The sequence below is a fragment of the Talpa occidentalis genome, unplaced genomic scaffold (genome assembly GCF_014898055.3).
Source record: "Talpa occidentalis isolate TD23 unplaced genomic scaffold, MPIMG_talOcc4v2.1 talOcc4.15, whole genome shotgun sequence".
Taxonomy (NCBI): Eukaryota; Metazoa; Chordata; class Mammalia; order Eulipotyphla; family Talpidae; genus Talpa; species Talpa occidentalis.
The window spans coordinates 10,802,459-10,932,759 of NW_023601543.1; the positions used below are offsets into that span (position 1 = coordinate 10,802,459).

A 130,301-nucleotide genomic window follows, 5' to 3' on the forward strand; every position below is an offset into this window, starting at 1 on the left:
GACCCCACTTGTGTAGTCAGTTACCCATTTCCGATGAAAGGTTTTTAAGAAAGGAAATGAGCAAAACAGGGTAGGGCCTGCCCAGCGTGCTGGAGGAAGGTGTAGTCCAGTAGGGAAAACAGAAAACAAGCAAAACAATTACATGACAATCCCTGTGCTGAGTGTTCAATAGAAAAGTGTGTAGATGGTAACTGGGGCATGGTGAAAGCAGTAGCTCATTTTGCCTTGATTTAGTAATGACATTACAGAGGAGGAGACTTTGGAATGGATGGATCTTAAGATAAGAGCTTTTCAGGTGAAGAAAGGTAGAGAGAATTTACGTGTAGAGACAACAGTACGAACAAAGTCAAGTTTGGTAGAACTGTGATAGGGACAGTGTGGCAGGAACATGGGGGTTATAGAGAATAGAGAATATTCCTCTATTGACCCATTAGCTCTGTCCACTGGGTAGTTTTTTCCTGCCCTCTTCACAAACCATTTTCTCCAAAAACTCACCTATTTACACTGTCTCTTTCTCCTGAGTTCCCATTCACTCTTCAAGGCTCTCCAATCCATGTTCTACACTTCATTTTACCGAAACCACTCTTGCCAAGGCAGTCAACTTCCATGCTGACAAATCAAAGGAACATTCTTTTGTCTTTTTATTATTTAGCCTCTCTGCAATATCCAGAAGGCAGTCATTCTTTCTTAGGACCACCTCTTTGCTTGCACTCTGGGACATTCCACAGTTAGCATTCTCTAAACTTCTCTTTCAGTATCTTTTTCTGGATCTCTCTCTTCCTTTACTCTTACAAAAAGTAAATCAGATGATGCATGAAAAGTACTTTGAAAAGTTCATGATAAATAGTAAGCACTCAATAACCAGTATTTATTATAATTTCTGGTCTCCTTGTGGCTTTTACCCCCATTTTTTCAGTCATGCTATTGCTTTTTTCTTATTTTAAGTTATTATCCAACCTCTAAATTTTATTATTCCTCAGGACTCATACTTTAAATCCCATGCATATAATTATGAATAATAAATTTCTATCTCTCACCTTTCTTATACACTGAGTCTTTTACCCCACACACAACAGAGTATTTTTTTTTAGATTCACAATACACATTATGTATATACACATATATATGAGGTAAATATTGATATATCACCATATCTACTGGCAAAATATTAAATTCTATCCCCCTAAGATTAGTGACAAGGTCAGGGTGTACACTCTTAACACTTTTCTTCAACATCACACCTTGGTCCTAGCCAGTGCAATAAGTGAAGACCAAAAAATGCCATACAAATTGGAAAAGAAGAAATAAATTTTTATTCAGATAACATAATAAATATACAAAAACTTACCAGAGGTAATAAATGAATTCAACAAAGTCACAGGATACAAGGTCAATATACAAAATTAACTGTCTTTCTATCTATCATCTATGAAATATAAGGAAATGAACATTAAAACACATTTAATTCGGGCCTCCCTGGTGGCGCAAGGGGTTAAGACACAACCTATGAAGCTTACTGCAGCCACTGCAGCACGAGTTCCATCCCCGACCAGGGAGCTACGCACATGGTGCAGCAGACCTCTCCTGGCTCACCCGCTGCTGCCCTTAGCAGTGTATTACAGTCAATCTGCCTGTTCTGTTCCCCTCTGTCTCTGGTGAATCCTCTCACCCCCCACACCTTCGGCCTGTACCCCAGCTCTTGTGTGCATAAATAAATAAATAAATCTTTTAAAAAAACACATTTAGTTAAATTCAATTTAATTTTAAGTTAATTTAATTTAATTCAAACACCCAGAAACGTCTAATAAAAGACATCTAAGATTTCTAGATTGAAAAATAAAAGACATTCCTAAATCACTGCAGAGCTACATCATGTTGGTGGGTTGGAAGAATTGGTATTGTTAAGATGTCAGTTCTCCCCAGATTGATCAATGGACATAGCACAGTTCCATTAATAATCCTTGCAATTTTCTCTTATAGAAAGGGAAAAGTTGATTCTAAAATTTATATGAAAATGCAAAGGACCTAACCAAAATATCCTCGCAAAAGAAAAACTTTGAATGATGCACTCTAACTGAATTCATACTTACTCTAAAGCTGCTATTGTGGTGCTGGCCTAAAGATAGACAGGCAGATCAATGGAACAAAATAGAGAGTCTCTCTCCATACATTCAATTGCTTTTCAACTATGGTGCGAAGGAAATTTAATGAGGAAAGGACAGTCTTTTCAACAAATGATGCTGTGAACAGCTAGATATTCTTATGGGGGAAAGTTAGCTTAGAATTCCCTACCTCATGGTTTACTTAAACACTAATTTGAGATGTATGGTATACCAAGATGCAATGAAGTACAGTTAAAGCTTTTATAGAGCTTCTAGAAGAACAGATAATATTTTCATGACCATTGATCATAAAAGAGAAGAAGGTAAATGAAATATCTCTAAAATTTTAAAAGTTCTCATCAAAAGATACCATTAAGAAAATAATCAAGTTACACATTGTGAAAAATAATCTATAATACATAGAGCTGACAAAAGACAAAAGACAAAAAAAATCAATAGGAAAATGGACAACAAAACTTGAATAGACACTTTACCGAAGAAGAGCGATCAAGGACCAATAAACACATCCAGCACATGATGACATTATTAGTCACCAGGGACATATGAACTAAAACTGCAGTGAAAAACCATTTCATACTCTCTAGAATGGCTAAAATAAAAACTATTGACAGCATAAAATGTTCACACAGATGGGAACAATGGGAAACCTCACACATTACTTGTGGGACTATAAAATGGTAAAACCAACTTGGAAAACTGTTGAGCAAATCCTTCTAATATTAAGCATTTATTTTCCCTATGACCTGACAATTGCACTCTGGGGTAATTATCCCAAATAAATATAAGCATATGTCCACAAAAAAGACATGCAGATAAGTGCTTAGAGTAGACTTAGCCACACAGTCAAAAAGTAGGGGTAGAGGACGAAAGCATGCACATATTAGCAAAGGGCAAACTCCGGAATATTCATCACCAGTAAATAGAACTACTGAAACATATAACAATATGGATGACTCTCAAAAATATGAAGTTGAACAAAAAAAGACAGGTGTGAAAGTCAGACACTTTCCCTGAGCCCCAGCAATCTACACGTGGGCTCAGCCAACCTAGCCCTCCTGTCCAGGGCTTTAAATCCAGAGCCAGTGTTGAAAAGAAGCAAGGGACAGTTCCTGATTCATTCTGATGACAGCAGCTGTGGCATCCAGCGGATGTTGCCAGTGGTTGATGGTGATGTACCAGCACTCAGTGCCCAGAGGGGATGGCAGATGCTCCTGAGTGATCTGCTCCTGTGGTGTGAACTTGGCCGGGACTCTGACCCCTAAGCTTCCCTCAGCCTCAGACCATTTCCACACCTGGTTCTCTGGCCTTCCCACTGCCTGATTTCCTGCCAGTGAATTCCTTTTCTCCTTAGGTTAAGCAGAGTTGGTTTTTGTTGATTGCAACTAAGAACACTTTCAGCACAATGCTTTGAACCTGGTAAGCATTCAACAAATATTTGCTGAATAAGTGTCTAGCTAGGTTTTCTCTTAACTTGAAAATACTCAGTGTGCTTTTCCGCCATGGCTGCCATGGGCTAATGGCAAGTAACTTTTTCATTAGTTGATAGTTTTCCTTGCAGTTTTTGAAGGACAGAGAAGCACGGCCAGCAGCTGAAGTACTGTCATCCTAATCTAACAGGAATAAATATATTGACTCATTGGTGAAGTCAGTTTCCTTCTACAAATGGCATATGGGGATTATTATTCATGGGGAGGGATTCTTCTCTGGATCTTCTGGTATTTAACGATGTTCCAGATCAACCCACCCACCATTTCCCATTTTTTAAACAGTAGATATAGAAAACCAAGAACTCCTGATTTTAAAATATGGATCCACAATGAACACAAGGATACCTTTTCTCTTTGCAACTAGAATAAAGAGATCACATTTCACATTTCAAAACTTTGCAAGGTAATTCAATTCCTCTCTCCCGCCTCTGTTTTCAAATGAAAGGCAACTGTTGTCTTTGAAGAGACTTAAAGAAATTATTGAAACAGCTGGAGTCTAAATCTGCTTTGGCAAAAACAAAAAATATGTGGAATTATCCTACACTGTTCTATTTTACATTTTATTGATTTTGAGCTGTGTAAGGGACCATCTGCTGGGACTTCTGAAAGTCCCAACTTTCTGTTTGCATGTAACTCTAGACCCAGGCCAGCTCCTCAGCTGTAGTGTGAGTGCAATCCAGAAGGGTGTATGGTCAGTTGGAGCTCTGGATGACAAAACAAACAAACAAACAAACAAAAAAAATAGAGATTCCAGCAGATGGACAAATGTTAACTTTACAAGGATCACTGTGGTTGATGGTAAATCCCATCAGTTCCTCCTAAATAATTCTCACAATGCATGCCTTCCTCTCCATTCTCTTATAGTCTTGGCCAACTCTTCTCCAACTGGAATACAGGCACTGGTCACCTGGGGATCTTGTTATAATGCAGATTCTGATTTGGTGCAGGTATGTGGTGGCGTCTGAGCTTGTGACAAGCTCCCAAGTGACGCATGCACTGCTGGTCTTGGACCACACTTGGAGTAGCCAGTGTCTGGCACACCATGACGTGTCTGACCTGGATATTTACAGTAGCTTTCGATCTGGTTTCCTGCCTCCAGTGTTGATCTTATTTTCAATTGATTCTTCACCGAGAAGATAGAACTGAAAGGTTTAGAAGCTAATATACTCCAGCCACAGGTTCATTATCACTAATGCTCCCAGTTACCCTGGCCAGGGAAGTGGTGCTAACCAAATTGCACACGTGAAATGACCAAGGCTAAATCATTTGCCAAAGTTTGCTCAGGTAATAGATAGAACAGAAGGGTCTGACATCAGGGTCTGACTTACTGCAAAGCCTGTGCCACTTTGGCTACATTTCATGGTGTATCCCTATAGTTAAAAAAAAGTTGAACAATGCCAAAGCTTTTTTTTTTTTGGGGGGGGTACTGAAACACTTTCATAGTTTGAATGGTAAAAAAAAAAAAGAAAAGAAAAAGGGTCATGGCATACAGTTTAAAACTTTGGAAGTACAAGAAATCCCAAGAACATACCATGGTCTCCTAAACAGAACAGGAACTGCATGTCCTGAATGAGAAGTGACAGGTGATGTATTAGTTTCCCACAGCTCCAATAACAAATAAGTATCACACCCCCAGGGTGGGCTGGCATTTGCTTTAAGGGAGCAGCATGAGCAGTATAGGAATAGGGAGAGGAATAGGAGAGACTTCATTTTTCCCTCAATATTTTATTTCTTAATAAAAATGATCTGAAGTAAAAAAAAAACAAATAAGTATCAAGTTGGTGATTTAGAACAACAGAAAGTTTATTCTCTCATAGTTCTGAAAGCCTGATATCAAGGTGTCAGTCAGGCTCAAAGGCTCTAGGGAAGATTCCTCCCTTGCTTCCTCCAGCTATCTTTCTTTCTTTCTTTTTTAAACTTATTAGCACCAATCAAATCTTTTTTTTTTTAAGATTTATTTATTTATTTATTTATACAAGCACTGGGTACAGTCAGAAGCGCGGGAGGGTGAGAGAATTCACCAGAGCCAGAGCGGGGAGCAGAGCAGGAAAAAGGACTGAAGTACACTGCTGAGGGGAGCAGCGGGCGGCAGGAGAGGTCTGCGCGCCATGTGGGACCCTCCTCCGGTGGCCGGGGAGCAGCCGGGGATCGAACCGGCGCTGCAGAGGCTGCGGGCAGCTTCGCAACCCAGCACTCAACTGCTGCGCCACCGGGGAGGTCCTTCCTCCAGCTTTCTGATGGCTTCAGACTCTCCTTGGCTTGTGGCTACATAACTCGGGTCTGCCTCCAGTTTCACATGATTTTCTCCTCTTCTCCCTGTATGTGTGTCTTCTCAGTTGTCTTACATACAGACATTTGTCATTAGATTGGGGGTCTACCCAGGTGACACAAGTCATCTTGACAGTTTTGACTTACTTATCTCTGCAAAGACCCTTTTTCCAAATAGGATCACACTCACAGGTTCTGGAGGTCAGGAGGTAGACATACTTTTGGGGGGCCTCCATTCAATGCATTACAGTTGGTAACATGGCATCAAGAGATTTATAATCATAGTTTTCCCATGAACAGCCCAACCACATTTGAGTCCCCATCCTTCTCCTGATCCTGGTCCTTCTCAACTGTCTCAGATCCTGCTAAGGAGAAGAAAAAAGAAAGTCAAATGAGGTATGTATCAATTTATTGCACTGAAGTATATTATAAAGCATATCCAACAGATTTAGGCAACTGTGCTCTTATCTCTTGCAATTGTCTCTCACTCTAGTCAGCTACTGGGGTGATGCTCAAAAGATTTCACAGCTGATCTGGTGCAGGGACCAACCTGTCAGAATGGATGCTGCAGTCCATTGGAATGGGGCCCCCATAATCAGCTGATGCTCCTATACTGTTGCCTATTGGCAAAATAGCAGGAATAAGTATTAATCCCTTACATTTGGGAAGTCTCTTGGTTTTCAGAGTTTTTTTTCTTATAATTTATACTGCTTGATGTCCACAGTGATTCGTGACTTAGAGCAGAGATTGTCATCTCACTGAGGAGCAAACAAAATCAAAGAAGGTAGCTGGCTGGCCCAAGATCCCTCACTTGTGCCTTAGATGTGGGCCTAAAAGAAACCTTCCCTTTCCTAGTCAATACTCACCCCAAAGCATGAGGCTGGGTCTGCTAGGAGAGACTTAGATTATTTTGCAGTGAAAATAGAAGCCACAGAGATTCTGACTGGATGTCTCTTCAGGAAGATGAATGGAGGAGTCAGGGTTGTAGTGAAAATCCCAAAAGCCTTTAGGAACTGGCAGGGGAATTTATTTACTTATTTATTTATTTTATTTATTTATTTTGAAGTAACAATTGCTTACATCATTGTTTGCATCTTGGAAGTACAGGATCCCCTCTTCAGGTGTTGTTACCACAGCGTTCCCACCACCAAACACCCGTAGTCCCCCACCATTGTCCATTGTGCTGGCAGGGAATTTTGAATGCATGCTAGGGGTGAAACACCAAGAGTGATGGGCCTTGTTGCTCTGGAAAGCTCATATCCTTTCCAAAGGGGGTTAAAATTTAAAAATGTTGTAACACTGAGCTATCTAAACAAAACACATCTGCTGGTCTTTCTCAGCCCACAGGATACTCGGGCGTGGCCTCTGATACTCCAGCCATCTCAATGACAGATGACAAAATTGAGATTCTTCAAGAGAAAGTAATCCACCCAAAATCAAACAGCTTGTTACTGAGCTGAGACTCAAACTGAGCTCTGCTGACACTGCCCAGCCCTCTCCTCATGTTTATACCAAAGCTGTGTGTCCTGAGAGGCCTACCACCCCAGGACTGAAGCCCACTGCCCAGGCTTTGACTGCCCTGTGGTGCTGTACTCCTTTTTTTTTTTTTTAAAGATTTATTTTTATTTATGCACACAAGAGCTGGGGTGCAGGCCAGAGGTGTGGGGGGTGAGAGGATTCACCAGAGACAGAGTGGGGAACAGAACAGGCAGACTGACTGAAATACACTGCTGAGGGGAGCAGTGGGGGAGACAGGAGAGGTCTGCTGCGCCATGTGGGTTGCTACCTGGCCAGCTGGGGATCGAACTCATGCTGTAGAGGCTGTGGATTGCTTCATAGTGCGGTGCTTAACCCCTTGTGCCACCAGGGAGGCCCCCCCTTGCTCCTTCTAATCAGAATTTCCCAAACCTTCTCCCTGTTCCCTCCGGCCCTGCTCCACATTTGGTCTAACCTGAAGAAGGCATTCGTGCTAAGGTAACCATGGGAAGCAACGGCCTACTGCGAATTCGTATTGCCAGTTAGGTCAGCTGGGTATGCCAGGTCAAGGATTAAATCCCTTTATTGCAAAGTCATTAGGGAAGGGAATATGATGCCATGGCGGAGTTTGGAATCTCTAGTCATAGAGAGCTGGGTTCAAGTTCTGACTGTGATTTTGGGAAAGTTACTTTTCTTCTGTGCCTTGATTTCATTCTCTGAAAATGATCGTAATGCAAGTTTCTACCTCAGAGCACTACTGTACCAGAGACAGTCTGCAAAGTTCTTGGCCCAATATCTAGCATTTGATAATTCATCATAAATGACAGATTAAAAAAAAATCTTAGATAGTAAATAAAGACACATTCAATTGTGAGACTTCCTTGGCAGTTTGTCCTGCTTCTGTGCTCCAGATCTGACTGGGATTCAGACAAGGGGAGGAGGGAGAAAAAACCCTCTAGGTCCAATGTCGGTCCAATGTATTCATATTCAGGGCGGCGGGTTAGCTCAGTTCCTTAGAGAGCGGTGCTGGTAATATGTTAATGTACATAGCCACCAGCACCAGATTATTCTCACGTACACAAGAGCTTTTTTACAGGGTATACCTTGTAATGGAGGTTCCTTGGCAGGGCTTTTTTTGTGGTGGACCAGGAATACACTCACCAAAACAGAATACTTATGGAATAGACAAATTGAGACCTATGGACCCTGTGAGAGGCCAGAGATGGAATGGAAATAAAGCTCAAGGGAGAGAACTGTGAGTAAAGAGGGGAGCAGGGAGTGCAGGGGGCAAGCTCCCTATCCCTTTGTTCTGCTCAACATTTCTTATCAGGAACTGCAATAACTAGGGGCAAATGAATTTGGAAGGGGCATACTACTTGGAAGGGATGGTTTAACACCTTGAATGACAGAATCAGATTTCGAAAAGCTCCAGAAAGAAATCTGAATTTCTGGTTGGATCAAGATGGAAGAGTCCTGGGCCTCCCCAGTGGCGCAGCGGTTGAGCGCTGTGTTATGAAGCTGCCCACAGCCTCTGCAGCGCCGGTTCAATCCCCGGCCGCCGGGTGAGGGTCCCACATGGCGCGCAGACCTCTCCTGCCGCCCTCTGCTCCCCTCAGCAGTGTGTTTCGTCAGTCTGTCTGTTCTGTTCCCTGCTCTGGCTCTGGTGAATTCTCTCACCCTCCCACGCTTCTGACTGTACCCAGTGCTTGTATAAATAAATAAATAAATCTTAAAAAAAAAAAAAGATGGAGGAGTCCTTCATAGGACTAAAAAACCCTGCACGAAACAGAGTGAAGAAACGAAGATTCTAAAAGTTGGAAAGAAGGCCTATTTGTCCAGGAGTCTTAGGACTTCAGGAACAATATGGCAGAGAGTTGTCTGGGTTTTCCTTTTGCCTTCCATATCTCTAGAGGAGGGTAGTGCTAGAGAAGCACCTAGAACCACCAGCAGGCACAGACCAAGAAAAGCTCCAAAGACCTGTTCTGTCTACCCAAATGACCAGAAAATCGGTTGCCTAACAGAACAGAAAAACCTTTTTGACAATATGCATCCTACTCAGCAGAACACCAGCCTGTGTGTCAGCCCCTCCACCAAAACCACCATCTTTTTTTTTAAGGATTTATTTATTTATTTATTTATTTATTTATTTATACAAGAGCTGGGGTACAGGCCAGATGCGCAGGAGGGTGAGAGGATTCACCAGAGACAGAGCAGGGAACAGAACAGGCAGACTGACCGAAATACACTGCTGAGGGGAGCAGCGGGCTAGTCAGGAGAGGTCTGCTCACCATGTGGGTTGCTCTGAGGCCAGCGGGGATCGAACTGGCTCTGCAGAGGCTGTGGACAGCCTCACAGCGCTGCGCTCAACCGCCTGCGCCACCAGGGAGGCCGCCAAAACCACCATCTTGATTATCATAGCTACACAGCAAGTCTTACATTGGATAGATTATTTCCTCCCTCCTATTCTTCCTTTGCAAGATTATTTTAAGCTATTCTAGGTTCTTGTCTTTCCATTTCAATTTTAGAATAAGCTTGACTATGTCTCCAAAACTGTTGGAGCATTGATAGCAATTATGTTAAACCTGTGCATCAATTTGGAGAACTGACATCTTTACAATGTCAAGTCTTTCCAATCCAAGAATGTGGTGCATTTTCCCATTTATAGTCATCTCTGATTGCTTTCATCAGCATTTTGGCATCTTCAGCATCCAAATCCTGTACAGTTTTGTTCGATTTATGTCTAAGTATTTTATTTATTATAATGTGCCTTGGTGGGGATCTCTTTGGGTTTGTCTTATTTTCCAACACTTCGGTATTCCTGTACTTGAATGTCAGTTTCCTCCCCCACATTAGGGAAGTTTTCAGTAATTATTTCCACAAATCATTTATTTGACCCTTTCTCTTTCTCTTCTCCTTCTGGGACCCCTGTAATGCAAATATTATTCCTCTTGATGTTGTTCCAGAGATATCTTATGCCACCCTCTCTTTTTAAAAATTCTTTTTTCATTTTGCTGCTCTATGTGGTTGCTTTGTCCTCTAGCTCACTGAGCCACTCTTCTGCTTTATTCAGTCTGCTGTTGAATCCTATTATTGTATTTATCCAGTTCTTTTATTGTACTATGTAGCCCCAACATTTTCTGTTTGGCTTTTCAAAAAATTTTCTTTCTCATCTATTCTTCTGTCAATTTTGGTGAGCATGTTTATAACCATTACTTTAAACTCTTCATCAGGTAGTTTTCTTATCTCTGTTCTCTGAAGTCTTTTTTTTGGGAATTTTGTCTTGCTATTTCATTTGGCATATGTTCATTTGTCTCCCCATTTTGCCTGATTCTTTGCGCATTCCTCTCCTGTTGCCCTAGTCTTGAAGGATTGCTCTTATGCAGGTGATGTTCCATGGAGTTCAGGAGTGTAGTCCCACTGGCTGACTAAGCTAGGTGTTTGAGGGGCTTTCCTGGTGTGGGTTGCATCTGCCCTCCTACTATGTAGGAGTGGCACGTGTGTGGGGCTGTTGACCCCACTTAGCTACCTCATGATGGTTGGGTTTGGTTGAGGTTTACAACGATGGTGCAGTGAGTATGCTATGTTGTGGGCCTGCCTGGCCCGAGGCCTGCTGCTGCTGCGAAGTGGGAGGATGCAGCCCCATCCCCTTGTTCTGCTCAACATTTCTTATCAGTAACTGCAATAAAGACTAGGGGGCAAAAATTGGCATCAGGGGCCTCCCTGGTGGCGCAAGGGGTTAAGATGCAACCTCTGAAGCTGTCCGCAGCCACTGCAGCACGAGTTTCTATCCCCAGCCAGGGAGCTACCCGCATGGTGCAGCAGACCTCTCCTGTCTCGCCTGCTGCTCCCCTCAGCAGTGTATTTCAGTCAGTCTGCCTCTTCTGCTCCCCACTCTGTTTCTGGTGAATCCTCTCACTCCCCACACCTATGGCCTGTACCCCAGTTCTTATATGCATAAATAAATAAATCATTAAAAAAAAATTGGCATCAAGGAGGAGGAAGGTGGAATCTCCAGTACTTTCTATCTGGTTGCATCTCTTAAAAGTGGTCTGTGGGGATGCCTGTAAAGGCAAAATGCTTTTTAACTAGCAATGGACCAGAAATGGAAGGTAAGGTCATTGCACTCTCCCCAAGGTGCCTCTGTAAAATGGAGCTATCAACTCCAAGTTTATATCAATCCCCAAATTATCTTTTGGGAGGAGATACACCAGTTCTAATGTGCTATAGACTCTCCAGTCCATGTAGGGGGCCACCCATTTCAAAAACTTGCTGCTGTCATGTGCTGTAGAAAGCACCTTAAACCCTATTTAAAAATCCTCTTCAAGACATTCTGTAGGGTGGCGGGGGGCGGGGAGAGAAGGGAGCAGGATTCAAAATGGGTGAATAGGTGGTGGGAATTTCGTGGGGACTATAACTGAGATGAGAAAGCATGCATTCATTGTAAAAAAAAAAGAACAATGTAAAAAATATATAAAATAAATTTTAAAAAATAATAAAAATCCTCTTCAGGGCCTCCTTGGTGGCACAAGGGGTTAAGTCTGAGCACTGTGAAGCTATCAGCAGCCACTGCAACATGCGTTCCATCCCCAGCCAGGGAGCTACCCACATGGTGCAGCAGACCTCTCCTGACTCACCCGCTGCTCCCCTCAGCAGTGTGTTTCAGTCAATCCGCCTGTGAGGTTCCCCGCTCTGTCTCTGGTGAATCCTCTCACCACCCCGCACCTCTGGCGTACACCCCAGCTCTTGTATGCATAAATAAATAAATCTTTAAAAAAATAAATAAAAATCCTCTTCAACCACATTCTCCTTATTCCTTCAAAACTAAAGTCCAGCTATGTGGAAAATCCACTCGACCTTTATGCTCACAATAAAGTGATTTTGCTTTAACTGTGTTTAATTTAGTAGAGTTGACATCAAATATGAAGAATTACGCCAATGTTGTTCAATCTGACTCTGTTCTGAATACGATGTGTATTTTATGATACTGCTTCAAAAATAGTGTCACAAATATTTATGACTATAAAGTACATAAACTTATTAAAACATTCTCTTACTAGAGAAGTACAAAAACGCATAAACAAGTAAAACTAGAAGTGAGCATATTTCATTCGCTTAAATAATACTAAGGGAGCCATTGAAGCACAGCTTCAGATGGACTGGCAGGCAAGCAGGGAGATAATTTCAGTGGTGATATGACATGATAAATTGCCTCTGCTGTACACAATTTTCTCTCCAGAAAATAATTCATCTCCTATTCCCATCACAGTGTTCTTCCCCACTGATGCGTATGTCAGTTCCGTCATCTCGAGTCTGAGTGGTACCAAGTTTGTTCTTTGTGGCTGTAGCTCCAGCGATGCAAAAACATGAAAAAAAAATAAAAACCTACAAAGCATAACCTGCATCTGGACAGCTTCTAAAATGTAAATGACATTATTTGGGTCTCATTTACATCTTTACATTGAGAGTTCAGCGATAACCATAGGAAAACTGAGGCAACAAGGCACCTTGAAAGGAAGGAAGAGCAACTGCACTATGACCCCAGGGAAGCTTGACTTGGAGTTTTAACACTTACCAGACATGTGAGTCTGGGCAATACACTTAACTCTCAGTTAAGTGCAAAATATACATAGTACAAAATATACATAATACAACTGCAAAATATACATAATACAACTTCTTCGGGTTGTTATAAAAACTAGGTGATGTCAATCAAGAATGTAATGTGGGGGCCTCCCCAGTGGCGCAGTGGTTGAGCCCTGGGTTGCGAAGCTGCCTGCAGCCTCTGCAGCGCCGGTTCGATCCCCGGCTGCTCCCCGGCCGGGCTGCCTCCCCGGCCACCAGAGGAGGGTCCCACATGGCGCGCAGACCTCTCCTGCCGCCCACTGCTCCCCTCAGCAGTGTACTTCCACAGTCTGCCTGTTCTGCTGCCTGTTCTGGCTCTGGTGAATTCTCTCACCCTCCCGTGCTTCTGACTGTACCCAGTGCTTGTATAAATAAATAAATAAATGTTTAAAAAAAAAAAAAAAAAAAAAAGAATGTAATGTGGGGCCTCCCCTGATGGCGCAGCGGTTGAGCGCTGGGCTGCAAAGCTGCCCGCAGCCTCTGTAGCTCCCGTTCGATCCCCGGCCACTGGCAAGGATCCCACATGGCATGCAGACCTCTCCTGTCGTGCCCGCTGCTCCCCTCAGCAGTGTGTTTCATCAGTCTGCCTGTTCTGCTCCCCGCTCTGGCTCTGGTGAATTCTCTCACCCTCCTGTGCTTCTGACTGTACCCAGTGCTTGTATAAATAAATAAATAAATCTTTAAAAAAAATATGATAGGAATGACAAATTATCTAAAAAAAAAAGAATGTAATGTGTCTACCATAGATTTTGTGTTATTAATTGGTACCTGATATTATTAGTGTTATTTAACAAATATTTATTGAGCACTTATTTGTCAAGCATTGTTCTCGGTGCTGGAAATACAACCGTGAATAAAGAAATAAAAATCCCTTCACTGTCAGATCTTAAATCTATGGAGGGGAAACAAACAATAAACATATAAATAAGGAAAGCATGTAGTTTGTCAGAAGGTGAGAGTCGCTATCAAAAAAAATAGCTGGGAGAGTAGGGAGTGCTGAAATTGCACTTTTTGCAATCTCACTCAGGTGATTGCCTGAGATGGTGACATGCAAGCCAAGTCCTGAAGGAAGGAAGGAAGGAAGGAAGCCATGGCCATGCGCCATGAGGATATCCAAGGAAGTATGTTTCTGCCAGAATGAATAGCAACTCAAAACAGAGTCCAAGAAGAGCAGCATGCTTCAGGAGGGCAGGGAGGCCAGTGTGGAGTGGTATGAATTCTAGGGAAGGTAGTAGGAAACAAGGTCAGAGAAATAAAGGGGGCCAGATCACATAAGGGCTAGTGGTGCCTGGCCTATAGCAGGTGCTATATAAGGAACAAGTATTATTATTTTATGTCATCAGTATCATTTGTGGTAAATATTTAAAGATTCGCCTTTCCTAGGTTGGAAGCTATGGAAGGCAAGAGGGTAGTAGTAGGGAGATTATTGAAATAACCAGGTGAGAGATGATCACCTGGATAAGAGTAATGGCAGTAGAGGTTGTGAGACATGGTCAAATTCTGCCTGTATTTTGAAGTTAGAGTGAACACAATCTCTTGATTTGGTAAATGTGTACTGTTAGTGAAAAAGTGGAGTCAAAGATGAGTGAAGGATTTTGTGCCTGAGCAACTGGCAAGAAAGCATTGTTAAAATCTAAAACAAAAGTTGTATTGGTGGAGCATGTTCTAGAAGATGAGCAGCTTGTTTTGAGCATGTTAAATTGGATGTCTATTAGCTATCCATGTGGGTAGTTAAATAGATAGTTGTATATCCAAGTCTAGAACTCCAGGGAGAAGTTGGTGTTGGTGTTATGAGTATTTGGATTGTATATAAAGCCTTGCAACTAGATAAGATTACCAAGCAGTAAGGGTAATAGATAAAGAGGAAGAGGAACTTAACCCTGGAGCACTCCAATGTCAAGAACTCAGGGAGAACAGGTTGTGGTTGTGGTGGTGGCCCCAGCAAATGTGGTTGTTGCTGGGAGGAAGGAGACAAGCACAACTCTGTAGGGAGTTCAAGTACATCCCCTTCAGACAACTCTTCTCTGACCTTCTCGGTTAAATGAGGCCTCCTGACACCTTAATCCCTGCTCTCCCCATCACAGTGCATCCCACTCTTCTAGTTTATTTTCTTTTTTTTTTTTTTTTTTTTTTTTTTTTTAATTTTCTAGAGGCATGTCTTATTTATTTATTTATTTATTGTTTGTTTGTTTGTTTGATACATGCACTGGGTACAGTCAGAAGCGTGGGAGGGTGAGAGAATTCGCCAGAGCCAGAGCGGGGAGCAGAGCAGGCAGAAGGACCCAAGTACACTGCTGAGGGGAGCAGCGGGCGGCAGGAGAGGTCTGCGCGCCATGTGGGACCCTCCTCTGGTGGCCGGGGAGCAGCCGGGGATCGAACCGGCTGCAGAGGCTGCAGGCAGCTTCGCAACCCAGCGCTCAACCGCTGCGCCACCGGGGAGGCCCTAGTTTATTTTCTTCAATGCACTCATTACTGTCTGAAAATATGTTATTTGGTTATGCTTTTCTCTATTGTCTGTCTCTTCCAGTGGAATGCAAACTATGAATTTGTCTTCTCCAATGTTTGATTTCAGGGCCTATACAGTGTACTTGATAGTAAGCAGTTAAAAAATGATGGAAAAAAATGAGTTTTATGACTGTGCTGCCTCGTCAGCATACAGGACTCTCACGAAGCCTTTGGAAAGTTGGGTGAGCTGAGCACATGTAGGGAAAGATGATCTTGTACCGACTGGGGATGGGAGACCCTGTAAAGGGGGTGTTCATGAAGTGTGGAGGACCTGGGTATGAGCCTTCAATTTCCATCGAGTGTGGCGATATTTTCCTCCAGGAGAGTGTTAGGTGACACGTACTGAGTGAATATAAAGTTCACCCAAGTGACTTCCCCAACAGAGCCCAGTGAGAATTTAATCTTAGTTTCCAGCCAAACAACACAAAGCAGTGGAGAAGTGCAATCCTGGGCTCTGCTCCAGCCTACAAAATGTTGCCTTCCCTCTGGGGCTCTATCTCCACTTCTTCACAGCCCATCCTTTTCTCCACTGGCTCCAGCGCAGCTTCCACGACGCCCTCTCACCTCTGCTGAAATAGCTCTTGTCAAGGAGACCCGGGACCTCCCCGTACTCAATCCAACACTCATTCCATTCTTCGCACCTCAGCGCTCAGCACCAGCAGCATTAAACATGTCAACAGCTCCCTCCTCTAGAAAGCACTTTCTTCTTTCTTTCTTTTTTAAAATATTATTTTTTGCACTTTCTTCTTTCAACTGCTGTGAAGATATCTTGGGGTTCCCTCATCTCATTAGCTGCTGCTCCTCCTCCTCCTCTGCTTGACCTCTAACATGCAGTGATTGGGGCCTTTGGGCTCCCTGGTCGCTGTCCCCTTTTCTCTGCCTTCATTCTCTTTCTGCCTCTTTTCCCTTGCCATCGCTTCTCTACTGGCAGCTCCGCCTAGGTCACGAGTCCTCTCTGAGCTCTGGACTGCAGTATTTCCATCTGCCTACTAGGCATCTCCTCAAACTCAACATATCCAGAATCATGTTATTCATCTCGCCCCCACTCATTACCGAATCCAGTTCTCTGTCTCCTTTGTCCCTTCCAGGGGTGCCAGCACACATCCAGTTATTTGGGCCAAGAACCTAGGAAACATCCTTGAATCCTTTCCCTCTTCACTCACTTCTATTTACAAATCCTTCATCAAACCCTGTCAATCTTACCTTCTAAATAGCTCATGAATCTACCCATTGAGCTTCATCTCCATCCACCACCTTGATCCAAGTCAATATCCTCTTTCACCTGCATGAGTGGATTCATCTCCTAACTGATCTTCCTGTCTCCACTCCTGCTTCCCTACAGTCCACTCACCCCAGAGGTTATGCCTTTTCCCACTTAAACTGTTCAATGATTCTTCCATCAGAGTAAGAATCCCAAATTCATAACGTGCCCATGTCTACCCCTCCGATCTCCCTGCCATCCCACCAAAGCCCCTTTCTTCCCCTTTCTCAAATTCTGAAAACTCTGCTTGGTCCTTCAGATATGCTGTGAGTACTGCCCCCTGACATATGCTGTCCCCTCTCCGCCTTCCCTCACATTCACCCTGCTGACCTGGCTAACTTCTACTCACCCTTCATGCCACAACTTAAATGCCACTTGCTGCAGGAAGCATACTCTCATCCTGAAGCTCAACCTTTTGGGCCCTTGCTCTGATTCCAGAGCTTTCCACATACTCTTCCTGTTATAACATTGGTCTAACTGCATTGTAACTGCTTATCTATTTCCTATATCGCCATCTAGACTACAAGCTCTGGAAGGCAGAAACTCTTGTTTTGCTTCCCTCTGTATATCAAGTGTGTAGCTCACAGTAGTCTATTTTTGTCAACTAGTCCTTAGATCCAGAATATTCTTCACCCTCATCTTTAAAAGTCTGGCTACTCATCTTTCAAATCTCAGGTTAACACGAGTGTTGTCCCTGACCACCCTATCTCAACTAGCTACTCTGTCACTCTATCACAGCACGCTACTTTCATTTTTGTGTATTACACTTATAACTCTTGGGTATTTTTATTGCTTGTGTGTTTTTTGTTTGTCTATTTATTGCCTATCTTCTCGAGCAGGAAGGGGACAGAGATCTCATCCTGTTTTGCCCAATATCATAACTTTGTACCTAGGTTATAGTTTGCCACATGGTAGGATGAGTGTTGAATGAATTGAATGAATGAATGAATTAATGAATGAATGAATCAATCAAATGTAACTTTCAAGGAGAGCAGCAGTCTTCAAGCAGAAGCAGTAAACTGAGGAGTCTGCAAAGTCACTGCTGGGGCCTAAGCTGGGTCATCAGTGGTTCCCTGAGGGTCGTGGCCTACAGTCTTCCAGCGGGAAATGCCTCTGGCACACATGAAAATAGAACATTGGGGAAAATTCTTTCCATTTTTAATTTTCAAAGGGAGTAAACCCTCGATATGGAGAGAAGAACACATTGCTCCCCACGGCAGGCTGAAGAATGGGGTTAGCAGAGGTTGGCTTCCCAGAATTCTTTGGTGGGTGCTGGAGACTGGTGAATCAGTGACAGGGAAGGCCTGAAACACAGCTGTCATACGAACACTCATAAAAACTGGCATGCCACCTGCCCGTGACAAGACCCAGGCCGGCACTGGGCTGCCCGGATGTCTAACGGCCCTTTTGAACAGTCTCAGCTTCTCTGGGGGGCAGTGAAGAGGAATATGGGCTAACGGGCCCTGTGCGCCTTCGCTGCCTCTCCTCTATCGGTCTTCATCCTTCCACCTTCCCACTTCCTAGCGCTCCCCTTTGCGTCCCCCCGAGGCCACCAATGGCAAGAACAGAAAGTCATCGTTCCTCCTACAGAAGCTCTGCCCTCGGGAATGTGTCCAAGCTCTAAATCAAGCTCTTCACTCCGGTGAATACTAAGAAGTGAACCTAATGGAGCCTTTGCCAACATAACTTCTCTGCTCAGCCTCAAAATCGAGGTTCTGAGCTTTCCAACAAGCATTTCAGAAGCTGCCCCCTTTCTTTTGCTTTCAAACTGCCAACCACAGTGCTCGCTCACAAACGGCCCCTCCTCCTCTCTCCCTTCGGCGAGCCATGCCAGGTTGGACATCTCCCAAGGACCAGATTTTTTTATGCCAGACTTTTGATGAACAAACACAAGTTCCCTCAAATGCTGCCTGATTGACGGAAGTCCGGTGGGATCGACCCTTAGGGGATTCACGCCTGAAGGCTGTTTAATTGTTAAGTACTACCAGGATAGACACTAAACCAAATGCCCCCAAATCCCATTTGCTTGCAAGTTCACATATTGATGTAGACAGTTCAACAGCTTATGTGTCTTCTGGTCCAAGAGACGAACCCCTGTGAGGGGCTCCTTGAACAATGGAAGACAGAATTCCTACCCTCGGAAGAGACCGGCGGGGCCAGCTCACCGTATGTGTCAAGGACATATCTGCTCATGAAGTTGCATATGGTGGGGTGGTGCTGCCTCTGGTGAGTGGTCTCAGGCACTCAGGCCTTGGAGTCCCAGCCTCGCCCAGCATCCCATGACACAAAACTCACGTCTCCATAACATCAGAACCAGGCCCTGCTCCTTACCCAGGGCTATAGATATCAGCTCAAGTTTAAGTTCTGGTTCTGGGGAGCCAGAAAATCTCCAAAGAGCAAAGGAGCCTCCCAACCAAAATTACCCTCTAATCGATTCTTTAAATAAGAATGGATTAGAGGGTCTCCCTGGTGGCGCAGCACATTGAGCACAGTGCTGTGAAGCTGTCTGCAGCCTCTGCAGCGCGGGTTCGATTCCCGGCCAGCCAGGGAGATTCCCACATGGTGCGGCAGACCTCTTCTGTCGCGCCCACTGCTCCCTTCAACAGTGCTTTCTGTCCTTCTGCCTGTTCTGCTCCCCGCTCTGTCTCTGGTGAATCCTCTCACCCTCCCGCGCCTCTGGCCTGTACCCCAGCTATTGTATAAATAAAAAATAAATCTTTTAAAAAAAAAGAGTGGATTGGAAATCGCCATTCCCCCCTCCCACGCTGAGGTGGAGTGCCAGTCCAGCAGCACTGGGGAGGAATTTACACTTGGGGTTCCAGTCCTAATCCGCCTCCCTCTTACTCATCAGCTTTATCACCCTCCCTGACACCAGCACCTTGACTTGGATGGGGCGCAGCCATCCTAATAAGGACCTCAGCAACTCCCCCGGAGCACGGTCTGGCACTGGCAGAGCAGAAATCAATGAAGCAACCCTGAGCTAGTGGAATGTAGACATTTTGCGGGGGATGCAGTGGGTCTTGGGGAGAAAAAGAGAAAGGACAAAAAAAGGCACTTGTTTAGCTGGTTATCTTTTCGCTTCAGGGCTGCCCACACACTATCCCCACTTGCAGGATGCATCTAAGGAAAATGAGAAAGCAGAAACGTGGAGCCATAAGTAGGCGCTTCATGGTTTACAGAAACCACCAAACTCCAGGCCCCTCCATCCCAACACGACCAGAATGCTCAGCGGTCCAGGAGACGAAGAGGGACTACCAAACACTGACGAGCCCCCCACCCCCAGACCACCCACAGCATCCCACTTCCCAGCTCCTAGGGGACTCTCCCCTGCAAAGTTGGCTGCGAGAAAGGAGCTGTTTCTAATCAGATGGGTGCAGTGCACCAAGCTGGAGAGCGACCCACCGGGAGCAGCTGTGGAGACATGGGAGGGCAGGGCAGATGGCAGTGGCATTTGAAGAGCCCACACACCGGGGGGAGGGGGGAAGCGAAGAAAGTCACATGCCCAGCATTTCATTTTGTGAAAAATCAAATGGCTCCAATGCTGAAGACATGCCCCCCCCCAAAAAAAGGTATTTTCAATATCTAACCTTGACCCCCAACTCCTGTGGCGGGGTGAACTTGCCTCTGGAGAAGTCACAGGGAATGACTCTCAGAATCTGCAGCTGATCATGGGATGAGCTCAGCGCTAGATTGAAGGTTTTCAAAATCAGCCAACATTTGTGTGGTGCCAAGTAAGCAGGTGTTCCAACAAGGCTGCGCGGCTTTGGGTCCGAAAAGGAGCCGAAGAGGATTTTCTCAGGCAGCCATGGCCTGGCCCCAGGGCCGCCCCGCTGGCCGGCACGCTGGCGGCGGCAGAAGCAAGTGTGTGATCACCTCAGGGAGCTTCTTGGAAGGGGAACCTCATTTAATAAATGTAAAAGTTCTGAGGTCATTTCATAAATATGAAAGCTCGGATACGGTTGCTCAAAACCAATCCCTACTTTTTCCCCTGTGCCAGGTGCTCAGGAGGGGGAGAGGGACTGGGGGCTGCCACTCCATTCAGATGCTTTCTGGGGTGCGGAGGGTTTCACTATAGGTTTTGGCACATTTTTTCTGGAAGGGCCAGAGAGTAGGTATTCCAGCTTCTGGGGCCGCCTGGACTCACGGAGGCTTAACCCTGCCTGGGTGTGAACGCAGCCGTACACAATGTGCAAACCAATGAGCGTGGCTGCCTGCCAATAAAACTTTATTCGCAAAAACAGCCGGGGGCTGAATTTGCTTTGTGGGCTGGATCTGGTCTGCTGGGCCTTTGCGACCCCTGCTCCCGGCAAACCCAACACGCATTTGCAGACGTCCAGAACCACTTGCTGAAAGGTGAAGGGGCAAGCAGAGGGCTCTGGGCTTCCATCCTCGCTTCTCTTCAACGGTTCTCAGTTTTATCCCATGATGTCATTCTGAAATGCAGTGGGTCATTGACAGGGTCACATTACTCAGAGAAAAACAGGATGTTTGACACCTAAAATATTCAGAACAAGGCCAAGGCTCATCTCTGCAAAAATGCTCTTACATAATGGGAAGCAACGGGCGGCCGCACGGGACAGCCACTCGTGGGGACCATGGCAGGCCCTCTGCGCCACGGGGCACATCTCCGCTTGCAGCTGTCACTCCAGTGGACAGATGACTTCATTTCAGCTCCCCCCCAAATAATGGGGCAATAATCTCTCACTTGGGAGCAATACCATATGGTAGATTCTTTGAAAAGTTGCAAGAAAAGTATAAAGTACTTCGGGAGAAAAGCTACTTCCAAAGGCATGACATTTGTCTCAAAAGGGATCAGGCAGTTTCTTTGAAATACCATCGCATCCTAGAAAATCGGGTCTCAACCAGAGGGATTAGGTAACAAGAGGGGCATTACCGAGGTAGATCAACGGGGAGATCTGTTTCTTGTGTTTACATACCTTCCGTGCAGCTCAAATCCGCAACACTTACTCGCAAAGCCGCTTGTGACCTGCTCCTGCTGAAATCTCCAACCTGCCTGCCCGCCACACTCTGCCTGGTACTCCAGGCTCAAAAACAGCAGAACAGAACCACTTTTGGTTGCCTCCTGCCTTCACCCTGGGCCGGGGCATGTGGCTTTGTGCCTCCCGGCCTTTGTTCTGGAAGGCCCTGCTAGGCCTTCAACAGCTCTTCGAACACATGATCCTAAAAAGTAATCAGAAAAATGAAGCCACATTTCCCCCATTCAAGCACTTCTTACAATAAGTACCACAGGTACAATACTGTACCTATGGTGCAGAGAAGCAGGACAGGTCTCTCTTGCCGCCCCATCAGATCAGCATTCCTATCTGTTGCATTTGACCAGTTTGTCTTCTTGCATTCTTGGGAAAAGGAAGGATATCCCTAAGAGGAGAATAAGGAAGTTAAACATCTAAGGACGTTAAATATCAGGTGTTACAAAGCAAGCTGGCGCCCACGAGAAACCTCCGAAACCATCTCCGGATGCCTGCATCAAAGGACATGCCGACCCTCGCCCATTCCCCTTTTATTTTACTCCTTTGTGTAAATACCCCTGCCCTCTCTCTGCCTGAGAGCAGGATGGTGGGCTTTCAGACACGAGTTTGCTGCCCTCCTCAGTTTGTTGACAAATGAAACCACTTTACTTCTCCTGAAACTGTTTCCTTTTATTGGCTGAGTGAGGGAAACTGAGGCCGGCAATTGGTATCACCTACAGACAAATGTAAAGGGACATGAATTCCCAAAGGCGGGCAATCATCATCTTTCCGGGATGAATAGACGTGATCAGAAGTTGCCAACATTCGTGTTTCCTTCAAGTGCGGCAGAAGCTAAATTCCCCACAGCTCGAGCAAACCGGAGAGACCAGAAATGCTCACACATAACCTTAAAAGTGGATCTGAGCAAACTGCCCGGAGCGAGACAAGCCTGGGTTAGAGCTTATGCCCATAGAAGGCCGTGCAGGCATCTCCCTGTGGAGCCTGAGATGATTTGGTGCCTCTCAGCAAAGACCAACAAGATAGCTTTCCAGACTTTGTTCACAAATGACTCCAGATATGCTGTCTGCATTTTCGTCTAAACAGTGGATGAAAAACCTAATACCACCCCAAACATCTCAAGCCTCAAAGACTCTTGAAAGAAGAGCTGGAAATAAGTCAAAGGTGGCTGTCATGCGAAGTGCTGGCTCCTTGGAGATCTCCTTGAGATGCTGAGGAAGAGGCTGGAAGAGGAGAACAGGCCCTGAAAAGCACCCGATCTCAGCATGAACTGAGTGAGGCCTGCTTCCTTTTCTGTCAGCCACCTACGAGTCAGAAAATCAGTCAACTTTTTCTGTAAAGATTAGATAGCATTTTTGTCTTTGTGGCTCATAAGGCCTCGGTCACAAGCGCTCAACTCGTGGAGTAGTGGAAAAGCCTTAGGCCCTACGGAAAGGAATGGTGTGGCTGGGTCTCAATAAAACTTTATCAGTGGACATGGAGATTTGAATTTCCTACTATTTTCATAGGTGATGAAATAGTCGTCTTTTGAATTTTTTTCAATCATTTAAAAATGGAAAAGCCGGGTCTCCCTGGAGGCCCAAGGGGTTAAGACGCAACTTATGAAGCTGTCTGCAGCCACTGCAGCATGAGTTCGATCCCCGACTGACCAGGGAGATACCCACATGGCGCAACAGACCTCTCCTGACTCACCCGCTGCTCCCCTCAGCAGTGTATTTTGGTCAATCTGCCTGTTCTGCTCCCCACTCTGTCTTTGGTGGATCCTTTCAACCCCCGCATCTCTGGCCTGTACCCCAGTTCTTATATGCATAAATAAATCTTAAAAAATAAAAATAAAAATGAAAAAGCCATTCTCACCCCACTGACTTCTTTTTTAAAAGATTTATTTATTTATGCATACAAGAGTGGGGTACAGGCCAGAGGTGTGGGGCATGAGAGGATTCACCAGAGACAGAGTGGGAAACAGAACAGTCAGACTGATCGAAGTACACTGCTGAGGGGAGCAGCGGGCGAGTCAGGAGAGGTCTGCTGTGCCATGTGGGTTGCTCCCTGGCCAGCCGGGGATCGAACTCAAGCTGTGGTATCTGCGGACTTCTTCATAGGTTGTGTCTTAACCCCTTGCGCCACCAGGGAGGCCCTCCTCACTGACTGTTTGAAAGAAAGACAGCAGGCCAGATTTGGACCTCAAGGCTGCAGCTGACTGACCCTGTAGTAGGCAGCCATGCATGAAGAACACAGCCTCAGGCCTTTGAGCTCTCTTGGATTATTCAAGCTGATCTCTGCATTTTGGGGCTAAATGACCTTGAGCAAGTCAGTAAAATCTCTGCACCTCAGTTTCCCCATCTGTGCAGACTTCCCTGCCAGCACTAGAATTAGACTTTGAAGAGACATAAGCATGGAATGCACTCAGCACAGATAGCAAACACTCCATAAATGTCAGCTTCTGTTAGCAGAAATTCCCTTTGGTTAAAGCTAAGATTCTCCCTTCAGACTACCCTAGTGCTCAGCACCATGCAAGGAACACAGCGGGTACTACGAATTGCTGGTTGAGTCAATGAATGAATGAAATTCCACTGCAATCTGCCGTTGGCACCTTCCCTCGTTAGCTTCCCAGGATGCCATGCAAAAGCTGCCTCACTTTCATATTCCTTGTTTGGGCCCAAGGTCCTGGCTGGGTGGTCACTGGCACTGGGGAATAAGCAGTGAGGCTACATGTTGTGCAATGTCAAGGTGTGTATGCAGTGGGTGCTCAATAATTGCTCGATGGGTGAATGAACAGCAATTGCCCGAGCCAAGTCCTATGGTGTTTGAAGTCCAAGAAAAGAGAACTCTTTCCACTGTTGTGGCTCAGGATGTTGTTGGGTAGTCATTAGGATGAGGTGGGGAGTCCCTCTGGAAGTCTGATTGGGAAGGCAGAAGGTCATTGTGCAGGTACCCAGCCCCCAGCCCTACCTCTGGCCCGGGAGAGTTTCTGGTCTGCATACCACCTGCCTCCCTAGGAGATGCAGCTCACATACAACTGGGGCTTTTCCCAGTCAAATTGCTCTCTGCATACGCATCCTCATCTATGGGGCCATTGCTCCAGCTGCTAAGGTGAAAGAGGGGATATCCCGTGATTTGGGCCAGTGCGCCGCATGTGGGGGAGACCAGTGATTTTTATAGAAACAGCATGTGTGCTCATTTACTCTCACAAGGGGGCTGTGGGACTCCCGACATGTGGGTAATTTTAAGTTTTAAAATTTCTCCTGGATCGGGGCCTCCCTGGTGGTGCAAGGGGTTGTCTCAGCTCTATGGAACTGTCGGCAGCCACTGTGGCACAAGTTCAATCCCTGGCCAGGGAGCTACCCACAGGGTGCAACAGACCTCTCCTGACTCACCTGCTGCTCTCCTCAGCAGTGTATTTCAGTCAGTCTGTGTGTTCTGTTCCCCACTCTGTCTCTGGTGAATCCCCTCACCCCCCGCACCTCTGACTTACACCCCAGCTCTTGTATGAATAGATAAATAAAATAAATCTTTAAAAGGAATAAAAATTAAAATTTCCCCTGGATCCTGGAACAAAGAGCCATCAAAAACATGGAAAGAGAGGGCATCTTGAGGCAGAATCACCGTCCGTAAGCCACGAAGAGCATCGGCCATACCGACAGAGAGGAGGGTCCCGCAGAGGCCTCCCTGGAGAAAGGCTGAGCCAAGCCGATATGGTGCTGGTTTCCCCACCCAGTGACAGGCTTGGGGATCAATGAGCGCTCTGTGCCCTGCAGCTGCCTGCCCGGGAAGCCTCAGCCTTGCCCGCCACAGAGAAGGAGTCTGTGGGCTACGTGAGCACTGACAAGACCCTTAAAAGCTTCCAGCTTTCCTCCAGAAGCAGGCTTGACTTGGCTCCGGCTCCAAGCACTGTCAACCACATCATAGCTGTTTCACAAAGCGCTCAGAAAATGGAAAATGTTAAGGACATTTGTGGGAACCAAGAAGGAGCCAAACGCAAGCACGGCATCATTTCCCCCACCACCCAAGGAGCCAAAGTCATGAGGAGTCAGAGAGGAAAGTCAGGGGGCCTCATGTCCTGTGGAGCAAGAGTGTCAGCTCCAGAATGTATAAAAAGTCTGCACCTCGGGGCCTTTGTGCCCATGGCGTCAGCTGTTTCTTATGAATTCCAGCAATGCTATGCACAACAGCTCCCTCTGTTAATGTTCACTGCAGCCCAAGCACTGTACTAAATTGCTGTGTGACTGTGGACTTTCCCTGAACCTCTCTGAGTTTCAGTTTTTCGCTTAGTGTGAAAAAGGGATAATCATGCTTAAGTCATAAGGTTGTGAAGATTCAACAAGACAATGCCTATGAGGGTTTAACTCCGAGTGGCAATTATTCGTTGTGGAACATAGCAAATGACTAGGGTCAAAAGGGAAAAACGAGGGCCTCCCTGGTGGTGCAAGGGGTTAAGCTCCGCACTATGAAGCAATCTGCAGCCTCTGCTGCACGAGTTCGATTCCCGGTCAGCCAGGGAGCAACCCATGTGGCACGGCAGACCTCTCCTGTCTCGCCCGCTGCTCCCCTCAGCAGTGTACTTCAGTCAGTCTGCCTGTTCTGTTCTCCACTCTGTCTCTGGCCTGTACCCCAGCTCTTGTATGCATAAATAAATAAATCTTAAAAAAAAGGAAAAACAAGAACTCTTAACTCTATTTTCACTTCTGCCCTCCCACATCCTCGCACTTCTCACCTCATCCTGCCTCTTTAAGCACACACACAGACACACACAGACACACACACACCCCTGCAGTTCTCTCCCAACCCCCAAAACGGCAGGGCAGGCCCGGCCAAAGTTTCACTCATGGTGGCTGTGTGCCCGTCATCAGGAACTCTGAGCAAACCGCCTCTTCCTTCCTCCCGCCAGACCCATTTTCTGCATCTTACATCTCCTTGACAATACCACTTTGGCCTGGCTCCACAGGGCCACGCACAAGGCCTGCTGTAGCTAGGTGAACAGAAATTTGTCAGCCATCTCACCAAGCAACGTAGCTGAGTCAGAAATGCCAACACTTCGGAAGGCAAGATCCACCCCTCCTGGGGTGGCCACAAAAAATAGTGTCTCCAAAGGGTTCACCTCCTTCTTCTGAGGGTAAAACAGAAGAGAAGAAAAATGAAGGCCAGGCCCCCAGTCCTGTGAAGGGAATGTTTCATCTTGGTTTGTTCATTTGTTCCTTCACTATGTTCTGAGTGAGGATCTGCTCTGTGGAGTGATATGCCAGAGGCATTGGGAAAAACACAAGAACTTTCAAACCAAGTACTAATATCCATTAAAAAGCCCTTCTTGGGCCTCCCCGGTGGCGCAGCGGTTGAGCGCTGGGTTGCAAAGCTGCCCGCGGCCTCTGAGGCGCCGGTTCGATCCCCGGCTGCTCCCCGGCCACCAGAGGAGGGTCCCACATGGCGTGCAGACCCCTCCTGCCGCCCGCTGCTCCCCTCAGCAGTGTACTTCGGTCCTTCTGCCTGCTCTGCTCCCCGCTCTGGCTCTGGTGGATTCTCTCACCCTCCCGCGCTTCTGACTGTACCCAGTGCTTGTATAAACAAAACAAACAAACAAACAAATAAATAAATTCTACATGCCTCTTTAAAAAAAAATGTTATAAAAAGCCCTTCTTGCGTGGGGTGGTGACAAGCATCTAAAGAGGTGTGCGCCAGCTCTCCTAAATCATATAAATTTGTAAACCAATGTTACTGTTAAAAAAAGAAACCTTCTTAACCTCCTTAGAAGATTTTCCTAAACTTTGCCCATAGTGAATAAAACAAGGGTCTCGGGCCTGAGGAGCTTACCATCTAGTGGAGGAGCTGGAGAAAATAAAGGCATAATTTTATTAAATATCAAAACGTGAGATTGTGATGTGAGAATTCTTCTTGGGAACAGGCACTGAACTTAACCTGGGAGTGTGTTTGTTTCAGTCTGAGAAAATGCCAAGCAGCAGCACGAAAACAAGCTTTGATGGAAACAAGAGGAACTCAGTGGCCAAAGGCTTTGAAGGCCACTTGGAGGCCCGTCCCTGCCGGTTAAGCTGCTTCTGCTGCCATTTCTTGACCATACCAAGCCTGCTAATTTGCCTCCTGCCTCTAAGCCTCCAGAAAGACTTCTAAGTTTTTAAGGTCCAGTATTACAAAATAGAAATACAAAAATTCTGTATACTTAAAAGTCCAATTCTATGCATTTGGTTGCTGGATGTGGGAGTGTGTGCCTCTACAGTCCAAAGAGTGGAAGAAATCACACCAAAATGTTAACAAGGGTAACCTTTGCGAAGCATTTTTATATCTTCTTATTTCTTTGTTAAATATTTCAGTTCTTCCCCAGTGACCATATGTTATCTTTATTACCAGAAAAATAATGTTAATTTTAAAAGTGAATTTGCAAAAGACCACATGCTGCGTGACTCTATGTGACATTTTGGAAAAAGCAAACCTATAGGGACAGAAAACAGGCCAGTCGTTACCAGACGCCTGGGGTCGGGGGAGGGGCACAGGAATTTTTTCAAGTGATGCAGATGTTCTGTGTTTTAGTGGCATCGATAGTTAGATGACTGTGTGTGTTTTTTCTTTTTTTTTTTTTTAATTTTATAGAGGCATGTTTATTTATTTATTTGTTTGTTTGTTTTTTTTTTTGTTTATACAAGCACTGGGTACAGTCAGAAGCGCGGGAGGGTGAGAGAATTCACCAGAGCCAGAGCGGGGAGCAGAGCAGGCAGAAGGACCGAAGTACACTGCTGAGGGGAGCAGCGGGCGGCAGGAGAGGTCTGCGCGCCATGTGGGACCCTCCTCTGGTGGCTGGGGAGCAGCCGGGGATCGAACCAGCGCCGCGGAGGCCTCGGGCAGGTTCGCAACCCAGCGCTCAACTGCTGCGCCACCGGGGAGGCCCACTGTGTGTGTTTTTCAAAACTCACAGACATGTATTCCAAAGAGAACAGATCTTACTGTACATAAATTTTACCTCAATTAATTAGAGTTTAAAAAATAGAGTCTGGATCATTTCTGTAGTCCTATTAGCACTGGAGAATATGACGGACCTATGACAATAATGAAAATTTTGGAGTATATGATCTTGAAAAGAAGATTAAAGAGACATTGTGTTTTAAATTAAAGAAATATTGATACAGGAAATGTTCATCTTCCTGTCAATCTCTTCAAGTTCAGCTTTAGATATTTTTTTTGTTGTTCTTTGCTCCTTTTTAAAAGCATCCCTGGAGACCAGGATTTATGTGAAAGGCATAGTTTTTCTTGGTTTTTAATGAGGTGACTTTAGTATGAATTCAAGTATATGAGTTACAACTCGAGTGATATATTTATGAAACATTTACATCTGTGACAACACCTAATAAAACTTTTTACTGGAAACATTGCTTATATGGTTATAACAGACTGTCAAAATAATCCCCCTTGGAGATGACCTACATTACAAATTGATCATTTATTCTGTTGCTCTTGCCAGTGTCCTATCACAATTCAATCTGAAAGGGAGTCCAACAAAAGGCAAGCCACTGACATCACTTTCTTCACGAAGATTGGGGTTTTCACTTATTGCAAAGGACACAACATAAAGCCTATCTTAGAGTAAGAAATTCCATGAACCAGAAGCTGGCAGCAAATGGAAATTATCTGTAGAAGGAAAGAGAGATATCTACATGCAGACCTCCCTGCTCACTTCAGGACTTGAGGACCTACTGTGTTCATGGCACAGGGATAGGTGCCACAGTTCCTGTCTTCCATTACTAGGGGAGACACTGTTCAATTTCAGTCTTTTAATTGAAATATTTGAGGCTGCATTTTGCTTTAATGTCAATGTCCTTAAGTCCCGATATTAGACACTGTGCAATATTGGTAGAATCTGAAGTTACCCTTTTTTTTCTTAGGTTAACACAACAAGAGAAAGGTCTATGATAGTTCAGGGTTATGGAAAGGAAGTGGACAATTAGCTCAATGCAGAGAGGATAGCTGTTCCAGTTACTTTTAATATACCTGTAAGCTCTTCTGTGCCTCCTTAGAAGTGCCTCCAGACACAGGGTTTAAACCCTATGGGCACAGTTGTTCTCAGTTCAAATAAAGTCAGTTGAGAAATCACATAGAAATACTGAAAATTAGGAACTATTTAAGCAATGGATTCTAGGGATGGCATAATGAAAAGATGGTATGGAGTTCTCTAGAGAAAAAAAAAAGATAGCCCTGTTAGTCTATTATATTTACAAACTAGGGATTTTGAGCTCCAGACCCAGATAGCCAATGGCTACTGGACATCTCCATTTGGACATCCCACAGGAGCCTCATGCTCAGTGGGATCTACACCCGGCCTCCTTCCTTTTCCCATTTTTGAGATCTGTTTTTTCTCTTGGCTTCCACATCTTGGTAAGTGGAACCACGGTCACCAGTCACTTGGTCCAGAAACCTGGTAGTCATCCTTTATACCCATGCTCCCTCACCTCCTATATCCATGCAATCAGTAGTCTCCCCTGACCCTGTTTTTGCCGCTCCCTTACTGTCACCATTGATCAGTAATGTCTCCATATTCCTGGATCCAATGGATGCTCCCCACTCTTTGTATTACTTGATCTCTACTGATATTCACATTATTGACCATCTTTTCTTTATGGAAATCTTTTTTATCTATTGACATATATAATATGTTGTTCTCTACCATACTCTCTAGTTGTTCCTCTGTCTCCTGTTTTACTTTCCCTATAAATACCACTGGTCTTCAGAAATAAGTGTCAGCAAGGGTGTGGAGAAAAGGGAGCCCTCATTCATTGCTGTGGTAAGGCCCACTGGTCCAGCCCTTATGGAAAAAAAGTATGGAGGTTTCTCAAAATCTTAAAATTAGATCTACCAATGGCCTGGCAATTTCTCTCCTAGGTATTTACACAAATAATGCAAAAACACCAATTTGAAGGGATATTTGCACTCCTCTGTTCATTGCAACACTATCTGCAATAGCCAAGCTATGGAAACAAACTAAGTGCCCAAAGACAGATGAGTGGATGAAGAACATATGGTACATACATACAATGAAATATTAAGCACCTATAAGAAGGGTCAACTCTTGGCCATCTGCAACAACATGGATGGAATTGAAGGGGATTTTGCTAAACTAAATAAGCCAGAAGGAAAAAGACAAATACTAAGTTTCACTTATATGTGGAATAAAGAGAAACAAAACAAAGGGTCAGACAAAACCAAACCCAAACAAACCCAGATATTTGTCTGTAAAATTGAGCTTATGGGTGGGGGGGAGCAAAAGAGATAGGTGGCTCAATGGACTCTGGTGGAGGTGTATGGGTGACTTGGTGGTAGATGTGGTGTGAAAAACATACATCTAAAGAGGTGTGATCCTCTAAGTCTGAATCACACATAGTTGCAAATCAATGTTGTAAATCAGTGTTACCTCAATAAAAAATTTAAAAACAAACTAAAAAAATACCACTGGTCTTGCTTGTTTTTGGTTTTGTCTTATATTTTTCTTCTAGGACTCTAATATACTTTCTCTTGGTGATCTTGTCTACTCTCAAAGTCTAGATCTCTCATCTGTGTTTCTGGCCTATCTATCTAACTTTTCTTCTACGGTTCCATTCAATACCACCTACTTCAGGAATCATAGAACACTAATTCATCTGATTACAAAGCTGTTAGACTGTAGGCTCCTCGAGGGCAGACACCATGCCTTATTTATCTCTGAATTCCTATTACCTAAGGCAGGTAGGCACTCAGATGAAGGTTATTGAGTGAATGAGTGATTAGTAGAATCAAGTAATAGGCCTTTCAGCAAGGGCAGAGGTTTGAATCCCGCTACTGACATCCCTACCAATGTGTCAGAAAGAAGAGAGTTTGGCTGGATAGAGCACAGTGTAAGGAGAGCAAAGTTTCTGACTCCATGATTACATAGACCAGCCAGCTTCATCCTGGACAGTAACCACAGAGCAACTGTGGACTCTCACCAGCCATCTTGAAATGTAATGTGGGTCATCAAGGGGAAAGGTGAGAACACAGAATCACTCATCCAAATGTGATTTGGGCCTAGCCCAGCAAGTAATCTTCCTTCTCTCGTTGGTATCTGCACCTGAGCTCCCATTGTGGGGTGGGACTGGATTTGGTTCAAGAAAACCTTGGGGAGAAGGAGAGGAGACATTTCTGTGGGAATGCCTACCTAACTCCTCCCTCCACCCTCCCCTGGAGAAGCCTCAGGTTAGCCAATGAAGCTTTCTTTATAGGCGAGGGGCAACCTTTGTGAGGTTCTCAGTTGAATATAGATTTTTAGGTCAGCATGAGCCCTACAACTTCTGCGTGGAAGAACAAAATTCTGCAGAGGAAGGAATGTAATCATGCGTTAATGCAAAAACAATTTTAGGAAATATCTGTCAGGACCGACATGACTTTTTTAAAATGATATGTCTCTGTGGATCATCTTTCTCTCCAGGTGGTTTTCCCAATGTGACTTTTCCCAGTCACTTTGAAGGCAACGAAGACTTCATTCTGGAAACATTGGCTGGGTGAGCTGGTGACTCACGCCTCAGAAGAATTCATAAAAGTTAAGAAAACAGAAACCAGATGTTTCCCTCATCTTCATATAGGCCCTCCATGCTTTCTCTGGTCGGTTATACTGTCCATTGCTGATTTCCTTTTAACTGAGGCAAAGACACTCTCTAAAAAGTTGGAATGCCTGCATATTTGGTTACCTCTGTCTCAACAGTTGCAGTTTGGCTCAAATATCTATGAAGGCTGCAGCTTTGGCACCGATTGTTCGGCGAGCTAACGGCGGGGCCTGAGAACAGCCTGCGAGGGGGCTTTGGATGCCAGGTGGGATCAGCCAGAACTCTTGCAAAGATGGCGCCAGGAGTGAAGCGGAGGAGAAAGCAGGAGCAAAGCCGCTTCCTTGCTCGCCCATAAACCTCCACGGAACCGGAGAGGGTCTGGCCAACCAGCCGTGGCTTCCTTTCCATCTCCAGTATTCATTCCTTGGCCCTTGACCCTCCTGGAAAATGCTAAGAAGTGCATTTTCGAAAGCCCGCAACATATATTTTTGTTCTTCTGGCCAGACCAACGGGGGCTACTCCAACCTCCAGAGTGACGCACTTTCAAGTTTCCTAATAACGCCACCAACGTTCCCTGAGACCTTCACGAGCTTTCTGCTTTTTTGTAAGGAGGAAAAATCATTCTTTTTTCCCCTCCATCTCTTGTACTTTACTTCAAGCAATTATTTTCCTCCAGACACCACCCATAGCAGAAAGCATAACCCTGAGGTTATGCGGGAAGAATGATTTACAAGTCCTGGCGTTTTTCACACTCGTATCTTCTCCCAACGTTCTCATTTGGGGGCCCTTGGTATTTTTCAAATCTGCACCCTCCCCCAGCTTTCTCTCACCCCTTTTTTCTCAATTGGGCTGCGTTTTGCCTACCTAAGTGATCCAGAGGCAACGTTAGAGTTGGAATGCTATGGTTACATCTCAACTTCTTTGTCATAACAGGTATTTTCGAAAAGTGTAGTTACTACCATCCCACCCACCCATTTGCCCGACCCAGCTTGTTGGAAGTCATTGCAAACTACCTCTCCCCATTCTCTGTATTTGGTTTCTAAGTTCTGTGGAGTCTACCAACCAAATGTGTCCTGTTCCTTCTTTTCCATTCCCTCTGAGGCCATACTCTCACCTGGTCAAGACTTCTAACCACATCTCTGTGTCCATTCTTGCCCCCATCCAGATAGCCTACCCTTCCCACCAAAGCCACCATGAGAGGGATCGTTCTAGAACCCAAACAGCATCATGTCTCCCACACTTGACCACTCCTCAGCAACGTAATAAGCATGATGGGAAAACTCCTTATGCCAGGGCTTAATGTGAAGGTGTCAAATCTAGGCTAAAATCATAGAAATGGCAGGGCCTTGTCTAGGCTTCCAACCCTCTCCCAATTGTGCATCTATCCCTGGACTTTCCTCCATCAGGGTACCATGTGGCCTCTATACTTGCTAGTCTCCCCCACTATATTGTGAACTCTGGGTCTCGTTCATTCTGTATCCACAGCAGCACACACAGTGCCTGGCACAGGGCAGACATTCAAAACTTAACTAGTAACAGAGACAACACCCTCTCCCTCAAAGGCAGTGTGTTAGTCGTACATTGCTGCCATAGCAAACTCAGTGGCTTAAAACAACCTCCACTTGTTGTCTTACGTGTCTGCAGGTCAGAAGTCTGACACCATCTCATTGGGCCAAAGTCAAAGTGTTGGTGGGGCTGCGTTCCTAACGCAAGTTCTAGGAGAAAATCTATTTTCCTTGCCTTTCTCCAGCTTCTAGAGGCCATCTTCCTTTCTCTTTGAGGTCAGCGATGTAGTCTCTCTCTGACTGATGCTGCTTCAGTTGTCACGTCACTTTCACTGCACACAACTGGGAAAGTCTTCCAAGTTTAAGGGCCATATGATTAGATGGGGCCCACAGGGATAAGCTGGCATGACCTCGCCCTCTCAAGGTCAGCTGATTAGCAACCTTAATTCATCTACAATCTGAATTCTCTTTGTCATGTAACCTTACATAGTCACAGGTTCCAGAATTAGGGTGCAGACACCATTAGGAGACCATTATTCTGCTCACCATATGCAGCAATAGGTGAGGGACTTGTATTCCATATGGTGGCTCTTTTCTGACACTCTTCATGCAGCTGCAACGCTTTTACCTAATCACCACAGCAGCCTTCAGAGCGAAACCACAGTTTGGTCTCCTGCAATCATGGTGCCTGACCCATGCGAGGTGCTCAGTGTCTGGTGACTGGAAATTAGAAAGTAAAATAGTGGTTGGCTGGGATATCTAAAAATCAACCTCCCAGTTCCTCTTCGAAAACAGTTTTGATTGAGGTTTCAAGAAAGCATTAGAAAACCAATTTTGCAGCACAGTCAGGGGGCCAAGTGGCCATTACCTTGCTTTCTCACACTAAACCAGCTCTAAGATTGAAAAAACAGACAACTTCCATTCTCTGACAAAAGTCGTCCAGATTTTTCAGATGAAAAAACAGCTCATAAGCGTTTGCCTAGTCCACATGGGAACACAGCTGTAAAGGAGACGCAGATGAACAAAAGAAAAAAATCACGCAATAAAGCCTCATGACCCTCAAAGCAACGGAGAATTGAATACTTTTCAAGCAATTTTTGGTAGGATTAGTATTTAAACACACAGAGAACCACTTCATTGCCAACAAATCTGGAGAAATTAAACGTTGTTTCCAAGAAGCGCTCACGGAGCCTGCAGTGCATTTTTCCATCCCTGTGAAAGAACTTGCACAACTCTGCCGAGTCTCTTTAGTGGGACCTAGCGCCCATCACACAGCACAGCAGGCCTGGGGTCCACCCGGGACACCAAGTGCAGCCGTCCACAGGCTGCCATCGTAGTACGGGTGCCTGGGAAAGGAGAGGGGCTTTCACTTGGCAGACAGAATTGGCTAGAAACTGCCAGGTCTCGTGGAGTTCAGGCTCCAACCCTGACAGCTCCAGCTTCGCAAGTTCTCTGAGTTCAGTCTTCGCCATGGTAACCGCTTGGGACACCTCCAACTTGCTCAACTAGAGATTCGAAGGAAAGCTGCCCAGAGCGGAGGCTTGGTCTGCAAAGTTTTCCCTCTTTTATTCATCTAGCACCTCATCAGCAAAACCTTACAGGACACTCAACCTCACTTTGGAATCCTGGTCAAAACGTTTCAATGTGCATCACTTCATCTGATCCCCCTAACGGGTCTGGCAGCTGCTTGGGCCTGGAGTCTTCATCCAGTACCTACCACAGCGCTGGCACATGACAGTAACTCAATAAATGTTTACTGAATCAGTGAACTGTCATCATTTTATAAAGAAACAGGCTCCGAGAGGTTTGCGTGGCTTCCTGAAAGTGCCCAGGGGCAGGCCGGGAGAGGCCTATCCCTTCTACGCCACCAGGCGGGCCCGCCAAATGCAATTCAATAAAGGTCGGGAGAATATCTCGCTCCTTTTCAACATTTGTTGAGCATCTGCCCTAAACCAGACCTCACCACCATGCTCCATTCTCTGCCTGGCTGGCTTCCTTAAGCCTCGGGTTTAATGTGATCTCCTGAGCAAAGCCTCCTGCCAGCCATCCCACACCCCCGCCCCCGCCTCTTCACACTCACAACCCCCATCACATTCCCTATTACTTTATGCGTGTATTGGTTTATTTATGGCCAGCCTTCCCAACTTTTCTTCCTCATGGAGGAAAGTAAGCTCCATGAGGGCAGGCGTGGACTCAGACATTCTGTGACAGCCAATGTGATCTGAGGCACATTCATAAAAGCAAAGTCTAGAAGAACGGACATCTGGGACATGTTGGGAATAGAGGAAGGGAATGGGGTTTTTTAGCCTGGGGGCGGAGACCGGGGAAGCAGCATCAGGTTCTTTTCAAATGTCTGAAGCCTGCAAGCCCGAAGCCTGGGAGAGGTCTTGCCTCAGGCCTGCAGTCTGAGAGGGCTGAAGGGGAGGAAGCTGCAGGCAGTAGGTTTGGGTTCAGTTGGTGATGGTTGTGCGCTGTCTTCCCCACTGGTGCACTAAGTGGCCGGAAAGTGGCCCGCAGCTACTTGATCCTCACTCAGGAAGACAGCACTGTATGTGTGCCACTCAAGAGCTATTTGATTCAATGTATGTTGTGCGTGTTATCAATTACAGGTCTGTTCCCTCTGCCTGGAATGCTCCTCATCCTCACCCCCCTTCATCTAGTTGACTTTTTGGTGACTCTTGAGAGCTAAGCTTAAAATCAGTTATCAGATCACCAGGAAAATCTATTCTCCTACTGTTAGGGGGAAATGATGTCCTGAGTTAATCCCATACAGGCTTTGTGGACCCCACCCCCACTCCAGACTAAAGCCATCAAGACATTGGGAAAGACAAATCCCATCACCCCCAAAGGGAGGGTGGCTGGGACCTGAGGGTGGAGTTGGGCAGCCAGGTTGGATATAAAAAAACAAACACGTGGGCCTTGGGCTCTCTCTGGCTCGCGATCGCTCGCCTCCTGGCTTCACCGCTCCTGGCTGGCGGCCAACTCTGACAGCGCCATTTGGGATTCCTGATCAGCGGATCGGGTAGGACTCATTTAAAACTTTGTCTCCCACCTTTTCTCCCTGAGCTGCACATTTCCTCATTTCCCCTTCCCTTGTAAATAAACCTTTATTAACCTTTCGCGTGTGCCTGCAGTAGAGCATTGATAAGTCCTTTTAAGCGCGCGGGTGAGGACCCACAGTCAGGCACCCCGTTTTGTATCGGGGTTGCTCTACAACACTACCACCAGATCACAGTCCCCAAGCATAGCCTTTTCCATCACAGCCTTTGATTATTGTAGTTGATGTTGTTTACTGATTACTTAACACAGATATTCCTCTACCGGAAGGCAATCATTCTTCCTTGCATGAATGGCTCCTAACCACCCCACTGAGACACCTGGCAGCACCTCCTGTAAAATATGTTTCATGAGAGCAGGGAGCTGTTTGCTGCTACATCCATTGTGTTTGACCCACAATAAGCACTCGAATGTTCCTTGAATGAATTAGCTTTACAGTCAGGAATGCGGAAAGGCTCAAGTAAGAGGCCAACATTCCACAATAAGGAAGTAGCAGAGCCTGGATTTGAACCCAGGTCTGCACAACTTGGAAGCCTGGGCTTTGTGTGCTCCACCAAACTATGAGGAAGGACACAGAGACATGGTTCAGGACTACAAGTTCTGCCTTGCAAGCTGGACTCCTGGGCAAAAGTATTGGAAGGCAGAGAGTGAAGACACAGTGCTAGCCAGGTTGCCTTGCCCACAGGCTGAGAGAAACAGGAGAGCACTTCCCAAGCAGGGGAACTCATGTCCAGCAGCCAAAAACACAGCGAATGGAGGGACAGAGTTGGCCTGACAAAAAGCAGGTGGTGGGCAGCAGGCTAGAATCTTGCAACTCCCTTCATCCTCCTTCCAACTAAACTCAAGACAGATTAGCCTGTAGCCCGCCCTTGGAGCCAGCAGAGCAGTGGTTAATCATCTAGACTCTGTAGACAGACTGGATTTGAATCCTGGCTCTGTCATGAGCAGTGACAACTTCTTGGCATCCCGATTTCCTCCTCTGTATAGTAATAGAATGTACCCTCCCAGCATGATCAAAGTAAAATGTAGGTTGAAAAATTACCTTGTTTGCTCATTGCCTGTGCCTGAGAGAGGCTCAAAAAAATGGCAACTACTATTATTCTAACTTCTCACATCTTTAACTTGGAGGAGGGACTCTACTTGCCATCATGCTTTCAACCAAACTTGAAGTGAGCAGCCTTTCTGCCCAACGGGGTACAGAATTTACCCCCCTCCCCATGTGATGGAACTAACATTTTCATGACATTGTCCATTCTTGAACTAACGGGCTACAAATCTTTGTAACAGAATTCGACCGCTTTGAGTGGGATTTCTTAAATGACCCAATTGTGACCATAAGAAAACGCATCCAGCCCTACACATAAGCACCACAATTTGCCACCCTGTAAGTTAAGTTCTGTTAGGTTTCTGTTGGATTCCTTTTTAAACATCAGGCTCCCTTTCCCAGTAGGTATATAGGTAGGAAAAATAAATGAAGTCAGCACTCTTTACTTCTCACTAGAATAAACTGACTCAAATATAGTGAGTGGTTATTTGCAAGGCTATAATTTTTTTAATGATAGATTTTCCTAAAAGAAACCACTATAACATCTGTCCAAGTACTCCAAGGGAAAACAAAAAATACATAAAGATTAAAAATCTTACTTTAACAGCACACTGCCAAACACAGACAACTAGGATAAATGCCAAGGAACCTTAAAAAATAACTTAAAAGATGTAACGCTCAAGTCATTCAAACGTGTAGGGTCCACAAACAACAGAAAAACAAGTCCGAGAGGAGTTCTACTTGTGCAGGATGGCGACTCAGACTACTTCATCCAAGTTCATTCAGGTGTCTCAACCAGTAGGTGTGTGAGCAGAGTTTTTATCTTGGCTTGGAGATGTGCATACAGATTAGAGGAGAGGAAAATCTTCCAGATGCTGATGTAAGCACAGCAGGCTTGGTTCCCCTTTGATAAAGTATGAAGGCAGATTTAGTTGACTCAAGCTTTATCAGTTTCCCCAAGAAAAAGTCTTATGCATGCTGAAACAGACAAGTTACTGAATTTGTCATGCTAAATATTTACAGCCGTTTTCATAAAGTGAGCTCAATAATTTGACAGAATAAAAAAGGCAGTTGTTAATTTCTTGTATGACCTTTTACAACTTGAATAACTTTGTGGGTAAATGACGCTGAAGTTTAAACACATTAACAAGAAAGTACTGACTGCATGAAGAGGCACACATCGTATAAAATGCAGACTTCACGGGGTTCCTGCATGGCAGGAAAGTTGCTAGCACTACGTAACAAATGGCTACGCCAACGGTTAGAGCTGCCACTCAAGGGTACAGCAGTAGAATCCCCTTAAAAGTCTCAAGGAGTGTTTGCAACAACACCAATACCTTTGGGAGAAAAAGGGACGGTTCGGGAAGATTATTCATTGGAAAATTTGGACATTGTGTAAATACAACTTTGAGATTGGATGAGATTTAAGGCAATGCTAGCTCAGACCTGAAGGGGGAAAACTCACAAGTTTCTGTTTTTCTCCTGAAATGTTAACAGAAGTGACAACAAAAGGTATCCCCCTTCCCAGTGGTCAATGCACCTTCGGGTATTGTCAGCGTTACAAAGTAGAATCCACTTTCATACCCTGAATATGAAATGGGAAATCGTTATGTACTCTTCCTTGAAAACTGTTACAATAAAAAAAAGAACACATGGCAGCGTAGGTATCGCACATTAAAAGAGCAACATGATGAAAATGAAGACAGCTACACCCTGGCATAGAACAAAAAAAGCCACTGTCCTCACAGTAAGCTTGGCAGGGCACAGTATCTCCCTTACGCCTGACTTTGGTGTAGCGTGGAACGATCACGGATTCATAAATTAACTTTCACATCAACTACAGACTAACAGATGACAATTAGACACAGTAAGTTCAAAAATTTTACATTTTGCTCCTGTTTGGCTGCTAAAGAGCAGCGATTTAAATTGATATAAAAACTTCTGACCACAAAGCTTGCTGTACAGATAAAGTATATAGTCAAAAAGTAAGCAGCAATTGCATTTCATATTTAAACTTATCTGCTCTAGAATATTTACATAGCTGGGAAGAGAGATTTCTGAATCCACCATTCTCTTGCCTCCCCTCCTGCCTTTCACCCCAGCCCCACCCGTGGAGTCGTGTCCTGAATTATATACACCTGTACTTTGGCGAAGTTCGCTGGATGCAACTCCTTCTGGTCTTGGCATCTTCTGCAATCTTCTCTTCCAGAACAGCAGTATCAAGGAATCTGTTCGTTCATGGTAAGTGGGGGAAGGGCCCCTGCACTTCACTCCCCAACCTGAATGGACCAAGATCCCAACACACCACAACAGGCCACCAGAGAAAAGGGAAAGAAAAGAGTCATGACAAAGGCAGCAGCAGTCAATCCAAGTCTCTCAACAGGAACCTCTCCTCCCTGGGCTCCCCCAGAAGTAACACTCCCTCCTTCCTCTCCCTCTCCTCCCACGAAACAAAATTCAGTCACATCACAAGAACTTGGTACTCTGGTTAAGTGTCAGGTAAATATAAGAAAGGGTAAGTCTGTGAGTTGTTTCTACTTAAACTGAGACAGAAAGCTAACGGAACACACAACATCACTGTGAAAAGAACTTTCTAAAAACAGATCCAGTCTACATAGTGCAGCCAAGGAAACAGAAAAGGATAGTTTGTTCACAATCTGCCTTGTACAGGATATTTATATTCTCTCAATGCCATATAAACAGCATTTATACAGCTTACACATTCAGAGACATGCACTGGGGCTTTTTAGGTAGTACGGATTTCTTCACAATCACATGTGCAAATTTTACAAATCACTAAGTGGGTATTAAGAAGCTTAGGCTGGACTGTGTCTCGTATTATCTAACAAATTTAATGGGGGTTCAGAATCATCCATTGGAAGAACCAGGCGTGTTCCCCGAATGACCAGTTCATGGTCTCCAAATGCCAGCTCCCGATCCAAAGCATCTTCAGAACTGTTTCCTATAAATCTCCTAGGGGCACCGGACACCGCTGACTCAGTATTCACAGTGGAATCCCCATACGTCAAGCTAATATCGCCATCATTGAGAATAAGATCCGAGTCATCATCTTTCAATTGTTCCTGGTTCTAAATGCAAATAAGACAAGTTTTAAGAATTGTTAAGAAATTCCAGAAACATTTCCAACAGAGACATTTCAAGGATGCTCTATTTAAAAACCTTCAGGGGTAGCCTCAGGATAAAGCCCAAAGTCCTCCTCCTCTCGGCTCAGGAGACTTGGGCCCTTGGCTTTAAATCCTGGCACTTCTGTGTAAGTGAAACCTACATAATGTTCTCCACCACTACCCCCTTCCGTATGTCCCTTGTCCCTTCTACATCTGTTTTCAAATGATGTTACAGGCTTTGCATTATATGTATAGATTTCAGCGTATTTTCTGGCTGAGGAAAATATGCTTATACTATGAAATGGAAGAAGAACTTAGATTTACGGATCATGCGGACTTACTTCGTAAGCCTGGGGGCTGGTCAGGCACCTGGCGATGGGTCCACAGCAGGCAGGAAGTGTTGTTGTCAGTGGGGGCCCACTATGTGTCAGCAGAGGCTTCAGGTAGCTGTGCTGGTTAAGGAAGAGCTGCATTCCTTTCTTCACAAATGCAAAAGAACAACTCCTTTGATAGGGACCACCCTCACAGTGTCTCCAAGGTGACCACATCTGAGAGCAAAGGGCTTGCACAGATGTCAAAAGTCTCATCTCTGAAAGAGATGATCATCTCTATTCACAGATATGGAAATTGAGGCTAGGAAAGGTCAATGACCCGCCTCGGGACACACAAGTAAATGAAGACCCAATACTCTAACTCAAATTGGTTTGATTCCATATCATATGCCACACACAAAAATTAATTTGTGGTGATCAAAAATGTAAATGTGATAACTAAAAAAAAAAAATCACACGCTTACAAGAAAACATGGAATTTCTTCACGACCATGGGATATAAAAGATTTTGTAACACACAAAAACTAACCACAAAAGAAAAGATTAATAAAACACCATTAAAAAGAAGAATTGTTTCTCAAAATACAAGATTAAGAAAATAGTATGAGTTATAGACTGGGAAAAGATATTCACAATACATATAACCAACGAAGAACCTGATTCAGGAATACAGAGAGAACTACAAATCAGTAAGAAAAGGTGAGAACTCAATTAAATAATGAGAAAAATAATTGGACAGACATGCTTTACAAATGAGGATATACAAACAACCAAGAAACAGATGAAAGGATGGTCAACCTCACTGATCATCTCAAAATTAACCCACATGAGGTAGCATTACGCACCTATTGAAATGGCAAATACCAAGATTTGGGTGGAGATGTGGAACAACTGGAACTCCCTGATCTTGCTAGAGGGGGTGTGAATTAGTTACAACCACTCTGGGACACTGTTTGGTAATATCTATCAAAGCTAAATGTACATTTGCCCTAAATTCTACTAATATATACCCAAGAGAAATGAATGCTTATGTTCACCAAAAGATGGATACAAGAATGTCTAGTATTATTGGTAATAACCAAAAGATGGAAACAACCTAAATGTTTATCAACAGTAGAATGGTTGAAAAATAACAAAAACAAAAACTCATTTTACAGCAGGGATATATGATCTGAGAAATGTGTAGTTAGGCATTTTTGTCGTATGAATGTCACAGAGTATACTTACACAAACCTGGATAGTACAGTCTACTACATACCCAGGCTAGCTGATGTAGCCTACTGGTAGATCAACAAGTCATTAAGCAACGCAAGGCAGTATTTATGCTATGGGATACAATACAGCAATGAATAAGACAACAATATGGATAAATTTCAGTGTTAACTGAAAGAAGCAAGGAAATAAAGAATACATAATATATGATCAGATTTAGATGATCAAAAACAGGTGAAAAGAATTTGTATTAACAGAAATCAAAATAGGGGTTACCCATTTTGGGGAGGATGGGGAAGGTAACTGCAAGAGAACACAGGGTACCTTATGAGGTACCAGAAATGTCCTATACATCTTTATGTGGGAGGCAGGGACACGGTAATATACACAGGTTACACTAAAAATTTGTATATTTTACTGTGTTTAAATTATATCTCAATGATAGAAAATAATCTGGCTACACAAAGGTATTGCTATTTAGAACAATGAATGACTAATTCTACTAGAGCACTAGGTATTAAAGTTACCAGTTCCTAGTCTAGTAGTACTAAACAGGGTAGTCTTGAGTCAAACAAGTCTTGCTGTTTAATTCTACAATAAAAAATCAGCTATTCTATTGTTTCTCTACATTAGGATCATTTGCTTTGTATGTTATGCCGAAAAAGCACAAAACATTTCATACAGGCACCACTAAAACATTTGTTAAATCAGTGGGATAAAAAAGCCCCAAGAGATATGGAAGTGGCTTATGTCAAAAATGCTAATAACGGAGCCAAGAGTAATGACATAATCATTAAACAATTCTGAGAAGCCAGGATCTCTCTCTCTCTTAATACCATAAAAATACTTGCATTCTTGTTCTCATACGGTAATTCAATTTTGAAGTACTCATAAAAAGTGCATGTGAAAATCTAGCAAACGGAATATGTATGTAGTAGCTTCTGATGATGAGTGTGAGGCGTATCTTAACTATATACAATGTTCTGATGGGAAAGTCGAAAGCAAGGAAAACTTGTTTACATGGTTATTCCAGATTTGCTTCAGTGCAACACTAAAGCAGGTTGTGATTCATTTAACTGTTAAGTCTCAGCCTGAAAGAACTCCATAGTCCCTTTTCTTCTAGTTAAATTTTCAAATAAGATACTAACTTTAGTAAAGAATAAGTGAAAAGATGCTTTTTTAAAGACATGATTTAAATAGGTCACAGAATATAACACTACCCAGAGCAGAGCTATGAAGAAGACTGTTACAACAGGACAAGAAAGAAATTTGGCAAACAACAAAATACTGGCATTCTGAATGCAAATGGCAATCTCCCAGTCTTCGCAAAGGTCAGAGAAAAAAGGCCCACCATTGACTACTGGTGGTATCCAACACTGCGTCTTACTGCATTTTCATTTTATTCTCATGCTTTTTCTAAGGCAGCCTTTCCTCTTTGACCCTAGCAAGTGCACTGACAGCAATCACCAAATGCCTCTTGTAGGATTCACTAAATGCGCCAAAGGACAATAAATATTAAGGTGTGCTCCATAAATAAATCTATATATCGAAGGAAATCTATGCTGAGGGCTCCTGATTCCCTTCACAGAGCCAGCTTTTGCAACAACTAGATCCTACTGGTTTCATGGGTTTTCAGAGGACTCCACTTCTATGGGTGTCCTTTAAAAACCTTCTGCACTGCACTGAAGGGGAGAGGAAAGACCAGAGGTAGGTTTTATATCCCACTTCAGGAAAGGAATGGTCCAAACAGTTGTGCCATTAAATTGCAATTGTCCTTGTGTATACTACCATTTTTTTCCCCTAATTAAGGATACTTATGATCGAAGTTGTACCATATCCGGAAAAGCCACGCACTCTCTGTTTTGGTGGTTCTTCTTTCATTTTCAGGAATACCCTGCAAACAGATAATAAATAAATCAAAAACACACACCAAGATAAAAACACATTTCTTTAGTCATTTCTCTATAGGATCGGAAAGGTAACCTACCACTTTCCAAAACGGGTCACATTAGAAATTTAGTAGCTTATATATTGCAGCTTTGGAATAAGAAATTGAATGTCTTTATAAACACCTCTATTACTCAGTCGGCTTGCTGATTTATGAGTCTATTGATATTAAAAAAAATCGATGTGGGATAATTCTTCCTCCAAATCTGACTTATACCCACGATGTGAATGGTACCTTAAGAGGAATTATCACATCAATGTCCCTATCTTTGGGCGTTGTCACAGGTCCCCCAAATAACTACCATTTTCAGCGCTGTTACTGTGTTCTGGGAACACTGGCAAGAGGAAAGCAAGTACGGAACTTCCATGGTAAGCCTGAATGGCTAGAAGGGAAAGCTTACCTAGCAAGCAGGCCTCTTATAGAAGACACCATCTCCCCGAACACACTCCACCATGCTTTATCATCTGGCCCAGTCGATCAACTGTGGGCAGCTTGGGGATCTGATACATCTCAGCTCTGACACCAACTAGCTGGGCAAGTCACTTTCCTTCTCTGGGCCTGAATTTCCTCATGATTTAAACATGAGACCCTTTCCCACATGAATATTCTATGTTTCCATGATTTTCAAAGAGCACAGACTTTAGATTCTGGGTTGTGGTTCCTTCCCACTCCTCAAAACAAGTGACTTCCCCTCAACCTGGGTCATACATAAACTCTTTGAGAACATGGTACAGGCATTACAGGAGCCAAAACCTCCTGTGTGTCCTGTCGCACTGGTTGGCACAGGTTTGTGTCTCTACTTTCTGAAGAGCAACGAATCTATAAAATTGCTCCGTCCCCTCAGCACATAGTCAGTCACCTGCACACCCTCTCCCCACACACTCCATGCTTGCTATAATGCTCCCTCTGGGCTTACCAGTGGATAAAGCACCGAGTAAACAGTATAACACCACAGACCAAGACATCCATTGGATTTTGAAGACAAGGGAAAATGGTATGGGTTTTTTTCTGTTTGTCAACAGCTGGGACTCGCCTGCCTGGCTCTCTCCCTGTCACTCCATCTCCATTCCTCCTGTGACAGAGGGGACAATCTACTCATGTAGATGGCGATCTGTCAGGTCAGTTGTATGGCCACTTTGTTCTTGTTGGGACATGGGGTGGAGGCCTTATGGAGCTATTCCCCCTTAGAAACAACCCTAGCAGCTTGGCATCATGGGGATAAATCCAGTCTGGTTTGGACAAGTATTTCAAGCCCATGGAATTATACTTTAAGGTTCTGACCACAAAAGAGGCAAGTACTTACTCTATCACATCACTCAACAGCTGGCAGAACTAGCATTTAGGAAATGAATCTGATAAATGGTTTTTTGAACCACACCCTGAAGACAAATAGACCAGTGCTGGTTCAGACTAGCAAAATAATTGTGCTTTGAAAGAGATTCTGTCTATCTTCAAAAACCTAATTTTTTGTGATTTGCCATTTAGTGTCTAGGAGAGAGTCACATAGTGGTGTCAAAAGTCACTAAAAAGCAGATGGGACACCAGAAAGGAGTGGTCTGTTTAGAGAGGGCACTGGGTTACACTGTACTCAATCTCACAGATTCAGGTTCTGAGGAACAGCCCAACAAGCAACACCTGGAAGAAAGTGCATTCTCCAGAGCACGCAGGGAAGACTGCCTGAAAAATCTAGAAGATTTTAAAGTTTTCAGGCGGTTCTCAAGGGCAGCTGCTGGCCATCCAATTTGAAAGTTACACAGGAAGAGCAGCTGGAGTGGGGCTTACATCAGAGACAAGCCTTCATACGCAAACCCAAGTGGAAAAAGACTCCCTGTGCCAGGATGTCACTTGAAAACCCACGAGTGCCGGAGAGAGTGGCGTGCACTGTGGCCAAAGCCCAGCTTGGCCCACAGATAGGAGAGCTGTCACCCTTGATAACCACATGCTGTCTCCAGCTTGGTTTTGTCTCTATTGAGCAGTGAGAAAAGCCAGGAATGATGTCAGTTTAGCAGACGATGCAAACAGGACAGGATCTAAGTATGAGTGGCATGGAATCTACGTAGATTGTTTTTTTCCCCCCCCAAATGTCTGCATATTGGACAGAAATGCCAGAGACAACACAAGAGCATATTTACCAAATGTTCTTGGTCTGAATCAACACCAACCCTAAAGGAAAAACACAAAAGGCAAGTGAGATCTGGAAGCCAAAACAAAGTCTATTCACACACACACACACATATATATATAATCAGGCAACTATTTTTCTCAACATGAGAAGCTATGGACTATTAACAGTTTCTTGCTTCTCTATGGTTGCTGATATAGACTTCTGGCTCCTGCCACTTTCCTTAGCAACAGCCTGGATCCTAAGGTGAACAGGGCCTACTAATGGTTCTTTCCCTGTCATCTTGCTTGCCACTTTCCAAAAAAGAAAGTAATAACCTTTTCTTCTTTGAATAGCTGTCCATTACCAGCACAGGGGAAGAAAGCAATGCTGCCCCAGTTGCCCAGTAAGATCCACTGGGTAGTCACACAAACCAGGCTGGCACAGGGCAACTCCAAGAGGGAACTACCGGTCTACTAGAACACCTGAGAGAGGTCTAATTGCTGGCTTTTTTCCACAGGCTAATGGATAGACATCCATCTTGGTTCTTCATCATTCATCTTTATCTGCTTAACATTCACGGTTTTTGTCCCCCAGGGAAAAGCTTCATTATGAACAAGTTCTCTTTGACTCCTCTTTATCTCGTGCACATGAGCACTTGCCAACTCTGTTCATTCTCTAAAGCTTCCCCTCATATCTTTTCTGTTTCACATACCAACTACTCACACTTAGGCCTCCTACTGACCTTTCGGGTCTGTGGCAACTGGCTGGAAGGCTTTCCAGCTGCCAGGCTTTCCCCTAGCATTAGCTGTCCAAGCCATGCAACTCAATGGGTTACTCCCCTGACAAAAGACTCTGGCAGCAGCTTACAACCCAGGGTCAAGTCTGAAGTCCTTTTGGTGACATTTAAGACTCCATAAACTAGTGCCTCCCACCACTCCAACCTTCATTTCCACCCTCATTTCCCATGTGGAGAGCCTCCCATTCCTATAGTAGCCATACCCTACAACTTCTCCCCAAATCCATGTCCTCTCCCCAGTTTCTGTGCCTTTGCCCATGCTGTTCCTTCTATCTGAAATGTATAGTCCCCCATTTTTTCTATTCCTTTTTCAAGTTCCAAGTAAACCATTCTAGGACCCGTTTCAAGCACAATCATTTTTTTCTGTATTTTGACAGCACTTTCTAGATTCCTTTATTATAATACTTAGCACAGTACAGTATAGTTATTTACCTGTCAGTCTCCCCAAATAGACTGTGAGCTCCTTGAGGGTAAAGGCCATGTCTCAATTCATCTCTGTATCCCCAGAGTCTAGCACAGTACCTGACACATAATAGGTGCTCAAATGTTTATCGATTAAGGTCACTACTACAGACAACACAGAAAAAATAGCAGTATGAGAAGCTGTAGCAGTAGCAGCCCAGAATACGAATAACACCAAAGGGAGGAAAATGTTGCATGACCTCATCTGGAAGGCAAACGAATCATGGTCAAGCACTTAAAGACAGGTGGTCATGACTGATTCATAACTCAAAGAAAGGCTTATTTCTTCTTTGTTAAAAACAGTCAGAAGCTAGTTAATATCCACTTAGCAACATTAAACTTGAACCACATTTGTGCATCTCAAGTGACACCTAGTGGTCTTAGAAATAGCATGTTTGTAATACTCGAAACATTATGGGAAACTGTGAACATTTACAGAGCACTTATTATACGCCAGGCACTGTGCTAGGCACAGGGCATAGACATGAATTAGACATGGCCCCTGCCCTCTAGGGGCTCACAGACTAGTCGGGGAGACAGACATAACTAGGGCGCAATCCCCAAGAGGTTGGTGATCAGGCAGAGCAACTGGGTTCCAATCTGACCTCGGCCCCTTTACAGTTGTGAACTTAGTCAAGTTAGGCAGCCTGAACTGTCATTTTATCATTTGGAAAAGGAGGCTCATATCCACCACACAGAGTTGCTGCAAGGATTAAATGAGAAAATGTATCGGGAGATTTTAAAAGTGTCAGATACATCATTAACAGTCACTAAATGGTAGCTCTTATAGCAACATTATTACAGGGCTGATAGAAATAAGTGCCGGAATAAAGATACCAAGATACCCGATGCTAAGCAAATGGAGGAGTGGTTCTGACAGCTGAGAAGAGGCCAAAAGAAGGAGGCATTTGAGCTGTGTCATTTCCTGGGAGCAAAAGAGAATTCCAGGCAGAGGAAACAGTATGAGCAAAGGCTCAGAGGTGGAGAAGTACAAAGTATGTGAGGTGAGGTAAGGGGCATGGAGCCAAATGTGACTGTCACAAGCTAGTATAGCTAGAATGTAGCAAGAGTTAGCTGGCTGGTTCTAACCCACGAAGAAACCATTGTCCACACCACACCTGGATGTACCTTTTACACTACAGAATAACTCATGTCACTCCCTTGCTTCAAACTCCTTACTGTGTGTTACAAGACCTGTAAGTGGGGGACAACAAACTATGGCCCACATACAGGCCTATTTGGTGCACCTCCTGTTTTTATGAATAAAGTATTGTTGAAAACAGCCACACCAATTGATTTACTTATTGTTTGTGGCTCACTGCTTTTATGCCAGAGTTGAGTACGTGAGACAGAGACCAACTGCAAAGTTTAAATTATTTACTATCTGGCCCTTTACAGGATGCCAACTCTTGTGCCTACAAGATCTTGCCCATCTCATTTCCTGCCTACCCCTTAATCACTATATTCCAGCTATACGGGCCCTTTTTCTGTTCATTAAACAGGCCAAGTGTGTTTCTGCCTCAGAACCTTTGCACTTGCTTGCCCCTCTACCTGGATTGTTCCTTTTCCTGATCACTGTTTAACTGGCAGTATCTTGCCATTCAGGTAGACTGAGATCAAATGTAACTTTAGAAAGATCTTTCCTGACTTCTGCATGTAAAATTCATCCCAGCCCCAGTTACTAACATAGTATGCTGTTTGTCACCATAGCATTTAACACTATCTAAAATTGTCATATGAAAAAGAAATTGTCACCTGCATTAATTTTTTTATTAGTCTATTGTCTGTCTTCCCACTAATGTACAGGTTTATGAAACTGGGGGCCTTTTCCATCATTTCTATCACTGGGCATCTCTAATGCTAAACCTTAGCATTATTGACATTTTGGCCTGGACCATTCTTTGCTATGGGGGCTGCTCTAGAGGATGTTCTAGCAGCATCCCGGGCAGCCCCCTTCTCTGATTGTGACAATCAAAAATGTCTCCAGACATTGCCAAATGTCCCTTGGGTAGGGGAAAAATTATCCCAGTTGAGAACCACTAAGCAGAGCTTAGAACAGTACCTGGCACTTGGTCAGCACTCAATCAGTATTTATTGAATGAATGAATAAAAGGCACATGTAAAATGCTGTGCTAAGAGTTCTGCAGACATTAGCTCACTGAATCCTTACAACAACCCTGGGAGGTAGATGCTCTCACTCTCACTCTCTTAAACTCTCTTTCTCTCTCTCTCTCTCTCTCCTCTACTACTACTACCACCACCACCACCACCACCACCACCACTACTAAAACAAATGAGGAACCTGAGGCTTAAAAGGTTACAGAACTTGCCCAGGATCATAGAATCAGTAAATAAAGGAGCAAGAAGTCAAAGTCAAGTTTAAGTCTGCATGAATATTAAGGATTTAACTGCATCCTCAAAACTATACTAGACAAATTTGGGGGTGTAGGGAAAAGAAACATAAAAGCAAGTTTCTGCAAAAAGGCAAAAAAAAAAAAAAAACCTAACTAAAATAAAAGAATTCATCTAAGACTGTAAGGTAGTATATATATTAAGTGCCAACAGGGCAGGCAAGATGGGTCCAAAGAGCTTGCTGAGCTGGTTAAGGTGGATTTGACTTTAAATAAGTCTTTGTGGCTTTCTATGGATGGTTGGGGTAGGGAAAGGTGAGTACTTTGGTTTGTGTGCTGGACAGTTAGGGAAGAGAACTGAATCTACTTAAACACTAATACTCCATTGAAGAGTATTATTTTTCTTAAATTAGCTTACATTTAATTTTGTTCTTAGCAGAATAAAGAAGATTCTTAATTTATAAGCTCTTAACAGTTTAAAACTTCCCAAATTTAACCTACCACCCTCAGTTCGTAATGCAACAAGTTCTAGAAGAAATTAGGTGAGATAGGAGGTTCCTCTGTCCACCATTTAATTCTTTGCATGACTTTGAACAATTTAGAAACTTTTTAAGCCTCCATTTCCTCCCTTGTAAAATGATGCCACTGTGATTAGACAAATAAGTAAAATGCACTTAGCACAATGCCCAGCACATAGTAGGTGCTCAACAAATGCCAGGTCCTCCTTGAAAGAATAATCAGCATTATAAGAACATCAATTGTGTGCATTTTCTATTACATATAATAACAGCACAGAAATTGTAAGAAAGAAAATTGAATAATAAAGAGAGAGAAAGACAATCATAACATTCAAAGAGTGATGTAGGGCTGGCTGGTCTTTAAGATGTTGAAAGAAAGGTATAATGAAAGAAAAGATGGAGAACAGATTCTATAAAATGTGAAATACTGTTTTCTCTAATGAACACTACACATTTTGGAAGCCCAGTAGCATGTAATGTCTATGAAGTTGCAGCCAAACACAGAACTAAATCAACAAAGGCTTTAGCAGCACAAGCTGCTGTATCCATGGAAACAACTGCAGCACTCTTGAGCTACAAGCGCACTTTCCAATGGAATACATTAACTAGTATGCATTTAAGATGAAGACCTCACAATCTCAGCCCTGGATGGTCAGGATAGAAACAGTGCTGATCATAAAAATGAGCAAGAATAATAAAATCTAGTATAATTAGGGTTGGGATAAACTGGACTGTATCATGCTTCAGATAGAAGAAAAAATTCTTGATCTGAGCTGGTGATAGGAATCTAAGCCTCAGATATATGCATATCCTTTGGCCAAGCAATTTGCTTCTAGAAATGCATCCTAAGGAGATGATGAAACAAGTGCACAGTGGTATGTACATTTACAGATATTCACATTGCTAATGGTCACAGTCATAGCACAATCCTCAAATGCTGACAGTAATAGCAAAATCCTAGAAAAAACACAAAAGTCCAGTAACAGGGATTTGATTAATAGATCATAATAATGCAAACATACTTCTACCATAAATGTTCATGCTATATGACACTTAAAAAATCAGTTTATAAGAATACCTGCAACACTGCCCCTTTTTTTTGTTAAAAATACACAGCAAAAGGTTTGGAAGGACATCCCTCAAAGTGTTAACAACAATTCTTATTTTTCTTTTGCATAGCTTCCATTTTTCTATATTCCATATTATATACCCTTGAAAATGAAGAAGTGAAACACTATATACTTGTCAAAGCTTAAAACTTTCTCCTGCTTCAAAGAAAAATAACCTGAATCACAATTTGACAGCAGGCCTGTAGTCACTACTTACCTTATATGCAAGCACGACAGCATGGCAGTGGTGCCACCACCAAATACCCACACGGTGAAAAACACAATCAGGAGCGTGGTGCTGAACATCATCTGCCGTGCGTAAGTGGCAGTATCTCGAATGGCCAAGGCAAATGCCATGGCGCCACGAAGGCCTATGGGGGAAAGAAGAGGGAGTTCTTCAACAGGCTGTTACCAGTGCGAGGTAAATTCAGAGGGAAGGCACACTCTAAGAACTCAGAACCACGTGAACAAAGATAGACACACCAATGTACACAGGTATATACAAATAGGGAATCAGCAAATGATACTGACATGCACTGATCTAACAATTTTTTGAACTTTATTTTTAAATTTGTTAAAGCCACTTGTGATGGTGTACATTCTATGCGTTTTGACAGATGCAGAAAGGTGTGTGACCACTAAGGCAACAAGACACAGATGGTTTCAACACCACCCTGCTCCCAATTACTCTGTGCTACCTACCTACCTCTTTTTAGTCCAACATCTGTCACCCCATCAAGCCCCAGCAGCCACTAATCTGTTCTCTTTCATTACGCATTTGTCATTTTCAAGAGGTCACACAAATGGAATCACACAATATGCAACCTTTTAGGACATTCATCTAAGTGTGTATCAATAGTTTATTCTTTCTAGGGCTAATATTCCATGGCATGGATGTACCATAGTCTGTTTATTTGTTCATGAACTGGAAGACAGACTGTCAGGTTGTTTCCAGGTTTGGGCAATTTGAATAGAATTGCCATAAACAGGCACACAGAGGTTTTTGTGCAAAAAAATGCATTAATCTTTATCTTCCCCATTTTGCGTGATACATCTGAACTATGGGTTTGGAACCAGAACACAAAAAAACTCAGAAGGGAATGGGACACCATAAAAATAATTTTCTGCTAGAGGTTGTAACTTTAATGTTGAAGTAAGTCTTATATTAACAATGATCCCATTTGAAATCAAGCTGACATATATGTTGTCAAAGGTTTCAAGGAGTGGATGAAAGGAGTGAAAATTACAACTTACCAGCAAACATCATCATATGTTGAAAATTTGATCCAATCTTACTTCTTCTCCCCAAATTGAGTAAGAGGACAAGGGGTAAATATTGGCAGCTCTTCCCAAGAAAATAGCAACCTATTAGTAGGTTAAGGAGAGTTTCTTTTCATTTAATATTGAGTATACATTCAGGATGGTGAAAGACTATCCTGGGGAAGCTCAGTCCCTAACATAGTCTTTCAATTCTGCTAACACAGTGCTGTCCAATGGGAATTTCTGCAACAACAGAAATGTTTTATATCTGCCTTGTCAAACACGGTAAATATCTGAAATATGATTAGTGTGGCTGAGGCACCGGAATATTAATTTTACTTGACGTAAATCAAATGAAATTTATATTATGAGGTGTATGGTGAGATGCATGGTAAGGTGCTACCAAATTGGACACTGAAGGTCTAACACATAGGAAATTTATTAGATGAACAGAAATATGTTTAAAAGTAGAGCTTCTTTGGTAGGGTCTTAAGATTATTAATATAACAGACTAATTCCTTTTAATTGTAAATGTTGGTAAGAGGAGGGTAAGATGGCTGAAGTTGCCCTTGCTTCCTCAAAACAAAGAGAAGGTAGCTCAAATACCTCATACAACTGAAATCCCTGACAGCCTCCTGTGTTCCTTTGAGTTTATACTTCCATCCTGCTTCAAAGGAAGGCTTAATGAGAATTCAGACTGATTTTAACTAGAAACCATGTTTAGTGTCTTTTTTCTCCAGTTTGTTGTTTATACAAACAATTATCAATGCAAATACAATTTTTATTTCAGGGGTCATAATGTAGTCTCTACCCCATTTTCTGAAAGGAATAGAAAGGAAAAATCTAGAGTTTAAGACAAAAATAAGGTAGGGAAAATGGTGCTGACCTGAGTAACATTGAAGACAGCAGCCTGCGACTAAAGGCAAAAGGAACTGCATGTAAGCATCATGCGCTCATTGATACAGCTGCAACCGTTCTGAACCTGCTGTGTTTGCTGCAACAGAACAATTCAGTAAGTGGATGGTTTCTCACAATTAGAGCAAGAGTTTACAGATCAGCCAGGGGTAGAGACCCATAGAATGTGTGGAGCATGTGGGTAGAGTGGAGCTGGAGACACTGGTCTGGTATGAACTCACATTTGGCTTAACAGAAATACAGGTGGTGACATATCTAAATGTTCTAAGTGTATACATAGACAAAGGCTCCTTCTATCAGCTGAGATGCCTAGAAGCCAGGACACCCCAGAAGCACTGAGTATACCTAGAGACCAGATCTTGGTTTCTAACACCATGTCCCAGTAAAAGCAACCAGGGTTCTTTGGAGAAAAAGCGGATTCCAAAGCTGGGCAGAAAATATGCAAATTTAGCCTGATGCATGTTGTCGTTTCAGAAATTAAGGTAGTGTACCAAAAATTTTGTTTCAAAACCACAGACAGGGGGTATGTCATAGGGACAGGGAAGCCCATGGAAACAACTCCCAGTGGCCAAAACTGGAACATTTTGAGCAACAACAACAAAAAGGACAACTGCATTATAAACCAAAAAATGAAGTAAATATCAATGGTCCATACTTACAAAAATGATGGAATAAAGCAGCAAATGAGGAAGATGGATAAATCTCCCTAGCAAACAATTCCAAATAATTTTCTAGAAACTCTGTCCTTGAAGAGGTAGAACTTAACTCCTATTCCTTAAGTGTGGACTGTGGGGAGTGACCTCCTTCTAAGCAGTACAATCAATCTAGAGAGGGAGAAAATGAGTAACTTGACAGTGAAGCAACCTGACAAACACTATCACCAACATTATTCACAGGCTAAGAATGTACCCTTCAAATGCTGTGAGAATGGCACTCCACTTGTGGTGTCTTCCTCCCAAACCATGCGCAACCCCACTCTAATCATGGGGAGAACAGCAGACAAATTCCAACTGTGGAACAATTTGCAAAACACCTGACCAGCACCCCTGCAGAACTATCAAAAACAAGGAACACCTGAGAAAAGTCACAGCTGGCTGGAACCTCACCACAAAGACTAAATGAAATGTGGTATCCTGAACCAGAAAATGGAAATTAGGAAAAAATGCCAGGATCTGAATAACATATGAACTTCAGTTAATAATAATGAATCAATATTTGTTCATGAGTTGTGACAAATGTGCCATGCTAATCTTAGATGTTAACAAAGGGAACTGGTTGTGGAGTATGAGAGAACTTTCTGTAATATTGTCACAATTTTTCTGTAAATCTAAAGATATTTTAGAATACAAAAGTTATTAACAATAGTGATTCCCTAAAAGAAGAAAACAGTAACTATAAAACATGTGGGTCACTGTGGCAGCAACTGCTAGTATATCTCCAATATCTACTTTTCCTTTCCTCCGTAGTGACAGAAACTCTTCCTTCTCACCTTCGATTTTCATCTGGGTATACTGTCACCTTGATAAAGAATATAATTGCCAGTGTCCCTTTCAGGCAGATGTAACAAATGGATGGTGAGTGGAAGTGATGTAGGCATATTCTGGGTTCTGCACCGAAGAGAATCAACAGATATGGGGGTAAATCACCTTGGCTCCTAATAACAAGGGCAACTCCTTAGGGATGACAGTAAGAAGGCTGCTTGGGGCCCTGATGACTGTGGAACAGAGCTGCCATACCAGTTCTAACTTTTACAGGAGATATAAATTTCTATCTTGTTTAAATCTCCATTTCACTCAGATCTATGTCACATGAAGCCAAACCTATGTCCTAACTAGCATCAGCCAGCAGGAAAACAACTTGCTCAGGGTAAGAGCCAATTTTCATGGTAGGAGTCTGTCTTGAGGAACTTCAGTTGCTACCAGACTCAGACACCCAGAGAGAACACTTAGCCTTGTTTCTGGATAAGCATAGTGGATTAAGCCAATGACTGCTCGAAAACTTCTCTAGGACTAGCAGGGTATGAAGTTACAGATCTTGCTAGAATCTTCCCTTTAAGGTTGCTTGTTTATTAACAGGGCTTTATCTTTTTTGCCTGAAGTTCATCCCCAGAACACTCAGACTCTGCAGAATGGCATTTCAGTAGTACCTAACAGAGATCCTACTTAGAGTTCTAATGAAAAAATATTTCTGCTGGGCCTGTCTGGTGGCGCAAGGGGTTAAGTCTCAGCACCATGAAGCTATTGGGTAGACACTGGAGCATGAGTTTGATCCCCGGCCAGGGAGCTGACACATACGGCACAGCAAATCTCTCCTGTCTCGCCCACTGCTCCTCTCAGCAGTGCATTTCAGTCAATCTGCCTGTTCTGCTCCCCACTCTGTCTCTGGTGAGTCCTCTCACCACCCCCACACCTCTGGCCTACACCCCGGCTCTTATATGCATAAATAAATGAAATAAATCTTTAAAAAAATATTTCTGCCAATCTCTTTGGTAGAATTGTTCTTTGAGGTATTTTTTAAAAAAATATTTCCTTGGAAAAAATCACTGATTCACATGCCCTCTCTCTGACCACAGTCTCTCCTTCCATGTTTTGTGTTTTTCTCTCTCCCACCTGGATCATTCCTCCACCTGTCCCACCTGTCCCAAGATGCCTTCACTTTTTCCTCAAACAGCCCTAACCCTTCTTCACTTCCCTTCTCCGCCATATCTTAGCAAAACTCTTTCCAATACTCTACATCCACTCACCCCTCTCTGTGCTTTCACGGCATCCACTTGAGAGAATCTCAAACCTGAAGAACCCAACTACCTCTTTTCTCCAAGCTTCCAACTTAAATACTCCAGGACAAAGTCATACAGCAGGGCAGATAGCATCTACTGTTAATACCCGATCCTCAGACTGAAATGGGTCCCCCAATACTGCTAGGCAATCCTACTGCATCCTTTGGTCAACTCACTCTCCCACTTTCTATAGCAGCTATTTCCAAACCTTCTCCTCAAACTCCTATCACCTGTGGAAGTCAGCCTCTAAGATGGCTCCCAATAGCCCCAGCCTCCTACTAGTCACACCCTTGTGTAGCCCCTGCTCATATTGTACCAGGGATGGCTGTGTGACCAACAGAAGCTCTTGGGTTTCCACCTGGGTGTTCAGTGAGTTAACCCCTCCCCCACCCTGGGGGAAGCTATGCTGTGAGCTGCCCCAAGGAGAGGTCCATGGGAAGAACAGAAGCCTCAAGCCAACAGCCATATAAATGGGTTGGGGTGGATCCTCCAGCCCTAGGCAAGTCTCCCCAGAGGGGACTGCAACTTACTAAGGTCCTGGAGGAGGCAGAACCTCCCTGCTAAGCTGTTCCTGGATTCTTGACCCTCAGTAATTGCATGAGATAACACATGTTTGTTGTTTTAGCTGCAAATTTTAGGGTCAATTTGTTACCCAATAGGTAACTGATAGGTTTCCTGCTCCTATCTCGCTCAGCAAACATCACCTCCTACTTTAGAGATAAAAACCAGAAGCCATGGGTAGAATTTCCTTCTTACAAATGTATCTTCATCGCCACACACCCTATCCTCTCCTGGAACAATGGTGGAGCTGTGCCTACTCCCACTGAACTCCAACCCCTCCCCACATGCTTTGGATTCCATCTCCTCCTGCCTTCTTATGAGGCTAGCACCACTGATTGCTCTCTTTCCTAGACTCAGCTTCCCCATTTAATGGATTGTTAAGACTCAGCTAGAGGTAGTGGGAGGGAGAGAAAAGTGACGGCCCACCCCCATCATCTATCCACCGCCCTGTAACACAGACTCTTCCCCAGTCTAGACTATTTCTTCCTTTTAGGACTAGAGACAGTTTTAACTTCGGAAACTGGCAGAATGATAAGAGATTTTTTTTTCTGTTATTTCAATCTGCCATCATTTGTGCAATAAACAAAAATGAAAATAGAACAAATACACTCTTATCAACCACACCTGCAAAAAACATACACCAATATCAATTACAAAACTTTCAAGGGGCCTCCCCAGTGGTGCAGCAGTTGAGCGCTGGGTTACGAAGCTGCCCGCAGCCTCTGCAGAGCCAGTTCGATCCCCGGCTGCTCCCCGGCCACCGGAGGAGGGTCCCACATGGTGCGCAGACCTCTCCTGCCGCCCGCTGCTCCCCTCAGCAGTGTACCTCGGTCTTTCTGCCTGCTCTGCTCTGGCTCTGGTGAATTCTCTCACCCTCCTGCGCTTCTGACTGTACCCAGAGCTTGTATAAATAAATAAATAATCTTAAAAAATAAAAAAATAAATAAAACTTTCAAAATTGGGGCTCCCCAGTGGCGCAGCGGGTTGAGCGCAGTGCTGTGAAGCTGTCCGCAGCCTCTGCAGCATGGGTTCAATTCCCGGCCTGCCAGGCAGAAACCCACATGGTGTGGCAGACCTCTCCTGTCTCACCAGCTGCTCCCCTCAGCATTGTCTTTGGTCTGTCTGCCTGTTCTGCTCCCCACTCTGTCTCTGGGGAATTCTCTCACCCTCCCGCACCCCTGGTCTGTACCCCAGTTCTTGTATAAATAAATAAATCTTTGAAAAGAACTTTTCAAATTAGAACACATAATAAAGGATACAAAAGCTCCTACGACAAATGTTGGATTAAAGACATGGTTCTGGAAGGTGAAGAGTGTCAGTCCCATGTAGGAAAAGATGAAATTTTCTGCCAAGAAATTGAGAAGCTCAAACAACTGAAACGAAATTGTAAAAAGTTAGTTAGTCTAGTTACATAATTTGAAAATACACATATTACTATAATGAAATAGGCACTTCAAGTACGTAAGTTCATTTACATACTCCAAAATATATGATTCAAAGGGGAGCAAATGCAGAGATGATGTTTCTAGCCTCACAGAATAAGCCAGGAATGTTGCCCTGTCTGTTCCCCAGCACCTGCCCTTCTCCAATCCCCATATTCAGTCGTTCTTATCCTTCTCCCCCAAACCATGTCACTGTTCCTTTCGGAATGTTCCTTATTGCCCTTGCCACTGCTTTAGCCTAGCTTTCATCCCTTCCACCCCTAACACTGCCAAAGGACATCAGCAGGTTTCCCTGCCAGCCCCATCTTCCACACCCCTACCCGATGAGCTCTCTGCAAAGGGCAGTTTTAAGATACTCTCCTCTTTACGGGCTTATGAGATGGAGTTCAAATTCTTTTATCCCAGCATAGAGAACTTCACGATGATCCTCACAATGCTACTGTGCCGTGTGACCTCACTTCTTATGTGGGCCATGGCCCTCCTTTAGGGAAGAAGGGTTTACAGATTATAGCCTGGCGCTCTGTACCTTCCTCTGAATGAATGGATTCAAGGTCCTCCACAATCCGCGGTCCTCTGTCCAGCACAGTTATCTACCATTGTTCCTTAACAGGAGCCCTTTGCCCCATAAGACAGGGCAGTAGTTAAGTCACAAATGCTCAGGAGTCAAAATGCCGTGCCTGAATCCTGCCTTTCCCACTTGCTGTGTGCTTTTGGGTAAGTCAGTTCATTTTTCTAGTTGCTTTATTACCAAAAAAATGGGATAAAAATGAAAACAACTTAAGTATATACATGTAATTTACTTTAAATGATCTCACATACTTTATTTATTTAATGATCATAGCTAAACTTTACCCTGTTTTTATACTATGTGTCCAATACCATGCTGAGAACTTCGTAAGCATTATCTCATTTGGTTTCACAACTCCATGAAGCAGGATCTATTATTACCCTCATTAGAAAAACGACAAAGTTGAAGTATAGAGAAGTTAAGTAACTTGTCCCCAGTCACACAACCAGCAAGTAATGGAACCAAGATTTGGAAGCATACAGTTGACTCAGACTCCCCAAGGGCAAATTTTACCTGTGATGGGCCAGATACTAAATATTTGAGGCTTTGCAAGCCACATGATCCCTGTTACAACCACTCAGCACTGCCAGCATAGCACAAAAGCAATGCATTAAAATATGAGGGTGGCTGTGTCAATGAAACTTGATTGGCGGGCATGGAAATTTGAAATTCATAGACTTTCCCTGTGTCACAAAGCAATTCTTCTTTTGATTTTTTCCTAACCATTTAGAAATGTAAAAACCATCCTTAGCTGGCTGACATCACTAGAAGGCCTGGCTAGTTTGCCAACCCTTACTCTATACTTCACTGCCTTCCATTAGCCTGTCAGTTACCTTTTTATTCTCGCCTTTAGGGGTTTGATTTTCCCAAACCATCTCTGAATCCTTCCCATCTGTCTAGATTCAACATTTCCTTTATCATAGCTTTCTTATTCCCCAAGACACCAACCATTTCCCCCCTCCTCTGGCCTCTTGTAAAATATATAATCTGAAATACACAATCTGTGATTTCTATTAGTCTAGATTTTTTATGTATACAAATTTCATATCACCAATAAGAATGGAAACTCCTCCCCCTGTTTTGCTTATTCCCCAATCCCCAGCCTAGAAAAATGCCAACCTCCAGCTGATGTTCTCTATACTTGCTGCACTGAATTAATTTGTAACAAGAATCTATAATCCCAATATGATCAGTCTCTTCTGAAGAATCTGAAAAAGCATAGGTCATAGACAACATCTGTGACTCCAGGAGAAAGAAGAAAAAGAAAAGTACCTTTGTTCTTTGCTATCATGAGTTCTTTCTGGACTAATCTCACTGAGTTCTCATTTGGTAAAACCTGAAGCTTCTACTTCTCAATATAATCAAGTATGCAGTCATTTCCATTTCAGAGTATTACATATTGTCCATGTGTTTGCCCCATATGTCTCATTTGGCTAGAGAGTGCCACACCGAATTCCTTTATAATTCCTCCAGGTCTCCTGAACAACTGCTCATCTGGTACTACGTGAAGCCCAAATACTGATGTAGTTGCTATTTATGAGCCAGAAGCTTCAGTGTTTGATGAAGGAAGTCTGAAGGAAGCAAAGATTCTCTGTATCTCCCAGCAATTATTCTAGTCATATCAGAGGTTAATCTTACCTAGAGCACCCAGCAGCACAGGCACACCTCCGAGAATACAGTGGTGTGGTTCTGAGACCACCACAATAAAGCAAACATTGCACTAAAGCTGGTCACATGAATTGGAGATTTCCCAGTGCACACAGAAGTTATGTTTACTACACCGTGTCTATTAAGTGTGCAGTAGCATTATGTCTAAAAGCAATGCATATCTTAATTAAAAAAATATTTTAATGCTAACCATCATCTGAGCCTTCAGTGAGCTGTTATTTTTTGGCTGGTGGAAGGTCTTATAAAAAATGCAGTACCTGAAAATTGTAATAGAGCAAAGCACAATAAGATGAGGTATGCCTGTAGTTCTAGTCAGACCTGAGTAAGCTTCCAGAATGTTCTTCTTAAAAGCCATCAGATTTGGAAAACAGGAAAGGAAGCTAATTGACTGAGTACAATAATAATAGTCCTGACTATTCTGCTGACTTATCTTGACCCTAAAAGCTGCCTCCTGTCAACGCACCAAGTCCCACCAAGTCCACCTGTTCCTGGAGTCAAACGAGTAGGAGCTGAAAAGATATCATTATGAATAGATCAGATTATATTTTCAGTAAAAAAAAAAAATTCTGCTTCACTGTAAGGAAGAAAAATTTATTCACAAAGTATAAAGTTTCTCTTACCTGTTTAGTTCTATGCTGAGACTCCGTGGACAAATTATTGTACGTATAATGGGCCTGTGTGATACCACAAAACAACACTGCAACGACACCTACAAAGACAACAGGTTCCAAGTTCACATGAAGGGGTCTGACTTTCCTACTGAGGCGCTAATGTTACAAAAGTTGATTCTACACTTAGTGCTGAAATTTCCAGGTGTGACTTGCTTTGCTGAGAGGAACCTTTTTCACTGAAAATCTTTTCTACACTCTAAAGTGACAGCATAAATCCCAAATCCCAACCCTAACCAGTGTCTTCAAATAATGTCAGGGTTTATCTACTTGCAGAGAAAATGATGGGCAAAGTCACTCACTGTACGGAGAAGGTGGCCTACCTGTGAAGCCCCACGCCTCGGCCAGGAGGAAGGTACTCCAGGACATCAAGAAGAATAAGCCTGTCTCCAACAGCTGGAACTCACGCAACTTGGTGAACTTTGTCACGTAAGATAGTCAAGGTTGGTAACGAAAGCGTGTAACACAGATGTATGACCAGAGAAAAGGTCAGAGCAAGACCAGGAAGAGAGAGAAGGGCAGTTCTCTTTCCTCTCTGACACAAGTCTCAGAGAAAGGAGGTATCAGAGTAAAGAAACCCTTAAAATGAGCATCTTACTGAGGCATCAGCAGTTATCCTTTCCATGAGGAAGTTTTATAGGTTAGTCAATCCAACAGCTTATAATACTACCAGACACACAACATGTCAACTCTGTCTATAATTTTTTAACCAAAGCAAGACAGCAATCCCACAACTACACCAGTTTACACTGATCAAAAATGTCATGTGCATGAGAATTCACATTTATTTGATCCTTGAATAACTCTGTAGTAGAGAATTTTCAAGTAAAGAAACTGAGGCACATCACTCACTTGTGCCAATCTAAAAAGTATTTGGCTTATTGCCAGTGTAAGGGAACTTTGCAACTGTGACAAATCTCAGGCTGGAATCTAGATTCGCTTCAGTGAATGTGCACTATTAACAAAAATAACAAGATATACCGCTCACATTCAGGGATCTTGTAATGGAGAAGAGATACTATCTGTCCTGGCTCATTCAGAACTCTTATTACTGTCCCTTTGTGCCTGAGTTCACCTGTAAAAAGCCACAAGTTTCTTCTGGCACAAAGCTGAACTACAGCAAACTTAGAGATTCCTGAAAAAAAATATTTGTTTTCTATTGGGTTGTCGGAAAAGTCATGATGTATTTTTTTCTGTTTTTCAAGCACAAATGCATCATGACATTTCTGATAACCCAATATTAGAGAATCTCAGAAGTTTTGGAGCTGGGAGGTCTCTAGAGATCATCCAGTCCCACTCATCTTCCCACACTGTCCCCACCTTCCACCTTGCTACACTGAGGTGCCAGGAAGTAAAATGTCAACACTTCTGTACTGAAAGCTCAGGAAAGCTTGTTTATCTTCGTTCCCTATCCAAAACAAACCAGCCAGCACACAGCAGCGATCAAGAAATGGTTTTTGAATGAATACAAGAATGACTTGCCAAATTTTTCTAACAGCAAACTAGTGGCAGTGTCAGGGGTACAACTGAGGTCCTTTGGCCTCCCAGCCCAATCTAGAGCAGATGATTAAAATCGGTGAGAGCCGAGATCATCTCCCATCCATATTACCCAGAACCATATTTCATCTTATTGAAGAAAAAGGAAAAGAGTGCCAGGCTGAGCAGTGACACAGAGCATGTAGTGGCTCTTTGGCATATATCTACCTTTATATAACATTAGTCTACAGCTTTAAACTCACCCCCAAAGGGTCACCGTGTCTAACTAGTGTTAGCAAACATTTGAGGACACGGAGCCCTATACAAAGCAATAAAAGCAGTTTATTCATTTATTGGTAAAGATGACTGCCTGATGTTTTCCAACCAAGTACATGGTAATAAGGTTAATAAGTATAGCCAACCCAAAATATGGAACTAGCAGAGACTTGGAGCTCAGCATTCAAGTACTTTGTTAGGTTAACAAGGAAAGACAAATGCAATAAAGGATATTAATGCTGTCACCACGCCAGTGGCAGCCCCCATGGCAAAAGATCCACTGAAGATCCCAAGGAAAATCCCTATGGACTTGAACATGGCGGTGACATCAAAAGTGTGGCTGTTGTCTCCGGCGGGTTGGTATGCCACGATCGAGCTACAAGAGAGAGACTGCTTTAATTTCCTCTAGAAACTTTTACTTTGAAAACATTATCTACAAAAAAAACCCCAATAAAATAATTAAATAAAAAACATTTTCTAGTTTAGAGCTTCAAAGATGAAACCAGAGGAGGAAAAAAACCAACTTTGGGTTTGGCATGCCAAAATAAGGGCAAAAGGTTACCCCCAAAAATCTGCAGTGGCTCCAGAAGCAAGAAAATTCAAGTTTTCACTTAAATAGCAATTTCAGGAAATACAGTATTTTATGCCTTCAGTGTGAAATTTGTACTGAGCTTTTCCCTCCATTCTCAACGATATTATGCAGGACCATTTTTTTGTGTGACTGCTTAAGGCTTACTAGTACTGAATGCCTGAACACCCTAATGAACCAATGTGAACAAGCTAATGAAAAATTCCACGTATTTCCAGGAGAATATAAAGGATATTCAACCCAGTCACATTTGGTTTTTCCTCTGGGAAAAAAAAGATGAATGAAGTAGCCTTTCCACTTTTGTAATATCAAAAAGCACCCAATGCCTAATATCTATTCACTCACTGAAATGGTCTTTTATAGGAAAAATAGCTTGAAAGGTCTTCCAAGGAATTAGAATCCACTCAACAGTACACTTACTGTTGTAACTCTTGTTACACTTACAGTACACTTAGCATACCCAGCAGAATCCTCCACCACAAACTTCTGAAAGAAAGTCAGTCCGTCAGAGGCCAAGACGGGCAATTACAGGAGACACTCTCCATCTTGAACTCACAGTCCAAACCAGGTTTTTAAATACTTCTTTTAAAACATTCACCCCAGGAAACAGAAATGGCTGAGAAAATTGCTGTTGCCAGTGGTCTCTGGCAAGAGTGCCTACAATTACTAAATTAGTTCTCAACTCAGTTAATTGAGTACCAATGTTTTTATAAAAGTCCAGACTCAAAGACATCATACAAGTCGTGTCAAAGAAAAGGAGGATAAAAAACACATTCCTCAGAAAATAATGAATTCTTCCTGTGGCTAATGCAATGTTTTCTCTGGTTCAGGTTAAAAAAAAAAAAAAAAAAGCCTTGCTATATACCACATATGCTCAGTTCTTTTCACACCTCCCTGGTTAAATTAAAAGAAAAACAAACCCAAAACAAAACTTAAGACCAAACTAAAATTTCTTAAATTTTACTGAGTTATAGCCTTCACATTACTTTCTGGTAATGGCACATAGAGATTTCTGAGTCTCAACTTTAAGTGAAAATTTTAAATACTTATGTTTAAATATTCAAAGCATCTGGATCATTTTGGGACTAGCAGATTTGATACTATTTTAGTAACCATGAAATTACCTTTAATGCTGGGCTATCTTTCCTGCGCATAAAGAGTACCACCACTACAAATGAGCTTTGACCATGTTATTATATTAACATATAGCAGCTGGCTAGAGAAAAGAAAGGATACTACTACTACAACCTTCTTTCTCCCTGGCAGTAGTTTTCAAAATACTGGATAAAACAAAAAATACCTATGCCGTGCTTCCTGAGGCTGTTTCCCCAGATTAGTTCATGTAAAATCAAGATTCACGCTAATCATTATAAAATGCTTTAATCCCCAAAACGTACAACAACGCATGGAAAGCATCAGCTGAAAATGAACAAGAAGTTTTTCTTTTTTAGTCAAACACTGGCCTCTGGATTGAAATCTTAACTCATCTTTTCCACATTAATCAACATTTTATCTGGAGGCAACATTTTCATGAATACTTTTATTTCAAATCCTGAAACTAATAGAATATTCAATGTAGGTGGGGAAATCACCTCTTCATTCCACTAACCTTCTGTATTTTCTCTTGGGTTTCTTTCCCCTTTTGGTTACATGAATGCTATTTCACGTTCAGTTGTACTAGTGAACACATGGTTTTGAATATTGTTTCTTCAACTGACGACATAAGAAATAGTGTAGTCTCTCTAAATTTTTAAATTTCAAAAATGGTCCAAATGGATATAACAATTTATCCAACCATTTCCCCACTTTTAGACATCTGAGAATTGCATCTAATAGTTTTGCTACTAAAAATAATAGTGTGAAAGAACATATTTTGGACTATTGTGTTACATTCTCAAAAACAGGGTATTACTATATCTACAACTCCTTTTACAATTTGCTCAACTGCTTTCAAAAGAAGTTTGTATTACATTTTTGGAGGGAAATGTGACTATATATCTCTCCATTTTTTAATGGTGATAATCTTGACTGAAACAGTCTACTTCTAGAAAACATCCTCTAGAAATACTCTCCCCAAGATCCAGGTCAATGTTTTCACTCTGCAGAACAGAGACTATTCTGAAGGGTAGGAAATTTACTATTAGTGTGTGTTAGCTTTCTTTATTTTTCTGCTTTTTTTGGTTTATTCTTCCATTAAGAATATATTACTTTTGTATTTAGAAAAATTATAATCCATGAGTAAAAAGTAAAATAGCAATATTGAAAAATATACTCGCAAGGATTCAGAAATTTACATGTAAGTATGCTCACTGCATTCTTACCCACAATGATATGTATGAGGAAACACCAAATATTAACCTATAGGGGACTAGAGAGCTATATTTGGAGAGCATCCATACAATGGGTAGTAGAGGTAATACTGGCCAATGTCCAAGTGAAACAAGCAAGTTACAGAAAAGTATGCATAGTACCATGCCTTTTTTTGGCTTGAAAATTCTTAACATATTTAGATGTATGTCAATATCCAAATGGAAAAGTCCAATATCCAAGAGGAAAACCCTGAGAATGGTTATTTCTTAGAGCTGAAATTTCAGAAATTTTGTACTTTCTAAGTCAAATACTTTGAATTTTTGTAACAAACGTATTAATTTCATTAGCATGATGACAAAACATAAAATACAAAAAATTAGGTGATTCCAAATTAAATTTCAATGTGACCAACAATGTATAAGTGATCTGGTTTTATGACCTGGGCTTCTCAACCCTAGCATCACTGATATATGAGACCACATAATTATTTATTGGGGGGTAAGTACTGTTCTGAATATTGAAGGATGTTTAGCACCACCCCTGACATCTACCTAGCAGAAGCCAGAGGCAATCTTCTCCCCATTCACCAAGCCAGTTGGCCCCTGAGGAGGCACAACCGCATCACTACATATCAGCAGTAACCATTTCATTCACATTTTTTTTTCAAGTTAACTAAATAGGTAAAAATGGCCACTCATTTTAACATGTCTATTTCTGGTAACCAGTAAAGTTAGAAACAACAGTTTGTCTCGGGCCTCCCTGGTGGCACAGCGGGTGAGCGCTGGGTTGCGAAGCTGCCAGCAGCCTCCGCAGTGCCGGTTCGATCCCCGGCTGCTGGGCGAGGGTCCCACATGGCGCGCAGACCTCTCCTGCCGCCCGCTGCTCCCCTCAGCAGTGTACTTCATCAGTCTGCTTGCTTTGCTCTCCCCTCTGGCTCTGGTGAATTCTCTCACCCTCCCGCGCTTCTGACTATACCCAGTGCTTGCATAAATAAATAAATAAATCTTAAAAAAAAAAAAAACCCAAAAAACAACAACAGTTTGTCTCTTGTATTTACTCACTGGACTTCCTCTTTCATAAAATATGAATGACCCGAAAAAACACATTTTAAACTAGTATGAATTTAGGTCTCCAGGTTAATTATGATCTACTCATATAGCAGAATACTACACAACTTAGATTTTTCTCTCTAACTGTATGTATCTATACATACTACCCTGTATAAGTTCATATAGATGTACCCCTATAACAATGTATAAGAGAACCAATGTCACTTCACTCTCACCAGATTAAAGTAAAAACAAGGATTCCAACATAAATTTTAGCCTGTTAGTTGCCGAACAGAGCTCCTTCAGAAAGTGGTGGCCCTCCCTTTATACAGGCTGCTTATACAGAATACACACATCAGAATATCATCATAGCAACAGAACTCAATACAATGGGGACTATTTCTACCAACGTATTTGAAAAAAGACAGATGTAAGATGAAGATAAATGGATCACCGAGCTCCCCAGCTAGGAACCTCCCAGAGTCGGTTGGATTCCTGTCAGCTTTTGAGTAGGAACTCACTTGTTGAACTCTATTAAGACACTTACACAGTTAACCATTTCCCTGATGGGATACTCTCTAGCTACAGTCCTTTCCCACCAGACTTCTGAGACTACATTATGAGTTAACTTATCTTTGATGAATCTAGAAGGGTACATCCTTAAAAGAACTGAGGGAAGAATTCTCTACGAGGAGCAACATGGCGGCGAGGAGACGCTGCGAGTAAGATCTCCCATTAAAAAAAGTGAATAGGGAGGAAAAGCGGCAGGTCCCAGTGAGAACTGGGACACGGAAGATAAACGGGTGACGCCAGCGAACTGCCCGAAGAAGAAAGTGGCCATAAAAGAGGACTAGAAGGGAGGGAAGCGCAGAACCCTGCTCCCCTCCCCCGCCCACAGAGGCGGCACTCTCCGACCGGCAGAGAGGAGGAAACAACAAACCAAAACGGCCCACAAGAACAAACGACACAGCAAGCAGGACTGTGAGTGGAAAGGAACTATTGCAGCCACCACACCCCGTGAACGGGAGCTGAGGCGAACCCTGCAGGATCCGCCGCGGCAGTGAGCAAACGGCTCCGGGCGCCATTAGAGAAGAACAAAGACCCCGGGAGACACGCACACAGCCCGGCTGCCGGTAAGCCTGCGCGGAAACGCGGCGCGCTCGGCGCGCTTGAAAAGCAAGTACAGACCAGGATCGCAGCTGCCCAGATCCCCGCGCCTGCAACCTAGGCTTGCGGGGAGACGACCTAGGCTTGCGGGGAGACGACCTAGGCTTGCGGGGAGACGCGCAGAGGTCCTCACTGACGTGAAGGTCCCTCCCTGAGTGAGCAGGAACCAGGCGCCCAGGCAGGGGAGCGGTGCAAAAGGCGCCATTCCCGCGCCACTGAACTGGGCTACAGCCCGCGTCCTGGAACTGAGGGCTTTGAACTGAGACCCGGGGCACGAAAATTCGGGGCATGGTTTCTCCACGACGGTGGGGCACAAGGCAGACACAGCACCCCAAAGCTGTTGAGGTGTACCCTACCATTCCCGCTCTGTTCTCTGTCCCACGGGGTGGGGGGAGGCGAAAAACAGCCCCCAAGGACAATAGGAGAGATCTCTGGCGCCACCTAGCGACCAGGAAAAAAAAAGTCACTAACACCCTATAAAACAGGACATTTCTTAAGACTGCTTGAAAAGGGCAGAAGGTTTCTGGAGGACCCAGTGGCCAGCCGGGAAGTTATTCCACACCAGGCCCTTCCGACCAGCAGTCTGAGCCCACAGAGGGAGCAGGCACCCACGTCCGGGGCAGACCGGGTGCGCAGAAGAGTGTGCCTGAAACCGGAGGCGCAGGACTGCATCCCGCTTCGCCATTTGAGAACAGGGACATCTCTTCAGTAAAAACTGCCTAAAACCAGCAGAAAGCTCCCCCAGAAGACAGAGATGGCTCCTGGAAGAGCCAGAGGGGAGCGGAGAAGTTCACCCAAGATGTCAGTCAGTCCGAGCAACACAGTGTCCCAACGCATACGACAAATTAGAAAACAGACAGTAGGGAGTAGAAGAACCACACGCAACCTAAAAACTCCTCAGGAAAGAAGCACACCACAAAAAGAAAACCACTCCCCAGATTGCAATGACAGCAACTTGGAAGAACTTCTGAGCCTTCCAGAAAGAGAATTTAAAATTGCCATGATTAAAAAAGTGATAGATCAGAAGAAGGAAATTGAGTCCCTAAAGAGGGAAGTAAGAGAAATGCAGGAGATCAAAGAATTAATGGAGGAACTAAAGAACTCTGGGAAAAGCAATGAAAGCAGAATAGATGAAATGGAAGAACGAATAAGTAATCTTGAAGACACAGAAATAAAAAGAACCAAAACAGAAAAGGAAAGAGAAGTACGAAGGAAAAAGAATGAAGAAAGACTTCGGGAACTATCTGACTCCATGAGGAAAGGAAATATAAGAGTTATAGGAATTCCAGAAGGAGAGGAGAGAGATGTAGGAACAGAGAAAATATTCATGGATATAATTGAAGAGAACTTCCCAAATGAGAAGAAGGAGCTGAAAATTGATATACAAGAAGCAAGAAGAACACCAAACTTCCACGACGAAAGGAAACACAGCAAGACACATAATAGTAAAGCTCCCAAGAATCCAGGACAAGGAAAAAATAATGAAGCTGACAAGAGGGAAGAAACAGATAACATTCAAAGGAAAACCAATCAGGCTGACATCAGACTTCTCTGAAGAAACACTACGGGCAAGGAGAGAGTGGAGGGACATAGTCAACAGACTCCAAGAAAACAGATGCCAACCAAGAATACTCTATCCCGCAAAGCTCTCTTTCCTCCATGAAGAAAGAATATGGACCTTCCCAGACAAAGAGAAACTCCGGAATTTCATTGCGACTAAACCCCCACTCCAAAAAATACTACAAGGAATCCTAAAGCCAGAACCTCAGAGGGACGAATAACAACGAAAGAAGACCAAAAAAAAAAAAAAAAAAGTTATTAAAAGAATAAATAAAATCAAAGGAAAGACAAACATAATGGCAAATACAGATGCTAACATATCAATATTAACTCTAAATGTAAATGGACTAAACTCTTCAATAAAAAGACACAGAGTTGCAGCCTGGATTAAGAAACAAACCCAACCTTTTGCTGTCTCCAGGAAACACATTTAGCTACAAAAGATAAAAATAGGCTCAAAGTCAAAGGATGGAAAACAATCCTACAAGCAAATGGGCCAAAAAAGAAAGCAGGAACAGCTATACTTATATCAGATAAAACAGACTTCAAACTCAAAAAAATAAAAAGAGACCCCAATGGTCACTACATTATGATTAAGGGGACAATACTTCAAGAAGAAATAACACTCATTAACATATACTCACCAAACGAAAGAGCACCAAAATATATCAGACAACTGTTGTCCTCTCTGAAAACAGACATCAGAGAAAACACATATGTAGTGGGAGACTTCAACACACCACTATCAACAATGGATAGATCAACAAGACAAAAAATAAGTAAAGAAACTAAAGCTCTAAATAAGGACCTAGAGCATTTGGGCTTAACAGACATCTATAGAACACTAAACCCAAAAAAAACGGAGTACACATTTTTCTCAAGCGCACACGGATCATTCTCCAGGATCGATCACATACTGGGGCACAAGACAAACATCAACAGATACACCAAGATTGAAATCATACCAACCATCTTTTCTGACCACGAAGGCATCAAACTAGAAATAAATCATAAAAAGAAGGCAAGGAACTATCCTACCTCATGGAGATTAAAAGCCACACTACTGGAAGACCACTGGACTAACGAGGAGAGCAAAGAAGAAATTAAAAAATTCTTTGAATTGAATGACAAGGAGGACACCAATATCCTAAATGTATGGGATGCAGCAAAAGCAGTAATAAGAGGAAAATATATAGCAATAGAAGCTCACATCAAAAAACAAGAAAGAACTCAAAGAAACAACCTAATCTCGAAGCTCAAAGATCTAGAAAAAAGAACAACAAAAAAACCCCAAATCCAGTAGAAGAAAAGAAATAATAAAAACCAAAGCAGAAATAAATGAAATTGAAACTAAAAAAACAATCCAAAAGATCAATGAAACCAAGAGCTGGTTCTTTGAAAAAATAAATAAAATAGACAAACCCCTAGCCAGGCTCACAAAGGAAAAAAGGGAGAAAGCACAAATACACAGAATCATAAATGAAAGAGGAGAAATCACAACGGACACAGCAGAAATCAAAAGAATAATGAGTAACTACTATGAACAGTTATATGGAAACAAGTTCAACAATCTAGAGGAGATGGACAAATTCCTACAACTCTACAATCACCCAAAGCTAGATAAAGAAGAAATAGAACACCTAAACAGACCAATTACAAGCAGCGAAATTGAAATGGTAATTAAAAACCTCCCCAAAAACAAAAGCCCAGGACCTGATGGATTTACAAATGAATTCTACCAAACATTCAGAGACGAATTAGTGCCTATCCTTCACAAACTCTTCCAAAAAATTGAGAAGGAAGGGACAATACCAAACACGTTCTATGAAGCCAATATTACACTAATACCAAAACGAATAAGGACAACACAAAAAGGAAAACTATAGGCCAATCTCCCTAATGAACACTGATGCAAAATCCTCAATAAAATTTTAGCTATCAGAATCCAACAATGTATCCATAAGATAATTCACCACGACCAAGTTGGATTCATTCCAGGGGCACAAGGATGGTTTAACATCCGAAAATCAATCAACGTTATCCAACACATCAACAAAAAGAAATATAAAACCATATGATAATATCAATAGATGCTGAGAAAGCTTTCGACAAAGTGCAACACCCATTCATGATAAAAGCCCTTGAAATTCTTGGGATACAAGGAACATACCTCAACATCATAAAGGCCATCTATGACAAGCCAACAGCCAGTATCATTCTCAATGGTGAAAAGCTGAAAGCAATTCCATTAAGATCTGGAACAAGACAAGGATGTCCACTCTCACCACTGCTTTTCAATATAATACTGGAAGTCCTAGCCAGAGCAATAAGACAAGAGAAAGACATCCAAGGAATCCAAATAGGAAAAGAAGAAGTCAAACTATCACTATTTGCAGATGATATGATAATATACATAGAGAACCCCAAAATCTCCACAGAAAAACTAATTCAACTCATCAATCAATTCAGTAAAGTGGCAGGATACAAAATCAACACGCAAAAGTCAGTAGCCTTCCTATACACAAACAATAAATCTGAAGAAGAAGAAATCAAAAAAACACCCCTTTTATTATCGAAACAAAAAAATCAAATATTTGGGATAAATCTAACAAAAGAGGTAAAGGACCTATACAAAGAAAACTATAAAACACTGTAAAAGAAATAGAAGAAGACACAAAGAAATGGAAAGACATCCCCTGCTCATGGATTGGAAGAATAAACATTATTAAAATGGCCATCCTACCAAAAGCAATATACAGATTCAATGCTATTCCAATCAAAATTTCAATGTCATTCTTCAAAGAAATAGAACAATTATTGATGAAATTCATATGGAATCACAAAAAACCCCGAATAGCCAAAGCTCTCCTGAAAAAAAAAGAAGGAAATGGAGGCATCACACTCCCAGACTTCAAACTATACTACAAAGCCATAATCATCAAAACTGCATGGTATTGGAACAAGAACAGACATACAGACCAATGGAATCGAATAGAAAATCCAGAAATAAACCCACAGATTTATGGTCAACTAATCTTTGACAAAGGAGCGAAGACTATGCATTGGAGCAAAGAAAGTTTGTTCAATAAATGGTGCTGGGAAAACTGGGTCGCTACATGCAAAAGAATGAAGCTTGACCACTACCTCACACCATACACAAAAATCAACTCAAAATGGATTAAAGAACTAGACATAAGACCTGAAACCATAAATACATAGAAGGAAATATAGGCGAAACACTACGGGATTTGCACATCAAAGACATCTTTACAGACACATCACCCAAAGCAGTGATAGTGAAGAGAAAGATAAACAGCTGGGACTACATCAAATTAAAGAGCTTCTGCACAGCAAAAGAGACAATAACAAAAACAAAGAGAAACCCCACCAACTGGGAGAACATTTTTGCACCCAACACTAATGATAAAGGACTGATCACAAAAATCTGCAAAGAGCTGATGAGACTCAGCAACAACAAAGAAAATAATCCAGTCAAAAAATGGGCAGAAGAGCTAAAAAGAAACTTCTCTGAAGAGGAAATGCAAATGGCCAACAGACATATGAAAAAATGTTCAACATCACTTGTAATCAGGGAAATGCAAATCAAAACTACCATGAGATACCATCTCACACCAGTGAGAATGGCACATATTAAAAAAAACTAGCAACAACAAATGTTGGCGAGGATGTGGAGAAAAAGGAAACTCTTGTGCACTGTTGGTGGGAGTGCAAACTGGTCCAACCACTATGGAGAGTTGTGTGGAGATTTCTGGACCTACTAAACATAGAGCTTCCATATGATCCAGCAATTCCACTCCTAGGTATTTACCCAAAGGACACAGAAACATCAATTCCAAAGAGCACCTGCACTCCTATGTTTATAGCAGCACTGTTTACAATAGCTAAGCTTTGGAAACAACCCAAATGCCCAAAAATAGATGACTGGATCAAGAAGATGTGGTACATATATACCATGGAATATTACTCAGCATTCAAAAAAGATAAACACATGCAATTTGCAGCAACATGGATGGCACTGGAAGGGATCATGCTCAGCGAAATAAGCCAAAAAGAAAAAGAAAAATACCGGATGGTCTCACTCATAGCAGGACTCTAGAAAACTTAAATAAGGGACCAGGAAAATGAATATAAGAAAGTAAAGTGAAAATCAAAATCAACAAAAAACTATGAACCAGAGACACTTTTTGGGGGTGGGGGCGGGAGGGGAAGGATTGGGGTCAGAATGGGGCGTTTGCAATTGTATGGGGGAATATAAAAATAAAATTTAATATTTAAAAAAAAAAAAAAAAGAACAGCACTATGAACCTTTAAAAAAATTAAATAAAATTAAAAATTGTGCTTTTAAAAAAAAAATAAAAAAAAAATAAAAATACAGATTCTCTTTCAAAAAAAAAAAAAAAAAAAGAATTCTCTACGAGGCCAATTTGTGCAGGCTGCACAGATGAATGGGCATGACTCTTTGTGAGAAGTGTTATGGAAAGGACAGCGTCTAACACATTTATTCTTTATCAGTTTAGAAACTGATACGGACAATTCCAAGCTCGTAACTTTTCAGAGTTTTTTTCCCCTCCAACCCTATTCAAGTATTCTTAGAAAAGCTGCAGGAAATGTTACCTTATGAATGGGAAAACTAAGGCACAAGGCACATCAGTTTAAGAGAGCAGAATAGAGATTTATGTGACTTTTATGTCTTTAGGACAATGAGGAAAGAACACTTATTAGTAAGACGATTAAGTAGCGGAATGATTATCTAAGATGGTAATCATCCAGGATTGGTGCTAAAAGGAACAGCCTGTACCTTATTCTCTTCGTCTGGTGGCACTGGTGAGCTTGCATGCGCCTGTGTACTGAAAACTTCAACAATCTCTGTAGTTTCCTTTTTTTTTTTTTTTTTAATAACACAAGTTAAACCACACTACCCAGTTCTTCTTCCCTTCAAAGAAGATACAACTTTCATTTTGCACCTATCATTACCAAAGATGCATACACCCAAGTTTCAATATTAGATCTAGTAGTTAGGCTAGGTTTCTTAAACGTATATGAGTTGTAAACAGCTAAAAAATTCTGGCAATTTGGCAGAGAGAAACAGAATTTACTATACAATGAATTCACAGAAAGGGATTTGATCTTTTGCATATCTTCACACTTGCTATTTAAGGGGTTAGTGTTATAATCAGAAAGGATAATTTTCCAGTTTGCTGTAAGGGAAACCAAAGTCAGTGACTGACTACTCTTTATAGTTAATAAAGTGGAAATCAAGGAGAGAAATAAAAATAAAAAGAAAACATGAAAAGCTTTCACTTATCAGAAAGTTCTGGAATGGGAGAAAAGCAACAATTTAAATTAGACATTTGCTTAGTAGGAGTGGGTTGGCAGGAGTGAGTTTCTCAGAGGTTCAGATCCATTCTTCCATTGCAAAATACCTTCTAATAATATCTAATTTTTACAATTACATAAAAATACTAATTACAAAAATTGTCATAAAAAGTAAATAACATAACACTTCTAAAAATTAAGATGTTTCTGAAATGACTGCTAAATAAGAGAAATACAAACTATACTATAATGAGATATTTCTCAATGATCAAATTGGCAAAAATACAGAAGTTTGACAAATATTCTATTGGTGAAGGTATGAGAAAACAGGCATTCCCAAGATTTAGTGGTTAAAGTGCAAAATGGCATAATCCCTTTGACAGGGAATTTAGCAATGTCTAGCAAAATTACAAATGTATTTGCCCTTTTACCCACTAATCTTACCCTGAGCCTTTTTCCTACCAATATACCTATGCATGTACAGGACAGGTAAGTTCAAGATTAAACACAACAGTATTATTTGGGATAGTAAAGGACTGAAAATTCTGTATGTTTCCAGCTATAGGAGACTGATCAAATAAACTATAGTATGGTTTCTAGTACAGTACATAGAATACTGTGTAGCTACAAAGAATGACAAACTGGGGATTTTGTGTGTGTATGTGAACACAAATTTTTCCTTATTGAGGTAACATTGCTTTACAAGGCTGCGTGTGATTCAGAGGCATAGGATCTCACCTCCTCAGATGCCTGCCACCACACCACACCCACCACCAAGAAGCTCTCTGATGTGTTATGGAAAGATTACCAGAATATAGTTTATGTGAAAGAAGCTAGGTATAGAACACATAACATGATACTTTTAAAATAGGAAATGAAAGACCAATCAGAATATTTATTCACATGTACGTATTCTAGGATACACAAGAAACCAATAAAATGGTCACCTAAAATGGCTAGGGGACAGGAATGAGGACAGGAATTAGAACAAGATTCTTTAGTGTACACCTTTGTTTTTGGTTTTGATTTTTGAACCAAGTGCATATATTATCTATTCAAGAACTAAAATTTATTTTAAAAAGCTAAATTAAACATTTGTGTTTAATATAAATGTTTAATGTTATGTTTAAAGGTTTAAAAATTATGTTAAAATGCTAAAACAGAATACGAAATTATATACACACTACAATCACTACTATATAAAAATACGCACAGAAAGGAGAAAAAGGAAATGTCCTAGAATGTTTGTAGTCACTGTCCTCAGGTGTTGGGAATACATATTTTCATTCTTCCTTTTGCTTACTGCCCTGTGTTTTCCATGTTATCTAACAATATAAGCATGTATTTCTTTAAGAGGAAAAACCACATCTCATTCTTTCAAATGTTTTCATTCATAATGCACTTCATTCAATAAGTGACTTTCAGTTCCTGGTCCCCTAACATTCAATATATAGAATATAATAAGAAAACAAACACTTACGAAGACAGCACTATGGCAACAGCATCATTGAGGACACTTTCACCAAAAAGAAGGGCATAGAGTTCAACATCAACTTGAAGCTCGTGGAATATGGCAAGAACAGTCACTAGAAAGAAGAGAAAGTCAGAGGAATATTTAGACATTAAAAATCTAACATATTCCCCTCCACAGATAATTATAAGTTTTTTAGAATTTCATTTCTTCCTCTTAGAATCCAATCCTAATAAACATTCTCTTATCATATTAATGATTTAGTAATTTTGTATCAAAATTTTTCTTTTTCTTAATTGTGTACCTGCAGTATCTCCTTTCTCTCTTAAAAACAGCTGAAAATGAACATCAAGGACTGAGTTGGCCTACTTTCTTCATGTGAATGCTAATAATCTTGTTGGTATATTTCTTTTCCATCAAGAATATAGTCAAAATTTTTTACAGACCAGGTAGTCATTAATCTCTGATGAAGAAGAATATCATGAAGAGCATTTTTTGCAGCAAACTTCATTTTTTTTTCCTGGGAGTGTTAGAAGCCACTTCTATTTGACTTGCAAATTTTAAGCACACCCATTTAGCAAAGACAGTATGAAATAAAAACACAAGTTTGGTTTTTGGTTGCAATAAAATTTATGACCAGAATTATAGTTGCTATATTTAACTTACTAAGAAGCCAACTATCAGGCTATCACAGCTTGAGGAAAAAAACAAAACTTTCAGGAAACAATTATAGGAAAATTCTTAGAGAATCAGATGAGATTAAAATTGTGTTGTAACATTAATTGCTGAATCACATAGCTCACTTCCTAAATAAACCCAAGGAGACAACAAAGATTATTATAACCAGAAAGAGAAGAGCCTCTTCAAATGCCAATAAGAACAACAACAAACCAGGAAACTTGCATTTTAAAAGGTACAGTTTCTACTACAAAAGCATGTCACTTGGAATAATAGCCACACCAAAGTTTACCAAGAGAAGGAGAAAAGGAGCGTGGGAGCAATGCTAACAAAATTTTGAAAAGAGAATCAACCTATGGTTCACCCTTCTAGCAAGTGAACATTTGCCAAATAACAGTATTGGAGCCAATGCCTATATTATTCAGAAGAAACAGAACTGTTCAACTTTATATTAAGCAAAATGAGCCAGTCAAACAATACTCCTACCTAAACAAAACCAGAAGGTTGAAGTAACTTAGCCAGTCTGATTGACTTAGATTTCTCACAGGCTTTCAAAAGTGAAGGAGTAGAGGGCCTCCTTGGTGCAGCAAGGGGTTAAGATGCAACCTATAAAGCCATCCGCAGCCACTGCAGCAAGAGTTCGATCCCTGGCCAGGGAGCTGCCCACATGGCACAGCAGACCTCTCCTGACTCTCCTGCTGCTCCCCTCAGCAGTGTATTTCAGTCAATCTGCCTGTTCTGCTCCACATCTGTCTCTGGTGAATCCTCTCACCTGCCACACCTCTGGCCTGTACCCCAGTTCTTGTATACATAAATAAATAAATCTTTTAAAAAAAAAGGAGTGGAAAACCAGACCAGAGGCTCCTGGCAGAAACCATCCTATCTTCATGTGATAATGGGGGCAGCTACAAACAATGAGGGGGCACTGCAAGGAACAATTTGATTTTCAGTCTTAAAAATGCCAAACTACACAAATGCCTTTCACAAATGTACCCTAATATTTTAAAATCATCTCTTACAGAGCATGGAACATATTCTACTACTTACAATGCCCCGTGTGCTCAGAATTATTACAGGCACTCAGAGAGAACCTCTGTGCTGGATGACAATTAAAGGACATGATTAATTTTCAAGGTCAGAACGGAAAACAGAACAAAACTCTACCAAGGTCTACATCTAGTAAAAGAAAACCTCCACCCTTAGTTCAAAAATTTCCATCCATTTATGTTCCTATGCTACCTCTTCAGCCTAAGTGTTCCCTGAATTCCTCACTTGGACATAGCTATTAAGTTCATCAATACTGTATTATGAAAACTAAAACCTAACTCAGTACAAACAAATTCATTCCCTAAGAGTAAAACTATTTTATAATCATAAGGTCAATTTTATTAAAACAAATTTTCAATGTTTATTAAAGCCCACCATTGAGTCCAAGTCATAGTCACAGTAGCACACCAGCCTCCTGACAATTATTTAAACACTTTCTTTCTCACTCTTACATGCAAATAGCTGAATGAAAACAGAAAATATTGAGGGAACAGGTTTTCTAGAAGCTTGAAAGGAAGTATGTAGTTATTACCTATTACCCATTTTAACTGATCTGGTTCATCTTCTCCTATATTCAGTTACCAAGGAAAGAGACCAACCGGAAACTCTGAAGAAAATACCTCATAGCCTTTATCTAAACAGCAACAAATTGTGGACCAGGCAGAGGCAAATGTAATAAAGGAAAAGCAAAAAGGAAAATGGGGGGTAGCTTTCCTGCCTGCCTGTGACCACGCAGGTGCCTCTTTTTCTCCTTTTCCTAATAAACTGGTCCTCTTAAAATGTAAAAAAAAAAAAGAAAGAAAGAAAACTGGGTACTTAAGCTTCTTTGAAGCCAAGAATTTCAGTTTTTCCTCCACAAATGGAAAGTACAGTACAAGGGGAAGTACCTGGTCATGAATTCTACACCTTCAAGGAAGAACTGTGCATATGTACTCTGACAGCAAAATACTGTTCCTTACACAGGTCAGCTGCAGTCCCACGTAAAACATACCTGGGTCTGTTGCTGAGACAATGGCACCGAAAAGCAAGCAATCTGTGAAGTAAAAATCTCCTGCAAGTTGTCCGGTTACTTTCATCAGAATCACACAGCCGTACATTATGGACCTGTTCAGTAAGCAGATTTCTACTTTAAAAAAGACATCAACTGCTGAAGAAGTTAGACTAAAGTAAGGATCAAAACATGTAGTATTCTGTGACTAATCCCAGATTTAATCCATGTTATTTAAATAGGGTAATAGCTTGGCCTTAATGGAAATTCAACTTAATATCTATGTGAATAAATTTTACTGCAAAAGTCCTTAGACACATTCAGTAATACAATATGGCACAAATCAAATATGTGTATTTAAAAATTGTAATTTGAAGGCTAGAAAATTTTTAAGCTTTAAGTACTTACCCGATTACAAAACAAGAAATTGCTGTTCCAAGGAAGGCATATGCCAGGATAGACCCAAGGTTTCGAAAGAAATGTCTCTGACAAAAAATAAAAAAGTTGTTCTGTGTTAGAATACTTACCAATTATTGGAAAAAGAAAAGGTCTTCTATTCCAGTGTATGATGCTAATATGAAATGCATTATTCATTAAAAGAACTAAGAGAAAGAATTTTTGTACCAGGCAGAAATATCAGCAACTAAAAAGGAGATGGAGGGAGGGGAACTAGGAAAGAACTGCCTATAACTGAAGTATCAAAGATTTCAAGGCCCATGAAGGTTAAGGTTATTCGAAGTACATAAAATATAAAAGTACTTACCCTTTTCAGACTATATCCTGCATAAAATATGATAGGAGGAAGTAATATGTTGAAAAACACTTCTGGATCAAAAGTAACCTGTTAAAATAAAGAGTTCTTTTAGATGAATTCCCTTAGAAGACCTCTTATTATTAAGTATCAAAAAGAAAAAAAAAGAATAAACATTAAACTGATGACAGGCAAGGGCAAAAATATTACAGTGGTTACTGGGAAATATTGCATAGAGGATAGCTGGTGCCCCACTTCTCAACCAAAAGACAAGGTGGTAGTGTTAGTACAATCAGTTAGTCCCATCTGTGGAAATCAGGCTAAAATACTATGATATTAAAAAATTTAGTAACAGGAGAAAGCATGAACACATCATTGCTTTAAATAAAAGGAACCCAAAATTGATAATGCAAAAACTGAGGATATGGCATGACTGTTGGAAAGAGGAAACAGACTTCTCACATTGGTGACATCTATAAAGATATAAGACATAACATTATGGTGAAAAGTTTTTGTACAACTCAATTTCTGGTCCTGACAGCCCATTTTTTTAAGACCCGTTTGCTCTAATAATGCAGACATTGCCTTCTGTTCATTAGGCTATACTAGGATTTGACATGAACACACAAAGGCAGCTATACACACTTCCATATTAAAATTTCCTTTACTAAAACTTCTAAGGACCTTGAATTTTCCACAAGTGGAAAGAACTCTGGCTTCAAAGTAAACTTTAAGTTCACAGGAAATTTTAAAAAGCATTAAAGATGGTCAGGAACACAACCAAGTAGTTGTGAAAGCTAAGTCCTGCCAATGGAGATGACAACGGGGGGGGGGGGGGGGGGGAAGTGGCCAAGGGTGGGAGAAAAGAGAGACATGAGCAAAGAGGCCCTGAGATGCTTCATGCTAGAAACTGAAGGGGACAGGCAAAAGCAGCTCGAGAGATACCTCTAGGAGTCAGTAAGACTACAACCCAACCTCCTACATGAAGCTTCAACACAGCCTGACACATAACTGATACTCAGACTTGAGGACCCTAAAATTATGCCAGATTATGAATCAAAGAAAGATTAAATTGTACTCAGTATAGAACACAATCAAGTCAAGAAAGAAAATTTGATGGAATATTTTCAGTACTACCAAGTAAACCCAATATATTGAAATAGTATAAAACTGCAAATACTTAAAAACTCTGCATTAACTCTGTATCGGCCACTATTTATTACAACTGTAAATATCGCAGAATGAAACAAAAAGGGTTATAATACTTTGCCTTGATTAGAAAATGAAATACATAGACCTGCCCATTTCTTAGCATTGTATTACCTCATTGAGGTTTCACTCCATTTTAAAGAGCTGATTATTTTAAATATCATTAAACCTTCAAGACTGACTTTTCCCCTGAATCATTTTACAGTGAGTTACATACTTTTAAAAAATCCAAAGATTCCCTTTAACTAAGAACTTACTTTTCCTAAAAAAAAAAAAAAAAAAAAAAAGACCCATGGAATGACTTAGTATTAGATTGTAAACACTAGATAAGATTAACGAACTCAAAGGCAAGTCTACAGAAAATGAAATAAGAGTTTAGGTGATTTGAACAACATGGTCAAACTATTTAACAACTATATTAGCTATTTAACATCTATATTAGTAGAGTCAGAAAAAGAAAGAAGAGAATGAGACAAGAATTTTCGCAAATGAAAGGTATCACCCCAGCAAGGGCCTCCCCGGTGGCTCAAGGGGTTAAGACGCAACCTATGAAGCCACTACAGCACGAGTTCAATCCCCAGCCAGGGAGCTGCCCACATGGTGCAGCAGACCTCTCCTGACTCGCCTGCTGCTCCCCTCAGCAGCGTATTTCAGTCAGTCTGCCTGTTCTATTCCCGACTCTGTCACTGGTGAATCCTCTCAACCCCCCTGTATCTCTGGCCTGTACCCCAGTTCTTGTATGCATAAATAAATAAATCTTTAGGGAAAAAAAGAAGTTCAGCAAGCTCTAAGCAAAATAAGTATAAGAAAAAATGAGAATTTAATAAACTATGACATTTTCTTTTATGTATATTTTTTACATCATTGTTAACTATGACATTTTCATAAAAAAAAAAAAAACCCTTACCTTTCTAAGCATTTCATTATCTTGAACATTATTGAGTTCATGTGAACTAATCTCTCCTTTGAGCGTATACTCATAAAATTTTCCACTAACATTCACCAATAAGGTAGTTGGGCTTGACTGTACTTCACAGCTCAGGGTCACATTATTTACATCACTTGGAACATGAATGCCATATCGAAGCACAAGTCCCACCAAAAGACCTGGAAATAAAAGAACAATAAAAGCTTTTCTTTAGGACAGAGATTACTCCTTTTGTACCCCACATTGCCTTGGGTTGATAATTGAAAATCTCTTTGGACAGTCCCCTGTAGTTCAGAACCAACTGTTAACCAAATGCAGTTACATTTTAAAGTATTACTAAATTCACAAAGTTAGAGTCCAAAATTCATATAGTCCAGTTGGAGAAATAGCTCCTTGGATCACATTGTGCTATTTCTAAATCAAAATATAAGTAGATGTTAAGGAAGGTAACTGTAGGGTAAATGTTTTTCAGGCTTTTCTGCCCTCCTCCATTAGGATTGCCCTGCCTGATGGGGCACCTGCAGTTGTTACGTTGTTGTAAACTGTCTTGTTTACTTCTGTGGGCCATGGGAAGAGTACTGAGATAGTCACTGAGAGAAGCAGGAGGAGAAGCAGGAGTGGCAGGAGAGAGAAGGGGAGAACCAATGCCAAAGAAGCCCAGTGAAGACTTGCCAGCCTCCTGGCCCCCAGCACCCCTGCCTGCCATGTACCTGGTTGCTGCTCTACATGTAAAAGGTCAATAAAAGCCTGAGAAAGCCACAGAGTGCTCCAGGACTCCTTCACCCGCCTGTCTGCTCGGATCATAGGAAACCTGCTCAGTGGCCCATCCTGCCCCTACAATTGGCGTAGCTGGCAGGATGGATTTGATGCAGATGGGTATGGAGCCCTCTAAAGACCTTAGGAGGGACTGAGGAGCAGGCTGTGTTTGCCTGTGACAACGCTGGATGTGCCATGGCAGCACAGGAGGTGACCAGAGTCCAGAAGCTGCAAGAAGAGGCAAAGATGCTGCAGAAGCACAGGAGGTCGACAAGGTCCAGGAGCTGTGGGGTGAGACCTCGAGTGGAGGAGGAGACAGGCCTTGAGGACCAGCCCACCACCCCTGAAGCAGCAGAATCATCGGGGAAGAAAGGACCATGATTTAGAGCTTGCCAGTGCTGACACAAGGAACAACGGATGGACTTGTACTGACAATCCCGCCAGAAGGAGGAGGAACTTTGGCAGGGTAATGTTAGGTTTTGGGGACCATCAGGGGGATGGTATTGTTTGTACACCCCAGAAGATGGGAATCTTGGGCCTTGGTGGCCAAAAGCAGCCTGTGTACTGCCCCACAATCCTAGGGCCACAGCCCAGAGAGGCAATAGCCAGAGTAGAGGAAGGGGCAGGCATGAGAAGAGCCCAAGAGACTGAAGAAGGAAGCCCTCACCAAGTTCGCTGCAGCCAGGCAGAGGAAAAGCCAACTTAGAAAGGCAAAAGCTGGTGCTGAGATTGGGAAGCCCTGAGCAGCTGTTAAGCAGCCTTAAGTATGTTGAAGGCCAGTGAGTCTCTTAAAATCACCTGTGGGTGATGCCCTGCTCACTGTTGAGTAAGGGTGAGGAGTTGAGGAACCTGTCCTTGGGGGACAGGTGGGGAACGTGGCTTGTGGAGCCCACAGCCAAAAAGGGGACTGATGAGAGGCCACATGTGGAGCTTGTATCCATGGATCCCCAACCCATGTGCTTCTGCAATGGGTTGGCCTGAGTGCAGGGGTCTGCGTGTCGCATGTGTGGCTATGAAAGCTGAATGTTGGAATGACCACAAAACCCTGAAGACAAAAAACCCTGAAGACTGGACAATTACCCCCAAAGAGTACAGAATTGCCAATCCAAGAGTGAGTGCATCCTGGGGGTGGATGCGGTGTGTGGCTTGTGGCTGAGAGCAATCAAAGACCAGGAAGCCTGACAGCTCCTGGTATGTGACGGCGGATGCCCGAGTGGTTCCCCTCCCTGGTATGAGCAATGCCTTCGGCAGCAGAAGTGGTGGATCATCTGCTGGTGCCAATAATCATCTTTTGCCACTAGGTTGGTGCCCTGCCTGGACTTAATTTGTGTTCTGTTGTATTGTTTCATGGTTATGTATTCTATTTTCTTTTGTGGGCCATGGCTGTAGTGTTTATGTTTGTTAAAAGGGAAAATTGTATATAACTAGTATATAGACTATATGGCAGAAAAGTCGGGTAAATGGTTTTCAGGCTTTTCTGCCCTCCTCCATTAGGATTGCCCTGCCTGATGGGGCACCTGCAGTTGTTACATTATTGCAAACTATCTTGTTTACTTCTGTGGGCCATAGGAGGAGAATTGAGATAGTCACTGAGAGAAGCAGGAGGAGAAGCAGGAGAAAGGCAGGAGAGAGAAGGGGAGAACCAATGCCAGAGAAGCCCACAGTGAAGACTTGCCAGCCTCCTGGCCCCCGGCACCCCTACCATGTACCTGGTTGCTGCTCTACATGTAAAAGATCAATAAAAGCCTGAGAAAGCCACTGAGGGCTCCAGGACTCCTCCTTTACCCGCCTGTCTGCTCGGATCATAGGAAACCAGCTCAGTGGCCCATCTTGTCCCTACAGTAACAAAAAGAGGAAATAGCTTCCAATCATTTATAAACAGAATACACTCCAAGGTACCCCAGTGTGATGGTGCCATAGAGTCAGAAACATGTTTTCTACCGCAATCCATCAATGTTCATGACTCTTAAATACACACATTTCCTGTGTTATTCCTAAAGCACATGGCTGGCCAAATAATACATGCTTAACAAATTGAAAAGTCAGGGCCTCCCTGGTGGCGCAGCGGTTGAGCGCTGGGTTGCGAAGCTGCCCGCAGCCTCTGCAGTGCCGGTTCAATCCCCGGCTGCTCCCCGGCCACCGGAGGAGGGTCCCACATGGCGCGCAGACCTCTCCTGCCGCCCGCTGCTCCCCTCAGCAGTGTACTTCGGTCCTTCTGCCTGCTCTGCTCCCTGCTCTGGCTCTGGTGAATTCTCTCGCCCTCCCGTGCTTCTGACTGTACCCAGTGCTTGTATAAATAAATAAATAAATAAATCTTTAAAAAAAAAACCAAATTGAAAAGTCAATCATATTTGTACATTGAATTTTTCTACTACTAAAAGGTCAGATTTTAAAATATCTTCCTAGGGCCTCCCTGGTGGCGCAGCGGTTGAGCGCTGGGTTGCGAAGCTGCCCGCAGCCTCTGCGGCGCCGGTTCGATCCCCGGCTGCTTACCGGCCACCGGAGGAGGGTCCCACATGGCGCGCAGACCTCTCCTGCCGCCCGCTGCTCCCCTCAGCAGTGTACTTCGGTCCTTCTGCCTGTTCTGCTCCCCGCTCTGGCTCTAGTGGATTCTCTCACCCTCCCGCGCTTCTGACTGTACCCAGTGCTTGTATAAACAAAACAAACAAATAAATAAATAAAAAAAAGACTGTCACTTTAAAAAAAAATAAATAAATAAAATAAAATATCTTCCTAGAAATCAAAATGTGGAACAGAAGCCCTGAATAGGCATGATCAATACATCACTAGGATTTCACCTGGAGCATCATAATGATATTCAAATATGCACAATGTTCTAGGTACTATAAACCTATACTGATCAAACTATTAAATAAGCTTTATCAAGCTATAATTCACACACCATAAAATTTACCCTTTTAAACTGTACAATTAATCGGCTTTTAGTGTATTCCCAAAGTTGTATACTGATCATGACCATTTAATTTCAAAACATTTCCACTGCTCCAAAAAGAAGGGCCATGCCTATTAGTCACCATTCCCCACCCCAACTCCTAGCCCGTGCAACTATTTATTTACATTCTTGCTCTATAGATTTGCCTAGACTACACTATGTGGTCTGTTGTGTCTGGCTTATTTAACAGCATGGTGTTTTCAAGATTTATCCATGTTGCACAGCATGTAATTTCATTCCTTTTAATGGTCAAATAATAATCCATTGTATAGCTAAATCTCAAAGGCAAAAGGAACTCAAACTTTTGAGAACTTTCCTTAACTGCAAGATGCACAGTAAGCCACTATAAGCTACATTTTTCTGGCCTGTCCTCCCATTCACTCTAACCAGCCAGTCATTCTTCTCATACAAGGGAATGGCAAACTATGCTGAGTAGGCCCCCAGCTCGCCTTAAAGGAGTTAGTGAAAAGAGACTGAATAAACAATTAGAATACAATACATGCATGCAAGGTGCTATAAAGTAAGTATTTAACAAAGCCTTAGGAGGAGCTACATTAAGGAAGTCTTTTTCAGTGGTGGCCCCAAGCAAGTAACAATGTATCAATAAAAGAAAAAGTTTTCCAGGTAGGAGGAAGAAAACCATTCAGGGCATCCTAAAGCAGTTCAGTACTGCTGGTTTTGTAAGTGTTGAAGTGTGAAAGACTGCCAGGTGCTCAATAGTAAAAGACCTTGCATGTTGGGAAAGGGAGTTCAGACTTTACGCAGAAAGCAAAAGGAAGTCATAGAAGGGTTGTAAGTAGGGGCTTGACATCAGATTTCTATTTTAGAAAGACTAGACGATAGAAGATCAAAAAGCCCAGACAGAAAGCCACTGCCGTCATTCGGGCAGTGAGAGAGTAGGGCCTAATCTAAGAGAGGCACGGCAGGGAGTGGGGGGATTTTGAGAAGGATTTGGTTCCTAAGTCAAATGGGTAGAAGAGAAATCGATAAAATGCTAAGAGAAGCCTAACCCGACTTGGCAACTAGGTGGGAAATCTGACCTGAGCAGGGCCGTGCAGTGAAACAATGAACAGATTTATGAGGGGAAATGCACAGTTCAGGGATGGACATGTTGAGTTTGAAGTACCTGTGACATATGCACAGTGGATTATTTAGGGTAAGGGGAAGCGGTTCTCAACTGGAGACAGACACCTGGCAGTCCTAAGAGAGCTTAAGTCAGGTGAAGATGTGATTACCTGGCAAGCAAATAAAAAGGGATGTAAGACCAGGGTTGTATCCCAACATTTAACAGTCAACATTAAGGGACTGGTAGAGGAGAAGCTGATGAAGGAGCTTAAAAAGGAGAAGCCAAGGAGCAAGAAGAAAAGGAGAGAAATTGACGAAAACTAGAGAATGCTCCAGCAAAGTTAAGGAAGACAAACATTATGAAGTCTCCAATGGGTCTGGCACTAAGAATCATAGGTGACCTTAGTAAGAACAATCTTGGTGGAAGAGTGGGGGCAAAAGCCAGACCAGAGTGGGAAATGAGAAAGCAGAAATAGGGGACAAGAGAGTAGTGGCTCAGAAGTGGGGAGGATGGATCCTTCTAGTCAACTTAGTCACACATGTTGCCAGTGATCGACTGGCAAACAGTGCAGTAGCAATGGCTTTTGAAAAAGTTTTGACAAAGGTTCAGATTTAAAATAAAGGTACACTTTGAAAATATCTCACTTCTAGAAAACAAAGTAAAATGATGGCTGGGCATCAACTGTTTGACAAACATAACCTGGAAGAGAAAAGGCTGTAGGTGTACAGTCATTCTGCCTACGTGACACAGAAACAACTCTTTTCTCCACTACCCATCAAGACCTCCTAATTAAGAGGCACAGTAAAAGTTGTCCCCTTATATTTATGTGCAAAAGTCACAGTTACTATAAACACTAACAAATTCTTTCCGTGTCCTCAAGCTCAACTGTGTAAGGAACAGGGCCCACTGGATCTGCTACAGCTAGACTCACTGGATGGCGGAAGAGGGCCCAGATCTTAATACAAATTTGATGCACACATCTTGGCAGTCAAAACACTAGCAAGAATAATTACTTAGGTCGGGGAAAAAAACCAAGATCCTTTTATCACAGCATCAGGCATCTGAAAAATTAGAATTTCTTTGAATAAAGAAATTTGACAGTTCAAGTTAATTGGGGTTCTGTGAAAGGTCAATTCCTAATCATGGTGTCAAAGTCATTTTTATCTAAGAGGAAATACACCAAAATAGTTCTTTGTTACAAAAGGAATAAGGCAGAACCTTCTAGACTCTCACACAGACAGAGCCACAGCAAGTACTGATATTATGAAACTTAAAATTACCAATAACAGACAACAAAGAATACAACCACAGATATCTTTGGCAAAACAGAAAGGCCCCACCCCTCCCATATATTCCTGACCCACTAGCAGCTGGAAACCCTCTCCAGAGATAAAGAACTCAATATCACCCAAGCCCCCACCACTGCACGTGTCTCACAGTTAGTGGAAATTGCTTTTAATGGATTTCAGTCCATTTTTCCAGTTTATCATTCTAGAAGGCTCAGATAGTCATAAACACTGAAGGAGCATCACTGGGGTATTAAGTGTGGCCAAACTTGATAAAATTTCTATAGGTTAAAAAGCATACATGTGTATGTACATATGTAAACATGTATATACTTCTTGAAAATGTTGTAGGATTGCAACTTAAAAGCTAATTCAACTTCAAGATAACCAAAAAGTCAAGGCTTTTGTTGACCCCCTGGTTAATGTGTTTATTCATCTTTGTATCCAAGCACATTTTCTGCAGCAGCTCCTCCGACCTTTATCCTCTTAAATCCTCAATCCCAATGCCTTCTGAAAAGGTGGAGGCCATTTGCCATAAACTGTCTCCATTCCAAACCTCTCCATCTCAACACAAACTCATTTCTCCTTAGCTCCCCTGTCAGGAAAGATAAACCTCTTGTCCAAGGGAATCCTTTCACCTCGGCCCTTGAACCAATTCCCATTTTAACTGTTCTTGCATATAATAAATTATTTGAGCCTCATAACCTTATAAAATGGTTATTACAAGTCTGTCATTATTTCTTCTCCGAAAAAAATGGAGACAAGGGACTTGTCCAACATCATCTGGCAGAACTGAAATCTGGGGTTTCTATTTCCAAAGTTTCTATACTTCTCTACTCATCTCCTCACTTTCACTTACCACCAACTCCTCCAGGTCCCCATTCTCTTAACCTTCCCTCGCAATCCACCTCCAAAACCTGAACGACTTCAAGTAATCTCTGCAGATTCCATCCTATGAAATTTAGCAGTTAGTGTAGGAAAAAAAGTATGAGTTGGAAGCCAGATAAATGTATGAATTCTGGCTCCCTCAAGCCCTAGTCTGCGACCTCAGGGGATATAACCTCACTTTGGCACTCCATTTCCTCCTATATCGTGGTGACTAACACTAACCCACTCTGTCTTCATAGTTTTTACCTCTTCAACATAAGGCCATATGGTTAGGAGCTAAGAGAACGGGGCTTTTGAGCCAGACTGACAGGGTTTGAATCCTGGCTCAATACTTGCAAATTATGTGACTGCAGACAGGTCATTTAACATCTCTGTGTTCCAGTTTCCTTGTCTATAAAATGGGAAAGATATTAGTAGCCATCTCGCAGGGTTGTTAGGTTTAAATAGGATGATATTTGCAGAGCACCTCGCAGTGTCTAACACATTGTAATGCTCAGTAACCATTCTTTAGTAAGTCAGTCACCAGATGGACAGGGATGATGCCTCGTAAAATAATATATTAACAGAATAGCTATGATGGAGCAAGAGTCATAAGACAAGGTAAACAGAAAGAGTAAATTAGGATTAGGAAAGAGTAATTAGGATTGGAAAATGTCAATTGCCATGGAACTGAAAATACTTTGACCCAATTCTTGCTTTTCTCAAACTGGACTTGGGAGTCCATTCGTCCATAGTCCCCATCACCCATTCTCAGAAAATGGGACAGGCTAGAGAAGGCCAAGCTGTGGCAAGTCAACCCCAAATTTGACTCCCAGATAACACTCTTCTATTTTATATTTCCCAAGAGACAAACTTGTCTTCCCTTCACAAAATACCAACACTAAGGTCCTCCATCACTTTTCACTAACTTAGAAACATCAAGAAATGCACCCACTAATTCCTCCTTTCTACCTCAGCCGAGTTCAAGGAAGTTAATGTTATCAGCTACCAAAGTGCAAATATTTTCAGAGCAACTCTAGGTCCCTATTTGATTTTTTAAAAAAAATACTATAGTTGCTTCTTACCTTACAAAACTGAACCATTGAAATAACTGTTTTGAGCCTGGCCTGAGAAAATGAAGTGGTAACAGCATAAAAAAATATCGCAGCTATCATTTATTGAGCATTTACTTGGGGGGGGGGTCAAGTACTAAGTGAAAAACATTCCTTCCTCCCAAGAATCCTACTATCATTGCATTCAATTTGCAGGTGACAGTGTCAGAGTATCAAGTGTATCAAGTGATACAGTGTGTCATTGTATCAAACCTGATACAGTGTGTGCCAGGCCTGACTCTAAAGCAGAGTTAGTTGGTAACTGCAGTGGCAGTCTGTTTTCACGTGACCCAAGAGCTAAGAGTGATTTTTACATTTAAAGGTTTGTAAAAAAGAAAGACAAAACAAAATGAAGAAAAGGCAACAGAAACACAGAGATCTATGTGACCCACAAAGCCAACAATGTTTGTGATGTGGCCCTTTACAGAAAAAACTTGGAGACCCATGTCTCAAGTCTTGCAGGTTGAACCACTCTACTCTCTCTCCATGAAAAAAAAAAAAAAAAAGCATCAGTGACAGGTTCCTTATTTTTATCACTATGATACTCGCTTGGCATTTAACCAAATTTAAGGTGCTATTATTTTCTTTATATGACCCATCTGCCCAGTAAGGATAAGTTCCTTTAAGTGGGGAATCTCCTATCACTTTATATTTTATGTGCACAGTAAATATAGTTGGCTGACTGGCAAATGTTTATTGAGGATAGTAAATAACGCACATAGTTATACAGAGATGTTTCGCTTATAGAGAGATTTATAGCTTATCTGGCTAATTTAGCTTAAGAGGTACTGCAAATAAAATGCTAAAATATGATATATAAAAACCACCCAATACATCTAAATATCAAGAATTCTAGGGAGCAGAGATAATTGTACTCAGGCTTGGAATTTTATTCCCTTACAAATGAAAAATAACCCTGAGTTCATGCATTTTCCTGATGTACACAACTACCTTTTCTCCAGAAGTCTATATTTACTAGAAAGGGGTGGAGGGTGGGGCACCTGCAGAAATGTCTTTTTTGCATCAAGGTTTCTTCCACCTATGTACAAGTCTGAGAAACAAAGCCTAACAAGCTTATCACTTAAGTCTGTGCCTAATGAAAACAATCTTTACTCATGTACTGCAAAGAAAGGTTTGTTCACCCATGTCTCTTTGGCCACACAGACCTTCGTAGTGATCTTAGACCCACAGTCAGCAATATGTATCTTCTTTTCCTCTCGGGCCCAGCACAGCTCAAAATGCCTCTGAGCCCAGGGTCGGATTTGCTGTTCTTGCCTCATAACCAAAACATATAAATAAATAAGAAACCTCAAAAAGAAGGCACACTAAGACTCGAGAACTGAAGCCATTTATTCAACGATCCATCAATAACCTCGTGCCCACTGCTAGTCAGCCCTACTGCATATGCATGGTGTTCCTAATTACTGTTTGGCTGGGCTGTCCTGGTCTTCGTATAGTACCACACACTGCTGGAAGAGCCTTAAGTCTTCCTTGTTCTCATCTCTGTACGCCTGGATTACGTATCCAGATTAGATATTACAAACACAGTAACATAAATCGGGACGTCATTAAAAATGCCCTAAGCCTTCTAGCGCTTCCTGAGCCTTAGGGTTTTCACTTGAGCATACATGGCCACAAGGTTTTCCTTCTCATCCGCGAAAGGACAGGGCGTAGCAAGAGCTGAGCGATGGGGTGAAGCAGGACGCTGGCTCCCAAGAACGTCCGATTTTGAGCAGTAGAGATACTACTGCAGCTTCAATAGACCTTCAACAAACTGACTCCCCAGAGGAACCCGTAGCTCAGCCGCCTCTCCCCTCCCCCAGCCCCCAACCCGATCCCAGACACCGCGCCTACTCCCTTCCCATCCTCAATCTGGGGTCCTAGCTAGGTAGGCAGTCATGGGGGGAGGTGCGGAAGAAAAAGGGGGTGGGGTCGGTGGAGAAAAAGGTGTGGACCCGCGGAGAAAACGAGGGCGAGGCAGAGGAGGAGATGGTGGGGAGGCAGTGAAACGGGGGGCGTAGCAGATAAAGGGGATGGCGAGGCTGAGAATGGGGGGGGGAGGGCGAGGCTGAAAATGGAAAGAATTAAATGGGGAGCCGGACGTAGGCCGCGCGGGGCCGGGAAAGGAGGCGAAGCGGCCGTCGGCCAGAGAAAGGGGGAACGCCGGGGAGCGGCCAGGGGGGAGGCACTTGCCATAAATCATAGCCAGGCCGGTTTCGTGCAGGAAGCGGGCCCGGCGGTGCTTGAAGAGCCAGATGGTGAGAATGGTGAGGGTGAGCAGCAGGATGAAGATGAGCAGGTTGGCGCTGTCCTGCCGGTGGCTCTCCTCCGCCTGCTTCTCGGACACGATCTCCTCGTCCATGGCTCGCACCGCTCCGGCTCCGCCAGCGCCGTCCGCAGCCCCGACCCAGCCAAAGACGCCCACTGCGAGGAGCAACCAGAGCAGCCGCCTGAGCGGGCGGGCCCGGGGGCCGCCGCCGCCCACCCCGCGGCGGAGGGGCGCCCGCAACCAGCCGCGTCGAGCCATGACTCCCCCCGCCCCCTGCCCCGCGCCTCACCCGCAGCCGCCCGCGGTCGCACCACTACCCAGGGGCTCACGGGAAAGGGGCGGGGCCCTGGGCTGCCAGCGGAACGCGCTCCGCTCCGCCCCCGCCGCCCTTAAAGGAGCCGCGAACCCTCCTGCTCGCTCAGCCGAGGTGCCTCGGTCCCTGCGGCGCCCCGACACCTCCCCCCCTCCCCCGGCGCCCGGCGCCCGGTCCTCACCGTCCGGAGCGGCCAGGTAAGCGCAAGCCGTCGACTCTAGCCCACCGCCTTCTGGCAAAGAAACCTCGACCCAAGTAAGCAAGCCTAGGCAGGTGGCGCTAGGTGGACTTTAATCCCGAACTTACAGCCCTCCGGGAATGGAGCTTTCACAACCCACCTCGCTATTTCCTCCCCTGGGTCGCCTAACTGGACCGTCAGTTGTCCCCTTGGGAGTGGCCTCAAACGCCATCTCTGGAATTTACCTCGGATTCTCCTTGTTTTATCCTCAATGGGAAAAACACCCACACCACTGCAGCCGTTCATGCAAGAATTGACTCGAAGGCAAAGCATGTGCTTGTGTCTCTGTCCGGTTTTCTCTACATGTAAAACCCGGTAAAAGTCATCGCTCGCGTCGGGACCTGTCCAGAGAAACTCAGCCACCTTGCAAAGACTGAGTCGGTGTCTGCTGACATTCACCGGTGCTCCAAACACTGCCCTGCCTTCTCCAAGGAGAAATCTTAGGTGCTTTCTCCCTCTCCTCCGCACCCTTTTCTGCTGTCTGAAAGCCACCCCCCTCCCTCCCGCCCCTCGGAAGTCGCCTTTGACATCTTTCTTCCTCAAAGAGTATTTTCTCAGTTCGCAGCCTCCCACCAGAATTTTCACAGTTCTCACCTCTTTGAGAACAGTGGGTTCCTATTTTCTTCCTCCTCTTGAGTCACTCTGTAGTCAGTGTGGGCTTTTGGTTTTCTCTCAAAATCTCATTTCTCCTCCACATGAATGAACTACAAGTTCCCAGCCTTGGCCTGCCGCACTCCTTTCAGGCCTCTTACCTGTTGGAGACCCAGTGTAGGCAGTTGAGGTGGCTGCCAATTTCAAAAACGAAATAGCTTTTTAAATGAGATCATTATCTTCCCCTACAAACAAGTATTCTTTCTCAAAATTTCCTGCCATCTATGGTACCATTATGGATCCCATTCCTATGGTGCTGCCTAGATTTCCTGATTCTCAAACATTTGCCTCTCATGCCTGTGTAAAACCTCCTCACCAGGACCAGGACCAGCACCTCCCAGAAACTCCAAGCTGCCCCTTGGAGTGTGAATTTAACCCAACACCAGCTCTTAAAGTTCTGCGAGGATGATTAACTAAAAAAAAAAAAGAAAAAGAAAAAAAAAGAAAGCGAGAGAGAAAAGAAGGGGCCTCCCTGGTGGCACAGGAGTTAAAGTCTCAGCGCTTTCAAGCTATTCACAGCGACTGCAGCACAAGTTCGATCCCCAGCCAGGGAGCTGACCCACATGGCGCGGCAGACCTCTCCTGTCTCACCTACTGCTCCCCTCAGCAGTGTAGTTCAGTGGATCTACCTGTTCTGCTCCCCACTCTGTCTCTGGTGAATCGTCTCACCCCCCACACACACACACCTCTGGCCTACACCCCAGTTCTTATATGCATAAATAAATAAAACTAAATCTTTTTTAAAAAGGTACTAAAATGCTGATTAACTCCGTGTTCTGTGTCTGTCAGGGCAGAAACTGTCCCAGAGATTGTGCACCCATTCGCTCCTACCTGGGTCTGTCTGTGCCTTCCAGGAAGGCATAGGTGTGAGGACATCAACCTGTCTCCTACACCCCTACTCCAGTACAACCACCCAAACCTGTTCAGGCAGGGCTGTAGAGGCCAGAAACCCAGGTGTGGATCTGTCCTAGTCTCTCCACAGCCCCCTCCCCACAGCCCCCTATCTTGATCCTCCCAGAAGGCCTAGTAGATGATTTTACCTACTTCTGCAGGCCTACCCCCACCCACTCACAGTTTTGCCTCATCACAAAACCATTTTTCATTCTCCAAGTGTTTGGAGGGGGAGGGGAAACAGAGTCACAGATTGCTGTCCTGACCACATGTTTTTAAGCCCCTGACTCTACATTGGTTTTTACATCCCTCGCACCCCCTCCCCTGCAAGTTAGTATGGCCACCCCCCCCCAGCAGCCTCTACATCAGAGTTCCTTGAGGACACTTAAGATGCAGTAATTCTACCAAGAAGGCCAATCCCCATGAGCCCTCAGTTCCCCTCAGAATACTTTTCTCTCAAGCCAAAACTGCTCTTTGTTTCTTACACTCACCCCCCCAGTTTCTCCTCTCATTGCTGCCTGCCCAGTCCTTGTCTCGTGTTCTCTGAATGCTCTTCACTCTGAGCAAACTACCCAGCCCCCTGAGTGCTTCATTCATGTCCCATCCATCTCTTTGATCAATATTGAATCTTGCCCAGGACATCACGTGATCTGAAGCTGTTTCAAGTGGAGGTTGTTCATTTCCTCACCACGGTATCTCTCTCTCTCTCTCTCTTTCAATCTCTCTCTCTCTCTTTCAATCTCTCTCTCTCTCTCTCACACGCGCGCGCACACACACACACAACTCACACCCTGTATCATGTGACCTGAAGGAGGAGTTGACACTGGCTCATTCCCCATTGTTGTTCCAAACTTAATATGCCTCCACCCTTCATTGCAAATCTAACACCCTCTCCTTTCCTAGCTGCCACCATCTAATGACTTCTGGGTTACTCCCACACATTCACGGAGGAACTGGGCATCTGCTGTAAGGCGTCCTCTATGCCTCCAACCATCCCCAGCCCTACCATCCACCTGGGTGACTTCCACGCTCAGATAGACAAGTTACCTGAAATTCCAGTCTTGCCTCCTTTTTCATTGGGGAAATCAAGATTCTCAAGAAAATAGTCCTCCCCTTCCTTACCCTGCAACCTACTTCAATATCAGTACCCACCCTTCCTCCCCCCCACCAGCCTTGGTCGAAGAGGAGTTTCCTCTGCTATAGAATTATGCCTCCATCTCCACTCTGCACTCCATCACCTCCTCTTGCCTCTTCCAGAATCTACTCCAAAAACCACCCTCCCACCATCTTCAATAGTGCCTCCTTCCCTCTCTCTCTCTCTCTCTCTCTCTCTCTCTCTCTCTCTCTCTCTCTCACTCTCTCTGAAGACACCTTCCAGTTTCTTCTGAGAAACAGTCCTTCATCTGCAAACCCTCTGCTATGGCATTATTTCTCTCCTCCCTTTCTTAGATGAGCTTCTCAAAAGAGCTGTCTACAATTTCTGCACTCCATTCTGCTAGTTAGTCCAGGGATTAGCAAAGTATACCTTCCTGGTCAAATATGATTGTGGTCTGTTTTTGTGTGGCCTGAAACTTAGAATGCTGCTTGCATTTTTTTAATGGTTAAAAAAAATCAAAAGAAAAATACAGTCATGTGTTACTTGGTGATGGGTTAAGTGCTGAGAAATGTTTTGTTAGATGATTTCATCCTTGTGTGAATGTCAGAGTGCACTTACACAGTGATGCTACAGCCAACTACAGATAGCCTTTTGGGACCACCATGGTAGATGCAGTCAGTCATTGTTGACCGAGATGTCATTAAGCAACATATAGTACTTAGGACATGTGAAAATTACATGAAATTCACATTTCAGTGTCCATTTATAAAGGTTCATTATTGGATATGGCCATGCCCTTTTGTTTTACTTATTGTCCTTGGAGGCTTTGCAATACAAAGCAATGTTGAGTAGTCCTGAACGAGTATGCCTAGCTTGCAAAGTATAAACTATTTACTATCTGGTCCATTTACAGGAAAGGCTTCTTGACCTCTACCTTGGTCTCCCTCAGTCATTCCTCCACGCTTCTACCAGAGGGGTCTTTCTGAAGCACAAACCTTATTCTATCACAATCCAGCTCCAAATCTTGCAGGGTCCCCTTTGCCTTTAGTTCTGTCTCTTTAGTCTGGCACTGATGCTCTGTGGTCCTGACTCCAGGCTGCTTCTTCATCCTTATATTCTGTCCTTGTCCCAAAAACATATTTTGCTTCTGCCATTCTGAACTTGCTGTAGTTTCCTGAATGTGTCATCTGGCTTCATACAGATCTCCTTGCCTTTTCATGTGTTCTCTTTACTTGGAGTGCCCTTTGACCCATCCCTCACCTAACTGGCCTCTACTCATGTGACAAAATTTGTTTCAAAGGCCACCAAGCTTTCCAGGATGTCTTCAGATTGAATTAGGGGCCCCTCATGTGGCCTCCCACACCTGCCTCCCGGGGAAATATCTTAGCCTTCCTGACCACTGCTTGTTGCACATTTTTGTGATTCCACAGGTCATGACTACCTTGAAGGCAGGAACAGGGTGTTACATATTCTTTATTGTTAGCACCTGGTAGAAGGTCTAACCAAAAAAGAACTGAGCATCAAGATCTCTTTAATACAGATAAAACACATCACAGCATCAATGACTGTCTCTTACATTTAGCTGAGTACCAACAAATCTCCATGTTTGCAGATGACATTAAATTTCTTCAAGAAAATAAATGCAATATAAGGATAAAACTGAAAGGGGACTTTACGGTACTGGGTACATAGGAAGTACACAGTAAATACTTGATAACTAAAAAATATAGATAAGTTTACTTCCGTGTTAAGCACAGTCCTTGGTTCATTGGAGGTGCTTAGCAGACACTGATTTGAACTAATTCATTTGTTGGAGGTTAAGCTGAAAAGCTAAATTGAGATGAAATTGTGGAAAGTTTTCTGCCACAAAATTTTGTAAATCATTCCTTTCCCTGATCAAAACCTCCCCAATATTAACTTGGCAGCAGAAAGGAGAATGAGTGAAATGCATGGAGTTGAGCAGTAGGGGAGGCCAGTTAAGAGGTTAGAAAATAGCCTTGCTGAAAAGTAATGAGGCCTTGGCTTATTGGATGCAGTAGGAATAAAAATGGGAAGCTGGATGCACAAGCACATGCAGAGGCTGGATGAACATGTCTTGGTGATTGATGGGATGGGTGAGTGGGGAACACCTGAGGAAGAAGGATTGAAGGAGTATGCTAAGGTTTTGAACTTGGGTACATGAAACTATGGAACTGCTAATGGCAATAAGATGGGAGTCAGAAGGCAAAGTTTGGTACTGCACAGGTTGGATATAAGTGATGTGGGGGGGAATATCCAAGTGGAGGTATCTAAAGAGGCAGTTAGTAGCTTGGGTCTGGAGCTCAGGAGTGAAGTCAAAATCACCGATAGATTTGTGAGCTATATAAGCACAGCTCCCAGATGTTATGGGTGAGGTTCCAGACAACAACAATGAAGTGACTATCACAATACAGTGAGTCCTTGTGAATTTTTTAGTTTCCCAGGCCATATAAAGGTTAAATTTACCATATACTGCTGTCAAGTGTTAAGGTTGCAATATCATTATATCTAAAAAATTAAATGTGACACAGACATGAAGTGAGCACATGCTGTTGAAAAATGGTACCAAACAGCCTTGTTTGATACAGGATTGCCACCAACCTTCCATTTGGGAAGAAGCAAATGATATCTACAAAGTGCAATAAATGAAATACAATAACATGAAGTATGCCTGTATGCACAGTGTTGAAGCTGAAGGAGTTCACGTGTTCTCCAAAGAAGAGAGGGTAGAAAGAGACCAAGTCTTAAGGCAGACAGGGAGTGCCTATATTCAAGGAGTACAACAAAGAACAGGTCACAGCTATCTGTTAAAAGCCATTATAATTATGCTGGAGTTTTCAGTTTATTTCCTGAATATATCAACCCAGAGTGTTACAAAGAAAAAACAAATAAGATATTCAGTGACTATTTGAAATAATCATATTTACCTCAAACAAGTAACCTAGGATACATTCTGCAGATGTGGTAATGAAACCCCAAGAGAGATATTAGTAAATCTGGAAATGGTCCAGAGAAGAGCAATTAAAATAATCAAAGGGGAGAAGCAACTGATATTTTAGGTAAGACTAAAAGGATAAAGAACCTCTTCAGTCTGAAAAGGTGGCTAGGACACTCAACAACAATAGTAGTAATGGCTAACATTTATTGAGGCACACTCTCTGTGAGATTATTCTAAACACTTTAAATGTTTTGGCTCACTCAGTCTTGACAACAATCTTATCTGGTAAGTACTATTATTTATCTACTTTACAGATGAGAAAACTGAAGCAAAGTGAAGTAACTTGTCTAATCTCCCAGAAGTAATAAAAGAGAAGTCAGGATTCAAACCCGATCTGATTCCAGAGCATATGCCTTTAACACAGTAGTATAAACCAACCAGCAAACAAATCTAAAGATATGAGTCATGTCAACATAATCTTGTTTACTAAGATTCAAAACTGAAAATGCCAAGGCACCACTAAAGGCTTTAAAGGGAATACATTGTTTCATTGTTTGAATGTCTTACACAGCACACATCACTTTTGTTTAAAAAATGTAATTTCAACATAAATATTGAAAATACTAGTAAACCCAGCAGGCAGTGGTCTTCTAGAATTTGTTATCCAGGGAGGTTGTAATAAATATAAATAGCTTTAAGAAAGGTTTAATACCTACCATAGATATCCATCTCTTAATAATACCTGTGATTGTTGGGAACATAATCCCAGGGAGAGTGGAATTTTGAAGTAGGTAAGAAAAGATAGAGTATACTAGAGGGAGAATCTGTGTGGGAAATGAAACATGGATAAGTGGTATATGAAGTTACTCATCTAGTTGAGTGGCATGAAACAAAGTTAACTTGACGACAATGCTGGGAGAGCTGTGCTTTCTCTATTCAATGGGCAATCCTGGGGAAACAAGATGAGTCTTCCTCAACACCTTAGCAGGCAATGCTTTAGAAATCCTTATCCCCAACTTTAATAATATCCACATCACTTATTCATGGTGCATATGGAAACTGGCTGTTTCCTTGGGAGAACTAAAGGCACTTTTGGTGGCATGCAGGAATTCAAATACTCTTTCTCATGAGTTTTGATTTTAGTTCCAACAGCATAGTCACTAGCTGTACCTTGGACCTTTGGGATTAACTCCAACCTAGAGAACCAAGGTACTTACTTTAGTGATACAGCCCTTGGTAACTGTGATTAGGAAGACCTTGGCTTCCTTCAGGTTGGAATCTACAGAGAAGACAATTAAAATCCCACTTCATGAATACAAGTTAACTATTTCTAGAACATGTGTAACTAGCCTAGTTACTTTTGCACTCAGTACATGAGTAAGAGATTCAAAGGAAAAGTTGGGTAAGCATTTTAAGTGGGCAATGGAGAAAATAACATTCAATATCTGGACACAGGTCACCGCCCTGAAAATTAGAATAACATATTAGTGGTGTATACAAATAGCAGATTTTTTTACTAGCTTCCTCCCCACTCAATCTCATTTTCTTCCAAAGAACGGAAAAGGACCTCAGCTCCTTTAAAAATCCTCCTGCCATTTTCTGCTTCAGATAAATTAATGTCAGCAGGGGCAATTTGATAGTGTGTTCAAAAGGTTAATTTCAATGTGACCATTATCAAAGTTAAAATAAAATTTTAAGTTTTTTTTTGGATCAACTATCTTTTCTATCTTGCCACCTCCCTGGGGTGGAGAAGGAAATACTTTCCTGTGAGGTATAGAGAAATTATTTCCTGGTTCTTCCTGATGGTGAGATTTATAAATAGGACTCTATTTGTAAGGAACACATTACACTGTATTTGACATCGAACAAGTACTGTGTCAAATCTTGGCTTAAAGGTGAAGAAATTGGAGAGGAGCCAGAGAAAAGTAATGACCATAATTGAAGGTTTCGAAAATGGGATCGAGGACAAAAACTATATAGGTAAAGTTAAGGAAATCAGATGGCTCTTGGATGCCTTCTTTATTTTCTATTTTTTTTAAATTAGCACTAAGGAAGCTACAGTATATCAGAAAATATTTATCATCAATCAAAGGCTTACCAACATTTATGAGTGCATACAAGTCCACAAGGGTTTTTGGACCCGCTTCAAAATAATGGAAGGATTCTCTGTAGAGATCCTTTTAAACAAGAATACATGCCATCCCCTTTCTCATAATTCATTAATTCATTCAACAAACATTTATTGAACCCCTACCATATGAGAGGCAATGTTCTAGGTAGTCCTCTTGGAACTTACACCCAGTGGGGAAGAGAGACAGTAAACAATAATAAATAGGCAAAACCCATGTAATAAATGGGCAAACTAGAGCGTGATAAAGGTCAGGTTGAGGGAATCAGAAATGGGAAGATTCCAAATTTAAAGGTGGTGGTCAGAATAGGCATCTCCCAGCAAAGTGAGAAGTGAGCAAGCAAATTGATGCAGGTAAAGCAGACTTCTGATAGAGTTGAGGGCAAAGAATGAACCCTGTGAGAGGCTGTTTACACCTCTCCGCGAGTCACTGAGGGGACACTGTAAGAACTGGTACAGAGTTTGTAAAGAGGAAGAATTCTCTTTTGGCCATATTAAATTTGAAGCGCCACAGGATAGAAATAAATGACCAGCAGGTAGTCAGAAACGCAGGCCTGGAGGTAAGGAGAGATATCTCAGATAGAGATGTCGAGATGGAACACAAGTATCTATGATGGCTCTAAAGGTGGGAACGAATAGGTGAGCTAGCCAAAAAAAGAGGGTAGTGACAAGAGATCAAACGGAGCAGCTCACTATTGAATGCCTACATTTTAGGGGACGAAGACAAAGAGAACTAGAGAAAGGAGAGTATATGATATTCTGATCAGAGACACAAAGACAAGCTGGGCCTGCGGTGTCAGCATCCTTTTATTCCTGCCCCTTCCATTTCCTCCTTAATGTAAGTCATCTGTCTTCCCGCCGAGCTCCATCCCTACAGACGTTAATTCAAGACATTTGAAAGGTAAGGAGAAGGAACTTAACGTTTGCTGAGCATCCCTCCCCCCACGCCCCCGCGTGCCACGTGTTTGCTGCTTCACATCCCTGGTTCTTTTCGTCTACACGCCACCGTCTCCTGGCTTTCACACCCTTGCCTTTTTCCACTAGGCCGGTTCTCAGGGGGCACAAGCACAGGAGTGGTCGACAGGAAACAAAGGACACAGCTTGAAAATAAGGTAAAACAAATGAACGAGAACCACCCGCGGAGAGTAGAGACCCAGAGCCGCCGGCCTTTAACCACCAGCCCCACCCCGCCCGGGTCTCTCCGAAGGCCCCGCCCCTCGCCTCGCGGCCCGCGCTCATTTGCTGACGCCCTTTCTCTCCTTCCCCATTGACTCCCGCTTCCGCTTAGCTCCGCCCCTCGCTGAGTCGTGATACGCAGGCGCAGCTTGCCCGCACTGGCCGACCTTGTTCCGTGTCGCTTTCCCTTCTTCCCGGCATTCCTGTTTCCGGTTTCTCATGGCTCCTTGGTTTTTCCACCTTTGAGGCACTTCGCGCCCAGGGGTTCGGTGACGTCATTTCTCTGCGCTGCGCGGACACCCGCGGGTGGAAGAAGGATCTGCTTCGCCGCCCTTCGCTTCTTTTGTTGGGCTGTTGCTCCTGCAGATCATGGCGCCGTCACTGTGGAAGGGACTCGTGGGCATCGGCCTCTTTGCCCTAGCCCACGCTGCCTTTTCCGCTGCGCAGCGTGAGTGCCTGGGGGCGGGACTCCGGGGGCGGTGTGTGGGTGCACCCCGGAGGGAGTGTCAGACCGAGTGTCCCAGGAGCGATCATTTGATACCTTAGAGTTTGGGGTAGCTAAGGGAAGTAGTGCGGGGCTCCCGGGTGGAAGGCTTGGAGTCTGAGTTTTAGGGGAGCGGGGCACCTGAGAATGCGGCAGGGTTGGCAAGGGGGACTGGGAGAGGGCTTGGAGCGGGACCCGCGGGGCTACCAGGTGAGCAGAAAGGTAGTCTGTCCAGAAAGCCAGGACAAGTGATACCAGATCCAGCGTGGCGCTGATCAAACACAGTGTCAGATTGAAGAGCTTGGATGCGCATGGTCCCATGACAACGAGGTGGACAGCCTCCTGGGCACTACTGGAACGTCCAGGCAGAGACTGAGAAGTTAAGTGACCACTTGCCTCAGGGAGGCACTGTGGTATAGGGCGAGGAGCACTGGACTGGGAGTCTGGCGGGCTGATTCTTAACTTTATGGCTAAATCTGTGTGACCTTGGACAAGTCAAATCATGTCCCTTCTCTGAGGCAATATTGAGGTGGATTTTAATTCCTGCCCTTCCTATGTCGCAAAATGATTGGGAAGTTTAATTTTTTAAAGTTTTTTTTAGCATAGAAATGTAATTGTATCGTCACGAGGAAACTGCGGTCCAGCAGAGGTGGTGCGGTACAGGCTTGAGACAATTGGTCTGTTAGACTAGGGGTCAGCAAACTGCCACGTGGGCCAGATGCAACCTCCCTCCTGTTTTTGTGATCAGATCAGAATGCTTTCACATGTTTAAGAGGGGGAGGGGATGGGAGCAAAAGAATACCATTTTTGGATCTATTATAAAATCCAAGTTTTAATGTCTGTGAATGAAGTTTTATTGACACACAGCCACGCCCACGCATCAGTATTGTCTGATTGCTTTCTAAGGGCAGAGTTGAGTAGTTGCAACAGAGAAAGTGTGACCTGCAAAGACTACAACATTTATTATCTGCATCCTTACAGGAAAAGTTTGTTGACCCCTGGCCTAGCCTATAGAGCCCACTGTAAACCCGGGCGGTGTTTTGTTCGTTGCTGTAATCCCATTGCCTAGCACAGTGTTCCCCACAGTAGGGACTCAATAAATTTGTTGAATGAAGGAAATGAATTCAGGGAGAACTTTGTTCCTTTATTGCTAAATTACTTTTCATCTTCAGGAATAAAGTAGAAAATGAAATGTGAATTCAATTTTTTCTATATAAAACCCCTTGTCCTGTTTATTATATAGAATTAAAATGAGCCAATTCTTTTACCCCCCTTTTTACATGTATTATAACTTTTTTTTGACAGAAATTCGGCTTTAATTATTAGATTATTTTATTTTGAAATTTACATAAATATACAGAATAGTTGCAAAGACAATACAGAAAGTTACTATATACCCTTCACTTAGTTCCTCCTATTGGTAACATTTTATGTTACTGTGGTATATTGTCACAAGTAAATCTTAGATCTGTATGTTGCTGTTAACTGAAGTCTAGCTTTTATTTGGATTCTACCAGTTTTTCCATTAACATCTTTTTGTGTGCCTGGAATTACTACAGGCTGTCACACACTAGAGTTAGCCGTGTTTCCCCAGTCTCCTCTGTTCTGTGATAGTTCCTCCAAAGTTCAAAACTTTATTGATAACAGTAGCTAATTTTTATCAAGTGTTTATGCTTGCCATATGCCAGGACTTTTTTAAACTTTTAGTTTTGTATAATCAGTCCTGCCCAAAGCCTAATGATGTCGCTATTAATTATTACCTTTGAAAGATGAAGAAACTGAGACACACACAGCTAGAAAACTTGTACAAAATTACAGAGATGGTAGATGGTGGGGTCTGGATTCATGCCCAGCATTCTAACTCTAGAGCCTATCTGTCACACTGCTTTTAAAAGTGCAATCCAGGGTGATTGTTTGAAATCTGGCTGTGTGTTAAAGGTACAAGGATGCTTGCCTTGAGGGAGTTCAAAGTCTAGTGAAGAAACAGATGAAGCAAGAAATAATCACAAAGTGATAGAGATGCTATGCTAAAAGTATCTTGGTTTTTCAAAGGGCAAGGGGTTAAGAGAAACATTCTAGAGCCTTGCTGCTCCAAGTGTGGTCACATACCCGCATGGTGGAAATCACTTGGGAGCTTGTTAGAAATGCAAAAACTCTGCCCCACCACGGATCTATTGACTACAACTTGTTCGTTTTAATAAGCTTCTCAGGTGATTTGTTTGCACACTAGTTTGAGAAGCACTGCCCTAGCATTAGGAGACTGGAGTACAGTTTCATTTTCTACCATAGGCTTCAGCTGTAAAATTGTACAGTACTAGCACCAGGAGATCACTGGAGCCAGCCCCTTCATATTATAGATGAGGACGATCGCTTCTCGGCCTTTTGGCTAAGATCAAGTGCATATTACAGGTGAGGAAATACCTGGTTAAAGGTAGTGTTCCAGTCACATTTGGCTCTATGCAAAGAGGAAAGCTAGCTGGGAATAGTTAGCCAAAACCCATCTTTGGTGCTGGTTTGATTTTTCTTTTTTATGCCTGCCCTTATAATAAACCCTGTAAGAGAAAAATTCAGAAATGTCTCTAAACATATGCTCTTTAAAAGCACTTAACAATAATTTGGGTTTTTCAGTCTACAATACATTATTAAATAGGAGTTGGGCACAATTCTCTAGAATTAAGATTTTGTGTTTCCAGTGAGAAGAGAATGCTTTGTGGAATTCTCACTGCTGGGGAACCTCTATATAAGGTTCCTTTGGGGCTAATGGTGTGTCAGATTTGACAGCAGACATGCACAACTTTGCCATAGCGAACTTGGTTATGGTAGAGGGCCTATCATATATCCCATTTAATCTCACATTATACCCATTTAATCTCACATTGTACCCATTTAACTTTTGCAGAATCTTAGAGATAGATGCCATATATATTTTTTAATTACAAGACTTAACCCCTCTCCGATGCCTGCATTTTAACACTCTGAAATTGAGGTACATGTTATAATCCACGAGGATGTCTTATGTTGAACGAGATACAGTCAGTTACAGCTGGTATCCAGGCTTATCAGCTTCCAAATCCTGATCCTGTTCCCTCATACCTTGCTGCCTCCTGAGGCTAAGGCAGCAGCACGTTATCCTTAAATCACAGATGCAGAAATCAGTGTCCTGGAATCTCCTATTCCACCGTTGTCCAAGCATATTCTCTCAGGAAAAATACTTCTAGACCAATATTACTTTGTCCAGACTATGTGATGGTGGTGCTATTTCAGAGGTGAGATTTTCTGGAGACATTAATTTTTAAATTTAAATTAAACTGTCTTTGACCAGTTAGTTTAAGAAATGGGTTAGTTTCAGAGGATTCCAGTTTTCCTGTAATAGTGAAAAGTATTATGTTTAGGTATATCTTTCTCATACTTGCTTACCTTTCACTCTTATTTTGTCTTATAAGGTGATAAAACAGGTCAGATGAGAAAAGAATAGTCCAAGATGAGACCGACTGCCTAAGAAGATAGAGGTTTTTGAGGAATCCGGGATTAGCATTACTTTATGTAGTATATAAATCAGCTGCTGCTTTGGTAGATTGATTTGCTTGCATTTTAAGAAAGAAAAATGGGCTACAATTTCCTTAATGGTATGCTTCTGGTTTATAGATCGTTCTTATATGCGATTAACAGAAAAGGAAGATGAATCACTGCCAATAGATGTAAGTTGGTCATTTATATTCCATTAAAATGTATGTGAAAAATTAGTCACATAACTTATAATAAATTCTTTTACTGGTTTTTATTCTCTTAAAATTTTCCATACATGAAATAACATCTGTGCTCTGATTTGCTTGTTTTTGTCACTCATTATAAAACCCAACGATTTGGAAGCAAAAAATTTCCCTGATATCTAGAACTGTAGCTTTAATATAGTTTAAGTAGTCTTTTTAGATGTTGTTGCTCTGTCCATTGTGTGAGAGATGGACTTTAAAAATTGATCATTTGACTTTATTTTTTAGAAAAGTTCCTTTTTATATGAATTTCAAAAACAAACAAAACTAACAACATCATTTAGGAACATATACATATTAGTAAAACTAAAGAAAAACAAGGAAGTGTATTTTAAAAATGATTTTGATCATTATTGGTTTTTAAAATAAAAATGTAGTAAGTTCTTTGTAACAGATTCAAACGTAAGTGGAAAAAGTAAAACTCCATTGAATAAAAAATGTGACTGCTCTGCTCAGCAATTCTCCTATTCCCAAGGGTTTGGAGTATTGATAGTTCTCTTCCAATGCTTAAACAGCATTGTCTTACTTTATGCATGTATGGTTTTACCTAATCCAAAGAGAATTTTGTCTTTAAGAAAGTCATTATGCATCAAAAAAGATAAACACATGCAATTTGCAGCAACATGGATGGAGCTGGAAGGGATCACGCTCAGCAAAATAATCCAGAAGGAAAAAGAAAAATACCGGATGGTCTCACTCATAGCAGGAATCTAGAAAGCCTAAATAAGGGACCAGAAAAAGAGTAACTATAAGAAAGAAAAAATCAAAATCAACAACTATGAACCAGAGACACACTATGAGGGGGGGCAGGGAAAGGAGGGTTTGGGATCAAAATAAGGGGGTTGCAATTGTATGGGGAATATAAAAATAAAATGTAAAAAAAAGAGTCATTATGCATATGTGTATAGTTTTAGAATTAACTTTTTCTCATTAACAATTATGTTCAACATGTCTTCATGACAACTCATAGATTTATTTTTTTAAAGATTTATTTATGCATGCAAGAACTGGGGTACAGGCCAGAGGTGTGGGGGGTAAGAGGATTCACCAGAGACAGAGTGGGGAGCAGAACAGGTAGATTGACTGAAATACACTGCTGAGGGGAGCTGCGGGGGAGACAGGAGAGGTCTGCTGCGCCATGTGGGTCAGCTCCCTGGCCCGGGATTGAACTCTTGTTGTAGTGGCTGTGGATAGCTTCATGGTGCTAACACTTAACCCCTTGCACCACCAGAGAGGCCCCAACTCATAGATTTATGACCTTCTTAACAGTACCCATGATTGCACTGTATGAAGCAGGTCATCTTGGTACACCGATGAAGGGAATGTAAAGTGGTGTGTAGTATGTGACATTAGGCTTTAATTTAGGAAGTTAGAATAATAGCTTGTGGTTAATCTTGACTTAGTTGTCAATAATTAAGGCTATGGTAGGCGTGACTATTAACTCTTCTCCCATCACCTTTGCTTTGTGGTAGGTACACACACATATCTATTCAGTATACACACTCATTTATATCTATTTAAAATAACTTTGGCTACAAATTGGAAAATTTGAAAAATACAGAGAATAACAATCAAGAAAATAAAACATGCTTGCAATCCCATGTTGACTAATATCAAACATTGCAAGTTTTGCTTGCACTACCTCTTTCAAAAGCAGTTTACTATTGCCTGGTAAAGCTGAATGTGTGTATACCCTACACCAGGGATTCTACTCCTGTGTGCCAGGAGATATATGCAAGGATATCCATATTGATATCATGAAAGTAACACAGGAAAGAGCTGGAATGGATAAATTGGTATTTTCTTATAATAAAATACAAAATTCAATGAAATGCATTGAAAATGCAATGAAAATGAATGGGCTAGAGCTATATACTATATCAGGGATGAACCTGACAAAAAAAAGTTCAAAATGGGTGGAAATAAGCAAATATATACTTATCTGGTAAAATTATAAAAAAAAAGCAAGGAAGTGATTAATACATGATTCGGAACAATAATTTTGGGTGGAAGGTGAAGGATATACTTGGAGAGGGACACATGGGACTTGAAACTGGGGGGCGGGTAAGAGTATCCTTTTTATATTCTATATTTATGATATCTATGATATAAATGATATTAACTCTGATATTTATTTAACAGGAACACATTAACAGTAACACTTATTTAAAATCTTAGTTGCTTTTAGAAGCAGGTAATAGTTGATAATTGAATTCTGAATGGCTCAGTACCTATTTTTGCTATTTGAGCAAAATCCAGGAGTATTTTTGTAGCTGATTCATAGAACTTATAGATTTTACTGTGCCTGAGTCCAAGTCATTTAAAGTGTGAATTGACTCCTTAGTAGGATCTGAGAGAGATTCCGGTTAGAGGATAAAAAGAGATGGAGAGAGAATTGCAAATTTTAACACTATTTGTATGCTATTTAGTAATCTCATTCTTTATATTTACTCACAGATACTTATTCAGACACTTCTGGCCTTTGTAGTTACCTGTTATGGTATAGTTCTTCATATTGCAGGGGAGTTTAAAGACATGGATGCCACTTCAGAACTAGAAAATAAGTAAGTCTTGCCCTTTTCATAGGTATTGAATGTCATAGGTGTTTTGATTCATTTGCATATGTTTTGTGGTACATAAAAGTTTGTGTTTACATTTTGATTGTACAGTTTGTATGAGCAAAGAGGTAAAAATACTGGAGCACAGTTTGATGATAGGAAAAGTGAAAGATGAATGACAGTTTATTGACACTACAATAAGATGTTATATTATGGTCGTTTAAAGTTATTTGTTGGTTGAATGAATGGATGACTAGAAATAGATATATCAGAAGATGCTCCCTTAGGAATGTTTCCTCCCCCCCAGTCATTCTCTTTTCTCTTTCTGCCTTCTGTTTTCCTCCTTTTAGCCACTTGTCCCAGCTTAGTCTTTGGAAGATTATGGGGTTTTCTGTTCTCCCTATCACTTAAACCTTGTCTGTGACATAACTTCTGCTTTCAGGCCCTTTTCTACTCCTGTATTAAAGTATATTTTGTTGCTCTGCTTTCTTTTTTCTCCTATATTCCTTCCCAGCTATGTTCATGAGCTTTGCTTGCTTTTCTTTTCCTTCTACCTTTCCTTAAATCATTCTTGACTTTGTTGAATCCCATCTCTGGACTGTACTCACTTTCTTGATTTTAGAAATGATATAATATTCCATTAAAAGGATTCACAATAAACATGTATTAGAGAAAATCACCTCCTTATTACTTTGACTATTTACATTTTAAATAGTCACATGTCCGGCTTCTTGCTTTGTGTGAGGGCATACTTAGATTTTTAATTGGGCTGCCACTGAGATTTGAGTTTTTATCAAAGGAAGAGTAGTTTTTTCCCCCCCCCCAGGAAAATAATATTTAAAAACAAACCAACACTAAAAGCTTTACACTTAGGTGTGAACTTCTTTGTCTATATATATCTCACTGGAAAAAAGAAAGGATACTCCACTATCACCACCCACTACTGTTTTTACAAAGAGTCTACCAAAAATCACAGGCTGAGGGCCAGGAAAGAAAGAAGTAAAATTGAATGGCATTAAGTAGGTGGTAGCAAAATATATGAGTTTAGTAGGTGGTAAGAAAATATATGAGTTTGGGCAACAACAGGTAGAGAAGGGCCAAAAGGAATTCCTTGTACTTGAAAGATTCTTGGAAAATACATTTGTGGAAAGAGTGTATGGCTTGAAGAACGAGGGCCAAGTGAGAATAATCAAAAGGTACAATCTATGTTCTGCTTTTTAAAAAGACTATTTGGCCTGGACTAGTGTCATATTCATTGAGACAATTAAGCCAAGCTTTTATTTATGTTGTTATTCATAGGTGTACTGGAAGGAAGGGCTGCATACCAAAAGTTAGACCCTATGTTGTTTTGTCCTAGTACAGAAAAAAGAAACAATTTTATCACCATTTATAGTCTGGTTTTATGAATTCAAACAGCTAAAGGTAATATAACCCATAGCAAATTCATAATTTATTGGAAGACTGTTTTCAAATTGGCTTATAGAAATGCCTACATTTGATGCTTTTTTTTCTTTTAAGGACATTTGACACATTAAGGAATCACCCATCATTTTATGTATTTAATCATCGTGGTCGAGTACTGTTCCGGCCTTCGGATACAACAAATTCTTCAAACCAAGATGCATTGTCCTCTAACTCATCATTGAAGTTAAGAAAACTTGAATCACCGCGCCGTTAAGATTTTTACAAATTATAACAATAGGACAGGACACAGAGCCGGAATATTGGAGTTTGGGGTATAAAACACTCCCCCCATCAGTATTTATATTGAAATTTCAGACCTAATTTTAAAAAGTCCATGGCCCCCTGTTTGTACACTGTTAATCAAATCGTGAATGCAATGTAAGTTATCTGTGAAATGAGTCTTGATTTTTCATAGAGGGAAATCTTTTCATTTAAAACAAAGTCACATGTTTTGTAAAAGTCACTATTTTAAACACATTTATTTGAGAAATGTTGATGGTTTTTGCAATTATTTATTTTCTTTGATTTCTTTTGCACTTCGGTTTTTAGGATCCTTTTGGAAATAGTGTGACTACTGCATTTTGCAGCATGAATGACAGTAAAACGGTCTTCAGTTTTTAACAAGTGGACTTCTCTAAAGAGACCGAAAGGGCGACTCATCTGTTTTTCTTATGCCCCCTAAAAAGTGGCTCTGCTTCAGCAGATACTTGCCAGTTTTTAATTTATCCCTGCCCCTGCCCTTACCCCGTTCCCATGTCCCTTCTAACATCAGTTGTGTTGTTTCATCACTTCTTTGGGGTTCTGTGTGCAGTGAGCAATTTTTGTGTCACAGATTCCTTGTCATAACAAATACTTTAACAAACTTAACTTGTAAAGCGACTTGTGTTCCCTTCATTTATCTGTAAAAATGTTCCTTAATTGATTATATAAGAATAGTTGAAGATAGACCAAAAAGACCATGATTTAATTATCCTGCTTATATAGAAGAATAGTAATCGCTGAGAAAAAACCGATTACTTGTCATTAGTCAGTTTAACTTATTCAAAGTCTCTTGTTTTATTGCATACTAAACTAGTGAATTAGTAAAAATAAAGGACACTTGTCATTAAAGTTCAACTTCAAAGGAATTGGGCCAAATATGTTTTAAATATTTGGAACTAATATCTTTAATGTTAAAAGAATGAAGGTCATTTAAAACATTGTTTTGTAGCTTTGGATTTGAATCAGGCTTAGAATTTTCCATCATCATTGTACAATGTTGATGGTGAGAATGAGGATACAGAGTAGAAATTGTTTAGAAATAATCATTTTAGTTTTAGGGGAATTTGGCTAGCTCTTTGATGTGCAGGGAAGTTTTAACATTTCTTGGGAGAGAACATTCTGTTGAATTGTATAGGTATGAAAACATTGCTTTTTTTCAGACTGTATAGGTGTAAAGGAAATAACTATGCAGATTTGAAAAGGAAATGTGCTTTAGGCAAGAGTTGTAAGAAGCCCTTTCACTTGATGGCTTTTTCCCACTAGAATTGAGCCTTAGCTCTCCTATTCTGCTGGGGAGCACAGCCCCAAAGCACAGGGCTTTTACTTGCCGTCAGTTTTGTTCTGCCCACCAGTCTGTCTGTGGAATGCTGACTCTGCTCTCCAAGGAGAGCACAGTGAGAAATCTGCTGAGAACCTAGACTGACTTAGAAATGAGTTAAAAATGTGAAGTTGGGGGTTAAAGTGGCAATAATGGAATCCAAATAGTGTGTGAGAAACAAGCTCTTTATATCAGGCTTTGATCAAGACCCTCTTATTTTCTACTCTTTGGGGGCTGTCTTCCTTTCCCAGTAAGTTTTGATAAAACTTTATTGAGATAGTTGGCATACTTTACAATTCACCCATTTAAAGGGTATGGTCCAATGGTTTTGTAATCTATTCAGAGTGGTGCCGCCGTGACCACAGTTCACTGGAGAACATGGCCATCACCCTCAAAATAAACTTTGTGCGCTTTAGCAGTCACCTCCCATGTCCCCGCACCGCCTCCCAGCTCTGGGCACCCACTAATCTATGTGTCTATAGATTTGCCTATTCTGGTCATTTCATGTTAGCAGATTTGTACAATATCTTTGGTAGCAAATATGGTTTTTCTTCTCTGTGGAGTGAGAATTTCTCCTCTTGAGAACTGTGATTGCTGTGAAAGGGAGTGGTAGGTAAGATCCAAAGGTGTAAGGAAGGATGGTTAGGCCAATCTTAAAAGCTGACTTTTTCCCTCATAATCAGGCATTCATGATATATTACTACTTATAATGTTTTGGCCAGTCTTGAGAATGGATATTGAAATCTTTTGCCTGCCCAGTCAGGAAAATCCTGCTAAAATGATGCCAAATAATTTGGCAAATAATTGATACAGCACTTTCCAGGCTGGCAGCTTATATATCTCGGGCCAGGTGAGCTTTCCAAATTTCTTTTTTTCCCCCCAAATATCTTTTTAAATTTCCTCCAGTAAATTTCTGCTGTCTTTTTCAAGTATGTATCATAGGACTAAAGATGATTTGGGTGCATTGTTAACAGTGCTAAATGGATTAAAGAGAGAATTTTATTTATAATGCTATGAGACAGTCCATGGTTGCCGAGGGTGGTCCAAAAATGTGATGTGACTAGTTAAGCCTGCAGTTAACCATGACTTCAGTCACATTCAGAAGTGTGTACTATGGAAGGTGCTCTAGAATATAGGAAGAATCACTTTTTAATTAACCAGGGAACCAGCCAAACGCTATGGGCTAATGACCCAGCTGTAGGAAATGCAGATCGGTGAATTGGTGACTGTGATGTTTTGTAACTCCCTAATGATTGTTTCCTAAGTATTGTGGCTTATTTTTGAGTGGCATGACAGCATCTTCCTGGTTGTATGTGGCCTGTTTCCATGATGTATTGAGTAGTGTTGTTTGTTGTGAGCATCGATGCCTGTAACACCAAGCTAAACACATTTTTTTGGATATGTTTCCTTCTTTAAATGACCTTGCCCTGTCCAATAAATAAATGATTGTCTCACCCTGTTTTTGGTAGTGGTTTTTTTTTTTTTTACTTTTAATCATATTTTCTTCTGCTTCTCTGCCCCCAGAAAAATGTAACAGCTAATTTTATGACTATGATGCTGTTCTACAGTAGATGCTTTAACTTTTATCATACAAGTAAAGTCTTATTGCACTTCTATGTTTTTTAGAGTTGAAATAGAATGTGTTAATTTCATTTATATATAATTATCAAATGCCCTTTGGGGTTTAAGAATTTTGGTCCTCCGGCAGCGGTGTCTAATTAGTCCATCGTAAGTTTGTTATATGGCCAAATTGCTGTTACCAAATGTCATGTATTTAATAGCATTAGGGGACAGATGTTTAGTAAAAATCAAAGGGTTTTAGTTTGTAAACTTGGCATTTCAGAATTGTGGGAAAATAGTTCTACCAGTATTCAAACCTACCTAGGGATATCATAAACTAACGTATCAGTAAAGTATTCTTGAAAAAGGAAAAAAAAAGGTGATATATGCACATGGCAAAAAAAAAAAAAAGATGGTACAGAAAGGAGTGATGTTAAAATTTGCCCCCTTCCCTCCCTAATGCCCCCCACTCCACAGGTAATCAGGTTAAAGTGTCTTGCATAGTCTTTCAGGGAAAAAATTAGCTAGCAAATACGTAGTTAAAAAATTTTTCACATTAATGAAATCAAACTATACATTCTCTGTACCTTGCTTTTTTGCTGTGTCTTAAATCCTTACATATCCATATATACAGAAGTATCTCATTCTTTTTCATGACTGTGTGGTATTCCATTGTATGAATGTGTTATAAATGTTTCAACATTGATGGGCTTTCGGATTATTTCCAACATTTTCTTATTGCTGAACCATATTGCAGCAAACTTATTTGTACATATCAAGAGATTGCACTACAGGGTTAATTCTTAGCAATAGAATTGCTGGTTCAAAGAATATTTTTCATTTTCAGTTCAGTCACTATTGCCAAATTATTCTCCAGAATTCTTTGCCCAGTTACACTGCATATAATGTATAATAAGAATGATTATCAGGCCCATACCAATACTGAGTACTAAACTTAAAATTTTGATAATCTGAAAGTGAAAAAAAAATGGTATCTTGCATCTTAATGAAATGATAATGCTTTTTAATGATAGATTGAATACATTTTTATGTTATTGGTTACTTATATTTCGTTTTCTGTGAACTTTGTGGTCATTTTCTGTTTTGTATTATATGATTTGTTTTTAATTGATTTGTATGCACTCTGTAAGCTAAGAAAATTGGTCCATTGTCATTTGTTTAATAATATTTTCCTGAGATTTATTTATGTGGCTAAATTTATCAGTCTTTATGACTTCTGGGCTTTGTGCCTTGCTTAGAAAGGCCCTTTTGACATTTAAGAATAAATTTAATCTATTTTTCTAGCACTTTAAAGTTTTTTTTAACCTTTAAATCTTTGATTCATTTGGAATTTATTTGAGTGGAAGATGTGAAGTAAGGATTAACAGGTTTTTTTTTTCCCTGAATAGCTATCAGGTTATCTCAACCCCATTTACTAAGTTTTTTTTCACACTGATTTGAAAAGACATCTCTTTCATACATTGAATTTCCATACATATTTTGATCTGTTTCTTTTGTAAAAATTGCCGTCTTCATTATTTTAAGTTGTTACACATATTTCATTCTTTTTCAAGATTTTTCCTAGTTATATGCTTATTTTTCCAAGGTGAACTTCACCATTTTTTCCAATTCTAAAATCTTACTGATATTTTCCCTCAAATTTAATTTGGAAAATTTCAAGCTTGCAGAAAATGTGAAGGAATAGTATGATGAGCCCCATATACCTTTCATTTAGACTTGCCATCTAATATTTTGCCACTTTTGCTTTTCTCTCAAATGTGTTTTTTCTCCTGCTGAATCTTTTGCTGGCAGTTACAGACTTTATCATCACACTTTATGTCATTATGACATTCCTATAATATAATAGCCTTCTCTAAAATGAGGCCATTGTCCCATTTTACTGTAACACCATTCTCACGCTTAAAATGATTTGCCATTCACTATTATTTCTTATTCAAATTTCCCCATCTTGCCCCAAAATGACTTTATTTAGCAATATGTACTAGAGGTTCCTCCATATCTCTCTCTGACTTGATAATTCATTTTTAAAATCTCTGAAAGATAGCTCATTGTATGGATGTTCCACAGTTTATCCACCACCTATCAAAGGACATCCTGATTTGTTTTTAGTTTTTGATGATTCTGAATAAAACTATTTTAAACATTTGCATGCAGGTTATTATGTGGACATAATTTTTCAAACTAGCTGGGTAAGTACCAAGGAACATGATTACTGGAGTATATGGTAAGATTATATTCAGCTTTATAAGAAATTGTCAAGTTGTCTTCCAAAATGGCTATACCATTTTGCATCCCATCAGCAATGAGTGAGTTCCTTGCATTCTTGCCAGCAAATTGGTATTTAAATTTTATTTAAGTTGATATTTAAATACCAATTGGTTTTACATTTTAACTATTATAATAGGTGTGTAGTGATATCCCCTGTTTTAATGTGCAGTTCCCTAATGACAAATGATGTTAAACATTTTTCACATGATTTCCCATCTGTATTTGTCATTGATAAAGTAGCTGTTCAGATGTTTATTATTGTTAAGTTTTAAGAGTTCCTTGTATATTTTGAATACAAATGCTTTACAGATGTGTGTTTTGCAAATATTTTCTCCTAGTCTGTAATTTGTCATTTAATTCTCATTATATCAGAGTTTTTTTTTTTTTTCAGTAAAGTCTAACTTAATTTTCTTTTTCATGGATCATGATTTTGGTACTGAATTTACAAGCCCAAGGTCATCTAGGTATTCTCCCTATGTTTTCTTATAGAAGTTTAGGTGTTTTTCATTTTACATTTATGTCTATGATCCATTTTGAGTTAATTTTTTTGAAAGATGTAAGATCTGTGTGTAGGTTCACTTTTCCCCCCGTATGTATATCCAGTTGTTCCAATACCAATTGTTGAACAGGCTATGCTCTCTCCATTGAATTGTCTTTGCTCCTTTGTCCAAAATCACTATATATGGTATGGGTCTATTTTTGAACTGTCTACTCTGTTCCACTGATCTACGTGCCCATTCATTTGCCAGTACCACATCTTGAGAGTTAGTGTAGCTTTATGCTAAATCTAGAGATTGGGTGGCGTGAGTTCTCCATCTTTGTTCTTGTTTTTCAGTATTGCATTGTTTATTCAGGGTCTTCCATCTCTATAAACTATAGAATCATTTTGTTGCTATTTATAAAAATAACCTGCTGGGATTGCTTGATTAGGATTGCTTTGAATCTATAGATCACAGTGGGAAGAACTGACCTCTTAATATTGAATCTTCCATCTGCAAACATGGAATATCTCTCCATTTATATAGTTCTTGTACTTTTCTACATGAAAATCCTGCATGTATTTTTTTTTATTTCAGTATTTTGGTGCTATTGTAAGTGGCTTTGTTTTTTAAATTTCAAATTCTATTTGTTACTGTTGGTATTTAAAAAAGCAATTAACCTTTGTATATTAACTTTGTATTCTACTGCTTGTTATTTTTTCAAATTCAGGAATGGATCTTAAATTTTGTCAAATACATTTTTGGTATTGAGATAATTGTGTTTTTTTATCTTTTACCTATTACAATAGTGAATTATAAGAATAGATTTTCAAATGTTGACTTGTATTTGTACTCATTGGGCAAAGCAATTATTCTTTAAAAACAATAGCTTGCTAGGATTTTTGGTTTTTTACAATTATCTTTAATGTCAACCCTGCTTTTATAGTAATTTCTTTAAAAGGCAAAAGATTTATACTATCAGAAGAGAAACCAGAGTATTATAGAAATTTCTGTAAACCACAGGTTGACTAGCAAGACTAGAATTCTGCTAAACGTTGGGTTTATTTTTTCCATTATTATTAAAGTACTGACCTCTTTCTCTCCTGAATTTATATGCCTTTCTTTTTACAGTCAACCATTTTATAAGGTAATTTTTGGTCCATTGGAGCATCTACGTTAAGATGAAGTTTAATAAAAGGTATGTGTGTAAACTTACTATCAAACTTAACAATGAGAGTATTATCATTACTATTGTGTACACCTTTTCTGTTATGCTTAGCATTTTGTGTGTCCTCTTTAAAAAATCTTTTATTTTTTTGTTTTGAAGTCTTAAAGTCTTCTATAATTTCTTCTAAGGTCTTCATTTTTTTCCTTTCATATTTAAGTACTTAATCTGAAGTTTTTGGTATGTGGTATAAGGAAGAGATCCATTTGCATTATTTTTCATATAGATTGCTAATTGCTCATCTCTATGTATTGTCAAAAAAAAAAAAAACACAGAAAGAAAGAGTTCTTCCCTCAGTAATCTGCAACGACACCTCTGAAATGTATTACATTCCTTTATATACATAAGACTATTTCTGGGATCTGTTATTTCTATATCACTGTTGAGTTTATGTACCACTGCATTGTATCATACTCTGTATTTATTACTAAAGGTTAATAATAAGTCTTGAGAGAGTAGGTAGTTTCCCCCTAATTTGGTTTTTTTTTTAAAGATTTATTTTTATTTATACAAGAACCAGGGTACAGGCCAGATGCGTGGGAGGGTGAGAAGATTCACCAGAGACAAAGCAGGGAACAGAACAGGCAGACTGATGAAATACACTGCTGAGGGGAGCAGCGGGTGAGACAGGAGAGGTCTGCTCACCATGTGGGTTGCTCCAAGGCTGGCGGGGATCAAACCGGCACTGCAGAGGCTGCGGATAGCTTCACAGTGCTGCACTCAACTGCCTACGCCACCAGGGAGGCCCCTAATTTGTTTTTTTTTTTTTTAATTTATTTATTTATGCATACAAGAGCTGGGGTACAGGCCAGAGATGTGGGAGGTGAGAGGACCCACCAGAAACAGAGTGGGTACAGAACAGGCAGACTGACTGAAACACACTGCTGAGGAGAGCAGTGGACGAGACAGGAGAGGTCTGCCTTGCCATGTGGGTTGCTCCCTGGCCAGCAGGGAATCGGACTTGTGCTGCAGAGGCTGCGAATTGTTTCATAGTGCGATGTTTAACCCCTTGTGCCACCAGGGAGGCCCAGATCCCCCTAATTTGTTCTTCATATTAGTCTTGGACTAGTCTTGGGCATTTCCTTTTCCATGTAAATTTTGTATTTTTATAAATTTATATTTTATAAATTTACTTGTCAAGTTCCATGAGAAACACCATTGGGATTCTGATTATAATTGTACTGGAGGGTAGTGACAGTAGTCTTAACTATCTATGGTGTAGCACTTCAAGTCTCTGATGTCTTTCAATAAAATAGTATAATTTTCTGCATACTGATTTTACAGGTTTAATTATGTTCATTCCACATATACACATGCATACACTATACATACATATACATGCACTATATTCCATAAATATTCTGAATATATAGTCCATGTGTTAAATATGTATACCTATATATCTATATATATACTTATTCCTTATAGAATTTTGCTAATGTTAACAGCTATTCCTAACTTTCCTAAATTTCTTATTGCTGTTATATTGAAATATAATTAATTTTTATGTGTTGAGTTTATATTTAGCCTCTTTGTTAAATTCTTTTCTATAGACTACTTTAACTTTTTGGTTTAACCAAATAACTCATTTATCTTTTATTTTAGGGTACAATTTAGGGATTCTTACAGTGTCATGGTCAGCAGGAGTGGTAATAGTCAACATTCTTGTCTTGTTTTATTTTTGTAGAAGAATTGGGGTGTAGGCCAGAGGGAGGGGTGTGTGTGTGTGAGAGAGAAAGATTTCACCAAAGACAGAGTAGGGAGCTGAACAGGAATATTTTCTGAAACACACTGCTAAGGGGAGCAGCCAGCGACAAAGAGAGGTCTGCCACGCCATGTGTGGGTTAGCTCCCTGGCCAGGTATGAAACTCAGGCTGTAGGGGTGATAGGGCTGAGATTTAACCCCTAGGCCACCAGGGAGTCCCTCTTATGTTGTTCTTGATGTAACAAAGAATGCTTCTAATTTTTCACCACTAGGAATGATGTGCGCTGAAGATTTCTGGTAGATTCACTTTTTAAATTTGTCTTCATGAATTTTTTTTTTATTTTATTGCTTGTGTTTTCTGTATTGCCTAGGAAGACTATGACTCTTCTCTTCCATTTGTGAATACTATGTGCTGACTGTTGATTTATTGCCTCTCAGTTCCAAATTCACCTGTTTGTCTTGATCTGTGAAAAATTGTTCTGGTTCCTTTTGTCTGTGTACGGAGGGGATCCCGCGCACACATGTGTCCGTGTGTGGGGGGTAGGGGGCAATTCTAGAAATGTGTCTGCGGAGGGCGCTAGAGCGCACGAAAGGGGCAAGTCTGGCCTCCTGGTGCTGGGTTGCGGCCACGGCGGGCTCCTGCGGCATGCCAGGCTGCCCCGCGCAGGCTCCACGCCCGGCCGGCTTGTCCAGTGCTCCGCGGCCTGCTGCAGGCCAGGGAGGCTGCGGCTTCCCGGAGCCCCTCCCAGGAGCACATCCCAGCTCTGCAGAGACACCTCCCCGTGCGCATCGCTCCGCTCCCTAGAGGGCGCGTTTCCAGCGAGTCCCAGAGAGCTCTGTTCTAGCTCATTCCACCGGCGAGGCACAACTCCACTACCATTTTGTGAGTTGCTCCCGGGCTGTCTCAAGCAGGTGAGTTCAGCACCCTGGGGAGGGGTTCTATTCCCTGGCGCCGTGTCTCTGCCCCAGAGGGGTCTCTCCCTGGGGTGCACCCGTCTAGTGTGGGGTGCGCTTGCTCAGGGCTGGCCTCACCCAGGGGAGGCATTTTCCTGGGGCCGCTCACCCCAGCCATGTTGGGGAGGGGCTGCCCTGGCCCTCGACCTCAGCTCAGTCCTGCGGGGGACTCTCCGGGGGTCATTGTCAGCATGGCTGAGGGGGCCTTTTCCTTGAGGGCTTTAAAAAAAAAGATTTATTTATTTATGCAGACAAGAGCTGGGGTGCAGGCCAGAGATGGGGGGGGTGAGAGGATCCACCAGAGAGAGAGTGGGGAACAGAACAGGCGGATCTACTGAAATACTCTGCTGAGGGGAGCAGTGGGCGAGTCAGGAGAGGACTGCTGCGCCATGTAGGTTGCTCCCTGGCCGGTGGGGGATGGATCTCGTGTTGCAGAGGCTGCGGATTGCTTCATAGTGCGGTGCCTAACCCCTTGCGCCACCAGGGAGGCCCCCTTGAGGGCTTTTTCTCCGTCCTGGGGCACTTAGCATGGGATGGTCTCTCCCCGGCCTGGGGTGCTCTTCCTCAGCTGCTCCCTCTAAACCGCCTATCAGACTCTTTCTTGGGGGTGGTGGGGCCATGGGTGAGGGGGAGCTGTATGCTTTCTCAGGCATGCGGCCCTGCGGTTTGGGCTCTTTCTCGGTGCCCCCTCAGACACCTGGGGTGGCGGAGACTCCTGCTTCCCAGGTCAATCTCTGCCCAGGGGGGCTGTGTCCTGAGAGCTCTCTCTGAGGCCTGGATGGGCACTTGATCTCCCTTAGGTCGGGGTGCCTTCTCTTCCTCGGGCCCTCTACCCAGGCCGTGGCCGGGGACTGTGCTCTGGGCTCTGTCTCTGCCTTAGGGGTGGCTTCTCCTGGGCCCGAGGATCTCCGCCTTGGGGGAACGTCTCACACGGGCAGTTTGGGGCATTTGGGGGTAAACAGGGAAGGGGGTCTGCTACTCGGATGTTCTGTGTCAGCTCTGGGGTGCGGCACTTTTCTTTCATGTTTTCCCTTTTGGTTATATGCCTTTACTCTCTTAGAAAACAGAACCTGCTTGGGGAAGAATAATTTCATAACGAAATCCACACCAGAAAAGTAACATACCTTTACTTCTAGCTGGTGTTTTAAGTGCAATATATATGCCTTGTGCCCCCAACTGAGACCGCAGTACCCATCGTAGGGCCTGCTTTGTTTTGTGTCATGAGTGTTTTCTGTAGTTGGTGAATGTTATTCTAAAACATGTGGGTTTTTTTTTAAAGATTTATTTATTTATGCATACAAGAGCTGGGGTGCAGGCCAGAGATGTGGGGGGTGAGAGGATTCACTGGAGACAAAGTGGGGAACAGAACAGGCAGACTGACTGAAACACACTGCTGAGGGGAGTGAGTGAGTGATGTGAGTCATGTGATGACTGCTATGACATGTGGGTTTCTCTCTGGCGGCTGGGGATTGAACTTGTGCTGCAGAGACTAGGGATTGCTTCATAGTGCATTGCTTAACTCCTTGCACCACCAGGGAGGCCCTGGAATGTATAATTTTTAAACTGATTTATAGTTCTACATATATTCTGGATTCCACCGATTGTTTGGCTATGTAGCAAACTATGTATGCATATACAGGTACATATGCATATTTATACATTGCATGACTATAATATTTGTCTAAATATTTATCAAATTTTACATAATCATATACTTTTAATTATCTTCAACAGATCAGTTTTTGAATTTCACTTTTAAAAAAAAAAAAGATTTATTTATGCATACAAGAACTAGGTGCAGGCCAGAGGTGCGGTGGGTTAGAGGATTCACCAGAGACAAGAATGAGGAGCAGAACAGGCAGATCCACTGAAACACACTGCTGAGGGCAGCAGTGGCTAAGACAGGAGAAGTCATGTGGGTCATGCGGGTCATGCCCCATGTGGGTCACCTCCCTGGCCCAGGATTGAATTTGTGCTGGAGTGGCTGCAGATAGCTTCATAGTGCCGACATTTGACCCTTGCGTCACCAGGGAGGCCCCTACTCTATTAATAATGATGAATAGAAGTTTTAAATTTCACTATTTATAATTAAACAATATATTACTTTTGGTTAGTGCCTTATTTACCCTTGTAAAAGTTTTTTTTTTTTTTGCTTACCCTCTAACTTTGAAGATAAAATCATAAGTTTTCTACTAGATTGCCCTGTCAACTTTTGTAGCATGAGATGAGGTAAGAGTTAATAAGGTCCTCTGTATGTATCAAAATAATTTATTTCAAACACTGCCCTTCACACAGTGTTTTGCTGGCGTCCTTATATCATAGCATTTAGTTGTTTTGTATTTCCAGGTTTATTTCCATACTTCGTTCTCTCCCATTGATATATTTGCCCATCCTTGCATCAATGCTACTCTGTTTTAATGACTATACTTTTATGGTAAATCTTTTTAGGGGTTACGTGTCAGCACTATAAGGCTATCCTCAGCCACTGCAGCACGACTTCTATCCCCCCCATCAGGGAGGTGACCCATAGGCACAGCAGACCACTCCTGTCTCGCCCGCTGCTCCCCTCAGCAGTGTATTTCAATCAATCTGCCTGTTCTGCTCCCCACTCTGTCTCTGGTGAATCCTTTCACCCCCCTGCAACTCTGGCCTACACCCCAGTTCTTGTATGCATAAATAAATAAATTTTTAAAACAAATTTGCTTTTTTTTCTGAGGACTGTGTTTAGCCCTTTAGTTTCCATACCATTTTTTACTCTCAGCTTGTCCATTTTCACAAAAAAGTAACATAATGGGATTTTAAATGAGATTGGTAAAGATCACTGTAGGGAGAATTGATGATAATGGCTCTTAATAATGACTCTTCCAATCCTTGCAAAAAGTGTTTTGTTTTTTCTTTTCCCCTCTTGAGATCTTTAGTTTCTCATTGATGTCTTATTGTTTTCTTGTAGTGTCCTAATATACCTTTCATTAGACTTAGATATTTGAATTTTTGATAATGTTTTCAATGGCCTTTGAAAATTCATTTTCTACTTATTTGTTGCTATTCTATAGAAATAAAGTGATTTCTGCTATATCTAATAATGACTAAATTTACTTTTTGGCTATAATGATTTTACACATTATTGCATATTCTAAATACAGAACACTGTCATCTACGAATAATGAGTTTTATTTCTTTTCAAACTTTGTAACTATTATATTTTCCTGATCCTACTACACTTTTTAGGACCTTCAGTAAATTATCTTTGGATAGTGAACATCTTTGTCTTTTTTCCCATCTCAGGAAGAAGATATCTGATATTTTACCAATAATTGTGACATTTGCTATAGTTTTATTTGTAGATTTTATCAGGTTGAGGATATTGCCCTCTCTTCAAAGTTACTAGTAGATTTTATCATGAATAAATGTTGAAATTTAACCATCTATTAAAAAATGATCATGTTTCTCTGCCCTTTTTTGTCAATGTGGTACATTGCATTGATTTTCAAATTTCAAAGCAATCTTGCATTCCTGAAATGTACCACACAAAGTCAGAATGTATGCCCTTGTATGTATTATTGTATTTTATTTGTTAATCTTTGTTTAGAATTTTTGTGTCTTAAGTTCAGGAGAGATTGTGCCTGCACTTTTTGGTTGTTTTGATGTCCTTGTCAATGGTTCATATGGACCTCCGGAATACAGGACAAGAAAGAAGAATTATTTCCCCTAGCAGAAATTGGAAAAGATTGGTTTATAATTCTTGAAACAGGTAGTCATATTTTTATTCACTCGTGGAGAATGAGAGTAGCTGACTCCCAGAGCATTCTGATTAATCATGATTATACTCATGTTTGGTTTTGGACAACATATGTCTGGTGACTTCCTTCTTTCATCACCTTCACTGGATTAAAATTAGATTGCTTTTCCTGACAACACAGTGTTGCTTGGGGGCATGTTAATCCTTCTGTCATGACTGATGACATCGATTATACAAATGAACGCTATATAGACCTATGCAAAAAGCGATCTTGTAATGATGACATGTTTGACACAAATGGAATATCTTCATGGATGTTCATGGCTGTTTCTCAGGAAGTATGACTGGTGAAGCTGAGGTGTTGGCTGAAGCACCTGAAAATGAAAGAAAATATGGAGAATCCAAGAGCCGTCTTTCATCTGGCAAAAGGCTGAGTATGACCCCGCTGTCAGTGAAAAAGGAAGGAGAGGACGAATCCCATCCCAGGGCCTCAGGCTTGTGTGTGGAGGATGATAAGGATGCCTGGCCTCACCTCCTCTTCAGGCTCTGTCCCGGTACAGTCTGCCTGATGCCTCCTTCGCTCCCCTGGAGCTGTTCTCAGCAAGGTCTTACTTTTTCAGCCATAGTTGCTCACTCCGACCTGTGTGGAAACTTTCTAGGATTCCCATACTCTGCACTTACTGTTTTTCTTCTCCTTGCTGATGGCATTTTCATTCTTCCTGCTTTTTTTTTTTTCTTTATGGTGATCATTCCTGAATCGCACCAATACTCTACCCTGTAGTCCACACTGCCCAGTCACTACAATAGCTTCTGTTTGCTCTGCTTCTAGATAACCAGGTCTTTCTGGTGATGGGATGCAAATATCAGACTTCTTAACATCAAGAGAGATTGTTGGCATTTCAACTTGCCTTTATTTTTTTTCTTCACGGTAACACTAAGTCATTTCCCTGAGGGGGGTGCACAGTTCCTGGAGATACTGAAATACCAGGTCGATGCAGAGAGTGAGCAGAGCAAGGTCCTATTCCATCTCCCTGTTCCAAAAATCCATTTACTATATTGTCCTCAGATAGAGGGTGGATCAGATGTAAACTGATAAGAACTTGATCTTAGCACTTGATCTTAGCCAAAAGACCAAGAATCCATCAGCATTTCAAGGCAACATTAACTCACAAGTGTCAGAGCGCCAAGAATGTGTGCTTATGAGTTGGACTGTCCACCTACATTCTGGTGTGTTCAGAGTGCCAGGAGAGATAAAGGTGGTTTTGTTATCTTTCTTTCCTGACCTCAATTTGTCATTTCCCTGATACATCCTTTTACCTTATAAAATCGATTATTCCCTAGAAACTGAGGAGCACTTACCTATCCCTATGGGGGTGATGGTACACAAAACCTAGCAGTCAACCTCTATCTTTGTTTTCCAAATACTCCTGTCATTCATGGTATCCATAGGGAGGTGAGGGAAAGCCACCTGATGAATTCTCATCAAAATCTGCTCACCAGAGGGCCTCCCCTGGTGGCACAGGCGGTTGAGCGCAGCACTGTGAAGCTGTCCACAGCCTCTGCTGCATAAGTTCGATCCCAGCCGGCCAGCGAGGGTCCCACATGGTGCGGCAGACCTCTCCTGTCTCGCCTGCTGCAGTGTATTTCGTCAGTCTGCCTGTTCTGTTCCCCGCTCTGTCTCTGGTGAATCCTCTCACCCTCCCGTGCATCTGGCCTCTACCCTGGTTCTTGTATAAATAAATAAATAAATCTTTAAAAAAAAATCTGCTCACGAGAGCTGATGACTATGGCAGGAGATGGCATCGCATTGATCCCTTGGGTTCTTTTTCTGATGATGTAACCAGTCTTACAAGGGTGGGCTGATCACAAGGCTGGTAGAGATGCACTTGTAGGAGGAATAGTTACCAGGTACCTTTCTGCAGATGACCCAAAAGCCACGGCAGTGCATGTGTTGGGACCAAAGCTGAGCAGAGTACCATTAAATCCAGAGGCAGTTGGTGCTGATATAAAACACGAACTAAGGAAGGCGATTCGACTGTTTGGACGAAGTGAGTATATAAGAATTTCTATCAGTTAAAAAAGTCCAGAGAAATCATTCTCATTCGGTGACTTAGAATAGAGTGGTGGTACCTCATGAGTCATTCTTTGCTAGAATTGGGTTTCCACGTAATTTAAGATAGCGCCTTTATATTTTGACTCAAGAATCCCAGTACACCTCCCCCATCCCACGTTTTTCCTTTTTCCCTTAGTTCCTGTGTACAGGAGTTGCATGAATACTTATGTGCAAATACCTTGACTTAAGCCTTGAAAACACATAGACTATGTAACATCCCAGCCTTTGAAAAATGATTAGCTAGGTAGTGGCTACACCAAGGTTGCATTCTGTCTCCTATAAATAGTTGAGAAATACTGAAGAATTCTTTTTAAAACATCTTCAGAATATGAAAGAATCTTCAAATTGCTCAAAGGCGTTCAAGGACCCCCACAAATGAGGAGAAAACTTGTTGAATTTACCATCAAGGAAGCCGCAAGGTGGGTGTGAAGAGGAGCTCTCTGATTTCTTACAGTGGTTGGACCTGAAGCAGTGCTGGGCCAAGGGGTGGGAAGTCACCCTGCTTTCTGTTTCCTAAGCCCTCGTCCTCACTTGGTGAATGCTGTCTCCACAGTTACTCGATTGGTCTATTCTGAGTCTCCCTCATTCTGTGTTCAAGGTGACTTCTATTTTTATCAGCGTTTGACCAGGGCATGGACATTTATTTGACACCTTGTATTTGCTAGGGAGTCTCATGCCACACAGATGTACTTTCCATTGTCCAATGGATTATACGTTCCTCCATCTTGTGCCTCCCACATGCATGCTTTCTTGATGTATCTTTTCATTCATGACTTGTCTTCTTTATTTTCAGATTTAAAAGAAGAGACTTAATTCAGCGCCTTGAGAGGGAATTTGATAAAATAGATTCTGGTCATTTTCTCAAGAAAGATCATTCTACCCCAAACGCCTAATCCTGTTCTCTCAATGGTAGATGAAAAACAAGAACCAGATTGGTGTTCTCTGTAATGGAATAGGATACTTTTTAATGCCTCCAAGCATGTGTTAGTTAATAGAATTGCCTTCCACAGGCTATGAGAAAGCAGTGGAGCTGCTTCCTGTTATAAATTGCTGTTAGTAATAGGTGGTGTTTTGCCCTAATAATTCTTTGAAAGGATAAATTCTACTGTTTCTTTTCCTGCCATAGGTGAGAGATTATTAAATTAGCATGTTATGCTACAGCCCTTGTTTCTGTGTGTGTCATAGCTGGCTATTATTTTCTCCTTTCACTACCTGTTTTTTATTCCCTTTGCTCTGAGACTGCGTCTCAGCTGGTCATGGTGCTTGTCCTGGGGTTGGAGTGACTCAGTGCTCCATTGCTGAAGTATCTGAACCATCAGATATCCTGCCTGATTGGATTGTTGTAATTTTCCATGACCTTTAGTCAGTCACAAAATATGAGTGTATTAGGAAGGGCTCTAGACATTCAGCACATACTTTTCCTTAGCCACTGTGTAGTAGCAACCAGTTTTCTTTGATAATCAGGTTACATCACTCTAGACCATTGAGGAGATCCATTTTTGCTCATTGATTGAGATGCTGAGCAATCCCATGTGGCTGGCTGGCAGTCCCAACTTCCATTTCAATGAGTCATTTTTGGGCCCCTAGTTGGAAACATTTTTCCATTTGAAAAAAGACCTGTAGTCTAGCAGAGCAGAAGTTATGGGGATAGAATGCAAAATTTTGCTACTGGATATGCAAGAATAAAAGTGAGGATTCCTCTCATTGCCATATCTTCATTGCTGAAGACAGGTGCATGGCTATGGGAGAAAAATCATGACATACTGGGCACTGAGATAGAGCATTGCCACCCCCTAGATAATGTTGCCTCCGTCTCAAAAGGCACTGACACAAAACTAGAACTATAACTGAGGTTTCAAGGAGTCACTCCACAGTTCTATTGAGCCAACCAGTTCAGGGTAGTGGGGAACATAATAAGACCATTGAATCCACTAGCAAAAGCCCATTCCTATATTTCATTTCTCATAGTTTTTTTTTAAAGATTTATTTATCTATGCATACAAGAACTGGGGTGTAGGCCAGAGGTGTGGGGGGAGTGAGAAGATTCACCAGAGACACAGTGGGGAGAAGAACGGGCAGATCTGCTGAAATACACTGCTGAGGGGAGCAGTGGGCAAGACTGGAGAGGTCTGCTGCACCATATGGGTGAGCTCCCTGGCCAGAGATGGAAATCATATTGCAGTGGCTGACCATCCCTTGATAGCACTGTCTTTAACCCCTGCACCGCCAGGGAGGCCCTCTCATAAAGTTTTATGTTTAGGACCACCCTGGTGACCTAGGGGTTAAGTTTCAGCACTATCACTGCCATGGCCTGAGTTGATCCCCAGCCAGGGAACTAACCCACAGGGCACAGCAGACCTCTCCTGTCTCGCCCGCTGCTCCCCTCAGCAGTGTGTTTCAGTAGATCTGCCTGTTCTGCTCCCCACTCTGTCTCTAGTGAATCCTCTCACCCCACCCCCGCACCTCTGGCCTGCACCCTAGTTCCTCTACCAATGAAGAGGAGCAAGGTAGGAAAACCCTACTCCCTGTAAATATTAAACTTATCACCAGGAGTGAAGATGGTCAAGGTGACAAGAAAACATGCCTGCTCACAGACATGTAAAATTGCTGCTATTTTGTCTGATTTTTCATGATTTCTTCCCATGCAGTGCTATTTTGACTAATTTAGAAATGAATTTGAGAAATTATTACATATGAAAATAATCTTGAACATAAAGGTTTATCAAGTTACAAATTACAAGTAAATTGAATGTTTAACGCTGCCGATGATGACAAATCATTAGCTATATGATTACTTTGCAACCATTAAAACACAGATTTTAGAATAACATTCACCAACTACAGAAAACACTCATGACACAAAACAAAGCAGGCCCTACGATGGGTACTGCGGTCTCAGTTGGGGGCACAAGGCATATATATTGCACTTAAAACACCAGCTAGAAGTAAAGGTATGTTACTTTTCTGGTGTGGATTTCGTTATGAAATTATTCTTCCCCAAGCAGGTTCTGTTTTCTAAGAGAGTAAAGGCATATAACCAAAAGGGAAAACATGAAAGAAAAGTGCCGCACCCCAGAGCTGACACAGAACATCCGAGTAGCAGACCCCCTTCCCTGTTTACCCCCAAATGCCCCAAACTGCCCGTGTGAGACGTTCCCCCAAGGCGGAGATCCTCGGGCCCAGGAGAAGCCACCCCTAAGGCAGAGACAGAGCCCAGAGCACAGTCCCCGGCCACGGCCTGGGTAGAGGGCCCGAGGAAGAGAAGGCACCCCGACCTAAGGGAGATCAAGTGCCCATCCAGGCCTCAGAGAGAGCTCTCAGGACACAGCCCCCCTGGGCAGAGATTGACCTGGGAAGCAGGAGTCTCCGCCACCCCAGGTGTCTGAGGGGGCACCGAGAAAGAGCCCAAACCGCAGGGCCGCATGCCTGAGAAAGCATACAGCTCCCCCTCACCCATGGCCCCACCACCCCCAAGAAAGAGTCTGATAGGCGGTTTAGAGGGAGCAGCTGAGGAAGAGCACCCCCAGGCCGGGGAGAGACCATCCCATGCTAAGTGCCCCAGGACGGAGAAAAAGCCCTCAAGGGGGCCTCCCTGGTGGCGCAAGGGGTTAGGCACCGCACTATGAAGCAATCCGCAGCCTCTGCAACACGAGATCCATCCCCCACCGGCCAGGGAGCAACCTACATGGCGCAGCAGTCCTCTCCTGACTCGCCCACTGCTCCCCTCAGCAGAGTATTTCAGTAGATCCGCCTGTTCTGTTCCCCACTCTCTCTCTGGTGGATCCTCTCACCCCCCCCATCTCTGGCCTGCACCCCAGCTCTTGTCTGCATAAATAAATAAATCTTTTTTTTTAAAGCCCTCAAGGAAAAGGCCCCCTCAGCCATGCTGACAATGACCCCCGGAGAGTCCCCCGCAGGACTGAGCTGAGGTCGAGGGCCAGGGCAGCCCCTCCCCAACATGGCTGGGGTGAGCGGCCCCAGGAAAATGCCTCCCCTGGGTGAGGCCAGCCCTGAGCAAGCGGGTGCACGGAGCTCAGGCAGCGCAACACACCGTCAACGGGTGCACCGCGGGGAGAGACCCTACCG

General features: G+C 42.2%; 3 protein-coding genes and 1 non-coding gene across 4 annotated transcripts; 2 read left to right on the plus strand and 2 right to left on the minus strand.

The window, feature by feature from the left end:
* Positions 1-38,368: 38,368 nt before the first annotated feature.
* SLC9A6 (solute carrier family 9 member A6) lies at positions 38,369-93,105 on the minus strand. The gene is given in 17 exon segments (XM_037511885.2): positions 38,369-40,976; positions 41,354-41,459; positions 44,371-44,450; positions 46,637-46,667; positions 52,062-52,215; positions 53,099-53,164; positions 53,167-53,209; positions 58,616-58,729; positions 61,655-61,743; positions 62,026-62,131; positions 63,689-63,830; positions 76,947-77,052; positions 79,654-79,766; positions 80,059-80,135; positions 80,414-80,491; positions 82,518-82,717; positions 92,772-93,105. Coding segments are annotated over 17 exon segments (2,112 nt in total). The 3' UTR covers positions 38,369-40,703.
* A 9,333-nt stretch (positions 93,106-102,438) lies between these two features.
* On the plus strand, positions 102,439-114,699 carry MMGT1 (membrane magnesium transporter 1). The gene is made up of 4 exons (XM_037511886.2): positions 102,439-102,744; positions 106,426-106,478; positions 109,008-109,114; positions 110,627-114,699. The coding sequence occupies exons 1-4, from the start codon at positions 102,666-102,668 to the stop codon at positions 110,784-110,786; spliced, it is 399 nt and encodes a 132-aa protein (XP_037367783.1). The 5' UTR covers positions 102,439-102,665; the 3' UTR covers positions 110,787-114,699.
* Positions 114,700-120,202: 5,503 nt separating this feature from the next.
* On the plus strand, positions 120,203-127,286 carry LOC119246515 (integrator complex subunit 6-like). Its single transcript, XM_037512885.2, has 5 exons — positions 120,203-120,321; positions 124,438-124,656; positions 126,025-126,150; positions 126,541-126,634; positions 127,009-127,286. Exons 2-5 carry the CDS (start codon positions 124,443-124,445, stop codon positions 127,106-127,108), a joined length of 534 nt encoding a protein of 177 aa, XP_037368782.1. The 5' UTR covers positions 120,203-120,321; positions 124,438-124,442; the 3' UTR covers positions 127,109-127,286.
* LOC119246862 (U2 spliceosomal RNA) lies at positions 125,054-125,245 on the minus strand. Its single transcript, XR_005125610.1, has one exon. It is a non-coding gene; the product is annotated as a U2 spliceosomal RNA (small nuclear RNA).
* Positions 127,287-130,301: the final 3,015 nt, after the last annotated feature.

Bases quoted from the DNA above. Each gene is read 5' to 3' on its own strand.
- MMGT1 (XM_037511886.2), top strand. From the start codon at position 102,666: ATGGCGCCGTCACTGTGGAAGGGACTCGTGGGCATCGGCCTCTTTGCC. The intron at 102,745-106,425 runs GTGAGTGCCTGG...TCTGGTTTATAG, and splicing joins TGCCTTTTCCGCTGCGCAGC to ATCGTTCTTATATGCGATTA. The intron at 109,115-110,626 runs GTAAGTCTTGCC...TTTTCTTTTAAG, and splicing joins ACTTCAGAACTAGAAAATAA to GACATTTGACACATTAAGGA.
- LOC119246515 (XM_037512885.2), top strand. From the start codon at position 124,443: ATGACTGGTGAAGCTGAGGTGTTGGCTGAAGCACCTGAAAATGAAAGA. The intron at 126,151-126,540 runs GTGAGTATATAA...AAACATCTTCAG, and splicing joins GATTCGACTGTTTGGACGAA to AATATGAAAGAATCTTCAAA. The intron at 126,635-127,008 runs GTGGGTGTGAAG...CTTTATTTTCAG, and splicing joins ACCATCAAGGAAGCCGCAAG to ATTTAAAAGAAGAGACTTAA.